This window comes from Triturus cristatus, chromosome 8 (assembly GCF_964204655.1).
Source record: "Triturus cristatus chromosome 8, aTriCri1.1, whole genome shotgun sequence".
Taxonomy (NCBI): domain Eukaryota; kingdom Metazoa; phylum Chordata; class Amphibia; order Caudata; family Salamandridae; genus Triturus; species Triturus cristatus.
The window spans coordinates 645,671,674-645,815,852 of record NC_140591.1 but is presented as its reverse complement, the minus strand read 5'-3'; positions in this window follow the sequence as shown (position 1 = coordinate 645,815,852).

The window sequence follows — 144,179 nt, the reverse complement described above, 5'->3', positions numbered from 1 at the left end:
AAACGCCCTGACCCCATAGGCCTGCTCAGGGGGTCCTACAAGGACCCCCAAGGCCCAACATTTTAAAATTTTTTTTTTAAAAATCGCGGGATGCGCATAGGGTCAGCGTGTCCCGCTGTGGGGAAAAAAAAAGAAGTGCGGGCTCCCGCGCTTCGTTTTTATTTAGCCCCGGAGCGGCCAAGTCCCGGGGCAGTATGTAAATGATAATGGGGGGCCCAGAGGGGCCCCCCAGCCCCGGGGACTGCCACCCCCTGGGGCTTATGTGAATTATGGGGGGGCTCTCAGCCCCCCCAGCCCCGGGGACTGCCACCCCCGGGGCTTTAATATAGATGGGTGGGGGGCTCAAAGGTCCCCTGCAGCCCCGGGGACCGCCACCCCCTGGGGCTAGTTTTTAAAAAAAAAGAAAAAACCCTGTGGGGGGGGGCTCAAGCCCCCCACAAGCCCTGGGGACCGCCACCTCCCCGGGGCACTAAATATTTAACATAGGGGGTCCTTTACAGACCCCCAAGCCCCGGGGACCACCACCCCCAGGGGCTTTAAATTAAGTGTAAGGGGGGCCACGCGGCCCCCCCTGGAGCCAATGATGGCTACCCCCCAGGGCCAGCTCCTGCAGGGCCATTGCAAACTGCTTTGCTTCATTGAAGCAAGAGAAGGGAAACCTGCTCTCGCTTCAATGAAGCAAAGCAGATTGCTTTTCCACATGGGGAGCAGCATGTTAGCTTCTCCCCATGTGGAAAAGCAATGCTGGCTCCCGCAGGAGGCAGGGAGCCGGCTGGGACCATGGGGGGATTGGGGACCCCCCCATGGTCCGCAACGAGGTGGCCAGGCCCCGGGGGATGGGGTCCCCGGGCCAGTAGTGGCCCGGGAGGGGGGCCACGCGGCCCCATTCTGTAAAAAAAAAGAGAAATAAAACGTCCCCGGGGTATGGGGTCCCCAGGGCCAAAAGGCGCCACAGGAGGGGGGCAAGGCAGCCCCACTCCAAAAAAAAAAAAAGGGCCATGCCCCGGGGGATGGGGTCCCCGAGGCAAATTATGGCCTTGGGAGGGGGGCCACGCGGCCCCCTTCCCGATTTTTGTTTTTTTAATAACAAAAAAACAATTGGGGGCAGGCCCTGGGGGATGGGGTCCCCAGGGCCAATAAATTAGAAAAAGAAGAGGGGCTACACAGCCCCCCTTCTAAAAAAAGAGAAAAAAAAAAGAAGGGATCGGGCCGGCGGCCACGCCCCCTCCTTGCACCTCTCTGCAAACGCGCACCCTGGCACGTTTGCGGAGGGGGATCTAATTCCCCTTGAATACTGGGGGTCCCTGGGGGCCAACTAGCCCACAGGGAATCTCCAGTATGCACCAGGGGGCTGCGTTGCAGAGAGGTGTAATGAGGTCATGCCCCTTTTTACACCTGTCTGCAACATAGCTCCGTGGTGCTTACTGGAGGTACCTGGTGGGCTAGTTGGCCAACAATTTTTATTATCCATAGGAAAATCGTAACATTCTTTTCCCAATAACTTTGGCGTCGGTTGACAAATCTTCGCAAAAGTTTCAAAACTCGTGGGGCACTCCGGTCAGTTCCTATCTTAAAAGTTTCAGGGTGATTTGGCAAGCGGGGGCCGAGAAAAAAGAGGGGGCCCAAAACATGTTTTCTCCATGTTAATTCCCATAGAAAACTTTAGACATGGCTACAGCCCGAACTGCTGTACGGATTTACACCAAATTTGGCAAAAAGGTAGCCCTTGTTTCAGAAAGACCCCTTTTTGTTAAATGGTGTAAATCTGTTCAGTAGTTCCTGAGAAATTAGAAAAAGAAAAAGTTTCAATATCTGTGCGGAGCCTAACGACACATCTCATTGTGACATCTGATTGGCTGTCAGCACTTCATCCTGGAATTGCTGGCAGTCATCTTGGGACCAATATACAGGATAGTACCCCATTGAAATGTATTGTAGTGAATTGAAGATTTTGAGGGTTAACAAAAGGAGCACTATAAAGGGTGATAACAGACTTTAGTTACATTAGAATTAATTTGTTGATGCTACCATACTAATTTCAGGAATTGTGGTGTGTTCTAAGGTGATTTTACCCTGTGAAAAACCTTCTGCTGGGATATCATGAATCATGTTTGAGAGAAAACTGAAGCTAAAATAAGAGCATATTTTCTGTAAATTCACATTATCGTTCTCAGTCATGTGAGAATGAAGTCTGTCATTCTCATAAAATCATGTACATCCAACAAGGGCAGAGACTGTCAGTTGATTCCTTTGTGTTCTACTGCAGCTTCCCAGAGTGTTCTAAAGAACAACTAGAGGGCTAACAGCCTTGCTTATGACAAAAGTATGGCACACCTGAAGCCATCTTGATTGGAATAAACTGGCAACACTTAAAACATTTAATTTAAAAAGGAACAAAATGATGGGGATCATTTTGTCATAGAAATTATGGTTAGTGCTGTAGAAAGAAAAATTAGGACATGTTTCAAGTGTGATCTCAAATATCTTCCTGTAATATTTCAACAGGAGCAGCCTGTCAGTTGATGCCTTTGTGTTCTACTGCAGCTTCCCAGATTGTTCTAAAGAACAACTAGAGCACTAACAGCCTTACTTAAGACAAAAGTGTGGCACACCTGAAGCCATCTTGATTGGAATAAACTGGTAACACTTAAAACATTTAATTTAAAAAGGAGCAAAATGATGGGGTTCATTTTGTCTTAGAAATTATGGTTAGTGCTGTAGAAAGAAAAATTAGGACATGTTTCAAGTGTGATCTCAAATATCTTCCTGTTATATTTCAACAGGAGCAGCCTGTCAGTTGATGCCTTTGTGTTCTCCTGCAGCTTCCCAGAGTGTTCTAAAGAACAACTAGAGCACTATCAGCCTTACTTATGAAAAAAGTATGGCACACCTGAAGCCATCTTGATTGGAATAAACTGGTAACCCTTAAAACATTTCATATAAAAAGGAACAACATTATGGGGTTCTTTTTGCCATAGAAATTATGGTTAGTGCTGTAAAAAGAAAAATGTGGACATGTTTTAAGTGAGATCTCAAATATCTTCCTGTTATATTTCAACAGGAGCAGCCTGTCAGTTGATGCCTTTGTGTTCTACTGCAGCTTCCCAGAGTGTTCTAAAGAACAACTAGAGAGCTAACAGTCTTACTTACGACAACATTATGGCACACCTGAAGCCATCTTGATTGGAATAGACTGGTAACACTTAAAACATTTAATTTAAAAAGGAACAAAATGAGGGGGTTCATTTTGCCATAGATATTATGGTTAGTGCTGCAGAAAAAAAATTCAGGGCATGTTTTAAGTGATATCTCAAATCCTCTTCTATTTCATTAGAAAATTCTGACATGCAGACTGAAACAATCAATAAGTGCTAACATTCTGAATTTATGGCAAATGTGTGACACATCTGAATGCCTTCTTGATGGAATCAAAGTAAAAAACTGAATGAGGAGAGCGTAGTAAATGAGGAAATTAGGAAACTTCATAACAAATAAGTCTCCAAAGATGGCCACCAGAGAAAAAAACCCCAAATGTAGCACAAATATCTTCCAGATGTAGCCCACATATAGCCCAATGACAGAAGAGTGCAAAACACTTTTTATTTTTAGTTTTTCTGCAGTTTTATATAGTGCAGACTGGTCAGGTATTGGAGCATGACATCTTACTTGGACCCCTTATTGCGTATTTTGCACGAAGTACATGAGATTGATCTTGCGAAACATTGAACTTTACGATTCTGTTAACCTGAAGTTGCTCTGAACTGGGCTTTGTAACACCTGTTTTTACTTACTGGTTTTAATTAATTCTCACTGTATTGTATTGGGAAAGAGGATTTACTGTTTTTATGTACACTTTTATGATCCATGTTTCTAAATGAGATCGAATAAAGTTTAATGAATTCTATGGCAGGACGTAGGCGAGGATTATGCATATCTTTCCTCACTTTATTTGCATAGCAGTTCAAAGAAAACGTAATACAACAATCATAAAACAAAAGACTACACAACCCATGAACCATTACGGGGGTATTCTGCAAGGCAACTATAGTCCAATCATATCACAGTCCATCGTATATAATATTGTGACGTCCCTTCCACTTCCTCTTTCTTCACTGCTCGTCAGTTAAGTGCATTCCTTACATTCTTGGCTTAGTCTGATGTTGTTGCTGTTTGTATAGCGGTTTCTTGTGCACGTTATTAGCATTATTGCCTTGGTCAGGGCCGTTTCTAGGTGTTTTGCCGCCCTAGGCGAGAATTGAAAAATGCCGCCCCCTCATTGAGCTCTCATGTGACTCCGGCTGCCCTCTCTCTACCGGGATGTCATGTAACGGCCAGAGCTGCCGACTATGGAACTGGGGAAGCAGGTTTGAGTGTCGACATCGGCTCATCATCCTGTGATTCTGGCAAATCACTTAATCTCCCAAGCCTATAAACAATGCATGTGTTTGTGATATAATTGTGTAATGTAAGTGGTGCGCATGTAAAGCGCTTCAATATCTTTGGGTCAAGTTGGAGCTATATTTTAAAAACTACAGAAGAATGCACTAACAGGTTAAAACTAAAAACAAAGCCTTAACATAAGGAAAGACAAAAAGATACCCATTTACTGGATGATTTGTACAGAGCGAAACCAGAAAATCTGGATAAATCGTGGCTTCCATACTGAAATTGTGTGATCTTAGGCAAATATTTAATTTCACTAAAACTCTTTTTGCTTCACTATCGCATTATAAGCACTTTAGAATATTTGAGATTAGACTATTAGTTGTACACAACTATCTCTTTTAATAAGTACTTCTCAATGCAGTGCTGTAATGTGCCTAATTAATATCAAAGCTTCCACGTGTGAAAGGAAAGCACTTTTTTTGAACTTCGAAGAGACTTTATCATATTTTACGTGGTTTGTTGTATGATTTGCAAAACACATATTTTCAGGGCTTGGCTCGTGCATGGCCTCTAAGATCCGAACCAGACCCTTGGCCTGGCTCTCCCTGTTAATTTTGTTGGCTCGTCCACCTCTACTCCTAACTAATACATTATCTCGGTCACTCAACCTCTAATTCACGCGCTCACTGACTGGTAATCACAATCATTAATTTGTTCATTCTCTTAAAAACTCACTCATTCAGTCACTCGCCAACTGATGCATTCATTCATTCATGCAATCACGGAAGGGGACCAGGAATTTTGAATATGTTAACCCCTAAATAGCTGTGGAGAGGGCCTCGTCACATCATTACTGGAAACCCGAGGCCCGCTCCGGCAGGCATACATGAAAAATATATGCCAGACAATGTTTAGGAATAAAGCAATAGGGCAGTACATGAGTAATATTGAACACTTGAGGTGTGTCGAAGAACCCAAACGTAAGGAGTTTATACTATATTTAAAGGAAAATCAGTAGGGCATGACAAACTCCAGAGTAAATATAGTTTATGTTGTCTGTACTACTATGAACTGGTTATATTAGATTGCGGCAATACCCTTTTTTTTGTCAGTGGGGTGAGCACATCTTCCTAGATAGTCAGCTCACAGATGGCCAGGGCTTACTCAGCCTTTCACCTATATGGCGCTAATAAAATGAGTAGAACAAGTTGACTCAATATGTTTCCTAATATACAAGTGCTTTGAGATAATTGTTGCAAAAGCTATACAAGCCATAATTGTCATCCAATCACACAGAACACTTGGCAGCCATTAATGGAAGGTAAGACTAGGTGTTGTTACAATTAAATATGATTTTGGGTGAGCAAGTTACGAAAGGAAGTGGGCTCACTGTGGGTGTGCCCTTGCAACCCCCATTAATGGGTTAAAAACAGAGTGAATGAGTTCTCGGAGAGAGACTGAATTAGTGGTGCTGCATTTTAACCAGCCATGTTGGTAGTGACCGCTGCCCCATATAGTGCTCTGGCAGCAGTAGTTGAATTCCGTAAAACTAATTTCCATTTCAGTTTGGAGCAACAATAGCTAATTTTCATATAAATCTATTCTTACCTGATATGATACCGACCACCAGGATAAATTCGAGGACTTGGCAATTAGATGTAACCTGAAAATGGTCATAATAACAGCATTTCATGGAGTGCTGAAATACCATACATTTTCGTTTCTAAACGGTATTCTTCTACTCAATGGATTAACCTTGGAAGGATGAAAGGCTGAGTAGGCCCTACCAAAGTTTACACCCGTAGTCCGCAGATGGTGCACTCACCCCAGCAGCAAACGTGTACTTGTCTGATCCTCTTGACAGCATCTGGCCATGAAACTATTCATTAAACTATGTAACCTCCAGGACTAAGCAGCAAAGAGAGTGGGCAATCACCAGAAGTGGTTGGTTACTGTGGGCCTTCAGGTGTTCTTACGGTTGCTGCTCGCAACCAGCTTTTCACCACTGTTATCGATCCTGTATAATAAAAAATAAAATCTATGACAACAAGCGGCGTGCCAGACGTCTGATCCCGCTTCACTATGTCCAGCTACACATCATCAGCAATGGCCCCAGGCCTCTCACTGACACTCTCAGCAGAGAGGCCAGGCATTTCATGGGGACGGGGAAAGAATGCACCTCTAAGTTGTCAGGCAATGGCTGGAATGTTGCTCAGGGGAGGATATGTAGACATATTGTGTGTGCTGTTGTTTTGAAATCAGAACAGTATTTAACTCAGACACGCATAAAAAAACACTCTCCCCCACAGCCACACTCTTCACAGAGTCAGTCAGGTGCAACATACCATTTCAAGGCAGCGCACAATGGAACAGACTAGACTTTACACTTAGATACAGATATATTCCAAGAAGATGTGTGTTTTCTTTTGGGACGTAGTACCTTGCCAAAGAAATGGGGGCGGAGGTGAGGGTTCGCCATTATACCTAATTGTGGAACCGTGGACAGATCTTTATCTCGCTCTGAAACAGTATCCATATTTTTACCCAAAATATGATAACTTTCAAAACTGGCAACCTCTAGTTAATTTTGAAAATGTACAAACCAAACACTTACACCTACGCAACTGTCTCAAAAATACTTAGCAATTAAAATCGACATTTACCCACCTATCTGCGGGCAGGCACCTTGGGAGTTGGGATCAGCACAGGGTGCGAGGTGAGCACGAGAACAGAGGTCCGACTCCAATCGGGTCGAGAGCGCATATTTAGCAGCGCCGGCGGCACGGCCCTGGGCTGTGGCGCCGAACGTGACGTCACGAAGGCGCGCTACCCAATGCGCTTTCGAGGTCAAAGGCTGTTTAAGGTGATTTGAATCGATTCCTAAACTCATGCTTTTTGCCGCCCTCCCCCTTTTGCCGCCCTAGGCGGCTGCCTAGTCTTGCCTAATGGTAGAAACGGCCCTGGCCTTGGTATTGTTTCATATTCCCTGCGCAGCAGGCTCTTGCCTGAGAGCGTTCTCCCCCTCGCAGTTTTTCCCGCAGGGAGCTCTGCGCATGGTGCGATCCTGTCAGGCACGTCTGGTCCGAGCGAGGCAGCTCTGTCGAGTGCTCCCGCCGATCTTTATGCGCGTTTGGGAATCCGGTCACTCCTTTAGTGTCCGCTTGATTCCCGACCAACCCTTGCCTAATTTTGACACCGCTACGCAGTGATTTCCCCACACGGCAACGTTAGTGACCAGTGCCACGTGGTGGTGCTAATTGGTATTGCGCCTCAGTCTATTCTTATAACAGCTTCAGGAAAGCCCAGCTCTTGGAGCACCGGCGAAGGGGCTGCCTTAAGGATTTTAAGGGCATTTGTTCTGTGCTCTTACCCTCTGCTATCATGTCTTCTCCAGAAGACCATTTTTACTCCTCCTACCAGGAAGTGGAGGAGGAATGGCCCCCCAACTCCTCCCTTCAGCAGTGGACCAAGCCCTCTCTCTGGCTATTTCTTGGGCGCTGGCTCCTCTTAGGGATCAGGTTGATAAGCTGGCGAAAAGCATCCCTGGGGTGTTCAGTGACCCAGATCTGGTGGTGGCAGGTCCCAGTAGCTCCCAGATGGGTAATAAAAGGGCCGTTAAGCATAACGCGGAGCACTTGGAAGGATTTGATAAACTTACGGAGACCTTCCTCAAGAATGCGCGAACGCTAAAACATGCACCCAGCCAGGAGGAGGAGGAGTCCAGAGAAAATTGCGATGCTGTCACCACTATTGTAGACCCCGACGGTGGGTTTCCCTTAGAGGGAGAGGGTGTATCGGAGGACGATTTCTCCTCTGATGAGGATAAGGACTCGGGGCGTCCCTGGCATCCAGAGTCCCACTCCTCTCAGTCCTGGGTTGGGGATGGGGTCCACTCTGACATTTTCGAGCCAACCCAAATTTACCATCCTAGGTCCACGGACTGGACCCCTGACACCAAAGTGGCAGAGTATGTGGTGGGGAAAATCCATCAACCCCTTGAAAGGGAGTTCAGGAATAGGATGAGGGGAGAATGCCCCAGGCATTCACTGAAGGGGAAGGTGGCACACACACCTGAAATTGATGAGAATATGTACCTTTTTCTCCAAGTATATGAGGGATCCCAAGAAAGGAATTAATAGGTCTTGGACGTGGCAGGGCCCTTGACCCAAATTATTCAATTGGCGGAGCGGTCAAAAGAGTCAGGATCCCCTTTGTCCACGGATATTGTGGCTGGTTGGGCGCACTACCCTAAAACACTACACCCTCCACTACCCAAACACCACTGCACTACCCTAAACCCTAAAACACTACCCCAGGCAGGAAACCCTACACTACCCAAACATAACTGCACTACCCTAAAACCTAAAACACTACCACCAGCACGACTCCCTACACTACCCAAACACCACTGCACTACCCAAAACCCTAAATCTACCCCAGCACAACCCCCTACACTACACAAACACCACTGCACTACCCTATACCCTAAAACACTACCCCCAGCACGACCCCCTTTACTACACAAACACCACTGCACTGCCTTAAACCCTAAAACACTACCCCAGCACAACCCCTACACCACACAAACACCACTGCACTACCTTAAACACTAAATCTACCCCCAGCATGACCCCTACACTACACAAACACCACTGCACTACCCTAAACCCGAAAACACTTCCCCCAGCGCGACCCCCTTCACTACCTAAACACAACTGCACTACCCTAAACCCTAAAACACTACCACCAGCATGACCCCCTTCACTACCCAAACACCACTGCTCAACTCCAAACCCTAAAGCACGACCCCCAATGCTACACAAACACCACTGCACTACCCTAAACCCTAAACACTAGAACCCAGCACGACCCCCTACAGTACACAAACACCACTGCACTACTCTAAACCCTAACACACTACCCCTACACTACACAAACACCACTGCACTACCCTAAACCACTACCCCCAGCACAACCCCCTTTACTACACAAACACCACTGCACTGCCTTAAACCCTAAAACACTACCCCAGCACAACCCCTACACTACACAAACACCACTGGACTACATTAAACACTAAATCTACCCCCAGCATGACCCCTATACTACAGAAACACCACTGCACCACCCTAAACCCGAAAACACTACCCCCAGCACGACCCCCTTCACTACCTAAACACAACTGCACTACCCTAAACCCTAAAACACTACCCCCAGCATGACCTCCTTCACTACCCAAACACCACTGCACAACTCTAAACCCTAAAACATGACCCCCTATGCTACACAAACACCACTGCACTACCCTAAACCCTAAACACTAGAGCCCAGCACGACCGCCTACAGTACACAAACACCACTGCACTACTCTAAACCCTAACACACTAACCCCTACACCACACAAACACCACTGCACTACCCTAAACCCTAAAACACTACCCCCAGCACTACCCCCTGCAGTACACAAACACCATTGCACTACCCTAAACCCTAAAACACTACCCCAGCACAACCCCTTACACTACACAAACACCACTGCACTACCCTAAACCCTAAAACACTACCCCCAGCACGACTCCCTACACTACCCAAACACCACTGCACTTCCCTAAACCCTAAATCTACCCCTAGTACGAGCTCCTACACTACCCAAACACCACTGCACTACCCTTAACCATAAAACACTACCCCCAGCATGACACCCTACACTACACAAACACCACTTCACTACCCTAACACCTAAAACACTACGACCAGCATGACCCCCTATACTACTCAAACACCACTGCACTACCCTAAACCCTAAAACACTACCCCAGCACAACCCCCTACACTACCCATACACCACTGCACTACCCTAAACCCTAAAACACTACCCCCAGCATGACCCCCTACACCACTGCACTACCCTAAACCCTAAAACACTACCCCAGCATGAACCCCTACACTACCCACACACCACTGCACTACCCTATACCCTAAAACACTACCCCCAGCACAACCCCTACACTACCCAAACACCACTGCACTACCCTAAACCCTAGGAAAAAACACCCCATGCCCAATCCCCCTTACTTCTCACTCCTCGTGGTTCCTCTCTCCTCGTGGTTCCTGCTTCACATCGTCTCTGAGGGGCGGTGCACGTCGTTGTGAGGAAACGGAACAGCCTCTGTTTCCTTACAACAACGTGAATCATCTACATGTTTTTTAGAATGCATGGTCATTTACCATAAATACCTTTAGAACAAAGTTTGTGGTGAAGGCATGCGTGGTAAATGAGCATGCGTTCTAAAAAAATTTGTAGTAATGACTTCGTGATGTACCATGCATGCGTGGTAATGCATGCGTTGTAATGGTATAGCGAAGTAAAAATGTTGTTGTAACGGCTGTTTACCGATTGAAGCTGGCCCCTGTTCTTCAGTGAGACGTTTATTTGAATAATTAGGATGAAGGAATGTTTTTTTTTACCGAAAAGTGCATTCCCAGCTGTTGGATTGTGAAAGTGACCGCGTGGCCTGGTTTCACTTCCGGTAAGAAAGTGGAAGAGTCTGTTTGGATCTAAAGGAGTTCTGTTGTTGGACAGGGCCGGCTCGACACATCATCAGAAAACATAGCTAATGGAAAGCGTCCTCCCTGAAGTGTGGAGCAGTGCCAGGAGAGGTCAACGAGTGTGTGTCCCATTGCAGTATGACCGTACCGCGTAACCCATGTGCCGCCTCCAGGGTACGGGAGGTAGAAGCGGCATCGCAGGTCCTCTTGAAGACCATTGTAGCATTTTAGTACTAGGGCATTTTAACTTTGTTGTTCCTTCCAGATACAAAGAGAAGATCCTGTCTTATTCAGTGCCCTTCTTACCTTTTTTGTGGGTTGTGGTGTTTGTCACTTTGCTGCCCCGCCGGTGCACACGACTGGGCACCCCACCTCGTGTGCCATCTGCAGGGCCTCTGCCCTCGGATCACTGGTTTCGGTTTCTGGAGTGGCAACATAAACTGTTGCTCCCAAAGGACTAGCCTGAACACTTTGGTGAATATCCCCTGCACCAGCATTCCACGGAAATTCTTTCCTAGCTCTCCCACGTCAACGAGGACGTCATAATAGCACGGCTCCGCTCGCTACGCGGTATTACATCATCGGAGCAATAAGAGGAGCTCGTCGTCGTGCTGACGCCAGTTCCACCCATTTTTTCTGTCCCACCGAGGCAAACAGGCGGACCGAGACATTTTCAAATGTATACATAGTATAATAAATATATATATATATTCACTGAAAAAACCATAGGTTTCAGGCACGTTATAGTTAGAAATTAGCATTTAAAAAACCTTAGAAATTCACTAAAAAAAACATAGGTTTCAGGGGCATTATAGTTAGTTGGACATTTCACTTGTACAAAACCATAGAAATTCCCCCGTTATAGTTAGTTCAGCTAACTATAAATCGCGCGCCAGCAATGCACTGCTGATGACGTCACATATTACATCACTCATGACATGGTCCGTGACATCACTGATGACATCACTGATGACATCACTGATGACATCATCCAGTGAATGTGTGTTTTCCGAAAATTAAATATGTTTTATATGTATATATCTCAAGGTCGATGGAAGAGTAAATGGGTATATAAGTGTCTAAATGGATGATTTTTTTTGTGTAAAATTGATTGTATAACTGACTGATTAAGTGCATCTTAGTGAATACATGGGTTAGTGGGTAATGTTTAAATATGTAAATATCTGTATCCGTCTCTCACTTTGTGTATAAGTGGCTGCATGGGTTTGTGAGTAGCTACATGAGTGTCTAAATGGGTTATTAGTTGATTTTTTGAGTATCAGTGTGTGTCTGAGTGTCTGTATGGTTCGGTGCGGGGTATTACTTAGTCCATAGATGCATGAATTAGTGACTCACTGTTTGTATGAGTTGAAAACAGCATGTGTGCAGGACTGTATAGGTAGATGAGTGTGTGTATGGGTGTGTTAGTGAGTGAATGACTTTCTCAATAGTGTCTTTATGAGTAACTACATATGTTTTAAACTAGTATATGTGAGTATTGGTGTATATAAGTGAGTATATGTGAGAGTGAGAGATTGGAATAGATCCTGTATAAATAAGTAGGTGTTTCTATAAGTGATTGTTTAAGAGAGTAAGTATGTGTAAGTTTCTGTAGAAGTAAGTGTGGTAGTGTGTGTATAACTGTATATGAAAGTAAATGGATATTTGATACTTTGTTTGCATGTGTGACTATGTGTGTGAGTAACTCTATGGATGAATGGCGGTGTGTAACAGGATGTATAGGTGTATGAGTACATATGATGAGTGAGTACACGTATGAGTGACTGTATAGGGACTGTTGGTGAATGAGTGGATGTGTGTGTAGATCTTGGAATTACTGAATAGGCGTGTTGTAATTGGTATTGGTATGTCTATTGTTTTGAAAATGTTCGTTTGCATTTTTGAGTGTGTGTATCAATGGTTATATTAGGGTGAGAGGAGGTCTGCTACTCTATCACATGGATGATGTCATCAGTGATGTCATCAGTGATGTCATTTGAGATGTCATCAGTGATGTCATCAGTGATGTCACTGACCATGTTATGAGTGATGTAATATGTGACGTCATCAGCAGCGCATTGCAGGCGCGCGAGTTATTGTTAGCTGAACTAACTATAACGGGGGAATTTCTATGGTTTTGTACAAGTGAAATGTCCAACTAACTATAACGCCCTTGAAACCTATGTTTTTTTCAGTGAATATATAGATAGATAGATAGATAGATAGATAGATAGATAGATAGATAGATAGATAGATAGATAGATAGATAGATAGATAGAAAGATAGATAGATAGATAGATAGATAGATAGATAGATAGATAGATAGATAGATAGATAGATAGATAGATAGATAGATAGATAGATAGATAGATAGATAGATAGATAGATAGATAGATAGATAGATAGATAGATAGATAGATAGATAGATAGATAGATAGATAGATAGACAGCATTTTCTTTCAGAGCATTTCTGTTTTTTTTAATCATGTACACACTATTCCAGCACTGAGAATAGCTTTTGACCGTGCACAGTAAAGGATTGGAGGCAAAGGTTGGAACGCATCCAATAAATTTCTTACCCCCCACGGTCGTATCCCCCCATTGGATCCCTACCACATATTTTCCATTTACATTTTTTTTTGCAGTATTGTGGTAATCCAGTGGTATTGTCACAAAAGCACTACTTCAACCTACCATGGCTCAGTGCAAGTCTCACGTTTTAATGTTCACCAAATCACGCTGTACCCCATGGTACTCCTGTGAGACCAAACAGGGGGAACTAAGTCTCACAGGAGTCCCATCGATCCTGATGGGAGGGCACTCTCTGTTCTTTGAAAGTTCTGCAGGACCCTCAGCACAAAATGTTTTTTTTATTTTTTCCCCAAGGAGAGAGATACCCCAAAAGTGCAAGGGTGTCAGGGTACCCCTACCCTGCCCCCTTTTATCTTTTTTTTTTAACTCAGGCAAAAGGGAACATGTCGCCAAGTCACTGAGTCCTGAAATAGCAGCTTGACAGGATCACTCAGCACCCCAAAAAGGAAAGGGTTCGCTGTTAGTGTAATTAGTCTCAAGGCTTCTATGAAGGTTAAGAAAGGCCACTACCTACATAAATTCTGGACGAGGAGTACATCTAAGATGGCTGCCTGGAAGCGACCTCTTGAGCAGCACACTAATGTTCCAGCAACCCTTGGCTGTTTAGAATGTCCAGGTGAAGCGCCCGCATTAGGGAGCACTTCACCTGGAGATTAATGAGAGAAGGACGTACCTCGAGTTGGCGCCGCAAAAGTTTAGTCAGGGAACTTTTGTCACATATTTCTCAACGTTAATTCGATAAGTTTCTGTTTCTAAGCCTGAGACAGCAGTGAGCCTTCACTGAGCAAGTCAGTAAGCAAAATATTTGTTCAAGTTTAGAGCATGTGTAGTTGAGAACTGAAGCGTCTTGCTGTTCCCAGCATTGCGCATGTCTACGGAATAAATAGTTTGTTTCAGCAACATGAGTAGTGTTTAGAATTACTGGGCTGTGTCAGCACAAGTCTTGCTAGTGTTTGTCTTACGCTTGTGAAATAAATAGCTGTTCCTTATTCAAAGATTCACCGGGTGTGTTTTCAGTAGTATAGTTAGCAGATTGAGGGCACCTACCAATCCTGTATATATTCAACATTAAAAGTACGAGGTTAGGAAGTTAGACAAACTGGTTCTAGTTTCATATAGAAGTTCCAGAGAAAAAGACATACATAATTACTGGAGCCAGTTTTTGGAGTACTAGTAGTTGCTTCTGTACTAATAAGGTGAGGAACCTAAAATAGAGAGAGAGAGTGAGAGAGAGAACAAACAAGAATTAGCCTAAAGAAAAGAAAACAGAACTGAGCAAAATAAAAGTTAACATCTGTGTATTGTATTTAGTTACAGCAAGCAAGATAATAGACATCAAAAGTAGAGAGGCATAGGTCACACAAAAACTGGGTAGGTACTGTTAGAGAGATATAGAGATAAACACATTTTTAGAGTACTGTAAGTTGTTTAATGAAATTATTTCTTACAGCCCAACTTCCAGCAAAGACTAAAATTGCAAGAAAAGAAAACGCAAGAAAAGTCTAACAATTGGAAGAAGAATCAGAGAACTGGTGTGACTGTCTCTACTCTGTCCCATCCCCTTTCCCCCCTGTGGTTTCCGTGGTGGTTCACGTGTTTATACTACATGTGGCCTGGGAAATCGTAGTGGGGCATTGGGAACTGACGCAGGTCCCCCCACTCCAGCTTAGAAGCATTCAACTTCAGGTCAGAGTGTTTTAAAAATTTCGATAAGCTCTCCTGGGCTCATGCATTTAATGACCCAGGGGACATTTTTTTTTCCTCGGGGATTGCTGTTCTACTTGCAGCCCCCCACAATACATTTCAAACTTGTTGTTGATGCCCCTGCCTCTCTTTGGGGCATCACAATAACTGTATTATGAAAAAGGGAAGCCCTATGAAGGGACATAGCAGTGATTTTTTATGAGCAGCTACACTGCTTCAATAGTAAAGAGCAAAACACTTTTTAAAATATATTTAATTAATTGCCCTGACCACCCTAGGCTCTTTCAGTCTATTTATTTTTAGGAGCCCACTGCTAGCTGGCCCAGCCAAATCCTTTGCTAGCACTCATTCTAGGTGCCGTCTGCAGCCTGCTCTTTTGCTTTGGTCCCACCCAGGCGGGAGCAAGGCTTTGCTCCTGCCCAGGGGGAGCCAGGCTTCTCTCCTTCCCCTCAGAGTTCAAAGCTATGATATCTGCCCAGGTGAGTACAAGCAGGGAATTAGCTTTCTGTTCCCTGCACACACTCTCAAGGGCAGGAAACAAGTCTGTGTTTCAGGCAATATGGTTCATGAGACACTGGTTCACTTTGAGACCCAAAGGGAACGAGTCCCTGGTGCCATCCAACTGCATAGGTAGGGGGGCCCACATCATCTGCAATAAAAAAAACTCATTGGGCCCCTGGGGATGGAGTGCCTGGGGCCAGCAAATGGTTCAGGGAGCGGGCCACATGCCCCTATCTCCATAATTATATTTGAAAATCAGCTCAGGCCCCAATTACGGAGTCCACAGGACCATTTGCTGCTTCAGGGAGGGAGAATACTTGCCTTTCACCTAAAAATATATGCTCTGATCCCACTCCAGGCAGATTGAAATTGAAAAGAGGGTAAAGATTGAATATCATTTTTGCATTTTTTTTCAGGACACAAGGATGTGATGCAGCTAATCAAATCCAATCTTTTCATCTCTCAGAGCTAGGGAACTACTGTACCTCTTTATGTACATACATTTTAACCTTCACTTTTTAAAAGCCACTGAGCAGATTTACACTGAACCACCAAAAGCACACTTTCGGGGTAATTTCATTCAACAGCTTTTCCTGTATCATTCTTCAATTAAATTACATGAGAAAAAGAGTTTTGGGACCCAATTTTCCTCAGTCACTGCTTGACGGATCACCCTGAAACTTTCAAGGCAGGAGATGAGATGGATAAACAATCTTTTTGGGAATTTTGTGAAGATTTGTCAAACGGTGCCAAAGTTATTGCCAAACAAAAAATTCAATTTCCTATGGAAACAAGGTGCTAACTATAACTACACAGTGGCAACCCGACCTACTCCAGGTCTGATCTGAAGTCTATTTACAACTCTATTGCATCTTTGTTGGCTGTAGTTACTTCAGAAGTACAGTTTGTGATTGGGAATCGATTTTCTCTTTTGTGGGTGGGTGCCTGTTCCACTCTAAACCCTCCCTGAACCTCCCTTAACCCCTCCTTACCACTTCTATTTTATCATACATATTCCCCATTCTCCAGCCACTCCTTCATACATATATTACACAAATATATGCGTATGTGTGTGGAGACTCCTCACTCAGGGCATAGATCTCCAAAATATAGGAGATGTGGAGAACTTGGTGAAAAGCTTTTATAGTGCATGCGTAGTACTATTTAGTACAATCAAACTTACTACAAAATACAGTGTGTGAAAAGGCTCTATTGTGTTTTTGTGTATGATAGGCATCATTAATCAAATATTCCATCTTCTACACGTTAGTGCACATACACAGCATGCAGCAAGTGGTTCATATCAAAATGCTCACCAGACTTGTCTTAAAATGGTGTGCTCTTCTCTTCCAAGCACCCTGTTTCCAAACACAAGATAATACATTGATACTAACATGCTTCCATCACCTGTTCCCGTCATATTGCACAAACACACTATTCGAGAAAATAATATTACAAAGAGATGTGATACTAACCTATTTCCATCACCTGTTCCCGTCAAGTTGCACAAACACACTATTCAAAGAAATAATATTACAAAGAGAAGTTTATAACACTTTTGTCCAGTATTTGATTTGTTTTGATTGAAGGGACGGTATTGGGGCATCCCAAGCAAGTAAACAGTTATGGTCAACATGTTTCTGCCATATCTACCCTTACCAGGTCTAATTGCTTTCGTCAGGACCATAAAGATTTGGTACAGGTCCCATTATTCACTATCCTACACGGGGATGTAAAACCCACTATGTTCGATGAACAACCATCTAAAGGTGAGAATACACGCCCAAATTTGTGCCACTCCCTAACTTATGCACTCCTATGTTCTCACAATTTTGGTGGGTGCCTGCAAACAAATAAGAGAAGCGTGTAAAAAATCATTCAGGAAGGAAGATAAGTTCAATACACAGCTATCATATAAACACAGAGCACCAGCACCCATCGTGGCATTTTCAAATATTACTGTGTGATAGTGCAAGAAAAACTAGGTATTCATTTCATTTCATTTGATTAGTCTTTATTTCGATATTTCATCATAAAAGACGTAACAATAACAAGAGAACAAATAAAAATGACAATCGGTCATAATTAAAAATACCATACAATGTAATCCAGTTTGCATATTAGACCTGATTAAAAATGCCATACAATAAGGTCCAAATTTCTTTAAAAACAAATATAAAGATAAAAATTGTTAATAAAAATTCTCGGTATGTTAAAACCACACGATTATTATCAGATCTATAGCTTCAGTTGTCAGAATGAGAGCAGAGAAACAACTCTATTGGCAACAATCAGGAAGACCCCAAATTAGATTATTGTTGTTTGTATATTCCCGGCCCTAATAATCCACATCCAACCAAGAAATTTAGCAACCGCTATAACCAAGGATTCCTGGGTGTTAGTTCTCAGAATCCTCAGAGCTTCAGAACCTATACGTGTGCCTAGGTTTCTACAAATAGGTATCAGCCACTTGTTACGTGGGGCAGTGTAGGCTGGACATACAAAGAATATATGGGCGATAGATTCTTTATGGCCCATACACCATTTGCAGACATCATCCTGCAGGCCGTTCCAAGATTTGGTGAAGGTTTTGATGGGAAGGCTACCAACCCTGAATTGGTGATACAATTTACGATCACAAGACCTAGTGATAATGTCCCAATAGTCCTCCATAAGGGGGTCGATCTTGTGTTCGAAGAATAGTCCAGTCAGGGAAGTAGCCTCAGTCTTCATTATATATTTATGACACACTAATGCCCAGTATGTTTCTTTAAAAAACTTTTTTGTAGGAAATTGGCTATTAACAGGATCTAACCACAGGTTACTCATCCCCATATCCACCAAAAGCGTTCTAACTTCCTTAACCCCTTCGCTGCTGCGGACATTCCGCTGCAGCGCTGGGGGGGGCAGGGGGGCAGCGCGGTGGGCCTGTGCTCATGACGGAGCCGCTCCGTCATGAGCCACAGTTGAGCTGTGCTCATGACGGAACGGTTCCGTCATGACTCCGCCCATTTGCGTTGTCGCCCCGCACAGGCGGGGAAACAGCGCCGCGCAGGCGGAGCGGCCGCCGACAGGATTGTCATGACGGAACCGTTCCGTCATGAGCACAGCGCAACCGTGGCTCATGATGGAACGGTTCCGTCATGAGCAGGGAAGGGGTTAAACCATGGGATGTTTCCTGAACCTGCTACTGATCTAACATCCAGGATTGCCCTGGCAAATAGATCAAGTTCTGGGGTAATCCATATCCGCCGCCAAAGAGCCAGCGGCCTGTAACGTGCCACATCCTCAATGGAATAACATCCCAAATCCATTAAGAGGGGCTTTAATGGAGTAGAACGAGGAAGACCTATCAGATTCCTCAAGAATTTGTTTTGAACCTTAACCAACATGGATAGGTCAGAGAAGCCCCATAGCTCTGCTCCATACAGGATCTCAGAGCTAATCCTAGAATTGTAAATTTTAAGGGCAGGACCTATCCTTTTGGTCAAGGACGATCGCTGTTCTTTAATTAAACACCCTGTCAACTGGGCGAACTTGAGGGAAAAAACATCAATCTGAGGTTTCCATTTTAATTTTGACTCCAATGTAATTCCTAGGTAGGTCATTACATTGGTCTGGGCTAACTTGGTATTATTCATAGTTACAGAGCCATCCACTTGCTTATTCTTAGAGACGATCATGAATTTGGTTTTATCAACATTAACCTATAGATCATTGTCAGAGCAGAACTCTTCAAATTTGTTCAGTGCCCGTAGCAATCCCGTCTGGATTTTAGATAACAAGAGAGTGTCATCCGCAAACACAAGTAACGGTACTTTGGTGCCATCCAGGGATGGAGCATACGTTGGAAAAGCAGAAAAGTACTCCATTACCCTGTTGATGAACAACAAGAAGAGTGTTGGCTCTAGAACACATCCCTGTCTAACCCCGCGTGACATAGTAAATTTGTTTGTAACCTGCCCTTGTAGACCCCAGCGAACACGTGCAAAATTTTCCTCATGTAGCTTGATAACTAAGGCCAGTAAATCCAAAGGCATCCCCATTTCACTCAATGCCCTCCATAGCTTACTCCTAGGCACCAAATCGAACGCAGACTTGAGGTCAATGAAGGCAGCATAGATGGTACCACCACCCAAGCTCACCACACGCCAATAAATCAATAAAAACCTAAAGACTTGCTCGATGGTGCCTACACATCGTCGAAACCCAGCCTGTAGTGGGGACAATATATCGTCAAGCTCCATCCAACTCTGTATTCTCGCGAGAACCATCCTTGCAACTATTTTTTGTATGCAATCGATCAAACTGTTCGGACGGTAATTTCCTGGATTAGAGCGGTCACCCTTCTTGTAAATTGGCAAGATCTCGGCTCCCCACCATGAATCTGGGATGCGTGCCCCATTAGCTATTGCATTTGCAATAAATACTATATAGGGCACCCAGTTGGCAGTATCATACTTGAAAAGATCCACAGGAACACAATCCATGCCCGAGGCCCTACCACTGGGGGCCTTATTTAGGGCATCCTCTGCCTCCTTACTGACAAACGGTAAAATATGATTATTAGTTGGAGTACAAAAATTAAGCTCCAAAAATAAATCAGGCAGCAAGGGATCAGTCACTACCCCCGACACAGAAAACTGGGCACCAAAGTGATTTACCCAGTCGTCTGGGGAAACATAATTTGCTGGGGATTGTGATTGTGTACCATTACCCCATTTCACAATATGCCAAAACTTGGCCATGTTTCTTAATCTACTAGCATCGAGAAGATCTTTCCAATGCTGCTCATCCCATTCTTTTTTGGCACAATGCAAGACTTTTCTATAGTTTCGCCTGGCCGTCCTAATATTGGGCATTAGTATAGATCTAATTGCCAGAGACAAGAGTTTGTAAGATTCACGGCACAATTTATTGTACCATGATTTATCTCTACACTGACTCATTGCTTTCTGGGGTCTAGTGGTGTTAGAAAAATGGGATTTTAAACTCAAAAATAGGTCTTCATGAATATTGAGGATACTATCGTTAATTTCAGCCTGAGATTTAAAGGATCGCAGTATAACCAATGACCGTGCAACCTCTGAACTTATATTTTCTAGCGCCTCCATATCATCAAACACTCTTGCCCATCGGACCCTACGTAAATCATTTGTTAGTAGGGCATCAGCAGTGGCCACCTCTGTTGGTTCTTTACCAGTCGACGTTACAATAAGATTGAGACTAAGAAGCAGAGGATTGTGATCACTTTCTGGACGTTCAAGGATCGACATGTCACCTAAAATAGACCAGTACTCAATCTTGATTAAAATATAATCAATTCTGCTTTTATGCACACCATTATCGAAAGTAGCCCTACCCATTTTGGCTGAAATAGATCGTCCATTGGCTGCCCTAAAGCCACGTTCCAAACAAAAGCCCAGCAGTTGTAAGGCCGATTCAGACCATTTCTTTATAGGTAGTAAATCGAGAGGAGGAATATTCCACTCGGCTTCCTCCTCATCCATAATATTTTCCCCTTCATGGTTTAGGGGTTCAAATGTGCAGTTAAAATCCCCCGCTATGATCGTGATACAATCGTGCCCCACTAAATCAAAAAAGGAGCCAAAATCAGCAAAGGTTTTCGAACTCTGCCCCCCTGGCATCCCTCGCATATATACGTTTGCAATAAGAATATCCTGTAGGGCAGGACGGTGTAATTTAATAGCGAGGATATCTGGGCAATATGTAGGAATCTTCTCCAGACAATAGTTGTTTGATTGCCTAACCCAAAGTGTAAGGCCCCCCGAGGGCCTACCTAGTTTCCCTCTCACTGCTGCTTTAAAAAAATGTAAATATCCTAAGCGATGAGTGGGTTCGACAGCCCATGTCTCCTGAAAAGCCCAGATGTCATACTCCTCCACAAAGTCTGGCCACTCTGTTACCGGGAGTCTGCGCTGTAAACCTGCAATATTCCAGGAAGCAAACGTGAACAAAGAAGGATAACTACTCTGGCCTGGCAAAAAGTGAGCATTTACAGACTGTGTGGGGACTTTCAATACCACTTGACCCTGGGATATTTCCCTTCCCAAACCTGAACCCTCATACACAGGGATCACAATGGCCGGCCTTTCTAATTCACCAAAAGCCATTGTGAAACCACCAAAAATCTCTCCATCAATATTTTCCGGCCTGTTACCACCCTCACCATCACAAAAAGCCATCCCAGCATTGGGTTCAGAACTCCCTGTAGAAAGGGAGAGTCAATCCACCTGATCCAAAACTCCAAAACTATTGTTTATTGGAATGTTATATAAACAATCGTTTAACCACCCCCTTTCTCGCTCCCTGGTGTCATAAGCTGGGGCCGACCGTTTCTGCCTTCCCAAGTGATTTCCATGAGGGTAAAAATAAGAGAGAGGATGGGACTTAATGCAAGATGCCATACCCTCGATTCCCCGTTCACAGATACATTTCTCAGCTCGTTTATCTCTAAAGTTGAGAACAATACAATCACCTGTAGAATCCTTCTTTCGGGTTCCCACCCAACCTACTCTACGCACATGAATGATCTCACTAAACACATGTAAAGGTAAGGGTCTATGTTTGTTCAACCAATGTAAGGATTTGTTCTTAAGTTCGTCATAAGATTCTGGGGTATTACTACCAAGCCCTGGAACCCCAGACAAAACCACTACATAGGGTGCACAATCTGGAGGTAAGTCCAAAAGGACCCTATTTGGCTTTGTTACAGTTCGAGCACTGCTCAGTTGGCTTCCAGTACTAGCAACTCTAGGGGCAGAAGGATGGAACCCCCTATTCTCATGCGATATGTTGTCCGCTGCATCAGTGTTAACAGGTGCAGCAACCAACCTTGTAATAGGAATGTTATTGGGAGATGGTAAAACACCTGCTTGCACAACTGGTAGCCCTGGGTTATTTGAAGAGGATTGCTGACATAGCACCGACAGTGGTGCGGATAAACTCTCCACCTTTGCTGTTAATATATTCACTGGATCAACATTTGAGCCCACCCTCATATCAATGGCTCGGAGTTGCTCTTCAATACACATTAGCCGCTCATTTAGAGGAGAGACAATTGAAGAGACCACATTTTCCATTTCTTCCCAGAATCTAGCACCTAACTTTGGAGATGGAACATCCCTTGTTTCATCGGGAGGGGGTATCTGCACCAAGCCCGGGGTGGCATTATTGGTAGGGGGATCAGGAGGGTCACTATACTTCCCTTTCCCTATTTTGGTACCATTGTTTGATTTACCAGCTTTCGCATTTATCTGTCTCAATAAGCCTCCACCCCGTTTACGTTTACCTGCATGAGCACCTAGGGGGGAGGGCACAGATTTATTTGGTAACAAATGCGGTGTAGATCTCGTTGACACCCGCGATGTCACAGGGTTTGAAGCAGAACTCTGTGATAGTCCCTCAATCGCTGGATGAACAATCTGATTAGATAGGGGCAGAACTGAGTCTACCGGGTGGGACTGCATCCACTTCAGCTTCAGAAGAACCACGACTCACCACCACCACCAGCAACAGGTTCCCCGCAAGAGCTGGAACAAGATCACCACCGACCAGCTCTCCACAGCACTGAGCCAGAACCCTCCCGCCAGCTCAACGGACCCCAACCAAGCAGCCAACAACCTCTCACAGTGGATCACCAACTGCGCCAACGACCTCGCACCCCTGAAAAACCATCCCAACAGGACCAAAAGCAAGACAGCCCCCTGGTTCAACGACGAACTCAAGAACTCCAAGAAGAACTGCCGCACCCTCGAGAAAGCCTGGCGAAAAAACCCGACTACAGACAACATGAACGCCCTCAAGCACGCCTCCTGCAAACACCACCAGCTGATCCACATCACCAAGAGGACAGCATTCAAGAAATGACTAGACAACAACGCACACAACAGCAAGGAACTCTTCGACATCGTCAAAGAGCTCTCCAACCCCAGCGCCGGAAACAACGGCATCACTCCCTCACAAGACCTCTGCGACTCACTCGCCTCGTTCTTTCACCGCAAGATCGCCGACATACACAACAGCTTCGGCGCACAGACCATGCACCCATCCACCGACCTGATGCCCCCCACCACCACCCTCCGTGCCTTGACCCCGGTCAGCACCGAAGACACCATCCACACGATGAACACCATCCACTCCGGATCACCAACCGACCCATGCCCCCACCACGTCTTCAACAAGGCCGACTTCGTCATCGCACCCCAACTCCGGGACATCATCAACTGCTCCTTCAACACCGCCACCTTCCCGGAGAGCTGGAAGCACGCCGAACTCAGCGCCCTCCTGAAGAAACCATCAGCAGACCCCACCGACCTCAAGAACTACCGCCCCATCTCGCTCCTCCCGTTTCCCGCCAAAGTCATCGAGAAGACCGTCAACAGACAGCTTGCCACCTTCCTAGAGACGAACGGATCCCTCGACCACTCGCAGTCCGGCTTCAGAGCCAACCACGGCACCGAGACCGCCCTCATCGCAGCCACAGACGACATCCGAACCCTGCTCGACAATGGGGAAACAGCGGCCCTCATCCTCCTAGACCTCTCCGCAGCATTCGATACTGTCTGCCACCGCACACTGGTGCAGCGCCTCCGCAACATCGGAATCCAAGAGAAGGCCCTGGAGTGGATCATCTCATTCCTCGCCGGAAGAACCGAGAGAGTCCGCCTCCCCACGTTCAGATCCGAGGCCACCGAAGTCATCTGCGGCGTACCACAAGGATCATCACTCATCCCCACCCTCTTCAACGTCTACATGAGCCCCCTCGCAGCCATCGCACGCCAACACAACCTCAACATCATCTCCTACGCCGACGACACCCAGCTGATCCTCTCCCTCACCAATGACCCAGCCACCGCCAGAACCAACCTACACGAAGGGATGAAAGACGTAGCCAAGTGGATGATGAACAGCCGCCTGAAACTGAACTCAGACAAGATGGAAGTCCTCATCCTTGGACCATCACCCTCTGCCTGGGACGATTCCTGATGGCCCCCTGCCCTGGGCAGCACACCCAAACCAACGGACCACGCACGCAACCTGGGCTTCATCCTGGACTCCTCCCTCTCGATGACCAGACAAATCAACGCCGTCTCATCATCATGCTTCAACATCCTACGCATGCTCCGTAAGATTTTCCGATGGATCCCCACCGAAACCAGGAAGACGGTCACCCAGGCACTCGTCACCAGCCGTTTGGACTATGGTAACACCCTCTACACCGGAACCACAGCCAAACTACAGAAAAGACTCCAACGCATCCAGAACGCCTCCGCACGACTCATCCTGGACATCCCCCGACACAGACACATCTCCGGACACCTGAAAGACCTTCACTGGCTCCCCGTCAGCAAGAGAATCACGTTCCAACTCCTCACCCACGCACACAAAGCCCTCCACGACCTGGGCCCCAGGTACCTCAACAACTGCCTGACCTTCTACACTCCCACCTGCCAGCTACGATCGTCCAGCCACGCACTCGCCGCCGTTCCACGCATTCGAAGAGCCACCATGGGAGGAAGATCCTTCTCTTACCTGGCAGCCAAGACATGGAACTCCCTCCCCATCCACCTCCGTCTTACCCAAGACCACCTTCAGGAAGCATCTCAAGACCTGGCTGTTCGAGCAGTAGCGGACCCCCCTTCCCCTAGCGCCTTGAGACCCTCCTGGTGAGTAGCGCGCTTTACAAATATCTTGATTGATTGATTGAATTAGGCCATCAGGTGGAAGTTGAACCGGGGAGGGAACTCTGGCCAATCTTCCCAGCGAGGAACGTTTAGTATACTCCAATTCAAGAGACACTCGGCGCTCCGCTAATGCGATCTCTTTTTCCAGGACCGAAGTAGCTCTCATAATAAAGTTATCTAATGTCCCAGCAACTCCAATGTTAGAGCTTCTCCCAATTGATTTGCCGGTACCTGCCATAATCAAACAAACAATGCAAGAGCACAGATTATTCTAATATGGTAATACACACAACCCCTAACACCGGGGCACAAACTTGCATTTAAAAGGTCCTGCCCCTGCCCCGGACCAAATTCAGGTGAGTTCAGGTGAAGCCATCACGGGGCTCCTGGGATTAAAAGTCCTACACAGACCTCCTTCAGGTAGAGAGCGTCAATGTTATCGCCCCCCCCCACGCAGGAAACGCAGGAAACACAGAACCTTGATGACGCTGCCTTATATCTCACCTGCGCACTATCTCAGCAGTCTCAACAGTCACCCCAATCCGATCACTTTTCCGCCTATTATCACCCTGTTTTCAATGCTAATATTGTGTCAATCCGTGTGAGTTATTTGAGAGCCTCACAGGCAGCGCGCCATTCTCAGCTGTCTTTTGATTGCTACAACCAGTATAGCCGGCCTCTCTCTAGCTCTCACCCGGCGCGGTTAACACATGGGCCATGAGGCATAATGCAGTTCTCCAGGATACCCCCCGGGCCATTGTGCAACATCACCACTCACGCTGCGGGCTTCCGTGCACCAGCACACTCCTGGGACACTCCTGGGACACTCCTGGGACGGTTTCTGTGATCACCCTGCCAGAACCTCCGCTTTCCGCTCTCCCTCGCTGCACGCACAACTGCCTCACAGCGCTCACTGCTATCCGTCTTAATCTTGCCGGTCCCCTCTGCAGCACTCTTCCAATTCTTCTGAGCAGAGGGGGGGCACCATAGGAACACACACAGCAGTCGGCAGTCGGACAGTCCTAACGGGAGCCACCGATCCAACAGCGGGCGATTCAATCCAGCCGCGCTCCAAATCTCATTCCAGAGAAGGTTGACGTCTCTGGCCGTCTGCTCCTTTTGTAGATTTTTATAGATAGTGTGGCTGTGGCGCTGCGGTACTGCGGCTTCACGGCTCACCGATCAATCGACGGGGTCACACCTGTCACTCGCCGCTCACAGCTCGCTGCTGAGCACTCTGTTGCACTCTGCAGGCCACCAGTACCAAAAAGCAGTTTTTCTTTCTGTCTCTTCCGTCCCAGGATTCAGTCCCAGGAATCCCAGGATTCAGTCGTCCTTTGTTGTGGTTTGTTGGGTTTTTGTGGTTTTGTAGTTTTGCAGGTGGGGGTGGGGACAGAGCAGTAGGATCCACAGGTCAGCCGCAGCTGTCCGTCCCTCGCTGCAGCTGCTGCAGCACCGCCACAGCACCGCCGCACCGCAACACTGCAACAGGCGCCATACCGTGCCCGCTGCTCCACAGCACCAGCAGCGGCCGCCGCGCCTGCAGCTGTGGAGGTCGCAGGAGCCCAGAGCACCAGAAGTGCCGCCACGGCACCAATGCCAAGATGCTGAAGTGCCGGTGAAATTCATTGTAGGACGTGGAAGTGGACACCATAGACCCATTTGTGAAGGCGGAATCATTCAATGTCCTAATCACTCTATATGCCTGGATTTATTATAAATCTAGAGAGTCACCAAATAGAACTCCAATAAGTTCAAAATTTCATAAGAAATCCATGCAAGCGAGCTTACAGTCTCCATAAATACCTTTTTACTGGGATTTTATTTGCCCCATAGAGTGAGACTGGAGGAGGAACGGCCCTGTAGTCAAACACTGAGAGCACAGGAGGAAATAATACGTGATTACTCAACCTTTCCCTATAAGTAAAGTAAGTCCAGACATCAATGTCATCCACTAAGAAATGTTTACTTCATCAAGGGTTATGGTCCTATCAATGAGCTCAGACAAATGTTGCTCAAAAGTTTACGCCCCCTCAGGGAGTTACATCGTTGCATGTTAGCTAATGGTTGCAATACTTGAGGGGTTCCATGCTGACATTGTGTCTAGCGTGTGTGTGTTCATTTGTGGCCATCCTCATCATTGTGCCCTCACTCTGCACTCCTGATGAGTTTTCTATAGTTCATCCTCATCACCAAAGAGAGCTATAGTTACCCATAAAAATGATGCGTTTCCAAATAGGGATTTGAGAGAATGTAACGTCGAGCCACCTCTTGTGAGAATAAACGCCGCACTTGATAGTGTGCATTCATGCCCAAATCAATATTTTTTAGCCCAATTAAGGATCTGAAGTCCAGTTAAGAACTGCTGATTCCACATACATCACCATTCCTCACATCCAATATCCTAACAAAGTCTCTTCTCACTAGCTGGCAATGAGCACCCAACTGCTGTACAACAAAGAGACGACATGTAAGGGGAAATGCTACTCTGTCTATGTCAAGCACTTCTGCATCACTGATACGCCTAAGTGCAGCTTTGGTGACAAATCACAAATACCACTCTGACCCTCATGAATGAAACCAAATACTTCCCACACTAGTCTGAATAGTGACATAAACTCTACCAAACCTACACAACAAGCTTTGTATCATGTGAAACAGCTGCCTTGTACAGTGCTTTTGAGACAGTATAGTCATATTAAAAACTTAGCAAATTCTGCTATACAATGAACTAAACCCCATTTTTAGACCATTTTCAAGTGCAGTTGTGCCACAACAAATGATCTGATGAATAATTTTTTAACCTCGACTTAATATCCTGATCATTCACCAGAGATCAATATTAAAGTGACAAGAATTCAGGCAAAAACAACAGTCTTTTACATATAACACTAAGGGTCTGATTATGATGTTGGGTGTATCGCTACCGACAGGATGTCGGTGGCAGTCCATCCGACATTGGAGGCTGCAGTCTAATCTCCACATAATGACGTGGTCGGTCAGAGTGCAGCGGTGGAGGGACCGACTGGCGCCTCCAACAGACTCAAGGAGCCCGTTGGAGCATTGGTCGGTATGTGATCCCTACAATGGGGGAAAGTGCCTGCAGAGGCACCGCCGTAGGTATTATAATGTCCCTTTTTCCTCTGCCTTTACATGGTGGTCAGACCGACATGTAAAGGCAGACGGAATGGGACTTTGGGGGCCCCTGCAGGGCCCCGTCACCCGTTGCTCTCCTGCTACATGGCCAGGGTGGCACATCTGGTACCCCTCAAACATCCATGCAGCGTGTACCAGGCACCACATGGTGCCTGGCACCCGGTGCATGGCTATTTCAAAACTTGCCTTTTTCAATTGTGGCTTGTGTTGCGGCCCTTTCCCGTGCCGCAGTACAAGCGACAAATGTGAAAGGTTTGTTTCTGACCGCCTTCGTGGCTGTCAGATTGTAATAAGGTGAGTGGAGCTGCCGACTACATGTTGGGAGGTATCCATCCTGATACGATGGCGGTCGGACGCTCATTCGTAAAGAGCGCCTAAATGAAAAGAAGTAAAAAACAAAAGGTATTAGAGCCGATTAAAAACATGGCAATTGAAGAATTGTTAAACTCAAATGTTTTTTTACAATCGTGAAATGTACAATTTATCATCAAGTACAGACTTGATCTAGCATAATCTGTTTTCAACAGTTGAACTGGAATTTTCTGAGGAGAATTAGACCTATTTTTGTCAACGTGTTAAAATATGTATAACAACTGAGTATGTGTTTAAGAATGCCATGTAATGTTGCACCTGTGCAGTGAAAAAATAGAGCAACCCTCTTGCATGTTTCCATCACAAAACATATTTTTATGCTTGGAAGCAAACATTGCCATAGATATGCCTAAACATTTCATGAAGATATTCACACCTCAAAAACACAGAAAATCACAAAACCAACAGATGTTAGCAAATTCTAAGTTGCAAAGCAGAAATAAATAAAGACATATTTTCTGTAATAGAGTCATCTTTTGCAGGCAGACCGTATTCCAGGTGCACAGTTTATAAAACAAAATAGATGTGTCTTCTCTAGTAATTAGTATGCTGTTCATTGTGTGTTCAATTGAGAATATTTTATCATAATATCAGTCTTTTCACCTCAGTATAACATATAATACTGAGGTCAAACTTACTCGTTATTATAGAAGGCTAAAAATATTAAGAGGCAAATGCATTTGAAATATAAATGGCGTGCACTTGATGGAGGCAAAAAACATTAATTTAAATACATATGGAATGCTTGGGGGTCCATCGGCCAAATGGACTGTGTGTGTGTTGCTGAATGCAAGGACAGATCTTAATGCAACGCAAAGCCGCGCAAAAAACAGTTGTGCTGCATTAAGCAAAGTCACATGGTTAGTGCTGTAACATGTTTACTTCAAATGGTGTGGCAATTATGAAATTGGGTGTACACAAACGCAAACTATGTTGTGCTGAATGATTACAGCATCGTGCAGATGCTGACTAGTTTTCACACAAAGAACATCATAGTTTCATCAAAAGGTAGGTGAATAAAAGCATGTATTTTTATTCTCTAACAATACCTCTATCTGGGACATATACATATTACATAGTTTGTGTCTGGTTTTTGCACTTTGGTATTACAGTAGGGGTTACTACCCCCTGCGAGGAGCATTTCCTAATAAGGATCACATAGGGAGGTTCTAAGGGACCCATCTCTCATTTGTTTAGGAGTATCGCCCTATGAGAATCAGTAAATGCCTGTGCTCAGGGCACAAAAGTAATGAAACTGTTAAAATGCGTTTTGGCTGTACAATACATATGAAATAGTGCACAGTTAGGGGCAAGTTTATCAGTGTTGACATAACGCTTCACTGCGCAGCATTGTGTCAGAACAACTTGGGCTGCGTTGTGGAATTTCCCTGTGCCATGGAGACACTGGGGCAGATTTATGTTTCCTGGCGCATCCCTGCCAATCAGCAGGGATGCGCCAGGAAAGATGCGTCACGAAAGTTTACCCTTGCGCCACAATAGATGCGCCGCATTTAGAATGCAGCGCATCGTGGCGCAAGGATAAACAGATGCGTGACGCATCTGATTGCGGAAGGGCGGCGCACTGCTGGAGTTGCGTCGCAAGCGCAACGCAGCTCCAGCAAAGCTAAGGGGTGCCCTATCATTACAATGCTGCGTCAATCCTTACACCTGCTTCAAGCAGGTGCAGGGTTTTGACGCAGCATTGGCTCCAAAGTGACTGAGTGAAATCTTCTAGATTTTACTCAGCCACTTTTAGGAGGCGTTCCTGCGACGGAACGCACCCCCCTGCACAGGTACACCTACTTAAGGCGCTGGGCTTTACAACGTGACGCATCTCCCAGATGCGTCACGTTGTAAATACCCCACAGCATGGCACAGGATTTGCACCGCCGCTGTGTCACAAAAGTGACGCAACGGCGGCATAAATGAGGCGCAAGGGCCTCATAAATCTGCCCCACTGTATTTATGATATGGTGGACAATGTCACAGTTTCCTGAGATGCATCACGAATTGTGATGCAAAGTAGTCCAGGATGGCGGCAAGTGCCATAACGCAACTACTACCTATGTGACGCAAAGTTGATTTGAGTGCCGTAAAACATCTTTACGTGTCGCAAAACTGTACTGCATCATTCAGGAGTGCATTGCATGGCGATAGTGCTTGAAAAAGCAAACTGTGTAGCACAATGCACACAACCATTACCCACCAATACATAGAAGCATGGAAGGAGCCTCAGGAAGCCAGGAGGGCAACAATACTAACACTGAAGACCTGCCAACATCCCAGAGGAAAACGAAGAGAATGCCTAACTTTTCACAGGAGGAAAATGACATACTTATCAATGAGGTGACAAAAAATAAACACCTATTTGTCACATCCAAATTGCCATTAGCAAAGAAGGGTGCAATCTGGTAATACACAGTGGACAAGATAAACTGCATTGTGCAAACAAAAGGGACCGGAGGAGGACCATATGTCCAGGATGAGTTGGTACTATTGGAGTAGAAGGTGGCATCCCCATTCCAACAGAGTTGGCAGCTGTAGTGGAAGGTCAGGACATTGCTGATGTAGAAGACCGCCAAAAAGTACAGGGTGAGTAAAACAAGGGCCCATATCAATAAAACTTTCATAGAATGCAACTCAACAAGATACCTTGCTGCGCTGTACTGCATGAAAGGGAAAGGGCAGGAATGCCCCACATGTAACCTCGTCCTTCCGATAACTGTCCTTTCATTGGGCAGTATCATTTTTTGCAGGCCAGTGCCAATGCGGGCCCCCTTGCACCATGACAAAAGTGTGCTTGAGTTGGAGCTAGGCGGTCAACAGTGTAAAGTAATGTGGCTTTCTATAGTTGGACTTCTCATCTGAGAGGGTATCAAGGTGATGAGTAGGTGCATGCTCTATAAGTGAAATCAGTTATAGAGCCAGGTGCACAGTGCTTGCAAAAATCTATAAGTGACGCAGCTGTTCTGATATGCTGGGGGAAGTTGTTCCAGGTGTAGCCTGCCAAGTAAGAGAATACCCTACCTCCTGTCTTGCTTCAATGGATACAGGTGTGTGGGTGAGCTCAAGTGATGCCGAATAGAGGATCATGACTGGGTGGTGGAAGTGTAGATGGTGGGTGAGCTAGATGGGACCCTGGTAGTGTAGTACCTTGTAGGTGTGGGAGAGTATCTTCAACCGGCAGTACGTCTAAACGGGAAGCCAGTGTCATTTTCTGAGGTGAGGGTGATGTACGTGCCACAGGGTAGGTTGAGTAAATAGTCTGACTGTGGTGTGTTGGATGCATCTTGTGTAGCAGACTCATAGAGAAACTGTAGTAGAAAGCATTGGTGGTGTACAGTCTATATCTAATATGGGCCTGGTTGAGGATCTTACAGGTGTCAGGATGGAGCCATATGAAGAACTTTCTGAGCATGCAAAATATGTGATATGGGATCTTGTATTGTGGAGTCTAGAGAGGGCTGTGTGTGTGCTTGGAAACTACATGATGCCCCTGAAAATTGTGAAATATGGGGCATACATGCCCTTTCCCTTTCATGCAGTGCAGTAAGGTGGGTTGCTGTGTAGTTTTGTGTGCATGTTTGTGAAATATGACCCCTAGTGCACAATAATGCATAAATGACATGCAATACAATACAGCAAGGCAGCTTGGTGTGTTTTGCTGCATGAAAGGTAGAGTGCAGGAATGTGTGCTCATTAACAATATATGGTGCATTACATCTCTTGGCAAGTGTTGGGGCACAAACTGGTGCTTAGCGCCAATGCGGACCTTCTTGCTACATTGTGCAATGGTCGCTGCAGTGGTGCTAGGCAGCGACTTTTGCATCAGTGCAGACAGAGAGCAGGAATGCACCATATCGCAATAAATGTGGCCCATACCTGCCCTCTCTTTTTCAAGCAGGGCAGCAAGCTAAGCAGCTGTGTTGCATTGTGTGACAATATCTGAAAAAGGCCCCTTATTGAATATTGAGGCTGTTCGATTAATGTACAAGTATTGCCATTTGAATATTAACAATAGTACAACACGGACATCTACAAATGTAGAAGCATATGTACCACATATGCCTGTGTACTTGAAAGGGAAGTAAAATAGTATTTGAATGTAAACAGAAAACACTTATGACATATCTACTCATGGAATCTTTGTACCATATCCCAATTTCATTCCATAGAGACAAATAACATCTCCTCGAGATAAGCCAGTCTATCATGTACAACCTGTGATGACATCATTCTACTCCTGTGGATGAAGACACTTTCCAACAGTTCCTGGACAGTTTTGAAGCATCTCCTCTGGTTTTGACAAGGGAAGACATTTTTGCAACCCCAGATGAGCCAACCCAGAGTGTACATGGAACATCAACCGATCACATAACAGCTGCAGACTCTGAGGACCCCCAAGTTACATTTCAACAGAGAGTTGTAGGAGTCCAGCAGAAAATGGCAATATCACACTTTATGTGATATAGCACTAAGTGGTTATAGCATGTAAAGAGTCCAGAGATTTCCCCAGAAGTGTACAGGGCTCAATGTAAACCCAAAGTGCTCTACTTGTGGTAGTGTGGTCGAGCGGCCTTATGCATAACACAGATGAGTGTAAGAACATTTGTTATGAACCCAATGACCAATAAATGACACAAAATCTCAAAAAGGAGATCCACACCAATTTGATAAATATAAGCTTCTTTTAAGATTTATTTTAAGATCAAGATATAAGTTAAAAGGTAAGTATGTTTTTAAATAAAAATATTTTTCACTTTAAAAAGTGGACACTGTACAGTTTTGCACTTCAGCAATGTTAATCTCTGGGAGGAATGCTAGAATGCATATTTGAAGGTAAGTAAACAACTTACAGATCCAGTCTTTTGAATTTTAGGTCAATGCCAGGCAAGGTGCAAATTAATATCAAGATTGCACCGCCAGCGACACTGGGGCATCTGGGTGCAGAGGTCAAATTCGGGGTCAGATGTCCAATGTTAAACAAAGGAGACTCGGGGTGATCGAAGTTGCGCTGCGCATAGGTAAGAATAGGGGTGTCAGGGTTAAATCTCTGGGAGTTCAGGTAAGTGCAGGGGGGGCCATAAGGCAGCACCAAAGGTACACCCTCAGCTGCATGGGGCAAGCCAGGTGCAGAGTCCCAACACAGTGTCAGTCTCCCAATGCAACTCAATACGGGATGCTAGTTTTGAAAAGAGGCTGCAGGCTCGGGCCAGGAGGGTGAACGTGGAAAACACACAGCTCCCCAGGAAAGTTCTGAAGCTAGGGGATGTTATAACACCATTGGTCAAGCTCCCCAAAACCCAGGAACGTTGGGAGCAGGGGTGTCAGTTGAATTTGGGAAAAACTTATCGGCCGGGGGAGACTTCAGATTGAGGCTGCAGGCATCAAGTTGGAGTATTGCAGGGGTCAGTCCATGGTGGACTCTGGCTCAGAATCGCTGGGGAATCTTTGCGGACCACTGGGCCACCTGGACTTGGGCAATGGGTGTAGGGTTCAGTGTTGAGTCCGGAGGTGGTTTTGCTGCTCCTCAGGACAGAGCACTTTGGTTTTAAAGTTGGTTTCTTCTTGGACAGGTCCACTGTTCACAAGAGTTTCTTCTTTTGTCATATATTTTTTATTGAAAGAATTACGGCAGCATTTAGAGACCATAGTTAGCAGTGTTAAGTTAATGCACATATACATGGTACATACTAGTTCTTTGTTCTGTTGCCCATTGTTGACCATCTGGCCATATCACAGATTTGCATTCCCCTCTCCTCGGCCACCCGTTCCCCTGCCCCTGGCTAGATCGCTGGTCTCCCCCCCAACCCGGCTCAGTGGAGAGGCCACCTCGATATTCATTCCAGCTGGCCCAGATCTTCCCCCATTTCTGTGGACACCCTCAACCCTCACAAATTACTTTTACCGCCATTATACACCAGTCCATATCTTGTTTCCAATCTTTTGATCTTTGGTGGTGACTCGGCTCCCCACAGTCTCACAATATTTCTCTTAGCCACCATAAGTCCCAGTGTGACCCACATTTGCTCCATCTGACCCAGATCTGAGGATTCCCATACGTTCAGTAGACATCTTATTTCTGAGAGGGGAACATCCGCCCCACCATGTTATTTATGCAGGACAAAATTGTGTTCCAATATTTCTGTATCTCTGGGCAGTCCCAAATTATATGATAGAAAGTACCCTATTTTCCACATCTCTGCAGGCAGGCAGGATCAGATACCCTCCCCATCTTCATTTTATTTGCAGTGTTATATATTGCACAGGCTAGACCCAGAGGTATCAGAGCGTTTTACATAGAAGTTACAATAATTACATATGCGTAGAAAAAAACATATATAAAGGACAATTGTAATGCAGTGGTAAAAAAAGCATGAAAAGTAAGAAGAAAGGGGTGCAGGGGGAAGGGGAAAGAGAATGAAGAAGGTATTAATTCCAAAAAGAGTCCCGCAAACCTAAAATTAAAAGGAGAATAACAGGGTCCCAAACAGGTCATGTTGGTAGAGTCTTGATCAGGTCAGGATCACGGCAGCACAGCATCAACCCTCACTGAATATGAGAGACCAGGCTGCGAGAGGGACAGTGGATGGAGACAAAAGAGCTGTCACAAGCCAAACCATCCCCACCGACAAGATGTCTGCATTGCTCAAGACGGGAGAGTCCACCATAAGGCGCAAAACATGGTTGCTGGGCGAATCTGAAGCCAGGTTACATGTGGTGAATCATAGAATGGTCGCCATTGCCGAGATGGAGAACGTCCAGAGGTGGTACTAGTGTGTTGCATGACAAATATGCTCTGTGTAGGATCTTGACCTGTACTAGGCGGAATCGTCCCCTGATCGCCACTTCTCAGGGTAAGGAGAGTGCTTCACAACAGTCTTCTTTGTCTATGTCCCCTATATCTGCCTCCCAACTCTGATGAAGCCAGATCAATGTGTCTTCTGTATTGTTAATCAGCTTCTTATATGTTAGTGAGATGGCTTTGCATGTAACATAGTCGTCGAGGAACCTAGCTTCCAAAGGGGATGTCTCAGGGAGGACCTCACCTCTGGGGATTGCTGTCATGCAGCACCTGGAGGTATCTACAAGTTTAGAATCTGGCTAGGCCGTACTCGCTCTGTAGTTCAGGAAACACTATCACTCTTCCTCCCTTCCAGAGATCTCCCACATTGGAGATGCCAATTGTTAGACCTGACATCCTTGGCGTGGGTTTTTCCCCTATCTTTTGCCTCTGCTACATGGATTTTTGATGCTGTGCTGGATTTCGTTTTGCTGGTTTAGATGCTTTGGACACTCTGCCACTGCTAATCAGTGCCAGAGTGTAAGTGCTCCCTGTGTAAAATATCGTATCGATTGGATATACCTGATTGGCATATCTGTATCACCATGAAGTCCCTAGTAAAGTGCACTGTGTGTGCCAGGGCTGGTGATGACGGATGCTACTAGTGGGTCTGCAGCGCTGATTGCGCCACCCACCTGTGTAGCCCTAAAACAGTGTCTCAGGCCTGCCGCCGCAGGCCTGCCTGCAGTCCCCGGACTGCCATGTCCCCCTGGCCAGTGTCCACACTGGCCGGGCCTAACCCTTCCCTTTTCATACACGTCAGTCATCCCTATGGAAGGCCCAAGGTACCCCCCTGGGCAGGGTGCAGTGTATGTAGAAGGTAGAGCATGTACTAGTGCAGGTAACATGTTCTGGTAGTGAACACCGGCCATTTTGTGTGTTCACTACTGCAAGGCTATCTTGTTCCATAGGCTAACATGAGGGAGGCGGGTGCCAATGGCTATCCGCCTATCTTCTCATACGAACAAGATAAGACATGAGTGTTTGATATCCCTGAGCTCAGCATTTAATAACACATCTTTTAGGAGAGATTGTTTTTAAATCCTGAGTTGGAGAACAGTACTTTTTAGAGAGTAGCTGTTCTCTTGTCTGACCCTTCTGTGTGCCTGGGCGCGCTTGTGGATTGACTGTCTGGTTTGAGAGTGACAGGGGCTGGGGATCCCCCGGGAGGTTGGCTGAGTCAGCCCTCTGCTGAATGGCGACAATCGCAAGGAGAGTGGATGGAGGAGATAGCACCTGGGATTGAATAGGGCTGTGCCTGCCTGCCACTCTGCTGGCTCCACCTCCTGCTGGGCGGCTGACGACCTTGCCCCTCGCTCTGAAAAGAATGTAGGAGCCAGGAAAACAAAGTGCTCCAGCAACACCCAGAACTGGATCAGACCGGGCTCAGGACCCACTTGCACAAAGACTTCAAAGACTTCTAGGGGTATAAGTACAAGACCCCTGACAACAGATTTTTAGATTCGACCATCGAGAGGAACCTCTGCTGAAAGACGGACCGCTGCAGAACTAAAGGAAGATTGCCGTGCTGTGTGCTCTAAAGGCTGTCCTGTTCTGGCGTACAACTGAAGCTAAGGAGAAGAAGGGGTCCTGCTGTGTGCTGACCCTATCCACTTGACCAAACAAGACTTTGCTGTGTGCTGTGTCTTCAACTGAATCTCCAAGGGCCTGAGAAGAGCTGGCCTCCTGTTTCGCAACCCAGGGATAGAAAGGTTGCCAAGAACTCAAGACTCTGCTGTGTCCCACCTGCGCTGCTGTGTGCCGCAGGGACCGTGGACTGTTCTACCAAGCTTCTCAACATCTGCCTGTGAGGTGGGCTGGCTGCTCTCTGTCTTGCTAGAGAGTACCACACCGAGCCGGGCCCGACACCGGTTGCCGCATCAAGAAGATCGACGTGCTCATCGGCACGTGCCTTGCCGCGACCCGGAGGCCTGAAGCAGATCGAGAGTCGTATTTCCCTGCTCTACGAAGCCGCGCTGTGAGTGGCTGACTCCGGTGACGTCGACATCGTCACTGGGGGCTCGTCGAGGGAGTTGTGGAATCCTCGCACCGAACAGCCCGAGGAGCGCTTGTATAACGAGCGCAGTGACACCGCCGGAGCAACGTAGCTGCCTAAAACATCGAGAGCCTACAAACTGATTCATTCTCAGTGAGTATCGAATCACTCAAGAGACTAGAGACTATCGTCTGACGGTCCCGACCAACTAAGAAAGCGACTATTGTGTAAACCTGTGATGCTTGATTTCAACTGCGGAAACTAGATAAAGATATATTATTTTTGATATAACTCACCTGTGTGGTCTAAGTTTGTGGTGTGCGGAGGAGGGGTCATTGTGGTGTCTACGTGCAAATACCTTACACATTGCCTTGGGGATAAGCCTGTCTGCTCGAGCCAAGCTACCTAGAGGGTGAGCAGGGGTTATCTACCGTGTGTGTCCCTGTACCCTGACTAGAAGCAAGGGTCCCTATTTGGTCTAAGGTGAATACCTCTGCCAACTAGAGACCCCCAGATCTAACATTGGTGGTCAGCGGTGCGGATTAGAACCAGTATTTGCACTTGACCTGCAGTGACTCTTTGTACATCACTAATCTAGTAAGCAGTTGCATCGCACGAAGTTTTTGCGAAGACTATTCTTGGAGGATCGACGAAGCATCATGTCTCTGAATGGAGTAGGTGAGGAGTCGGAATTGCAATTTGAAGTAGAAAAGTTGCTCACGTACAAGAAGGAGCACCTAAAGCAATTCTGCAAGCAGCTTGGATGCCCAGCGAAGGGCAGCGCCAACAGGACGGAGCTACAGAAAGCTCTAAGGGCCTGGTGGGAGGCCAAGAATGGCGCAACCGAGGAAACTACGGAAGGGGATGGCACACCGGAGCACGGATTTGGATCCGATGATCTGCCAGTGAATAGGCCAGAGTCTAGGGCTGGCAGCGCCCATTCCAGTAGGAGCCTCTCTCCAGAGGAGCTGGAGGAAAACCAAAGGGTTAGAGCCCATGAGATTGAACTTTTTAAGCTCAAAGCTCAAGCGGAAGAGAGGAAACTGCGCCTTGACAGTGAGAAAGAGGCGGAGGAGAGGAGGAATGCTCTTGCGTTAGAAGAGAAGAAACTCCAGTTGGCTCATGAGTTGAGCATGAGGGAGCTGGACATTAAAGCCAAACAGGTGGCGTCCAGTCCGAATGGTGGCAGCGCACAACCAGTACAGGCGGGTAAAGTATACATACCGAAAGATTTGGTGCAGAATTATCAGAGGGGTGAGGATATCTATGCGTGGTTTAGATCCTATGAGCTTGCCTTGAAGATGAATGAAGTGCCTGAGAAAAGTTGGGGAGCGGGTTTGTGGAAGCATTTTGAGGCCTCTGGGAGGGATGTCTTAGCACCCTTAGAAGCAGCAGGGACCTTAACCTACCCCACGATGAAGGAGGCCTTATGCCTCAGGTATGGGCTTACACCAGAACAGTACCGACAGAAGTTTAGGAACTTCAAGAAACTTGATTCGAGTACGTGGGTGGAGTGTGTGAGTATGTACACGCGTGCACTGGAAGGTTGGATAAAGGGCAGCAAAGTTACTGATTATGTGGGGTTGTGTCACTTGATTAGTTGGGAGCACTTGAGTAGTCTATGTGTTCCAGAGCTGCGCCAGCATCTGTTAGACAGCAAGTTAACTGATCCCAGCGAGCTTGCTAAAGAGGCAGACCGCTGGACTAGCACCAGGGTCAACAAAGGGGTGGTAAGTATGCCAGCCAAGGGTGGACAGGGTCCCCAGCAGAAAGGTGGGGAGGACAAGGGTAACAGTAAGGAGTTCTCTAAAGGGCCCCAAAACAGTTCCCAGGAGAAGGAGTCCCAAGCCCCCAAGCCGAAGAGGTCTTGGCCCCCTAAGGGCAACAGACCACCGCCTACTTGCTATGCTTGTAGGGAAGTGGGGCACATCGCCCCTAAATGTCCCAATAAACCCCCAGCACCAGCTGCTGCTCCAGTCCCAGGGTTAGCTAGTGTAGCTTTGGGAGGGGATTTGATTTCCAGTGGGGAAGCGGGATTAGCTATGATGACCCTTGTCTCTTTAGGAGACCAAGAGATGGTCCAGGATACCTTGATACCCGCTAACACTAAGAAATACGGGCAAAAGGTGACCATCAATGGGAGGGAGATAGAGGCTCTGAGAGACACCGGGGCTAGTGTGACATCTGTCAGGTGTCAGTGGGTGTCTGAAGAGCAAGTAATTCCCAATGTGCTCCGCCCAGTAGTGGCAGCTGACACTTCAGTTCGCCTCTGCAAGATGGCGCGTGTTCCCTTTACATGGGGGGGAGTCTCTGGTACCTTGGAAGTCTGTGTCAGTGATGCCTTGCCGGTAGATTGTCTGTTGGGTAACGACCTGGAGAGTTCTCCATGGAAGGACGTAGAGCACAAAACTCACTTGGAGATGTTAGGACTGCCAGCGTGGATCTGTGTATCCACACGTGCCATGACAGCCAGTAAGGGTGGATTGGTAGAACTGGAGCCTGGAACGATGGCCCAGGAACCTGCCAGGAGGGGAAGGGGCAGAGGGCGCGGGAAACCGGCCCCCACTGTTCCCACGGTCCAGGAGGAAGCGGAACCTGAGGGGGATGCCCTGGAACCTACAGGGGAGCAGGTGGCCGAACTGGGGGAGTTGCCTGAGCTGACCCATTGGCAGCAAGAGGGTGGCCCCTCCAGGGAGGAATTCTGCCAGGCTCAGAAGGAGTGCCCTTCTCTCATTGGTGTGCGGCAGCAGGCTGCAGACCAGGCAGCAGGCCTAGGGTCCAAGGAACATTTGATTTACTGGGAAGATGACTTACTGTATAGTGAGCCTAAGTTCGCTGAGCCCGGTGCAGCCCGTGTGCTTGTGGTACCCGAGCGCTTCAGGAACTTCTTACTGGGTCTGGCTCACGACGTGCCTCTCGCAGGACATCTGGGGCAAGACAAGACCTATCACAGGCTTGTCACCCACTTCTACTGGCCCCAGATGAAGAAGCACGTCGGTACCTTTTGTAAGTCATGCCAAACCTGTCAAGCCAGTGGCAAGAGCGGAGGGAAGTGCGTGGCGCCCCTCCAGCCGTTTCCTGTAGTGAGCACCCCTTTCGAGCGGGTGGGCATTGATATCGTAGGGCCCCTGGATCCCAAGACCGCCTTAGGCAACAGGTTTATCCTGGTCTTGGTAGATCACGCCACTCGGTACCCAGAAGCAGTCCCTCTCAGGACAATCACAGCACCCGTGGTGGGCCGTGCATTGATGGGGATCTTTTCCCGTGTAGGGTTCCCTCGAGAGGTGGTCTCCGACCGGGGTACCAACTTCATCTCTAGGTATATGAAGTCTCTGTGGGAGGAGTGTGGAGTAACGTATAAGTTCACCACTCCTTACCACCCTCAAGGAAATGGATTGGTTGAAAGGTTCAACCGCACCCTGAAAGGTATGATTATGGGCCTAGCGGAGCCCATGAGACGGAAGTGGGACGTCTTGTTACCATGCCTGTTGTTTGCCTACAGGGAGGTGCCTCAGAAGTCCTTAGGGTTCAGCCCCTTTGAACTGATGTATGGCCACCCTGTTAGAGGACCTCTCACACTGGTGAAGTAGGGGTGGGAGAAATCCCGTGGGAAAACCCCCCAGGATGTGTTCAGCTATGTGCTGGCCATCCGCAACCAAACGCAGCGCTTCAGGAAGCTCGCTCAGGAGAACCTAGAAGCCAGCCAGGAGGAGATGAAAAGATGGTACGACCAGAATACCACTCTGGTAGAATTTCATCCCGGGCAGAAAGTGTGGGTGATGGCGCCGGTGGAGCCTTGTGCGCTCCGCGACAAATGGACCGGGCCATATGAGGTGGTAGAGCGCAAGAGTGAGGTGACCTACCTGATCAACATGAAGACTCCTAGGCAGCCCCTTAGAGTCTTGCATGTGAACCGCCTCAAACCCCACTTCGAGAGGTCTGAAGTGACGATGCTCATGGCTACAGATGACGGTGGGGAAGAGGATAGTGATCCACTCCCTGACCTCCTGGCAGCGAAGGAGCAAGACGGGTCAGTAGATGGTGTGGTCCTCTCGCCCACACTGACCCCGGAGCAGCAGAGCGACTGTCGCCAGGTGTTGGGTCAGTTTGCCTCCCTGTTCTCCCTGACACCAGGTGTCACCAATTGGTGCGTCCATGATGTGGACACTGGAGATAGCCTGCCTGTGAAACAGAAGTTTTACAGAGTAGCTGACAAGGTCAGGGCCAGCATCAAGGAAGAAGTTTCCAAGATGTTGGCGTTAGGGGTAATTGAGCCCTCTAGCAGTCCCTGGGCTAGCCCAGTGGTCCTCGTTCCAAAGAAATCTGCTACACCCGGTGGCCCGTCAGAACTTCGGTTTTGCGTGGACTACCGCGGGCTCAATGCGGTCACCAAGACTGACGCGCACCCCATCCCCAGAGCTGATGAGCTCGTGGATCGGTTAGGAGCTGCCCGGTACCTCAGCACCTTCGATTTGACTTCGGGGTACTGGCAGATTGCCTTAACTGACGGGGCAAAGGAGAGGTCGGCATTTTCAACACCAGAGGGGCACTTCCAGTTTCGAGTCATGCCCTTTGGATTGAAGAATGCCCCTGCCACCTTCCAAAGACTGGTCAACCGGGTACTGACCGGGCTGGAGCAATTCAGCGCCGCATACCTGGATGACATTGCTGTGTTCAGCTCCACTTGGGACGAACACTTGCAACACCTCTGTGAAGTGTTGAGGGCACTGCAGAAGGCGGGCCTCACTATCAAGGCTAGTAAGTGCCAGATAGGGCAGGGATCAGTGGTGTATTTGGGACACCAGGTGGGGAGCGACCAGGTGGCGCCCCTACAGGCGAAGATCGATACCATTCTGGCTTGGGAACCCCCCAAGACGCAGACAGAGGTGAGAGCCTTTCTAGGACTCACCGGGTACTACAGACGGTTCATCAAGGGATACGGCACCATTGTTGCCCCCTTGACGGAACTAACCTCTAGAAATCAGCCCAGGAAAGTGAATTGGACCGAGGCCTGTCAAACTGCTTTTGATGCCCTGAAAACTGCAATGTGCACAGCACCGGTGCTTAAGGCGCCTGACTTTTCGAGTGAGTTCGTAGTGCAGACAGACGCTTCAGAGCAAGGCGTGGGAGCAGTACTCTCACAGATGGACGACGAGGGCGGGGACCAACCCGTAGCTTTCATTAGTAGAAGGCTACTTCCCAGGGAACAGAGGTGGAGCGCTATTGAAAGGGAAGCATTTGCCGTGGTCTGGGCCCTGAAGAAGCTGAGGCCCTACCTGTTTGGGACTCACTTCCGTGTTCAGACCGACCACAGGCCCCTCAGATGGCTAATGCAGATGAGGGGTGAGAATCCAAAACTGTTGAGGTGGTCCATCTCCCTACAGGGAATGGACTTTACGGTGGAACACCGTCCCGGTACAGAGCACGCCAATGCTGATGGTCTGTCCAGGTTTTTCCGCCTTAGCGATGAGAACTCCCAAGAGGGTGGGTAGTTCTCCCCGCTTTCAGCTGGAGGGGACACGTGTTAGACCTGACATCCTTGGCGTGGGTTTTTCCCCTATCTTTTGCCTCTGCTACATGGATTTTTGATGCTGTGCTGGATTTCGTTTTGCTGGTTTAGATGCTTTGGACACTCTGCCACTGCTAATCAGTGCCAGAGTGTAAGTGCTCCCTGTGTAAAATATCGTATCGATTGGATATACCTGATTGGCATATCTGTATCACCATGAAGTCCCTAGTAAAGTGCACTGTGTGTGCCAGGGCTGGTGATGACGGATGCTACTAGTGGGTCTGCAGCGCTGATTGCGCCACCCACCTGTGTAGCCCTAAAACAGTGTCTCAGGCCTGCCGCCGCAGGCCTGCCTGCAGTCCCCGGACTGCCATGTCCCCCTGGCCAGTGTCCACACTGGCCGGGCCTAACCCTTCCCTTTTCATACACGTCAGTCATCCCTATGGAAGGCCCAAGGTACCCCCCTGGGCAGGGTGCAGTGTATGTAGAAGGTAGAGCATGTACTAGTGCAGGTAACATGTTCTGGTAGTGAACACCGGCCATTTTGTGTGTTCACTACTGCAAGGCTATCTTGTTCCATAGGCTAACATGAGGGAGGCGGGTGCCAATGGCTATCCGCCTATCTTCTCATACGAACAAGATAAGACATGAGTGTTTGATATCCCTGAGCTCAGCATTTAATAACACATCTTTTAGGAGAGATTGTTTTTAAATCCTGAGTTGGAGAACAGTACTTTTTAGAGAGTAGCTGTTCTCTTGTCTGACCCTTCTGTGTGCCTGGGCGCGCTTGTGGATTGACTGTCTGGTTTGAGAGTGACAGGGGCTGGGGATCCCCCGGGAGGTTGGCTGAGTCAGCCCTCTGCTGAATGGCGACAATCGCAAGGAGAGTGGAGGGAGGAGATAGCACCTGGGATTGAATAGGGCTGTGCCTGCCTGCCACTCTGCTGGCTCCACCTCCTGCTGGGCGGCTGACGACCTTGCCCCTCGCTCTGAAAAGAATGTAGGAGCCAGGAAAACAAAGTGCTCCAGCAACACCCAGAACTGGATCAGACCGGGCTCAGGACCCACTTGCACAAAGACTTCAAAGACTTCTAGGGGTATAAGTACAAGACCCCTGACAACAGATTTTTAGATTCGACCATCGAGAGGAACCTCTGCTGAAAGACGGACCGCTGCAGAACTAAAGGAAGATTGCCGTGCTGTGTGCTCTAAAGGCTGACCTATTCTGGCGTACAACTGAAGCTAAGGAGAAGAAGGGGTCCTGCTGTGTGCTGACCCTATCCACTTGACCAAACAAGACTTTGCTGTGTGCTGTATCTTCAACTGAATCTCCAAGGGCCTGAGAAGAGCTGGCCTCCTGTTTCGCAACCCAGGGATAGAAAGGTTGCCAAGAACTCAAGACTCTGCTGTGTCCCACCTGCGCTGCTGTGTGCCGCAGGGACCGTGGACTGTTCTACCAAGCTTCTCAACATCTGCCTGTGAGGTGGGCTGGCTGCTCTCTGTCTTGCTAGAGAGTACCACACCGAGCCAGGCCCGACACCGGTTGCCGCATCAAGAAGATCGACGTGCTCATCGGCACGTGCCTTGCCGCGACCCGGAGGCCTGAAGCAGATCGAGAGTCGTATTTCCCTGCTCTACGAAGCCGCGCTGTGAGTGGCTGACTCCGGTGACGTCGACATCGTCACTGGGGGCTCGTCGAGGGAGTTGTGGAATCCTCGCACCGAACAGCCCGAGGAGCGCTTGTATAACGAGCGCAGTGACACCGCCGGAGCAACGTAGCTGCCTAAAACATCGAGAGCCTACAAACTGATTCATTCTCAGTGAGTATCGAATCACTCAAGAGACTAGAGACTATCGTCTGACGGTCCCGACCAACTAAGAAAGCGACTATTGTGTAAACCTGTGATGCTTGATTTCAACTGCGGAAACTAGATAAAGATATATTATTTTTGATATAACTCACCTGTGTGGTCTAAGTTTGTGGTGTGCGGAGGAGGGGTCATTGTGGTGTCTACGTGCAAATACCTTACACATTGCCTTGGGGATAAGCCTGTCTGCTCGAGCCAAGCTACCTAGAGGGTGAGCAGGGGTTATCTACCGTGTGTGTCCCTGTACCCTGACTAGAAGCAAGGGTCCCTATTTGGTCTAAGGTGAATACCTCTGCCAACTAGAGACCCCCAGATCTAACACCAATCATGTCCCATTTACCAAATTCAAGATTGAGCCTCAGAGTGCCCAGTTTACTGGCATCCTGTAGGGGAGTTGATTGTGTGATTTTCCCTTCCAAACTTAGTGCTTTGAGGGTTCCTGCCATACCTGGACCGTTAGCGATGTTGGTTCTATTAGTGTGCTAGGTTTGGAAGGAGTATAAAGTGCCCATTTGTAGCTGTATGGTGAACCAAATGACGGTTTAGGGCTTACCTTCGATCCCCCAGGGGACAGTGCATCCATTGGTTGATCATGGCCAGCTGCGTTGCTTATTAGTATTTATGAATGTCTGGCAGTGCTATACCCCCATCATGCCAGTCACGGGTCAGTTTTGTGAGTGCTGCGCGAGGAGCCTTCTTGTCCCACAGCAGCATTCTCAATTCAGATTCAAGTGCCCGAAAATATACAGTAGGGATAGGGGCAGGGTCCTCTAATGGCAGACATCCTTCTTAATGCATGTAAGCGGGCCCTGGAGAATATGGTCAGTAAAGGCCTCCGGTTCAGTGGTGACATAGATCCCCAGATATCGGAAGTCCTCTCTGGTCACCTTTATTTCATTACCTTTAGGTTGCTAGGGAGCGTTATGTTATGTTATGGGGGATTTGTCGAGCGCACGGCTACTCAGAAGAGTGTCACGGCGCTAAAGAAGTACCTCATGAGAAGAGAGATCCTGAAAGCTTCCGTTCCTACCCGGCAAAATTATTGATGGAACATCCAGGTCTTAAGTTGGCGTCTAAAACTAAGGAGTTCAGGTTAAAGTCTGAGGGAGAGAGGCAGTGAATTCCATAATCTGCCTACAGTCACCTGAAAGGAACGTCCTCCCCTCCTTGCTAGAAGAAATTTTGGCACCACTAACAGATGTTGGGTCGAAGATATTAGCGTCCTACCCGGACAGTAGGGAGTGATTCTCTTTCTGAGATACTGGGTCCCGCTATCATGCAAGGCCTTGAAAGCTAGTACCAGCGCCTTAAAGTCAATTCTGTTTTTCACTTGTAACCAGTGTAGAGTTTTCAGGTGAATTGCCAAATGGGTCCTCGGCCCGACCATCAAGATAGCCCTGGCAGCCGCATTTTGCACCAACTGGAGGCGACTTAATAAGTATTTTGGAATGCCCAGGTACAAGACATTTGCATAGTCCAGCCTTGAAGTGACCAAGGCTTGAACTACCGTCTGCCTGTGAGACAACGGCGTCCCCCTTAAGGATATATAACATTGATTTAGACCAATTAATAGTGTACCCTGAGTTTTTCCCAAAGTATGTGAAAATATCCCATATCCGACTCAGGGAGGTTCGAGGGGATGCTATGTATAGCAGGATGTCATCTGCATACAGGAATATTCTATATTCCCATTCCTCTGTCCATCGCAGGCCCCAAGGGATCTGCTTGACCCAAATTGCCAGTGGCTTCAGGACCAGGGTGAACAATAGAGGAGAGAGGGGGCATCCTTGCCGAGTCCCACATTGAAGTGAGAATTCTCTAGAGATTTTTGCGTTACCTACTACCCTGGCTAATGGTTCATTGTACAGAGGGCATATCCAAGACAAGAATTTGGGGCCGAATCCCATGTGTCCCAGCACTGCTAAAGTTATGGCCATTCCACTGTGTCAAACGCCATAATGGTCAGATATTCTTCATGCAGGAAACTGCAGATCACTAAATCTCAGCAGTCGGTGAGCCAGAGTAAGTAGAAGGTCAATTCGAGATAGGCTACTGTGTGCTCCTGAGTGAAATGTTAACTTCTGAGTTGTGTGGTTTTAAGTGTGCTATATGTCTATTATTACCATTGCCATGCAGAAATCTGCCAAGAGGGTGGGGGAGGGTGCAATAGTTCTTGGAGGTGTGCAGTCAAGTGAGTTGCAAATAATCATGTTAAAATCTCCCCCTAATAAAAGTTCTTCGGTGGGAGCTCCAATAAGAGTTTGCCAAGGTCTGGAAGCGTGGTCTTGTGTAAGGCCAGGAGTATCAAAGCTGAGACATAGGGGCATATCATCAAGGGCTTTATATCCTCTTTTCTGGCTTTTAAAGCCAGAAAAGCGGAGATAAAACCAACACCCTATCAGCAAGAGGGTACTAACATGCGTATTCACATGTCAGCACCCTTTTACACTACGCCTTCCTTTGTATCTCTAATGAGATGCAAAGTGGGCGTTCCTGACATACACTACTTGTCAGGAGAGCAATAACGCGTTTTTGCGCTATCAGCAAGGATGCCCTTGCATTTTAGCAGATGTTTGTTTTTGGAGAAAACTGCTGTTTTCTCCAAAAACGAACGTCTGCTAAAATCCTGACTAAGCCACCCCTAACATTGGGGGTGGATTCTGCAAGGTTATCTGCAAGGTTATCGCCCTTTTGCAGGGAACATCGCTGGGAAACCACTGATGTTCCCTGCAAAACGGCGATAACATCGCTATCTCTGTAACCCTGGAGCAGCGCGTTGATGATAACGTGCTACCAGGGCGATAAAAATCAGAGATAGCCAGCGATAAGAAAATTATTGGTAAGCACGGCCAGCGATAATTATCGCTGGCCGTTGCTGATATGGCCCTAAGTTATTCTTTCCCCTTCCAGATTTTCTGATAGTGTCACATATTGGCCTAGGGGGTCAGCCCAAGTGCGCAGTACAGTCAACGATAGTTGTCTTTTTAATAGAATACCCACCCCTCTGGAGCTTGTCGTGCATCCAGCATGTGCCTCCATTTTATACCCCACAGGTCTACGGGCCTACAGGTGTAACCCATTAGGTGTGTTTCCTGGAGAAGTACTACTCAAGGTGAGTGTCATTTATTAAATTGTAGCATTACTCCCGTTTAATGTTGTCCCTCAGACCGTTCACATTCCAGGGGAGGATAAGAATCTCCGGGTTTGTTTGTTGTCCCCTATTCATTCTGTACCGGGGCTAGTGGTAATCTGACAACCGATCTGACTACGTCTATGAGGACATGTACACATTGTGCATATCAAGTTCTCACAATTCTCTGTCATCTTACAAAGTAATAAACCTTTCAACTCCCCCCTCACTCTTCCTCCTTTTTTAACTAAACTACACCCCACCTGCCTCCCTGCGCAGCAGACTCAAAACTGTCTGCCCACGAACTCTGCAGAGTGACTATCCTCCTCCCAGACAACATTAAACGGAAGAGGGTAATGTGGACTCTCTCCCGGCTTCCAACCCAACCTGCCTAAAAAATATGGAGCTTAGTTCAAAGAAGTGATTCTTTTCCTTGGCATTCTTCCAAAGAACTCTTTAAATAGAGTGTCTGGAGGAAGTCTTGGGTCAGTCTTAACCTAAATCTGGTACTCCAATATGTTGTAGCTGTGTAAGTTCACTGCGATGAATGCCTCTCCACTTCAGGATCCATCTTATTACATGATCTGTGCTGCTGCTTTACTCCTCGTTCGCCATGTTCTGTTGTTTCACCAGTCTTACTTGAATCTGCTTTATGCTCATAACTGTTTGTATATGCTGCATTGGGTGATCTGGTATTTCCCTGAGTCTTCGCTGTGGGATTGCAGACTGGCCCCTCCTCCCAGTCTTCCCCTCTCAGCCCCCTGCTCCTCGGCTTCATGGGTGGCAGGAGCAGGTGGGAAGAGGGATGTCTGCTGCCAGTAGGGCCCTCCTCGGCGTCTCGAGTCACTGGAGGATGGTGCTGCCTCTCCTCGATTAGGCCGCCGGAGCTCCACGTCTCACACCTTATTAGATTTCAGGACCACAAGGCTCTTCTGGTTCCCCTCAGAAGAGCGATTAACCCTACTGTGCTCAATCGCTCCGAGGGGACGGATTATTGCAGGAGATTCGGGAAGGGATTTGGTCGGGTGCCGGAGCCGCTTCACCGAGCGACTATCTTAGCTGCCGGCTGTTTACGCCCCCTGTCCAAGAGAGTTTCTTGATCTTTATAGAAGGCAGGCAGTCTTCCAAGTGCTTTGGAGGACACTGGGCCTCACGGGTGAGTTGGGTTTTGTAGCAAGGGTGTAAGGCAGCAGACAGGCCAGCAGGGCTGGCACAGAGTCATTCAGTTGTCCTTCTTCTTTCTTGCTGGGGCAGTTCTTTGGCTTCCTTGCTTCGTAGGTCATCAGGAATATAGTTTTCAGGATCTGGGTTTGCCACCGCAATACTAGATTTAGGGATGTTACATGGGAGTGATAGGTAGGGACCCGTGAGTTCCTTAGCTGGGGTGTCCACACCCTCTATAATGCCCCCCTCCGTTGTGAAGGGGGAATATGCATAGCCCTGATTGGATGAGTCCCAAAATATTCAAGATGGTGAGCACAGAAAAATGTGCTTGACTTCACCTCCAGCACCTGAGGGGTGGAGTTAGTGAAGGGGGGCACTCCTCCTTTTCTCGTTAATTTTTCCCACTGGTTCCCCTGTCAAAACTGGGGGTTCAAAACAGGGGCTGCCAGCTGCTTCTAGCAGCAGAGTCTGCAGTCACATTACAAAGGCAACAAGGCCTTTTAATATTCCCTCTTGAGCACTGTGCTCATCCTGGGGAAGGAGGTGTGACACCTCAGCCCAGGATGTACTTCGTTTCTGGCCTCAGAGAGCAGGGCCTCCCGACCCAGGAGTCCAGAAATATGTCTTGTGGTGGCAGGAAACCTAAAGCCAGTTTGAGTCCATAACAAGGTTGGTAAGATTTCAGGGGGCGCCTCTGAGGTGCCCTCTGAGTACATGTTTTAATAAATCCAATACTGGAATCTTGCCTAGTGTAACTCCCTGATCTCGGCATGATTCCTCAATATGGTTTTGCTACACCATGAAATGAGATCATTACCTCTTGATGATATTTGTACAAACACAGACAAATACAGTTTTTCTCAATTGCCCTTTGGCTTTTTTGTTGTACATAGGGGTGTGTGAAGTTCGTGTAATTTTGCTTTTGTGAAATTATCTGAAATATCAGAAAAATTAAATGAAAGTGCACAAAATTTAAGTCCATCATTTAGCACTATATTTCAGCCTGAAATGCATCCTCATATCAATATTTAATGTGCTGGCATATTTCACTCTAAAGAAGTAGTGTGAATAAAATAATTGCTGCAAACAACACCAGCTCGTGTTCTTGTTGATATTGTTGTCACAGTGGTCCAGCTCTATAAGTTTGGCACGAATGGCGGCGTAATTTATTTATTTGTTTATTTATGGAGCTTATAGAGCGCGCAGCTACCTCCAAAGGAGGTGTCCCGGCGCTAAGATTACATAACTGTCCCCATGAGGAGTAACCAAGATCATATCTCACAGAGAAAATGGGAAACGGTGAGGAGTTGACAGTTCCAAGTCCTACCGCCTAGTGAACAGCCAGGTCTTGAGTTTGCGGCGAAAGGCTGGCTCAGATTCGCAGAACCTGAGGTCAAGGGGGAGGCTATTCCAGAGCTTGGCGGCAGTGACGGTGAAAGATCTGCCGCCAGTCCGAGAAAGCCTGAATCTAGGAACCAACAGAAGACGAAGGTTATTGGATCTGAGATGTCTGGCTGAAACAGAGATCTTGAGACGCTTTTTCAGATAAAGTGGGCCAGTACCATGGATAGCCCGAAATGTCAGGATCAGAATTTTAAAGTCTATGCGTCGTGAAATGGGAAGCCAATGAAGTTCTTCTCGGTAGGCTCTGACTGAAGTACGGGCAGGGATGTTACCGATGAGCCGGGCTGCCGCATTTTGGACTATTTGCAGGCGGTCAATAAGATAGTGCGGGGCACCTGCATATAGACTATTAGCATAGTCTAGATGGGTGATGATGAGGGCCTGGACTACGGTTTTGCGTGAGGATAGAGGGAGGAAGGGGAAGATTTTTCTGATCATGCGAAGTTTAGAGAAACAGGCCCCTACCACTTTGTTAACTTGGGCATTTCCGGACAAAGAGTTGTCAAAAATGAAGCCCAGGTTACGAGCTGCCTTCACGGGAGAGGGTGGGGGATTCAGAATGGTAGGCCACCAGAGGGTTGCAGGGGGGGGGGATTTTTTACTGAAAAAGAGAACCTCGGTTTGCCGAGGTGTAATGGTGTAATATTGCAACTTTTGCATAGCAAGTGTAACCCAAATTTCTGGGAATAACGCCATCGTACTTCAAATTTCACCACAGCCAAGTGCTTATGTTGCTTCATATTGATACAAAGTAGTACCTGTTATGCTCAATGGTGGATGAAACAGCTATTTTATTTTCCCCGAACAATATCTATTTGGCAGAATTACATGATGAGACAAACTATCCTAGAACTGCATTGTGTTATGTACATGTTCTTCTGGGCTTCACATACATCAACTGATTATGAGCATCAGGTAAAAGTGCTTACGAATGGGCTATGTTTTCATTACTGTGTTGTGTGCATCTTCTGCTCAACTGCGCTTCACAGTTCACCTGGTGAGATTATCAGTTGATTGTAGCAATTTTATGATACAATGGTGCATTCTCTTTGATATTTCATTCTGCGCTCTACAAGAATGTGAATATGATTTATGTTATAAATATATGGTGAATATTTGAGATCTTGTTAAAGATATATATCACAATACCGAGGTCAATACTATTGGCCTGCACATATGTTCACTGTACCATAATGAATGTCTGCTTATTGAAATATAGTATAGTATATAATTGCTTTTCTGAATGTTGAATCTCCCAACAAACTTATTTTGAGAAAAAAATTGCATGCCTTGAACACATCTACACACCCAGTCAAAGACACTTAATTAAGACCCACATTCAGTTTTGGATTTTTAGCTATGAATTTAAGGGGCCCTGCATTTTTTCCCAGTCACGCCTTACCTTAAGTGTTCCCTGAAACACTGACACCCTACCTCACCTCCAAAATGTTAAGCTGCCAACATCTTTCCATCCATCCAAGGAAGTTACATTTTGTGAAGTAAATCCATTGCATAATTAGATCTTCCAAAATTATAAAAGGAAAGGAACAGGAGTATTTGAAGCTCCATAAATTACAATGATTTTCATTTGGTGATACATTAGAAATGAGTGCTAGAACCACAGTATTTCCTTGCCAGGATATTGGATTGGAGGCAGGGCACAAACTTATGTCAAATATTCATCATAGAAAATGACTTCACAATTGCCGGCTTTCTTAATATTGCGATCGTGTCACATCATATTGTAATGATGCGGGTTAAGATAATCTCTAATAGGAGTGCAGTCTTCAGTAAGTCGAGATTCAATAAATGGTTTATAGGTTAGGGGCCTTGTCACTAATAGGATTCCTAGGCCCAATTACAAGTTGAGTGGAGCAGTATCCCCAGTAAAAATTCTACTCCACACAGTTTAAACTGGCTTAAGATTTCCGCACCCAGATTTCAGGAGTGCAGGAACTGTGGATCAATTTCATAAGGTGTAAAACCATCTAGTAAAATAAGTTTGATATTGGCCTCCCATCCCCTCAACCCACTTCTGAGGCACAGAAGGAGCAGGTAATGATCCTCCCTGACAGACCACATCCTTTCCTTCCATGTGCCACCCTGCCTAGCCCTCTATCCACAAATCACGCCCCACACCATTCCCATATTGGTATTTAACACCAACTCATAGCAGAGGGTAAATGTGTGGAAATTCTCATGAGAAGATTTGCATGGGTAGGCTCCATTGCGTGGGGAAACCTGCGAAAGACATATTTCAGTGCAGACCAAGAAGCTGGAATCATAAATTCAGATAACCAAGTATCTCTGCACCTAAATCCGCTCTTTTATTAATTGGCCCTTAGTAAACTGTCTGCTATCACAGCAATTTTGATATGCACAAAAAGTGATTTATCAAGAGGAAAGCAATTAAAACAATAGAAAAATGAGTTTCTTTATACATGCTACAGATCATGCAGTGGAGGAAAATCATCCAGATAACCCCAACCAGTGCTTAATTTGTAAAATATTAAGTGCCAGGGCTCAGACAATGAGGCCACTGCAGCTTGCACCACCCATCGCCCTTGTCATCGCTGCCAAAGCAACTACTAACCATCTCTCTTGCATGTTAATGCGACAGTTCAGATTAATCCAGGTCCCCAAATCTAAAGGAATGGCTGGGGAGGCAGGTATTATCAATTTTACTGTATATTGTAGTCCTATATTTCCATTGTTCTGCTGATCTCTAAATTAGATAAGTATAGTGTTGACAATTAGGTGCGGGGGCAGAGCACTGGATACCAATTAAGTGCCAGTGCTGAGCACCGGAAAGCACCGGCTCAAATTAAGCACTGACCCCAACCAAGAAACATTGAGAAGCACAAACTCAATGGCTGACCATAGGACGTCAAGGATACATTAAACAACAAAAATGAAGACAAAAATTGTGTCTCACAAAATGTCACCCTGCATTGGCAAAGATGGTGTATCAAAAGACACACAATTGATGGACGGAATGCAGAACAAATCAAAACATTCACCCCCAGTCAAGAGATCTGGGTTAAATCCATCATTCTTTTGCTCACCATGCCACCCCAGTTTAGACCTGGCCATATGCAAATCAATCTTGACCCTGTGCCTCATGGGAACAGACCAGCCCGAACTGCAAAGCCAGGTCCTCCCTGGACCGGAAACAAGCATCCTAGGACCGGTTTCAGGGTTTCACCCCTCTTCAGCCAGGATAGCTTGATTCCAGTGGCACAGTGAGCCCAGGACCCACGTCTGGGCATACCTGGTGTACTTAGGGCGAGAAAGCAAAAAACACTCAATTGATGGACGGAATGCAGAACAAATCAAAACATTCACCCCCAGTCAAGAGATCTGGGTTAAATCCATCACTTTTTTGCTCACCATGCCACCCCAGTTTAGACATGGCCATATGCAAATCAGTCTTGACCCTGTGCCTCATGGGAACAGACCAGCCCGAACTGCCAAGTCAGGTCCTCCCTGGACCGGAAACAAGCATCCTAGGACCGATTTCGGAGTTTCACCCCTCTTCAGCCAGGATAGCTTGATTCCAGTGGCACAGTGAGCCCAGGACCCACGTCTGGGCATACCTGGAGCACTTAGGGCGAGAAAGCAAAAGACACACAATTGATGGACGGAATGCAGAACAAGTCAAAACATTCACCTCCAGTCAAGAGATCTGGGTTAAATCCATCATTCTTTTGCTCACGAAGCCACCCCAGTTTAGACCTGGCCATATGCAAATCAGTCTTGACCCTGTGCCTCATGGGAACAGTCCAGCCCGAACTGCCAAGCCAGGTCCTCCCTGCATTTGCCACCCCGAGTGGTACGGGTATGCTCAGACGTGAGTCCCGTGCTCTCCATGCCACTGGACTCAAGCTATCCTGGCTGAAGATGGGTGAAACCCCAAAACCGGTCCTAGGATGCTTGTTTTCAGTCCAGGAAGGACTTGGCTTGGCAGTTCGGGCTGGACTGTTCCCATGAGGCACAGGGTGAATGAATGAATGAATGAGTAGTACTTATAGAACGCATGGCTACCAAAGGCCTCCCAGCGCTAGAGACAAGCCGCCAGACAATCAAACAATCAGATAGTTCCAGAGAACAGCAAGGTCTTCAGTTGTTTACGAAAGATGAGGTGATTGGTTTCAAGTCGGATGTGATCCGGAAGCTGATTCCAACCTCTAGCCGCAATGAGGGAAAAAAGACATCCCCCACTCCGGGCTCGATGTACTCTAGGAATTATCGCTAGATGTTTTTTCTCAGAGCGGAGGGATCTGTTTGAAAGGTAGGGGAGAATAATGGATGGAAGAACCGGCGGGGCCTTAGCTGAGAGTACCTTATGGGCAATGCACAAGGCCTTGAACGGAATTCTCTCCACCACCGGGAGCCAATGCAGGGATATGATGTGAGATCTAGCCGATTCCTGCCTATAAACCTGCAGAAGCAGTCGAGCTGCACAGTTTTGAACTGTTTGTAATTTTTTGATGGTTATGGATGGAGACCCTAAGTAAAGCACATTGGCATAATCAAGCCTCGAGAGAATCAGGGCTTGTACCAAAAGCTTCCTGGCAACAAAAGGCAGAAGTGGAAGAACTTTCCTGATCATTTTCAGGATACCGTAACAGGTACCTGCCCTCCTGCGTGCCTGTTCCTTAAAATTCAAGCTATGATCCAGCCACACCCCGAGACTTTTTATTTGAGTTTTGGGGGCAGGTAAAACCCCTAAACATTGCGGCCAAAGCGAGTTGATGTCCATATTCCTAGTTGTACCCAAGAACATCACCTCGGTTTTGGACGCATTCAATTTTAAGAAGGAATTGTCCATCCACACAGAGATCCCCTCCAAGCAGCTGGCCAAGTTGCTCTTAGTATTATCCAAGCTATTCAGGGATCCAATCAGCTGAGTATCATCAGCATACGTAATGATGTTAACCCCAAAGGGTTTTACCTGCTCAGCCAATGGGCGCAGATAAACATTAAAGAGTGTAGGGCTCAGCGAGGAGCCCTGCGGCACTCCACATCGTAGAGGCATTCTTTCAGAGCTGATACTACCCTCAAAGACCTGAAAGTATCTGGCTGTCAGGAAAGATTCCAGCCATTTGAGTATAATTCCTGACACCCCCACCTCTCTAAGTCTTGTGATCAGAAGTTGGTGGTTAACAGTGTCGAATGCCGCACTGAGATCGAGCAATATAATAGCTGCGGACGCGCCACTGTCTACGATTTTCCTGGCTTCTTCGACCACAGCTAGCAATGCTGTCTCTGTGCCTTGTTGGGGTCTAAACCCCGTTTGGGAGGGGTGTAAACGCTCATTCTCCTCCAGAAATGTGGAGAGAACATGATTGACGTGTTTTTCACATATCTTTGCAATCCCTGGTAAGAGTGAAATTGGCCGATAGTTGGCAAACATTTCGGGGTCCAGGGAGGGTTTCTTCAATAATGCTCTGACCATAGCTCGCTTCCATACAGACCGCACAATTCCAGAGGACAGCGAACTGTTAATAAGCTCCAAAAAGATTGGTGCGACAGAGTCGGAAACCCGATTAAGGGTCACAGGAGATGCTGCATCTCTTGGTGAGCCTGATTTCAGCTGCTCCATATAGATTTTCAGGGAGTTTATATCTAGATGAGGGATGGTCTCAATGAGGGGCTCCGAAAGACGGGGCTCTGCCTCTGCAGGGGTCATTCCTGTGATCAGAGGAGGAGTAAAGGTGGAGTAAATGTCATCAATTTTCTTATGCAAAAATTGTGCCAACCTTGTACACCGTCCTGCGACGTCCTCTGATGGCAATGGAGGTGCAGGGGGTTTGATAAGGATTTTCATAATTTTAAAAATTTCCCTGGGGGAGTAAGATGCGGAGATAATCTTTCCTCCATAATGCTCAGCTTGGGCACTTTTAATTCCTGCTTTATAAACTTTAATAGCTTCTCTGTATTTGATTTTCTCCACACTTGAAAAATCCCTCCTCCAACATCTCTCCAGGCGTTTACTGTTATATCCTACTTAATTGAATAACATTGTAGTCCAGCACTGCTGCCACTAGCTGCTCAGCCAGTGCGTGAGATGGTCATAGAATGTTGGTGTGCCTGTGATGCATGGAATGCCTGGGTGTCTGAGTGGATGAGTGTTGGCAGTTGAAGATGGGCTGAGCAGCTAGGGAGGCTGCTCCTGGTGGGGCTGGTACCACACTAGGCTGGCTGGAGTAGAGACCGATGTAACCTGAACTGGAGACTGAATAAAGATGGCTCAAGAATACCTCCCGGCTCCAGGTGTCTTTCTACAGAGATCATAACATTTATTTTGGCGACGAGGATGGGATCTTAGAGACTAATGGCTGATGTGTGATTCCATCTTGCCTGGACCAGTGGTAATTTTTTTGAATGGATTCATTTTGGTAAAGCTCCATTGTTTGCTCACTGTATTGTTTTGGATTCATTGAGTTATGGATTCCTAGGTGTCCTGTAACTCTTATATGCCACAGAGTGAACATGTAGTGCTGTCAAAAACTGAAGTTCTTGATATGTAAAGTGTTTTTACTTATGTACTGGTCATTGTTTAAGGTGGTGTACATTGTTCTTGTGTCCCCACAGTGGTGTGATGATTTGTGTGATTTAAGTAGGGGACCAGACCTTTCACAAATCGGGTGAGATATCGCTCACCGGCGTGGGGCACAGTGCATTACTGTTCTAGTAATGTAACATGGAAAAAATCATGATGCCACAGGTTTAGAGTTTGAGGATGGGTTTTCTATTTTACAGTGATTTATGTTTCCTGTGGGTGGTCATCACATTGTTCCCATACACGAGGGAAGGTTGTGGGTAACAGCTCTATGTTTAGTTGTGTTTGTAACTCTATTATGGGGTACGTAACCTTCACAAGGGGGTCAAGAGCTCTATTCGTATTAATGTTTGGTAACTCCTACATGGGGGTATGTAACCTCTACAAGGGGTTTGGAGTACCTAGGTTAACCCTCACACTGGGTTGGGTTATGGTTTAGTCAATAAATAGTTTGTACCTAGGTTAACCCTCACATTGGGTTGGGGTATGGTTTAGTCCATAAATAGTTGTGCACAGTACTAATGTACATCCCTTCACGGGAGTTGTTATGGGTGATGATCCATATACTTGTTTGTTTCCCTTTCTCTTGGGATTGTAGTTGTAGGGTATGCTATCTTTAGAGCTACTTTTAGTTATACTTTTGGGCATTGGTTTTGTGGGGTCTTTTACCCTTTTTCGTTGTAGTGCAACACGTTACTGGGGTTGATGCAGAATGCTTCAAATGTATTTCAGGAAATGTTATGCTTGCTTCATAATGTTTTTAATTCTTTTTAGGGAGGGATGGGAGATATTGCTGTTCATATGTATGTATCTTATCCGTCCTTTCTTGCTTTAATGGTTCTTGCTCCTGTGATGTTTGATTTAATTTTGCATCCGTGGGACTTGTACTATTATTCATTTTTATTGTTGATAGTTCTTCCTTCATGTTTTATCATTTGCAAGTTTCGTTTTCGTTGAAGAAAAAGGGATAATGTTATATCCTACTTAATTGAATAACATTGTAGTCCAGCACTGCTGCCACTAGCTGCTCAGCCAGTGCGTGAGATGGTCAAAGAATGTTGGTGTGCCTGTGATGCATGGAATGCCTGGGTGTCTGAGTGGATGAGTGTTGGCAGTTGAAGATGGGCTGAGCAGCTAGGGAGGCTGCTCCTGGTGGGGCTGGTACCACACTAGGCTGGCTGGAGTAGAGACAGATGTAACCTGAACTGGAGACTGAATAAAGATGGCTCAAGAATACCTCCTGACTCCAGGTGTCTTTCTACAGAGATCATAACATTTACATAGTTGTTTCTGTTCTCTAAGTTTGGGGGAATATCATGCTACACAGAGCCCTTCTTTCTTCCTAGTCATCCAGCTTTCTGGGATAAGTGTATCTAAGGATGATTCCAACCATTGCTGGACTATGTGATTATCCCGTTCAGGGTCATCCCCTAACACCGGTCTAGAGTTGTCGAGGGTAGATGCCCAAGCTTCAACAGAAAGTTTGGACCAGTTTCGGCACCATGTTTTTCCCTTTTCCTGTGGCTGGCTACCCTCCTGGATTGTCCAACCGAAAGGGACCAGGTAATGGTCTGACCAAGGCAGGGGGTATGCTTTCCTACCACAAGACTATCAATATTGGAGAAAAGTGGATCGAGGAGGTTGCCTTTCTGATGGGTGGGGGCGAGCACTTTTAAAGTGAGTGTCAAAGCACCCAGATTGTCTATGATCGCCTCAGCATCTGCAGACGTGGATAAATCCAAGTGAATATTGAGGTCACCCAAAACAGAGAAATTAGAAAAGGAGCTAACCGCTTTAGCTAAAATATCCAGGAGCTCTCTAATAAATGAGGACTCCAGAGAAAGTGCATGTAGGTGAAAAGCCAAGTGAAAAAAACGAACTTCACAGTCTGGGATCAGGCCGGGTGCAATCCGACAGTTGAATTTGTCTTTAAAAATAATAGCCAGGCCCCCTCCTCTGCTCCCATCCCGATCCTGTCTCTGAATCACATATCCAGGGGGGAGGGCTTGTACTACCGCTGGGTCAGATACACTTGAGAGCCAAGTTTCTGTAAGAAACAAGGCGTCTAAATCATGTTCCTTAAGGAGCAAGCAGAGCTCTATGGTGTATCTGGGTAGTGAGCGGCAGTTTAAAAGGGCCATCCTAAAAGTCGTTATAAGTGACAGGCATTTCTCCCCTGCGGGCATACACCAGGAGTCTAAATCACAGCCGCACCGGGGACATTTATAACAGTCTTTGGCTAACCTCTGTGGGCAGTTATAGGGTGACATATCCCTTACCTGGTACAACTGCTTGGAAGTGTAGGATATTTTTTCTCTTATTAAGCGGCCAAGGGTCCTGGCCCCTGGGCCCCGTTGGGCGCGGACGGGCGCAGACGGGCTTGCCTTAGGCACGCCTTCGGCGCGCCAGCGGCGCGGCCGCGTCATCCACCACTTTTGAGGAGAGATGAACGTAGGGGCCCGCACTGCTAGACTGCTACACCCGCTTGTAGTAAGTAACTAATGGTCCCCCCGGGGCATTAAAGTAAGCTCTTTTCCGCCTCCCGTGCAAATAAGCAATACAAGATTTCATACACTTTTAAAACTCCCAACACAACTTGATTCCTGGTTCAGAGTGAGCAGCAGCAAATTCAATGATTAATAGCAGCATAAAAACGTGTTTTCGATTTTAAAACCCCCACTTGTTCTCCCAGAGCGTATTTCTTTTAGCAGCACAAATCATTCACCAGAGTAGCACAACCGATGCCTGCGCCGATCCGCTAATGATCAGGAAGGCTATGTCTCGTAGCGCGGCCGCGTCATCCGCCTCTTTGAGGAGAGATGAACGTAGGGGCCCGCGCTGCTAGACCGCTACACCCGCTTGTAATAAGTAACTAATGGTCCCCCCGGGGCATTAAAGTAAGCTCTTTCCCACCGCCCGTGCAAATAAGCAATGCAAGATTTCATACACTTTTAAAACTCCCAACACAACTTGATTCCTGGTTTAGAGTGAGTAGCAGCAAATTCAATGATGAATAGCAGCATAAAAACGTGTTTTCTATTTTAAAACCCCCACTTGTTCCCCCAGAGCGTATTTCTTTTAGCAGCACAAATCGTTCACCAGAGTAGCACAACCGATGCCTGCGCCGATCCACTAATGATCGGGAAGGCTATGTCTCGAGACTGATTTGCATATGGCTGGGTTCAAACTGGAATGGCATGGTGAGCAAAAATACGATGGATTTAGGCCCAGATCTCTGTACTGGGGTGAATGTATGACATTGTTCTGCATTCTGTCCATCAACTGTTATTTTTGCATTTGTCACCCCGAGTGGTACGGGTATGCTCAGACGTGAGTCCCGTGCTCTCCATGCCACTGGAATCAAGCTATCCTGGCTGAAGAGGGGTGAAACCCCGAAACCGGTCCTAGGATGCTTGTTTCCAGTCCAGGGAGGACTTGGCTTGGCAGTTCGGGCTGGACTGTTCCCATAAGGCACAGGGTCAAGACTGATTTGCATATGGCCAGGTCTAAACTGGGGTGGCACGGTGAGCAAAAGAATGATGGATTTAACCCAGATCTCTTGACTGTGGGTAAATGTTTTGATTTGTTCTGCATTCCGTCTATCAAGTGTGTGTCTTTTGATACACCATGAGGCACAGGGTCAGGACTGATTTGCATATGGCTGGGTTCAAACTGGAATGGCATGGTGAGTAAAAAAACGATGGATTTAGGCCCAGGTCTCTGTACTGGGGTGAATGTATGACATTGTTCTGCATTCTGTCCATCAACTGTTGTTTTTGCAAAGATGGTGTATCACCTGCACCATTTTATTGATGTGTCCACCACTTTTCTTTTTCCAGATACAATATTTATGACTATATCCACAAATTTGCTGAATCGCGATTTTTTTCTATTCGCCCCAAAATGTTTATGTTTATTTATATCCTTATGTGTGTAATCTGTTTTGTATCATTCACCGTTGGGTTTTATGTTACTCCCTAACTAGATACGTGCTATCATAACTTCTACCTTGTAATTAAACTTTCAGTTTCATCTGGAAATGCAGAAGTTGGTTGTACTTTCTAAATCAATTGGGAGTCAGGGTGGAAGACCTGAAAACGATAGCTTCCATACCCTTTATCTTTACTGGCATGGTGTATTAATCAGAAGCCATAACCAATATCAGTATAAAGTTTGTTACTATATTAATTAAGTATTAGTCGTTATATCAAACAAGAATAATGCATTCTAAATAATATGAATATTCAGTTTTTTTAATACGACTACCACATGTTACGTATTATTAGATCATTGGAATGGTGAGAGCTCCATTTAAGAAAATGGAGTATTCCCTGGCCTTTAATGGCTGGTATAGGTCCGCAGCTCCAACATTCCAATGTTTGTCTGCATGGTTCTCCCTTTTTAATTTATAGCATTCTACCCATTAGTAGGTGGAATGTTCGTATAGCATTATAGCCCTTATGTTTTCGTCTAGACCTGTTGTTAAAGGCCCTCACCATTGTTATAAGTCCTCGCCTGTGGTTCAGGCCTATAACTAAATTTCAGGGCCTTTAGCAACTAGTATAGCCGCCTGCAGGGGGCTATAAAACTATAGTGATACTGTTTTGTAAAGAGGACACTATTTTTTTGTTTCCTAAAGAATTTGTAATTTACTTTTATTTTATATGTTTTGCATCTTTAAAATATAAAATGGGACTAATTTATATTGGTAAACGATGTATTTGTAAGCTTACTCAATTTGTGGAAAATGTGCATTAATTACAAAGTCAGTATTTCTATTTTAACCAGAAAGTATTTTGGAATGATTTTAGGAAGAATATAGACACGCAATACCAGATGAGCACATGGTTGGAGAAAAATACTCCTACTGTGCGCAAATCTATATTTAATTTTATTACGGGTGTTTTTTATCTGCTTAGTCTTGCACCTTTTTCAAGATCAATTCATTTTTAAACATATTATTGCTATGAACACGTGCAAATTATACAGAAGCAAACCAAGCTTTATTTATTGTTCTTAACATTTTACAGATGGCTTTGATGAGTTCTACTTTGAAACACTGACAAATTAATCCAATTTATTTTATCTGGTTCAAAAGAACTATGGGGCATATTATCAACGAGGCGATAAAAAATTATCGCCGCTTTTGCGTCCGTTTTTGGACAAAAAGCGGCGATAATTTTAACGCCCTATTAGCAAGGACACGCTAATGCGTGAATCCATGCTTCTTCGCCCTTTCCCTTAACGCCCAGCTTTGCATCTCTAATGAGATGCAAAGTGGGCGTTCCTCACAAGAATAATGGGAGAAATGTCGCTAAGCGACATTTCTCCTATTATCAAGCCTCACGCTAAGAAGCATAGCGACAAGAAAAGTAGCGATAACCTCTGTTATTGCTACTTTCCTTAAGCCTGCTTTGAAACTGACTTAGCCATGATTTCCTATGGAAGGTGGATATCATGGCTAAGTATGTGTATCCCTATCAGCAAGCTATCGCCAAAAGTTGTGCGATTATCGCTGCATTTCCAGCGATAATCACACAGTTGGCAGCTTGCGCTTTGAATTTTCTTGCTTTAGAGATAAGCGTTGCTGATAGCACACTATCTCCGCGATAAAATTCAGAGTTGGCCGGCGATAATTATCCTTGCGCTAAGTGCGCTTAGCGATAATTATCGCCGGCCCTTGCTGATATGCCCCTATCAGGGGCGTAACACAGGCCCCCGCAGCCCCCGCGGTGCGGGGGGGCCCCGAGCTACAAGGCGGCCCCCACAACACATTACTCTGGCCCAAGAGCTCAGATTAGATCCGTAGTGGGGGCCCCTCCGTGTACGTGGCAGGGGGCCCCCTCAACTTTCGTTACGCCACTGGCCCCAATATCTGGGCATTTTTTCCTAATAATGTATACTGGGTGGATTCTGAAAAATAAAAATAGTTTCTAACTGAGTATTATTTTGGAAAAGAATCTCAGCATTTGCTGCACCCATTTATATTTCGTAAAATCCTATAGCTTTAGCTGGGCTTGGAGCCTTATGTACTCCTTTGAAGTAGGAGGCGATGTCGATGGTATCCAGGGTGAACGTGAATACGTAATCAAAAGAGGAACAGAAGCCAGTTATTATTCAAGTCCCAATGATGAATAATATGATACATCATTTTAAACAAAAACAATGCAATTTAATGATTTCTACTTACAACCTGTGCTGCCTCTACAGGAAATGCGTGCATGTACTATGCAGTCTGTTCGAGGACGGATCGTGCGAATTCAATGCTCTGTATTCCACTGGGCAATGTCCTTCTCCGATTGTACATGTTTAGCAACACATACTATCGATTGCCCCTGGGCAGATGTCCTGCCAGCGTTCAATATTCCCTCTCGGGTTCTTGTCATCATAGCATGAAAAATAAAAAAGAATGCCAATGTAATGATCTTCCTTTATTCCCAGTAAAGAAAGAAAAAGATAGTAACGCAAAGGGTTCGCCTGCTCTCGAGGAGCTGAAGGTAGACATACATTGGAGGCTGGCTAGTGTTAACAGCAATGATATCATAACATTTTTCTTAAGAAATCTATTTTTCTCTTTGTTTCCCTTTTATAGGGTTTAATTTTAAAATTAAAACACATACGTGTTGGAAGGGAAAATAAATGAGGCGACGAAGGATTCTCGTGTAGATTGTCCAAGAAGTATTAATATACAGGCAGCAAAGTTATGCAGATTGGCCATAAACGCTTCTGTTTTAAAAAAAAAAAAATTCCACATCGCACGGTGATGCAATTCTGGCGGGGGAATCATACTCTTGAAAAACACCCTCTTGGATTTGTGGGGAAGGTGCTAGAGCACACAGCGTTTGCTACAGGAATCTGATGTAATCCCAAGATAGATTTGCGATATATGTACAATATACATTTTCAGATGCTGAATAAGTGATTTGTATCAAATCTTCTGACATGTTTCATCGAGATAAACTGTGAAATGTCTGGAGCCTTTACACTGGAAAGGCGATAATATTTTCCCTTGTTTAACCAATGTCTCTTACTTTTGTACAAACCTCTTCTTAAATTGGCTGAGAACAGATAATACTAAATGGAGCTGTTGTCCAGCTTCCCGTTTCTGTACCTGCATTTAATTTACAGGAGAGAAACACTCTTTCTGTGTGTCTTCGCTGCTTCACTGATGAGCCTGTGACAGTCCAGCTGTTTCCACCATCATTATCTTAGTTATTGAGGAGGATCGCTCTATTTCTCAGGAGAATTTGTTTCACTCCACAGCGCGGACATCAATCGTCTTGCAATAGAATACAGCAGTGTTATGATAAAACTCTACTTTGCCAACAGATTAACAATATTGGAGCAAACCTCAAGCTTTGCATGAATGTTTTGAGATCCATATTATTTTGTGTTTGTCTATTCAAACATACATTCAAAACCCTGGCACATTTTACTTAAAACTGAGGGGGAAGTACATAATTATGGATCAATGGTATCTAAGATAAGGTAAGATTTCAACTTTCATGGGGGAGACATTTTCAAAAACGGATGTAGGCCATCTTCTAACCGACATGGAAATGTTAGGTCTTCATCAGAGAGTGGTCGGCCCTACTCATGAGGCTGGTCACACTTAAGCCCAAATGTTCACTAATTTCCCACACTTGGAGAGTGATGTTCCACTTCCTCTCACTTGGACTGACCATCATCTAATCAGATTTCAGATCCCTAAATCTGTTGAGATCAACTAGCCTTTCAGTACAGACAAAAAAGAGCCTTGAGGCACTGGAAGTCTGTCTCACCGGAACCTTTTTCAAAGGTTTTTACGCAATGGAAGCGTCACAGGGCTCTGACATTAACGTAGCATTGTCTAGCTACCATAACTCTCTTTCTCAAGTATGTGACAGGACTGAACCTCTTACACAAGTAATTTCCATTTCCTGCAGACCTCATGCTCCATGGTAATCAGCAGAGCTAGGAAGCATGAAAGCTTCTTGTAAAAAACTTGAAAAAATACGGTGTCAGTCCAAAATACTTGAGGATAAAGAAGCTTATAAGATAATGCATCCCTAGCTATCACAGAAAATTTAGACTGGCTCGTAAAATGTATATTACTAACAAAACCAAGCAAGCTGACAATTCAGCTAAAGAACTTTATAAAGTGCTTAGGGCCACATGTATCATGCATTTTGCCAGTCACGAATGAATCGGGCTGTAAGCAACGAGTAGAATTATTTATTGCTATGTATAAATTCCATATTGTCATTCGGTAACATGTTAATAAATCGCAATTTGGAATTGCGAATGCATACGGATTTGTTATTAGGAAGGTGTGTGTTCAGAGCATCCCTTATGAATTCTCATTTGCAGTGGTATGCAGTAATGTTTTGTGACCGAAATGTGGTCACAAAACATTCACATTTTACCACCTACTTCAAGTAGGTGGTAATCCTTTTGCAAATAAAAAGGGGTCCTTAGGGAACCTATTCCCCTTTGGGAATGGTAGCAAAAACGTTTCTTCAGACCAGGCAGTGGTCCCACGGGCCAGTGCTTGCTCTTAAAAAATGAAAAGAAAACTTTTTATTTTTCGTTTTTAAACATAACCTGTTTTTCTTTAACCTTTTGGGTGCTCATGACGGAATGGTGCCGTCATGAGCACCAGTGCTCCTGTGCTCATGACGGAACCATTCCGTCATGAGTACAGGCGCAGAAAATCCCTCTGCTGCAGACACTAGAGTGATTTCCCTTTTTTTGTTTGCCTTTGGAGGTGGGGAAGAGCTTCCCCAACCTCCAGAGGCCTGTTTTGGGGTTTTTGGTTTTCCTTGTAATGATTGCATGCATGCCGCGCTGTCGTAATTACAACGAAAATTAAATTGAAACTCAGTTTCAGTTTCACAGTTTTGGTGCTTGTGGGGCTAACTCCGCCCCGAGCACCTAAACACATCGGAGGGCTATCGCTGAAAAGGGGAGAATCCGGAGAATCTCCCCTTTCCAATAGTACCCTTCCTTAGTGGATCTCTGCTAGCACCAGGGAAGGGGGAGCAGCCCCTTTGGCAAGGGCCTTTGCTCCCCCATACATTTTTGCCACAGACCATCTTTTGCACCCCCTGGGGAGCAGATGGGGGCAGTAGCACCCTAGACACCAGGGATTTTTTTTATAGGCCAGGGGTGAGGGCTGCCCAGAATGGGCATCCCAATGCCCCTAACCTACTCCCACAAAAGAAAAAATACTTTCTACCACTCCCAAGAGGCATGGGGAACAGAAAGCCCGCTAGGCACCAGGGTTTTTTGGGGTTTTTGTGCATGTAGAGAGTGGGGCTGCCCAGAATGGGCATGGCAATCCCCCCACTGCCCCAAAATAATGCCACAGTCTTTCTGCCCCACCCCAGGAGGCAAATGGGGGCAGTAGCCCCTGATCTGCCCCACGGGGGGTAGGGCAGAAAGCCCACAATACACCAGTTTTTTTTTACATAAGTAGGGGTGGGGGCTGCCCAAAATGGGCATGCCAATGCCCCAACCCCAATCAAAAAATGCAACAGTCTTTATGCTCCCCCCTGGGAGGCAGATGGGGCAATAGCCCCTTCCTTATCTGCCTCCGAGGGGGGGGAGAACGCCCACTAGGCACCTGGGATTTTTTTTCTTCATAAGTTTGGGGTGGGGGCTGCTCAGAGTAGGCATGCCAATGCCCCTATAACCCCCCAAAAATTCCATGGTCTTTCCACCCCCCCAGGAGGCAAATGGGGGCAGTAGCCCCTGATCTGCATCCGAGGGGAGCAGAAAGCCCACTAGGCACCAGGGAATTTTTTTTATATGTATTTTTTGCGCAGCCCCACCCCCAAAAAATCCCACAGTGTTTCTGCCCCCCCAGGAGGCAGATGGGGGCAATAGCCCTTATCTGCCCCTTCGGGGGCAGAAAGCCCACTAGGCACCAGGGGTATATTTTTCTCAAAATGCAGGGGTGGGGGCTGCCTAGAATGGGTATGCCAATGCCCCTCTCCCAAAAAAGATGCCACAGTCATTCTGCCCCCCCAGGAGGTAGATGGGGACAGTAGCCCCTGATATGCCCCCCAGGGGGGCAGAGAGCCCACTAGGCTCTAGCGATTATGCTGGCTTTTATGCGTAGAGGTGGGGGCTGCCCAGAATCGGCATCCAAATTTTCCCACCCCTTCCAAAAATAGCCACAGTCTACCTGCCCCCCTGGTGGGCATATCGAGGCAATATCCCCCGATTCCCTTCTCCTTAGGGAGGCAAAAGCACACCAGGAAATGACTTTTTTGGGGAATGTGCCTACCTGTGGCTTTGGGTCCTAGCGCAGCTGGCACCTAAGGAAACCTAGCAAACCTATACATTTTTTAAAACTAAACACCCAGGGGAATCCATGATGTTGTGACTTGGGTGGCTCTCACTAGGCTCTGTTATCCAGAATCCCTTGCAAACCTCAAACTTTGTAAAAATAAACACATTCTCCTCACATTTCTGTGATGGAAAGTTCTGGAATCTGCGCAAATCCACAAACTTCCACTCACCCAGCATTCTTCAAAGTCTCCCGATAAAAATGGTACCTCACTTGTTTGGGCAGATCTACTACTCACGACAGGAAATGGCCCAAAACTCAACATGGACACACCACATTTTTACAGTGAAAACTGACTGGTTTTTTTGCAAAGTGCCTATCTGTAGATTTTGAACCCTAGCTCTGCCGAGACCCAAGGAAACCTAGCAAACCTAATACATTTGTTAAAACTAGATACACAGGGGAATCCAGGATGGGGTGACTTGTGTGGGTCTCACCAGGTTCTGCTACCCAGAATCCCATTAAAACCTCGCACTTTGTTAAAAATAAAACATATTTTCCTCAAATTTCTGTGGTGGAAAGTTCTGGAATCTGTGTAGATCCACAAAATGTCACCCACCTCACATCCCCCAATGTCTTCCAATAAAAATGGTGGCCCACTTGTGTGGGTAGGCCTAGTGCCCGTGACAGGAAACGGCCCAAAACGCAACGTGGACACACCACATTTTTACAGTGAAAACGGACCCCTTTTTGCAAAGTGCCTAGATGTAGATTTGAACCCTAGCTCTGCCTGCACCTAGGGAAACCTAGTAAACCTGCACATGTCTGAAAACTGAACATTCTGAGGAGTCCAGTGAGGTATGACTTGTGCTGTTCCCCCAATGTTTCCTACCCAGAATCCCCTGCAAACCTCAAATTTAACTGAAAGAAATTACATTTTCCTCTCTTTTATGTGTGGCAAAGTTGTAGGTTCACTGGGCTGACACAAATTTCCTACCATCTAGCGTTTCCCCAGGTCTCCCGATAAAAAAGGTACCTCACTTTTGTGGGTAGGCATAGTAACTGCAAAAGGAAATGGCCCAAATCATACTGTGGAGACTTCAAAATTACCTATCATAAAACTACCTGGTTTTGTGGGGGGGCACCAGGTTTTTGGCCCTAGATGGAGGCATCTAGGGAAACCTACCCAAACCACACATGTCTGAAAACTAGCCACACTGGGGAGTTGAGCGAGGTATGGCTTGTGTGGATCCCCCAAAGTGTTCCTTCCCAGAATCCCAGCAAAACTCATATTTAGCTGAAAAACCCCCCACTTTTTCCACACATTTTTGTGTGGGATCACTTTGTACCGGCACAAATGTCCTAATAAATAGTGTTCCCCTTGGTATCACGAGTAACATGATACCTCACTTTTGTGGCTGACCAATGCAGAATCAGCTAAAAACTTACCTTTTAAAAAATGTAGCGCTTAGAATTCGCAGTGCTATACCCTTAATCCATATGTTTTTGGCCCTCCCCAGTCACTGGCCTTTGGCCCACCCCACAAGTGAGGAATGCTGGGTGGTTTCCTTACCCAGAATCCCCTGCAAACCTCAAATGTTTCAGAATAAATCACATTTATCTCAAATTTCTGTGTGGAAAAGTAAGTAAGTAAGTAAAAGGTTTTTAAAGCGCTCAATTGCAGGGGCGTCTTGGCGCTGGGTAGCAGAGAAATGTGACAAAACCAGGAGAGTTCAAGTCTTTACTGTTTAGGGAAGAGCCAGGTTTTCAATAAGCCCTGAAATTGAGACCAGACAGATTGAACCCGGATATTCAGAGGTAGCTTGTTCCAAAGCTTGGAAGCTAGATGGGAGAGACATCTGCCTCCCCATCTTGCCTTGTGGATTCTGGGGACGTTGACCAGTCCTTGATTGGCTGATCTCGGTGAGCGGCATGGTTGTACCATTGGAGTAGTGTGTGATAATCCGTTGGTCCACCACCTTACAGGGCTTTGTGAACCAGACATAGTGCCTTAAATTCAATCCGCTCCTTAACTGGGAGCCAGTGAAGATTCCTAATAGCCCCGGAAATATGATTATATTTTAGAATACTCAACAAGGTTCGGGCTGCGGCATTCTGCAAGGATTGTAGTTTGGATAATTGCTGCTTATCAACTCCTAGATAAAGGGCGTTGCAATAGTCAATGCTTGAGAGAATGAGAGCTACACAACCGTTTTCCTCAGTTCCAGCAGGAGAAAAAGACAAATCTTCTGCAGTATCTTTAGAATGAAGTAGCAGGTTGAAGATACCTGATTGATCTGCCCCAAGAGGCAGAGCTGAGCATCACAAACAAAGCCTAGGTTTCTCATTTTGGCCACTGGGACTGGACTGACTCCTGCCGTTGCCAGCCACTATGTAGAATTTCGAATGGGAGGAACAGTGCCAAATTCCATAACCTCCGTCGTATCAGTATTTAATTTTAGATAGTTTGTATTGTATTGTACTGTAATTGCATTTACATAGCGCTTACTACCCCTGACGAGGCATCTAAGCGCTTTTTTCGGTGAGTAGCACGCTACTCGGGGACCCATAGAGGATTAGTGCTGAAGTAGTATAGTGAAATATAAAAGTTAATTTCGAGTGGTGGGTAGCTCGGTCAGTTATTTGGATTTGGAAGGATAGCAGAAGGATAGAAGAGGAAAAATGTTTTGTATTTATATAGCGCTTGTTACCCCAGATGGGTGTTGAAGCATTTTTCTGGTGAATAGCACGCTACTACGGAACCCATAAAGGATTAGTGGTGAATTAGTATGGTGAAATATGAAAGTAATTTGAGTGGTGGATATTAGTCAGTTATTTGGAGTGAGAAGGATAGCGGAGGGATAGAAGGGGAAGAAAGGTTTGCATTCATATAGCACCTGTTACCCCTGATGAGTGTTGAAGGGCTTTTCTGTTGAGTAGCACGCTACTCCGGAACCCATAAAGGATTAGTGTTGAAAATTTGTATAGTGAAATATGTCATGATGTGCTCAAGGCAGCTATGGAATCTAGCAAAAAGCTGTGATCTATAACTAACTTGGCTAATGGACTCACATAGATGTTGAACAATGTGGGTGAAAGTGCCAACGCCTGTGGGACTCTGCATGAGAGGTAGAATGTGTCCGAATTAGGGTTGTCCCAGCATACCCTCTGTTCTCTGCCTGTCAAAAAGGAAGTGAGGAGGGATAGCGCGGAGTCCCGAATTCCAATTGTCTTCAGCCAATGCGTAAGTACCGAGTGGTTAACCATGTCAAACGCGGCTGATACGTCAAGTAGGATAAGGACAGCTCTGCCGCCCCTGTCAATTTGCCAGCGAATTTCCTCCATGGCCATGATTAGTGCAGACTCAGTGAAGTGGCCAGAATGAAAGCCATGTTAAGTACTGTCAAGTAAATTGTTGTTGTTCATAAAGTCGTTAAGTTCTGCATTTATACCTTTTTCCAGGACCTTGGTTGCCAGAGTCAGGCAAGCAATTGTTTGATAACTTGTTACTTCACACGGGTTCAGGGAGGGTTTCTTTAGAATGGGTCTGACACAGGCTTTCTTCCAGGCTATCGGGAAGCCCCCTGACCTCATACCATTGTTTAAGAGGGGGACGAGTAACCAACTGACTTGGTTCGAGACACCATGGATGATGTCCGGCACGCATGGATCAGCAGGAGAACCTGACTTAATGGCCAATAGGAGATCATTCTCTAAGTCCACCGTCATTGACATAAAACGGGTCAGCTGGTTAGTGGAAGTAGGCTCCTCATCCATTGCCTGCGCCTGTGGAATTGGGGGGTCGGAGCCCAGCCCTTCCCGTTCCCTGTAAATTGTTTGAACTTTTGATTGAAAGAAAGAGGCCTTTTTGTCACATAGGTTCTGATCGTGGTAAACCTATTCCCCTGTTGAAGCTTAGATAGTGCTGACACTGTCTTAAATAGCTCTCTGGTAGATTTCTTTGCCCCCTCTATTTTGCAAGTGTAAAATTCTTCTTTGGCCCTAATGATAGCAGCTTTATATTCAGTTAGTGTCAGGTTGTAGTTGTTTTTTCTCTCAGCGCTGTAGTCCACGTTCCAGTCATGTTTTAAGCTTCAGAATTTAGATATTAAAGTTTTCAGCTCGACATTGTACCAAGGAGCAGTAAGTTTGTGCCTTCGTTGGTTAACCGATCTTATAGGGGCCAGTTTGTCCATGGCTGATCTAATCCAATTATCATAGCTATCTGCGTCTGTACTAGGGTCGGAAGTTAGTGTGGGCAAGCTGTTAACCAACAGGTCGGTTAGGGCATTGGGACTAATTTTCCTCCATGACCAAGCGTAAGTTGGAAGTTGATGTGCAACCAATGGGCTAGGGGTGTTCCCATCAGCTAGGTTAAAAAAAGTCGCCCTATGGTCAGTCTATGTTAGTGGCAGTATTCTATTAATGTCAATTGTGGTGTGATTGGTAAAAATTCCATCCAACGTGTGAAGCGCACTATGTGTGGGACCTACTACTATATGTGACAGGCCAAAACCCTCTATGTTATCTAGTAGTGTTGAGCTCAAGCAATCAACAAGGAGTTCTAAATGAAAATTAAAATCACCTACAATTGTAAAGGAAACGGTGTCCAAACAGGACTCCATGAAGGATTGTAAGCCTTGTATGAATGGTGTCTTAGACCCTGGCAGATTGTAAAGGAGCAGGCCAGGGTAGGACACCTTGTTCCTAATTTGGATATTAAATGTCATAGCTTTAGCTCCAGGTAGCAGTACTGGCTCAAATTTAAGCTTATATTCTGCTCTGTAAATGGTCGCGATACCCCTTCCCATTTGTGCCGTTCTAGGCACCATGGCTAAAGAGTACCCTGGTGGTAGCGCTGCCAACCAGACCGTCTCAGAGGTGGGAGTAGCCCAAGTTTCCATAAGGAAAACCATGTCGGGATCTGATAGATGCAGCAGGCACTCCAGCTTGTGTTTAATAACCGATCTTGCATTGAGCAAAATAGCAGTTAACGTACCTATCTTAGATGTTGGTAAGTTATTATCAACTGTGAAGGTGAGGGATGGCAGACCATCTGGGATAGCACAATTATGCGCCATCCTAGAGGTGTTTGTAAGGTAGGCAACCTCTACAGGAAAGCTCGAGGCTGGGTGAGATGCAGGTGAATTGTTACTGGGCGGGGAATAATTACATTGGATACAGATCATAGGGTAAGTATGCATGTCACCGATAACCAATGTGTGATTCCCACACTTACCTTTATTTAGAGCCACTCGTTGGTCCCTGGAGTAAGTAATGTTAAAAAAATGGACAGGGGTCCTGGCGCACGGTGCACTCCTGGTGCTGACGGGCGCAGGCGGGCTTTCCATTGGTGCACCAGTGGTGAGCCTGCTTCGCGCATCGGCTGCACAGTAGCGTCAGCATTCAATTTTATCCCCCCTGTGCTACCCGCTCTAGCACGCTGACCTAGTTTGAGGCGGGGAAAAGTTGTGGGATCACCAGGCTGACACAAGTTTCCTTCCACCCAGTGTTCCCCCAGTTCTCCCGATAAAAATGGTACCTCACTCGTGTGGTGGGCCAACTACCCGTGACAGGCAAGGGCCCAAAACTTATTGTGGAGACATCAAAGTTGCCTATCACAAAATGATCTGGTTTTGCAAGCGGGGGAAACTTCTGCAACTAGAGACCCAGGGGAGTCCCCCAACGTCTCCCTACCCAGAATCACCGGCAATCCTCAAATTTTGATGAAAAAAATAATTTTTTCAGAAAATTCTATGTGGAAAAGTTGTGGGATCACCGGGCTGACACAAATTTCCTTTCACACAGCATTCCCCCAGGTCTCCCGATAGAAAATTGTACCTTACTCGTATGGGTGGGCCAAGTACCTGTAACAAAACGTATTGTGGAGACATCAAAATGACCTTTCACAAATTGATTTGGTTATGCAAGGGGGGTCAACTGGGTTTTTGGCCACGGGCTCCGTGGCCATCTAGGGAAACCTACCAAACCCACACACTTCTGAAAACTAGAGACCTGGGAGAGTCCACGGAGGTATGGCTTGCGTGGATCCCCTAATGTTTCCCTACCCAGAATCCCCTGCAAACCTCTAATTTTGATGAAAAAATGACTTCTCCCACACATTTTTGTGTGGGATCATCAAAATCCTGGCAAAAATGTCCTAACCCACAGCATTCCCCTCAGTCTCCCAAGTAAAATGATACCTCACTTGTTTGGGTGGGGCAAGAGCCTGTGACTGGGATGAGCCAAAAAAATAGGGATTAAGGGTATAGCACAGCGAATCTTTAGCGCTACATTTATTTTAAAATACATTTTTAGCCAATTCTGCTTTGGACATCCACACAGTTCATAAGTTCATACTAGGAAAAGGAAAGCACATTTTGGGGCTTCATGAAAAACAGCTTGTGCATGTTGAATTTATGTGAAATTATGATTTTCATGTTATTAAAAACCATGCATTAGTTCTTTAATTTAGGCAAATTAATGATTCACATCTACATCATGAAAGTACAAAGTACCCCTAAAAAACATTTTAACACTTCATTTTCATTTCATATTCTATTCAGCAGTTTTATATTTCACGTTATAGGTTATTGCATCACCCACGATTAAAAGGCACATTTAGAATATATTCTTTTCATAATGCAAATCATTATACCATCTATCTCTCTGTATTATCAGTATTCATTATTAAACATTCTAAGGTTAACGACCGTGTTTATAACACATTACAGTTTTCATTCATTCATGGAATTTTCCGTGTTATCTTTTATTTATTACATTCATTGATCCAAAGAGAGAAGCATCTTAAAATATTTGTTAAACTTTTCACAGTTTGTTCACGGTTAAATGTCATCACAATCCTACATCTGACATTATGCATGCTTTTACGATGCAGTACCTAAATCAAGTTTCATGTGTGTTTTTTCTTAAACATGGTAACCTAACGTGCATTTGTTGTGTTCGGTAATAAATGTCACAAATCCTTTTCCTAGGGTGAATTCATAAAGATAGTCGAAAGATAACATCCATGCTGTATCAGTCGTAACTGACTCAGACTGTCTCTGGACTCTGCCTGACCAGGCCCGGGGCCAGTGCTATGTGGAAAACATACTTAGAATACAGTGAAAACAACTACATCCACTAGGGTACACTAAGGCCCTAGTACATCATTTGGTAGGGGGATCAAAACTACCTTTAAGTCCCTAGTATAAAATAGGGTATGGCAGTTTAGAGGCAAGCAGCCCTTTCTGCACTTGCATGTGTGCACTGCTGAGGCCTGAGGTCAGTTTCAAAGTAGCCCTGTATTGCAGGACTGCTTTTAAGATGTAAATTGGGCCCAAATTCAACTTTGGTGTTTGGGGCACTTACAAATTAATAAACTACAATATTCTGGCATATTAGATACCCCCAGGGTCTCCCCTAGGTGTCCCAGTGGTGGGGGTTCAGGAACTTATAAGATGGACCCTTATAAAATAAGTTGTATCTGCCTTGAGGCTAGTTAAATTGCACATTTCACTTCCCACATTGTAGTAAAGTGCTTTGCAAAATCGACTTGTGTGCTAGGAGCACTGTGGAGTGAGGATCTGCAATATGTTTACATAATCAGAACTGCTACAGTCTCCCCTAGGTTTTTCAGGGTTGGGGGGGTCCTAAAGATATAAGCAGGGTCCTTATAAAAGATGCTGTATAAGCCGTGATGTTGGAGAAAATTGCCCAGTTAATTTCCCCATTGCAGATCCCCAGCCACATAGGTTAACATGGCAAAAAGTTATTAAGTAATATTCCACCCAGGAAACACCAAAAATTTCATTCAAGGACTTACCAGAATGGTATGGTATTGCTAAATCCAACAATATGCTATTGTTGAATGTATTCTAAATTGTACAGACATGAAGTTATAAGACTATCTTGTAAAAAAAAATCAGAATTCAGCCTTCCAGTGATCTGCCCTGATTGGTCAGCGTTAAGTGGATTAGCTAGGCTGCTTTTATGAGGTGAAAAGTAGCCCCTGGGGTGAAAGAGCCATTCTGAGAGGAGAGGGTTCTGCTGCATAGGAATAATAGAGCAAGGTAGAGGGGTCGTAAACTATGATTTTCAAAAGGAGGAGGGGACAAGCAGAAGAAGCCAGTTTCATTTACATCCCTACTCTTTGAACCCTGCCAGATGACAGGCTTAAGGAAGGAATGTGCAGATGTCAGGGGGTAGAATATGAAGATGAGCCTACCTTAAGGTTGGTTTAGCCATCTCTTGCCTCTCTGCTGAGACTTCAGCCATATTGAATTTTGGAGAAATAGTGCTTTCTGGGAGACCATTGTGCCACACTTTGGAGGAAATGGTCATGCTCTGGGGTGTTGCCTGCACCTCATTGGACAGGAGTGACCTCCTGTGTGACCCCGGAGAACATTGAATAAATATCTGAGAGAGGCAGTGCCTCTCAGATCTGCTGCTTGAAACTAAAGGAAGAAGAAGGTTCCATTCTGAGAAGTTTGATTTGCACCAACCATGTCCTGCACTCTGACTGCACCTTTTGCACAATCTGAAATTACAGCCCTGTGGATCTAACCTGCTTCAAAATGACTAAAGAGTAGACGCCCTGCTAACTACAGTTTAACCCTTTCCGTGCGTCAGACGGACGGGAGCCGTCCAACATCACAGTGGGCCTGTGCGTCAGACAGCTCCCGGCCGTCCTAACACCCACCCATGGGGGAAGGGATGGGGCCCCCTCCGTGTGCCACCCTTCAAGTTGCCTACCAGGGAAGGCAGGGGAAGCCCTTCCCCTGCCTCCCCCACCCCCCCACGTCATCTAATGATGTCAGTGCAGGAGGCACGATTGTGCAATCGTGCAGCAGGAATGCCCACTATACACAAGGGAATTTTTTATTTTTTATTTTGAAAGTGATTAACTGTTTGCAGGGAGCGACCCCTTAACTAAGGGTCGCTCCCCTTTGGGGGCAATGTTTTTTGTCTGTGTGTGCCCCCCTGGGGGGCAGATCTTGCCATTTTCTTTTTAAACAGGCCCACTAGACCACCAGTGATTTATTTGTGGGGAGTGGCCCCTTGGGCAAGGGTCGCTCCCCTTTGGGGGCAATGATCGTGGCTGTTTCTGACCCCCCCAGGGGGGCATATCTTGCCATTTTTAAAAGAAAATCAGGCCTACTAGACCACCAGTCATTTATTTGTTGGGAGTAGCCCCTTGGGCAAGGGTCACTCCCTTTTGGCGGCAATGTTTTTGGCTGTATCTGCCCCCCAGGGGGCAGATCTAGCCATTTATTTTAAAATCAGGCCCACTAGACCACCAGGAATTTGTTTGTGGGGAGTGGCCCCTTGGGCAAGAATCGCTCCCCTTTGGGGAGCATTAATTTGACAGTTTCTGCCCCCCTAGGGGGCAGATCGGCCGTTTCTTTTTGTATGGCCACTAGCCCACCAGGGATTTTTTTTTTATGTTGGGGAGCGGCCCCTTAGACAAGGGTCGCTCCCCTTTATGGGAGGATGATTGTGGCCATTTTTGCACTCTTTAGGTGGCAGATCAGCATCTTTAGGCCCATCTGTCCCCATGGGGGTGAGAAGCCACTAGACACCAGGGTTTTTAAATTTTGGTCTTGGGGAGTGGCCTCTTTGGCAAGGGTTGCTCCCCTTTTACGGGGGTGAATATTTTGGTTGTTTCTGCCCCTCTTGGGGGAAGATCAGCCTTGTACTCTTAGGCCCACCTACCCCTTAGCTTGGCTGGTGGATTGTGTGTGGACTGGTGCATTATTTGCATATGTGATTGTAATGTTTCATTTCTACTTTTTATTCTAGTGCAAAGCATTTGATTCTTGTTTTCGGTTTCTGTAGTGGTTGTTCTGCAGTTTTCCGTAGTTGCATTTATTTAGTAAGAACATTTTTATTGTTGTGTTTACTCCAAATGAGTATTATTGTCATGCATGAATGAATTTTTTTGTAAGTGGTGTCATAATGTCAGCATATTTAGTTAGTGTTTTGAGCATGACATTTTTTGCGATGTGTTTTGCATTGTCTCATGTGTAATTTTCTTTTCTTTATTCTTTTTTAGTGGGATATTGTTGATCCTTACCGTGTCTGTGCAGAGTAGGTGGTGGTGAGTCTACCACATTTTGTTTATTACTTAGTTTACAAAGTGTTTGTTGTTGTTAACTTGTTACCTTTCTTAGTAAGGATTATGGCTAGCCATATAATTACTGCTTAGCAGGTGGTTGGTATGCTTTTTTAATCTTCCTTTGAGCAGGATTATGAGACTGACAGTGCATCTGAGTGAGAGGAGGGAGTGCAAGATTCTGGCAGTAAGTTTTCTGTCCACGAGGAATCATCTGATGATGAAGCTACTCTCAATGCGGATGAAGTGCCTGTTTTAGAGAAGGATGCTGATGTGTAGATGGTGCAGCAAGAGATATGGGGATTGCAGCCTGTGGCTGCAAGGGTTCCTACTGGAAGTGCTGGACCCTGGGTTGATCCAAACATGGTGCAGCTGGTGTTGCCTGCCTTTAGTGGTAATGCAGGGTGTAGAGTGGATTGTGATTTCTTTTTTGCCTATACAGTTTTTTTCAGTTGTTTATGGATGATGTATTTTTGGCTGAGATTGTTGAGGAGATTAATTTGTATGCTGAACAGTTTTTGAGGGACAACAGTGCCGGACTTAGGCCCCGTTCTAGAGCTATCCAGTGGACTCCCACAAATCTGGATGAGATGAAGAAGTTTTGGGGTTTTACTTTCTTGATGGGCTTGCTTAGGAAGCCGTCCCTGGCTTCATATTGGTCTATCATTCCCTTGATGGCAATGACCATATTTTCTAAAATTATGAGCCGTGATCGGTATTTACTTTTGCTGCAGATGCTGCATTTTGTTGATAATGCTTTGGTGTTGCCACAAGCTCACCCTGACTTTGTCCGTCTTTTTAAGATTTGGCCTGTTCTTGATCACTTTGTGGATCGATTTTCAGAGATCTATACTCTAGGGAAAGAAATAGCTGTTGATGAGTCTTTGGTCCCGTTCAAGGGCCGTTTGGTTTCTAGGCAGCACATTCCTAGCAAGAGGGCACGTTATGGAATTAGGATGTATATGTTGTCTGAGAGTAGGACAGGAAATGTCCATAATATCCGGGTGTACACTGGTAGGGATTCCACTATTGACCCCCCTGGTTGTCCGTCCACTTTTGGAGTTTCAGAGAAAATTGTGTGGGATCTTGCTAGATGACTGTTTAACAGAGGTCACCATTTGTACCTTGATAACTTCTACACGGCTGTGCAATTGTTTAAGGAACTGTTCAAAGTGGACACTTTTGCTTGTGGCACAATGCACTCTAACCGTAAAGTTTACCCAAAAGAGCCTGTTTGCAAAAAGCTTTGGAGGGGACAGTGCAGTGCCTTGCGTAGTGAGAAACTGCTAGCTGTGAAATGTGTGGACAGCAGGGATGTGTACATGCTGACTACCGTCCATGATGAGAGTACTTCACCTGTGACTGTTTGGGGTCAGGTTGCTGAAGTACGCAAACCTGTGTGCATTGTAGACTACAATAAGCACATGGGTGGTGTTGATAGAGTAGATCAGAGGTTGGAACCTTACACTGCTATTCGTAAGGCTTACATTTGGTATAAGAAGTTGGCCATTCATCTCTTCAATTTAGCAACTTTTAATGCTTTTGTTGTGTTCAAGGAGTGTTCTTCTGCGTCAACGATGACTTTCGTTCAGTTTCAGGAGTCTCTGATAGGCAGCCTTGTTGTAGTGGAACATGCAAGTATTCCTAGAGTTAGAGTGGTGGAGGATGTGGCTAGATTGAAAGATCGCCACTTTCCTGATTTAATTTCTCCCACGTCCCAAAAAACAATCCCTGTAAAAGATGTAAAGTCTGTTTGCGAAGTGGTATGCAGAAGGAGAGTCGTATGCACTGTACTGATTGTCCTTCTAATCCAGGGCTGTGTGTGCCCACATGTTTCAGATTATATCACACTCAAATGAGTTTTTGGGAGCAACTGTGAGTCTAATAGTGTACTGCGTGGTCTGTATGGTTTTATATAGTTGTTGTTCAGTTTCACGGTTGGCATTAGAAAGGTGTCTTTAGTTACTAATGTTGTTTTTCTAGTTATGGTTTTGTACCTAGTTGCAATTGGATTGTGTTTTCTTTCTTGTTAAAAAAAGTGACAGACAAGGGCCCAAAACGTATTGAGGCAACATCAAAATTACCTTATCATTAAACAACCTGGTTTTGCAAGGGGGGTGTTTCGGTTTTTGGCCCCAGGCTCAGCGAACATCTTGGGAAACCTACCAAAACCACATGTTTCTGAAAACTAGACACCGGGGGGAGTCCAGCGAGGTATGGGCTGCATGGACCCTCCAACCTTTTCCTACCCAGTATCCCCTGCAAACCTCAAATGTAGCTGAAAAAATAAAAATTTTCTCAAATTTCTGTGTGAGAAACTTCTGGAATCTGCATGGATCCACAAATTTCCTATCACCCAGTGTTCCCCCACGTCTCCCTATGAAAATGGTACCTCACTTGCGTGGGTGGGTCAGGTACCCGCGACAGGCAAGGGCCCAGAACCTATTGAGGCAACATCAAAATGACCTTATCATAAAACAACCTGGTTTTGCATGGGGGTCACCTGGGTTTTAGGCCCCGGGCTCGGCGGCCATTTTGGAAAACGACCAAACCCACACATTTCTGAAAACTAGACACCCGGACGAGTCCAGCGAGGTATGGCTTCGTGGATCCCCCAATGTTTTCCTACCCAGAATCTCTGCAAACCTCAATACGTTTTGGGCCCTTGCCCATCACGGGTACCTGACCCACACATGCAAGTGAGCTACCATTTTTATCGGGAGACCTTGGGGAATGCTGGGTGGTAGGAAATGTGTGAGCCATGCAGATTCCAGAACTTTCCCACACAAACATTTGAGAAAAATTTGGTTTGTTTGACAAAGTTTGAGGTTTGCAAGGGATTCTTGGTAACAGAACCTGGTGATAGCCAGACAGGTCACCCCATCCTGGATTTCCATGGGTGTCTAGATTTATAAAATGTATAGGATTGCTATGTTTTCCTAGGTGCCGGCAGATCTAGGGTTAGAAATCTACAGCTAGGCACTTTGAAAAAAAGGATCTGTTTTCACTGTAAAAATGTGGTGTGTCCACGTTGCGTTTTGGGACGGTTCCTGTCATGGGCACTAGGCCTACCCGCACAAGTGAGGTAACATTTTTCTCTGAAAACTTTGGGGAATGCGGGGTGGGTGGAATTTGGTGGATCCATGCAGATTCCAGAACGTTCCACCACAGATGTGAGGAAAATTGATGTTTTTTTTTGCAATGTTTGAAGTTTGCAAGGGATTCTGGGTAAGAAAACCTAGTGAGAGCCAGACAAGTCACCCCATCCTAGATTCCCCTGGGTGTCTAGTTTTCAAAAATGTATAGGTTTGCTGGGTTTCCCTAGGTGCCGGCAGGGCTAGGGTTCAAAATCTACAGCTAGGCACTTTGCAAAAAACGGCCAGTTTTCACTGTGAAAATGTGGTGTGTCCATGTTGCGTTTTGGGCTGTTTCCCATTTGTGGACACTAGGCCTACTCACACAAGTGAGGTACCATTTTTCTCTGAAGACTTTGGGGAATGCGGGGTGGGTAGAATTTGGTGGATCCATGCAGATTCTAGAACTTTCCACCACAGATGTGAGGAAGAGTTATGTTTTTTGACAAAGTTTGAGGTTTGCAAGGCATTCTGGGTAAGAGAATATAGTGAAAGCCAGACAAGTCACCCCATCCTGGATTCCCCTGGGTGTCTAGTTTTGGAAAATGTATAGGTTTGCTAGGTTTCCCTAGGTGCCGGCAGAGCTAGGGATCAAAATTTACAGTGAGGCACTTTGCAGAAAAAGTGTCCATTTTCACTGTGAAAGTGTGGTGTGTCCATGTTGCATTTTGGGCCATTTCCTGTCATGGGCACTAGGCCTACCCCATAAGTGAGGTACCATTTTTCTTGGAAGATTTTGGGAAATGTGGAGTGGGTAGAATTTTGTGGATCGACGCAGATTCCACCACAGAAATGTGAGGAAAATGTGTTTTTCTTGACAAAGTTTGAGGTTTGCAAGGGATTCTGGGTAAGAGAACCTGGTAAGAGCCAGACAAGTCACCTCATCCTGGATTTCCCTGCGTGTCTAGTTTAAAAAAATATATAGGTTTGCTAGGTTTCCCTAGGTTCCTGCAGAGCTAGGGTTCAAAATCTACAGCTAGGCATTTTGCAAAAAAAGGGTTCATTTTCACTGTAAAAATGAAGTGTGTCTACATTGCATTTTGAGCTGTTTCCTGACGCGGGCACTAGGCCTACCCACACAAGTGAGGTACCATTTTTATAGGGAGACGCAGGGTAACATAGGATTGTAGAGCAACTGTTATTACCTATTGAATTTTTGTGCATTTCTGCCTTCCAAATGAAAGACAATGTGTCAAAAAGAAGTCACTTTAAAAAATGTCCCATAATTCTCATGCTAGTATGGGTACTCACAATTTTGGAAATGTGCAAAGAGCTACTGTTTCTAAACTCTTATTTTGTTCCAATTTCAGAAATATATATGTATCTTTCATCCCGATTTTTCACTGTATATAATTGCTATATACCCACTACGTAATAAAAAAACTATTGCAAGATGCTGCTCAGTTATTGGCTCTGGGTTTGTTGGGTTCTTGGTGAACCTACAAGTCCTATATAACCCCACAACCAGAAAGATCCAGTGGATGTAACGGTACATTGCTATCAAACATCTGTCATAATTAGAATAAGTTACAGGTGAAAACGTTGCCAAAAATGGCTATTTTTGTCAACTCATTTTTAATTTTTCCTATTTTCAACTGTTAGTTTCTATAAAGGAACCTTGAAGGATCTACACAAATGACCCATTGCTGAATTCAAAATTTGGTCTAATTTTCTAAAATGCATTGCTTTCCAGGATGCATTATTGCTTTCATACCCATTTCTTGCATTAACTGGAAGAAGGTTGAAAGCACAAACAAATAGCAAAAATAGGCTATGTCCCAGTAAAATGCCAAAACTGTGTAAAAAATGTTGGTTTTCTCACAAAGGTCTGTCAGTCCTTGAAAGCTGGGAGAATGGTAATTTCAGCTCCACAAACCCTTTGTTGATACCATTTGCAGGGAAAACACCAGATGCTTTCATTTGCAGCATTTTTTTCCCATTTAAAAAAAAAATCCACAAACACAGGGTACCTTTAGAATCCCGGTGATGTTGGAAGAATAGGATGCAAATTTGGCATGGATACCATATGTGGTCAAAACATTACAGGGGCCTAAGCACAAACTACACCAAATAGCCAAAAAAAGGCTTAGCACAGGGGGAAAAAGGCCTAGCAGCTGAGGGGTGAACAGAGCCCGCCATCACCACCAACAATCCCCAGCCTGGAGTATTACCAGTGGCTTTGTAAGGGTTTTGTCCAAGTGGATTGTGGGGATTGAAGTCCCAAACTTTCAAGGATCATATTGGAGCTTCCATACCCTTGGAGTGTGTTTTAGACACTTTGGGACCCTCAAAGGAACTTCAGGAAGAAGTTCTAGTAGTTTGAAGAAGTTTGGAGAAACTTTGGAAAAACCTTCCATAAATGGACTGACTCGACCTGGCCAGCCAAGCAGGTGACCCTCAACCCCAAGCCGTCCTGCCCCCCAGGTTCATTCCGCTGAAAAGCTCCAGACCTCTGACTTCCAGAGTTTATCGGGAGCTGGTCGAAACTCAAATTGGTGAACCCAGTGAACCTGGTGAAGAGCATCGCAGGACCTGGGGAGACAAAGCTCCGTAAAGGCTTCTAAGTCTGAATCTAGAAAAAGTATCCAGGACCAACCGTGAGAGTCAAGCTGCCTACCTTCAACTGAATGCAAAAACAACAGTTGATGGACAGAATGCAGAACAATGTCATACATTCACCCCAGTACAGAGATCTGGGCCTAAATCCATCGCTTTTTTGCTCACCATGCCATTCCAGTTTGAAAACAGCCATATGCAAATCAGTCTTGACCCTGTGCCTCATGGGAACAGTCCAGCCCGAACTGCCAAGCCAGGGTATGCCTAGACGTTGGTCCTGGGCTCACTGTGCCACTGGATTCAAGCTATCCTGGCAGAAGAGGGGCGAAACCGCGAAACCGGTCCTAGGATGCTTGTTTCCGGTCCAGGGATGACCTGGCTTGGCAGTTCGGGCTGGACTGTTCCCATGAGGCACAGGGTCAAGACTGATTTGCATATGGCCAGGTCTAAACTGGGGTGGCATGGTGAGCAAAAGAATGATGGATTTAACCCAGATCTCTTGACTGGGGGAGAATGTTTTAATTTATTCTGCATTCCGTCCATTAATTGTGTATCTTTGCTTTCTCGCCCTAAGTGCGCCGGGTATGCCTAGGCGTAGGTCCTGGGCTCACTGTGCCACTGGATTCAAGCTATCCAGACTGAAGAGGGGTGAAACCCCGAAACCGGTCCTAGGATGCTTGTTTCCGGTCCAGGGATGACCTGGCTTGGCAGTTCGGGCTGGACTGTTCCCATGAGGCACAGGGTCAAGACTGATTTGCATATGGCCAGGTCTAAACTGGGGTGGCATGGCGAGCAAAAGAATGATGGATTTAACCCAGATCTCTTGACTGGGGGAAAATGTTTTGATTTATTCTGCATTCCGTCCATTAATTGTGTGTCTTTTACCTTCAACTGAAAGCTGGCCTGGATCTCTTGTTGGTCCCACTGAAACTCTCAGGAGGTCGAACTTCCATAGGTTTTACCAGGAGCTCTGACTTCCATAGGTTTGACAAGGAGCTCATCGCAAGGCAAGCTGGCATACCCTCACTGAATCCGAACTGTCTGAGAGCATCGATGGACCCTGTGAAGAAAAGCTTCAGAAAAGTTTCTAAGTCAAAAGGTAAAAACTTTGACCAAGGCCTACCGCGAGGGGTAGTCACACAGGGCTCCGTAGTGGTCAGCCTGAAACTTTGACTTTGTCCCGGTCAAGCACGACCGGATGTCCCAAAAGGAGCTATAGGTTTCTATGTGCTATATAGTGCTAAATCTTTTTAAAAATCATACCTCTGATTCCCTGCTTTGAATTTTTTTCATTTTGGTGTCATTTTAAAGATAGAAATGTTTCCTATTTGTATAAATTGTTGTTGGATTTTTTTTGCGTGTTGTGTCTTAATTTGTCACTGATTTGGTGTTTTTAAATGCTTTACACACCTATCTTTGAAGTTAAGCCTGCCTGCTTGCAGCCAAGCTACAAAGGTTTGAGCATGGGATTACTTTTCTGAGAGCTATTTTGAGCCCTATATTGTGTTAGTGGCATTATTACCAGTGGTAGATGCATATTCACTAACACTAATAATCCACATTCCAACAATGACGAATAACTGTCTGCAACTGTAATGGAGGCAAAACTGAAGTACTGCTGTTTGATTAAGTTCAGCAGCTCTGGTCAGTAGACTGGTGACCCCTGGAACTTGGTGCCACCCCATCACCTAGGCAGACAGTGAAAAATCTTGGTATCAGGTTAGATCACGATCTGTCTATGAACGATCATGTTGCATTTATCTCTGGCTTTTGTTTCTCTACTATGCTTGCACTAAGGAAAATGTTCCATTGGCTTTATCCTCCACCAGAAAGACACTTGTCTAGACCCTAATCATTAGCTGTTTAAATGATGGTAATGCCCTACTAGTAGCGGCCAATGACTCATGCTGTCCAAGCTAAAGGTGGTGCAGAACACTGCTACATGTTTGGCAAGCAACCTTCCTTCATGCTCCCCTTCAGCTCCAATATTGAGAGCATTATATTGACTGCTGATCAGGAAGCATTCATTCTGTCTCCAAGTTATGCGGTCTTACTCACAAGTCTTTGATGGTTAAAGGTCATCTACTTACAGAGGAAATTAAGCTACTACCTTCCCACCAGAAATGTTAGATCTAAGGACAAAGTCCTGCTTAACATGCCCTGCATTTGTACTTCCAGATATGGTGGCAGATCTTATTCCTACTTCCTCCTTCTGCCTGGAAAAATGTTCCGTTCTATATTTTTTCTTGTTCTGATTTTTATCAAGTTAAAAGAACTCTTGAAGACATGGCTCTCTTAATCAGTGGACTTGCTCTGTATTAGTGAGCGCTGAGATACAACTTTGAGTGTGAGTCCTTGCACTTTGTTAAGTGATTAAAAAAAAATGGTAGCGCCTACATTTCCTATCCTACTCTCTCTCCACATGCTTAGTGACATTTGGCAGAGTATTCATTCTTTAGTGGTTGGCAATAGGCAACTTACTAGGGAACAAACTGAGGGCAGTGGAGAATAATTGCAAAATAATTTTCAAGTAAGCTAAGTATTACTCTAGTACCACTACTTTACACCCCCCTCCCAAATGCTATTGACTAATCTATATATGGAGATCTCTGCCAATGTCTGCCCTATATTTTAGGTGTAGAGTTATCTGCCATGAGTGTGGAGTAGTCGATATATGTAGGTTCCATTTTTTTGTAGTAAATGTGGGAGGGACAAGGGGGGTAGTTGAGAAACAGGGAATATCAACTATTAAATGGGTATGGTTAAGTGGCTCCAAGGAGGATTTTGGGGAGGGATATACCTAACACGCACCCACAAAATAGTTAAATTATTACTACTAAACAAAATTAAACCTTCAACCACAAACCTTCAAGTTAAACTACTGTCATACTGAGCTCAAATCTACTCCATTCAAACGCTGGACTAAGTCAAGCACCACACATGGCCAATCATTGTGAACAGTCAGGGCTCCAGCATACCTATGAACAGATGAAGGTGGGTTGACGCTAGCTTTTGCAGAAATAATAGACTTACAGGCTGGAATTGTGCCCCAGTGAAGATGTACAATAAGAAGTGCAGATCAACACAGGCACCTGTGTCACATGGCCTGTATAATGTGCATGGCCAAGACTTGTTGTCTTGCTTCCTTCTTCCTTGAAACTTAAAGAAGTTCCTGGTTCAACTTTGACATGTCTTGGAGAGATGTTTTAAAGTCATCCAAGATAAACAATTGTCTATCCCATCAAATTACGTACATCTTCTTATTGCGAAGGGTGTCCCTCATTTGACAAATACTCCTCACACAGATGATTCTTGCTTGCAAAACTGGTATTCTGAACAGACAGATTTTGCCCATGCCAACACCACCCATAAATAGGTGTCCAGCTAATAATGCCTACGTGTTCTCATTACATTTAGAACTTACAACTGGGAGTTGGAGGGAGATTATTAAATTGGATCGAAGTCATCCACACCACTGGTTTCTTTTCAATCATAAGCTCCTGCTATCTTCCTAGGTGTACACTCTTGGGAGATAGCTGTTTGCTTTTGCTTGGCAGGAGGTGTGACAATCCACTCTCAGCAAATGGGAGCTGTCAAAGTGCTCCCACTTACTGGAAGAGGAGCGTTAAACACTTTTCCTGCCTTCTGACATGCAGGAAAAGCCGGGTCTGATGGCTTAGTGGATTAATGCGTCCACAGTAGGGGCCTGTGTTCGAACTCATGGTCACAGGTTCAAATCCCACTGGGTCCACTCAGCCTTTCATCCTTCTGAGATCGATAAAATGTATACCATGGATTTGGGTATCAAGGGTAGAACAACATACACTTGCCATGCCACAGATTTCTTCAGATGAGAATTAGGAATTTACTACACAGGAGTCAGTCCTAATAATTAGAATCTTAGATAGATTCAATCCTTTAGATCTATGGAGATAAGATTGCAAGTCTGGGAGTGGGTACATGAATGTCTGAGTGGGTCTGTGAGTGTGTGGTGTGAGATACTGAGTGAGTGTCTGAGTGGGTGTGTGAGTCCATGAGTAGGTTTCTGAGTGGGTCCAGGAGTGTCTGAGTGGGTCCAGGAGTGTGCATATGAGTCTCTGAGTGTACCTCATAGTGGGTGCATAAGTGGCTGAGTGGTTCTGTGAATGCATGCATTACTATGTGACTGTGTAAATGTGTATTTTAAAACCTTTTCAGCAAGTTATGTCACAACATTACATGGGGGACATTGCTGAGCATAATGATGGGTACACAACTCCACACATTTGAAAGAAAATGGGGTTGTGGCAATTTGACACTCATAAGGGGTCCCTCCGAGACCCCTACAATATACCCATGGAGTCAAGGTACCTCTACTCTGACTCGTTCAGTAGTTTCCAGCCTCTATTTTCATCCCCCAGGACCATGTCCCTCTTTGTAAATTGGTGGTGACAACAGTTAACACTGGTGGTGGCCAAACAATCACAGCACTGCTCCTGGCGCGTGGGTTCTTGCAGCTTTGCATAGGTGTCGCAATGGATCCGGGTCCATATATATATACCAATTTGTTTTTCTTTTAATAACTCTAAAACTACCGAATGGATAACACATAATAACAAAAAGGGCACTTTGTGGACCAAGAGTTACCTTTCTGCCAAATTTGGTGTAAATCCGTCCAGTGGTATATGGCTGTGGTCATGTTCAAAATCCGAAAGGGACTCAACATGGTAAATGCACATTTTGCCCCCCCACCTCCGTTTTTTGGGGCCTGCTTGACGGATTGCCCCAAAAGTTTCCATGCACAACTAAAATTACAGTGCACTTTTTTTAGAAAGTTACTTGAAGATTTCTCAAAAAACGTGTTTCCTATGGGAAATTGGTCCTAACTATCACTGCCTACTGGTAATTTACTTTACTCTAATTCAAAAAGCTCTACTCTAGCTTAGCTGCAAAGCTGGAAACTAGTGAAAGATTTATCTTGATAGTCCCGTGCTAAAGGAAAATAAACTGATCATGTGTTTTAAGTTGTTGGAAATTGACCTTTCTGCAGGGTCACCTCAAAACCTTTTGCCTTTCTCCTTCCTTTTTTTGCTGATCTTCCTTTTGTTACCTTTAGGACTCTGGGCACTTTGCCACTTCTACTCTAGCTTAGCTGCAAAGCTGGAAACTAGGGAAAGATTTATCTTGATAGTCCTGTGCTAAAGGAAAATAAACTGATCATGTGTTTTAAGTTGTTGGAAATTGACCTTTCTGCAGGGTCACCTCAAAACCTTTTGCCTTTCTCCTTCCTTTTTTTGCTGATCTTCCTTTTGTTGGCTTTAGGACTCTGGGCACTTTGCCACTTCTAACCAGTGCTAAAGTGAGTGTGCTTTCTTCCTAAATATGGTTTGATTGACTCATCCACAATTGGCGTATTTCATTTACTTACAAGTCCCTAGTAAAGTGCACTACATGTGCCCAGGGCCTGCAGATTAAATATAACTATTGGGCCGGAAGCACTGATTGTGCCACCCACTTAAATAGCCCTTTAAAGCATGTCTCAGGCCTACCACTGCAGAGCTTGGGTGTGCAGTTCACTCTGCCATGTTGACTTGCCGTTTAAACCCCCCTTTCAAGGTTTAGACTCCCCATTATGTCATATATAAGTCACCCCTGAGGTAGGCCCTAGGTAGCCCATAGGGCATGGTGCTGTGTAATAAAAAGGTAAATCTACTTTTAAGTTTTACATGCCCTGGTAGTGAAAAACTCCCAAATTTGTGTTTTACTACTTTGTGGCCCACCCCTCCCAAAGGTTAATATTGGGAATTCCTTGTTACATCTAATAAGTGTATATCCCAATTGGAAGGAGGTAGAGCTGTCATGTTTAAAATAAATACGATGGCAGTTAGGGCTCAAAACAAGGGTGCACTGCTATGATATCAAGACGCATTCTGTTAAGCCGCCTCCACGCTCAACTTTCAGTTGCCCCACTGCCACTGGGCCACGCTAATACAAAGTCCAACTTTCATAGAAACTGAGCGTGTCCTAATGAGTCAATGATTTTTCTACCAATATTACAAAGATATACATTGTTATTCCATAACTTATTCCATCCAAATAATGACTTGGGGGTCTTGGGTTTGCTTTCAATCCAAAGGTTTATTCAATAAATGGTATTTATCACAAGTAGTCAGCTCAGCCCAGCCAAAGTATTTCGTCCAAGCAGACATCATCAAGGCTCTAGATCACGATTTGAGTCAGCAGGCTCCATTCATGCTTCAAATTAGTCTATCTGGGTACAGCACACTATATGGCCATATGTGGCTTCCTGTTCCAAAGATTTTTGTGCTGCAAATTTCCACACTCAATCCGTCGAGACCTCCTGACCGCTGCTCACCATGTGTCAATGTGGTCCACAGGAAAGAAAAAGACTTCCAACTACCCCACCAAGAGCACCTGGACTCTGTTACTCAAGAGTTTGCCCTGCAAAATGGTTCCAACCCAGCCCTGGGCCCTTGGAAGTGGGTATAAAGTGTTGCAACATACAAAATCTATGCATCAACGATGTTGAGCTGCTTTGAACCGGCGTATCTCCTTCGACGGTGATGCATCTCAAGGATCCAGTACATAGCTTCACCAGCTGTGCAATGCATCGCCTCCATTCCTGATGCATCGTTGACTTGTACGGCTCAACCAAAATGCATTGCCTACAACCTGAGGCTCAACAATGAAGCATTGCCTCTGTTTCTCACCTCACAGCCCCGTCAACGATGCAACTAAGGTTCTTTGCAGCGGTTGCAACCTTCATCGCAGTCGCCTCAACTTTTGAGTTTGTCCAAGTCAAGCGCGACCAGATAGCCCTGGTTGATGCTTCATGCTTTTAGGCACTATATTTCAATATATTTTTCAAAAATGTATAACTCCGGTTCTACTTTTTGAATTTTGGTCCTGTTTTGTTCAATATATTAAACTCTATTTTTCTAATTAGGTGTGGTATCTTTTGTGGTGTTTCACTGTGTTACTCTTTGAAGTGTTGCACAAATACTTCACACAATACCTCTCAAGGCAAGTCTGCCTTCTCTGTGCCAAGCTGCCAGATTGTGAGAACAGGTCAAGTTAGGGCAGTTATACTCAAATCACGGCCCAGGGGCCGCATGCGGCCATCCTGACCTTTACATTATTCCCCCTGGTCAACAGCAGCACTGGGCTGCTCTTTTCTCAACTCAGCACTATTATTGGGAAATAAGTTAAATAAACAGGCAAGCCTTTATATAAAGGTTAATTGAAGTTATAAAAAATGAAGTAACTAGGGATCCTGCACTGCCTAACTTTGGAAACACCATTATTTGTAAAGACATCTTGTAGCAAAAGTGTAAAAATATGATAAGGTCACCTCAAAATTCAGAAAGTCTATTTCATTACCATGCAGAACCATTTTACCTTAGTACAACATTCGTTTTAAAGCAATAGTTTTCAAACGTGAATTTACAAACATTCGTTCATACCCCACCCTGACAATAATGTCAACGGTGAATTAAGATGCAATTCAGTTGTTAAGTGCACTCTTTGGGCTGGGTTCTTAGTATGTATGAAAAACATTATAGTTTATTAATCAAACATGGGAGACGGTTTTGTACAATGCACATGCAGAAGTTATGTATTTCAACATCTACATGATAATGAAGAAAAAGGAGGGAAAGTGAAACTAAACAATTGCTTTGGATCACACAGTTTGGTAAAGTGGGGAAGCCAGGAATAATCCCAGGTTTTCCGGTTTCACATTGTGCAATTCAGCCACTTGATGTATATGCTTTTCTTCCCCTACACCAATCTTACCAGCACTGCCTACTGTCACCGTCTGCTCCAGCAGCCACCCTGCTGGCATCAATGTTGACCTCTGTCACATCACAGAAAAAACCTTTTGGCCCCTAGAAAAATGTTTGTGAGTACCCATGATTTAGGGTGTGTATCTGACTTACCCTGACAAGGATTGTGGTTCCTGCTTGGACAGGGTGCATACCTCTGCCAAACAGAAACCCCATTTCTAACATAAATGTTTAGAAATCCAAACAACAAAAATCAGTAACAAATAAAAACTATTGTTCGATGGGCTGATCTGTGTTCGATATCATTCAGATTTTGTTTAAAGTAAGTCCAGTGACATTAACCACGTCATTTTTAAAACAAACTACGTTTTTTAATGTAGTGCACGAAATAGACGCATGTGAGTGACTTTAGAACTCTACATTGATTGTGCCAAATTGGTTTACATTTAAGGCTATCCAGGTTATGACTTAGTTGACAGTATAAGGGCAGTGATAAACTTAATTGATGTGTCATATGCATGTCTATCTGGGAAAAACAGCAAATGTATGTGATTTCCTCCATATCCGGAGCAAGCAAACTGATATGTAAGAGCTACAAAATGACTTCATCAAAATTAATTAAACTAATAATACTATAACTTTGTTATTGAGAAAGCGTGAATTGAAAGGCCTGTTGATGCAGTCAAGGAGTATATCAAGAAAAGTGTACAGATGTTTTCAGATGACTGTATCACAGGCTTTCCAAAGGATGATTTAGTTGAGAATGACTGCCCCTCTGCCTCCTAATGAATATGCAAACAGAAAAACTGATTAACAGAATGCCGCAAAATGTCAAACCTTCACCCCAGTACAGAGATCTGGTCCAAAATCCATTGTTTTTTGCTCCCCATGCCATTCCAGTTAATTCCCAGCCATATGCAATTGGTCTTGACCCAGTCCAGCCTGAACTACTGCCATTCCAGGTCCACACTGGACTGGAAACAAGCATCCTGGGACCGGTTTTGGGGCATCACCCCATATCAGTCAGGCTAGCTTGACTCCAGTGGGGGTGAGAGCCTGAAAAGCTGGCAGGGTATGGCCAGACATGGGTCCCTTGCTCACTTTGCCACTGGATTCAAGCTAGCCTGGCTGATGAGGGGTGTTACCTTGAAACTGATCCCGGGATGCTGTTTACGGTACAGGAAAAACCTGGCTTGGCAGTTCGGGCTGGACTGGTCCCATGAGGCACAGGGTCAAGACTGATTTGCATATAGCTGGGTCTGAACTACGGTGGCGAAGTGAGCTAAAGAACGACAATGGCTTCAACACAGATATGTGACTGGGGGTGAGTGTCTGAAAAGTTTCAGTGCTCTGTCCATCATCTCCTTGTATTTGCTTTGTTCCTATTGATTATGAGCACCTGCATATTTACAGGAGTGTCACCCTCTAGTGAGTGGTGGAAACCATTGTTAGATAATAGACTTGTCAGCTTGTGCTTGGAACCAGGAAGACTTAGGATGATGGTGGGTCACTATTGCATGTGATATATCACAGTATATATTATATTCTCAACATCAAGATAGTAATACAGTCTAAGGTAAGGATACAATTGCTATTCTTAATTCTTAATTCCACTTCTAGTTAACCTCCCATAATAATTATGGATGGAGTTGAGATAAAAGCCTTAGGGCCCAACGTACCGGTCTCTACTGGGAATTAAAGGCCCACTGCAGTGTTCAGCGAGGGCAAGGGCCTTTAACAAGGGTGGGAGCCTTAAATGGCTTGTAGAGCCCACTACGGATAGCTCTAAGGCTATTAGAACATTCTTCCATAGAGGGCACAATGTTTTAAATAGTAAAACAAAGGCCACTTGGAGCCCGAGGGGGTTGAAATCTCCTCGGGCTCTGTGAGGTCTTTGCTCACAGCAACACCTGTGAAAGACAAACATTGGAATGTTGATTGCTGAGTTTTCTACCAGCCATTACTACCAGAGCACTCCATAGTCTTTAATGGAGCTCTCAACATTCCAATGTTATAATATGAAATATATGCTTACCTTACAACATAGTGGTAGATTAATGTTGTGAATGTATTGATATGTCGATAATAAAAAATATCATAGAGTATCATAAAGCCCTGTGGAATATTGTCAGAATATGGGCCAGTAACATTTTATCTGCCATCCTAATATACATTTCCCTTCAAACAGGGTAAAATACAGTCTGTGAGACTATACATATGATGACTATGATCTTTTGTGATATTTAATAATCAGGAAGTGCTGCTGTGCTTATTCTACCTCATTATCACACTTACATACTTAATAGAGGGGCATCACCATGATGTAGCCTATGTTTCTTGCCCATTGGCCATGACAAATATTCTGCTACACCTGTAGATGGTTGGGCAGCTAATAAAACTCAAATACTTTTTTAGATGTATTTTAAACACACCTTGTTTTTTGGGTGGCTGTTCAATCAACTAATAGCTAGCTAATTTCCCTTGTACACCAAGCAGTTGAAATGACAAAGATTCAATCCCATATTAGAGCAAAAACGTTCTATCTCGTTCACAAAAAGGCATGTTGCCCTAATATTTGAGATAACAATGTTAATGTAATTTAATTACACCTAAACTACAATGACACCAGTATGTTTTTATGGAGCGTTCCAAACCATTCCTGGTAAATATCCTTCAATGGATTTATGCTCTGGAGAATGTTATGCTAGATAAAAATAAGGATGTTTTTATCATTTGAGCAGGAGATTTTGACCTCCCCAAATTTTCTATATTACTTAATAAGAGTAAGTATGGAACCCATTTTAAAAGGCTAGTGTCTTGATATGTATTTTATGTCCCCTACTCTTAGGGGGGTCCACAGCCAACAATACACGTTTACAGGTACCAGGGGCAACATAGATCACATACTAATTTCTAGAAATAATGGTGTATCACTGATCCATCTGGTGACAGGTGAACATTGTGTAAGTGAATCTTCTTAAGTTATCACCTGAGTGCCCAATTCCAGCTAAAAATAAGCTGGAAGCCATGGCACTTAATTACTTAGTAAAACAGACATTGACACAAATAAAGTGGGCCGGCGTCAACCCAGACCAATTTAATCATGACTACTGAGAGGCAATAAGGTAATTTCATGTTTGGAGGATAATCTTGAATGCTCTGCAGTTATTAACTCACATATTGCTATTTCAAAATCCATTGACCATCATCTGAGCAAAGTGGCAGTGGCGGCTGGTGACATTTGGAAATGGTGAGGCGTAAATGTTTGGGGGTGAGTGCCCCTGTGGCGAGTGAACGCAGCGAGCCCGACTGTCATAAGGAGGGTTCTTGGGAGTTTACCCCGAGAATATTTTTTAAAAAGAGTAGGCAAATGGTGCATTTTTAAGCAAATTTGTCCCACCATCACAACACAGTGTGCTATTTGAATTAAAAAAAAAAAGGAATGGGAACGAATCCCCCATTGGGCTCTCTAAAGAGGTAGATGCTGCCTAGAAGTGTCAAACTGTGAGGTGTCTTTCAGATTTCACACTGGATTTTTACTTGCACACAGACAAAAACACACACACTCTCTCGTCTCTGCCTTAAAACCTGGTTAGTTTGAACACAATTGTGTTTTAAGTACTTCTAACAATCTGCACTCTTCTCTCTTTCCTTAGAACATCAATTTGCTAATGGAAGGTCAGGAAAGAAACGCAGAGTGCGAGAAGGAGGAGGCCTCGGATGGAGCCTGCCTCGGGCATCTCCTGCCTTAATATCACAATAATCATTAAGTCTTCATCAACCCCTTACAATCAATGAGTCCTGAGGGACATGTCTTCCCCCATATGAGACATCCCCGGCACCATAACTAACGCACAGGAAGGACATATCTTCCACCACATGAGACAGGCCCTGGTACCATAACTAACACATAGGAGGGACATATCTTCCACCATATGAGACAGCCCCTGGCACCATAAGAAAGGCACAGGAGGGATAGGTCTTCCAGGTTATTAGACAGCCCCTTTGGCATAACAAACACACAGGAGGGACATCTCTTACATAATACATCATAAGAGACAGCCGCTGACAACTATTGACTTAGAACCAACACACCAGAGGGATATGCCACAACATATGAGACAGCTCCCGCATTAGAAGCAACACACAGGAGGGACGTGTCTTCCAGCCCATGAGGCAGCCACAGACAACTATTCACTTAGAACCTACACACTGGAGGGACATGTCCTCCAGCATACGAGACAGCCTCATGCACCTATTTACTTAGAACCATCACACAGAAATATGCACTAGAGCAGAAGAGACCACTCCTGTCACCTTATTACCAGCGAACACTGACATATAACACAGCCCCCCACCTATTAAGGTATTGGCAGCGCACAGTGGCCCCTTACAGCGCATGAGGCAGACCCAGCGCCTGTTTACCCAGTACACAGACACCTCCAGCAGTAAAGAAACAGAAGACAGCCTCGTGGACACAGCAAAATATTGCACGACATCAGAGACAGGTTACGCATCTCCCTGTTTCATTGACATTTCTTAAACCAGCTCAGAAAGCATCGCTACTCCCAAGGCTGTCCTGTCGGAGTATTGGTGGTCCTAGAACGTGCAATAAGCCATGTTGTGCCCAATACCAAATGCTGGCGCCTAAACAAGCCCAACTATAAACCAGTTGCGGCTGCATGACGGGCGGGGGGGTGGAAATGGGGTCGTCGCGGGGGGGGGAGGCGGGAGAGGTTCGTTTATTAAAAAACAATTATTACATAAAACTTAACTCACTGTCCCGCTTCTGGATGGCTCCCCGGCTCCCGCTCCTGCCGTCCTGCATTTTCACTGCCTGTAGCTCTCGTCAGACATGAGCAAAGGCAGCCTCCCTCCCTCCCCTCCAGGCTCCACCAATCACAAGTGGTGAGGCGCATTGGAGCGCGCCCCACACGGGCCATTTTCTCTGTGCAGCAGCCTACATAGAGATAAAGGGAGAGTAGGCGGTCCTGCTCCAGGGCAGGGGGGAGTGGCTTACCCACTGTTGTGCATACCGACTGTTTGGTCGGCCCTGGGGCCGACCAAACAGTCAGTATTCACAACAGTGGGCAAGCCACTCCCCCCTGCCCTGGAGCTGGACCGCCCACCCCCAACCTGGCACTTCTGCTTTCTCGCCGTGCAAGAAGGCAGAAACATAAAATGGTAGTTATTACCATTTATGTTTCTGCCTTCTCGCACTGCAAGAAATCAGTGGGGTGACGCCCCCACGCCCAATGGGGGAGCCACCACTGCAAAGTGGTAAGAGCTCACATCAAAAAGATTAATGGGTGGTTTGACAGCCAGTGTTCTAAGGTACGCAGTGACTTAATTAACATCAACATGCATCCCCAAGCGATCGGGATGCCATACTTGATAGTAGTACTCTATATAAACAGGCCAGAAAGCTAAGAAAGCAGAATTTACAGGACATAGCTTGGGCAAATCTGACACAGGCAGCCAACACCAGGAACAATAATCTAATTTGGAGAACAGTAAACACCTCATTCCTTAATGACAAATCTGGCCTGACTTTAGAATACTCTATAGGGGCAGAAGTATGGGTAGACCACTTCTCTACCATGGTTACACCTGCAAACGATATTCCAGGGGTAGCTTGTCAATCAGCACATATCGAAGATTTTGACATTATCTTTAACATAAAAGAAATTCAAAGAGAGTTAGTTGTATATAAGCAACTCCCTGATCTATGGGTACTCTTGTTAACACAGGTGTGTAACGCCGCTGGAAATGAGCATATACCGCCCACCTGGTCTGAGTTCATTATCATTCCTATATTTAACAAAGGCTCAGAACAAGACCCCAAATGATATAGACCAATCTCAGTACGAGTACTATTAGCGAGATTGGAGTAATGGGCCGAGGCCAATAACATACTCTTAAATGCACAGTATGGTTTCGGAAGGGGACTTGGTATGGCCGAACAATGCCTTAATTTAAATCTTTTAATTGGTAAATATTCTAATGTTAGGTCTAGCAAATTGTACAAGTGTTTTATGGATTTAAGTAATGCTTTTGATCTTTTGAATCATGGCAAGTGTTGGAGGTGTATGTCTAATTTGAGGACCCCCTAAATAAATCATTGCACTACTTGCTCACTTGTACAGTAATCTTTCTGCCAAGGTACGATTTGGACCACAGGGGGAAGTTACCAATTATATTCACATTCATAGGGGAATCAGACAGGGGTGGTTCTGGCCCTGTTTCTCTTCTCCACATATTTTTGATGGCATTAATCAGGGCCGGACTAGTGATAGCGGGCACCGGGTGTTTTCTCGGTGGGCCGCCAGGGTGGGGGCCGGTTTTGGGCCCCTGGGGGCTGTTTTTGTTACCGGGGGCCAACAATATCGGCCCCCTGTAAAAATTGGCCGAAACCGGCCACAACAAACAGCTTGGCCGCACCCCCCTTCTTCCCCAGGGGTGCCGGCCGAGCAGTTTGCCAGGGCTGGTTTTGGTTCCCAGTCCGGCCCTGTCATTGATGAATGGCTTCAATCACTTGCTATTGATGCTCCTAGAGTAGGGGCTAGACCGTTATAAATGTTATTATATGCATATAACACCATACTTCTAGATTTAACCCCAGTCAACCTCCAAACTCTCATTAATTCTTTTAGTGACTTCATGGAAGGAATTGACTTGAAGATTAATTGTGGCAAGACATTTATGATATCATGCAGTACCAAAAAAGGGAAATCCTATCCCTTTTTTTAAGGGGAGAACGGATTACAAGCACTTTAATTACCTTGGCGTTAGATTCTCAGATAAAGGGGATTAGAAAATGCATAAAGGCGTTACTGTCACTAACATGGCCAGGAATAATGAGGCAATCTTTACATTTGCCACTAACCTTGGGGCAAAGTGAATATTGGACATGATAACTTTATATAATTCCAATACAATTTCTACTGCCACTATGGGGTGGAAATCTGGGGTTCAGGGGGCAACACAGCCTTCCAAATGCACAAAGATTCATTTTTACGAAGGTTGTTATTGGTCCCAAAATCAACCTCTAGATATATTATTTATTTAGAACTTGGCTTACAGTCCATACCAACATTACTAGATACAAGACCATTGCTACTCTGGCATCTAGTCTGGATGAAAAATGAAGCTATTTATGAGGGACTGTATGTCACTAGATGATGCACATAAGATCCCATGGCTGTCTGATGTTAAAAAGACCTTCCCCTCTACTCTTCAGTTGACAATAATATGAACCTGTGGGAGTACCCGGGGGACATTGGGGCATATGTGCAAGCCCCTATTGCCACCACAACATCACTTTTACTGACGATGTGATGGAGATAGGGGCCGTGTCTTATGTAAAAGGCAGCATTAAGCACCATAACGTGGCTTAACGCTGCCTTGTACATAAGGCCTCCTTTCACGTTATGGTTAGCATGACAGGGGTAGACAGTGGATGTTGCGGTGGGCATTCTACCGCAACACCCATTCATTCTGATGCTACCCCCTATGTACACGGGTGGCGTACAAAGGAGGCGGCACCAAAATTAGGACCAGGCAAATCCTAGTCTTAAGTTGGCAAAACAAGAAGAAATGCATTATTTCTCCTCATTTTTGGTTTTTCCATGTGTGCTGCCTTGTGCAGCACACATGCAAAAAGCAAAATGTCATGGTTTGTTTATGCACAGGAAGGTGTCCCTTCTGTACATAAACAAACCTTTAAAAAAATGCCATTTTGTCACTTTCATGTGTGCTGCTGGAAGCAGCTCACATGAAAGTGACAAAATGGCATTTTAGGATGGTTTATGTGCAGGAAGGGACACCTTCCTACACATGAAGAATCCTCTCCTGCACGCAGACACCCTTGCACTATGGTGCAAGAGTGCCTGCGTCGGCACTAAGTTGTTAAACTTAGTGCCATCACAGGGGGAAATGCAGGGTTTCATAATATTGTTGTAAATATGGTGCAGCCCTGCGTTTCCGACGTGGTGGAGTGTGGCATTAAGCCAAGGAGGCTAACGCCGTGCTCCTCCACTTCCTTGAAAATATCCCCCATTGTGCGGCTCTTTAGAAATGCCCTGAAGCAACTCGTCAAGGAAAAACTGGGCGTAGAAAAAGAGGTAGGCCCAAGTCCCACCAACAGTTGCACTATATCCATCATTCGAGACTTCCGATGGACCACAGCAGTACCTGGGAAGGGTTCATAACAACTATCACAGGTTCCTATTGATTAGATTTTGCTGATCAATCTGCCATCATTTTATAGCATTTCCGACAGGCTCTAAATGGGCTCCCAAGGACTATGAGTGCGCTTGTGACAATGTACCTCCCAATCTACATTGCACGCAGTTATCTATTGTAAATGTTACAACAAATGCAGAGAAAAGTACTCAAGGGCTCTTTTTTTAAGTGAAGGGCTGCGGTCATACACAGCAGCGTACCAATTTCTGATGGAATTGCAAGATACGAAAACTACTTTTGCCTTGCATCCTTTCTTGCCTACGTTAATAAAATTAGGAAATCATTAAGGGACATATGATAGCTACATTTATGGCTCAATACCGTTTTTATCAATACTGATTTTTGCACAATCAAGATTGATACTGTTATTGTAAAGATTTAATGTGTATTTTATGAATCACAATGATTTATTAACTGGGCGGCATGGGTTTGTTGTGCATTTGGTTTATAGTTATGTTATGTGGTTTTGTGGTCATATTCATTTATTTACTGAATAAAGTTTTTTTAACTCGGATTTTGCACCACTATGGATGGATGCTTTAATTTCCATGAAACTGATCATTGATGACTTTAGGTTAAAAGATTGTTATCCAAATTAGAAAGCCGAGGGCCTGCCTTGAAAGGATAAATACCTGTTGTGCCATCTTTGAATTGGTGCCATTGAATTGCGAGCTTGTTTTCCATGAAAATAGGAACGACAATTGTGTCCAAAATTAATTGACAAATATCCTATTTCCTTCTCTAAACTACAAGCATCAAAGAAACCGACAAAATCAGCCCAACCCAAATGAAATTGAAATTATTCTGCGCAAAGTGAGCTGAGAGACGCAGCACACCCTGTCATTACTGGTACAACATGTACACACGCCATATCAGGCGGAAATGGTGCACAGACATAGGGCCAAGTGCACAAAGATTTTGTAATGAGTAGATTTTGCTTTCTCTTGTAGTACTTATGACTTACTTATGACTTACTCCTGAAATTTAGCATCGGTCTAGGAGTACTCCCAAGTCACAGTAAAATCTTTGTGAATAGAACACATCTGTCTCTAGCCAAAAATAAATATAATAAGAAGATATCCAGAAGGGCCTTTCAATATCTTCACAAAGTGAGATAAATGGTTTGTAAAAAAATAATGATATGGATTTTGACAGATGCCCGTTAACTCTTGGGCCCATAGGAGAATATTGTTTTCGTACAAAAACATGATTGGGATTGTCTGTGTTGGCCCAGGCCCTTTTTGCAGGGCTCTTCTCCCGTATTTTTTCTGATCTGTTTTTGTTGGTGATAGGACTCTGGGCACTTTACCACTGCTGATCAGTGCTAAAGTGCATATGCTCTCTCCTCTAAACTTGGTAAGAGTGGTCTACACCTGTTTGGCATATTTAGTTTATCTCAAAGTCCCTTGTACAGTGGTATCCTATATACCCAGAGCCTGTAAATTAAATGCTACTAGTGGGCCTGCAGCGTTGCAAGCGCCAACCACATAAGTAGCCTTTAACCCCTTCAGTGCCCCGCCCTTTCCCCGCCCTGTGCCGGGCGTTACATTAACGGGCGGGGTTCATGACGAGATAGTCTTGTCATGGGCACAGCGCAACCGTGCTCCATGACGAGACTATCACGTCATGGGCACTGAAGAGGTTAAAACCTGTTTCAGGCCTGCCACTGCAGAGCCTGTGCGCGCAGTTGACTCCCACAGTGACTTGGCATTTAAAGTGATTGTCAAGTCTGAAACTCACCTTTAACTACATAGAGGTCACAACTAAGGTAGGCCCCAGGTAGCCCTATGAGCAGGGTGCTGTGTAGGGCCTTTGCTGTGTGGCATGTCCTGGAGTAACAAACAGACTATTTGGTTTCTCACTGCTGTGAGGCTGCTCCTCTCATAGGTTTGCATTTGGAATTCCATGATACGTGTTTCAGTGGTAATTTCTAATCTGGAAGGGATAGCATTGCCAAAATGGGCATGTATGGAAAAGTGGTGATTAATCCTGCTAATTGGTGAAAGCGGATTTTTTATTCCACTGTTAGAAGTGGCCATTTCTGTGTGCTTATGATTCTTTGTGATTTGCAGCCTGAATTCAAGCAACATGTGGTTAAGACTGACAGGTGCTGTTTTGCGCATTCACGTCACAAAGGGAGCCGAGGTGTGCCCTGCATATCCTGACGGGTCTTCCTGAGCTAGAGTGGTGAGAGGAGCTGTCGCCTGCACCTGAATAGGGTGGACCTACCTTTCACGATGCTGTCTTCGCCCCCCTGTAGTGTGTTTGGAGCCAGAGCTGAAATTGAATGGAGGTGTTGTACACTTCTAAAGTTTGTATTGAAGTTACCTCCACATCAAAGACATTATGAGTATAAGTACAGGGGCTCTGACCCTATGTTTTTAGATTCTGCTTGGAACTTGTAACCAGACACTGCTGGTGCTACATGCTGCACCAGAGGATTGCTGTGCTGCAAGAAAATCGCCACTTGGACTTTGCTTTGATGTGCTGACCTGCTGGAAGGACTACATCTTTGCCCCAAGGACCCTGTGTGCTGCCTGGTGCCTGTTTTCCTGAACCTGTGAGCTCCCCCAGTGCTCCTACAGGAGCTCAATGTGAGTGGAGCACTACGGACTGCTCCTGGTCGTTCCCTAGAACATGTGCCTCACTTCTTTGCCTGGGAAGAGCACATTGTGAGCACTTTTTTGCTTCCTAGTGTGTGTTGAGCAATTTTGCTTTTGAAACCGGCATGAGACAGGCTGTGCAGCCATCCTACTTCCCACCATGGCTGTGCGCCCTTCAATGTCAACGTTGGGAGAACAGCGTTATTTGCCAAAGGAGAAGCAGGAGGGGAGGCTTACAGTGGTAGCTGTGGGTGGCATCTTTCCTGTGAGGACAGGGCTGTGCTGCCCACCGAGGTACCCCACCACAACAGGTCCCGGATTGAGTGTTCCCGAGCCCCGTCGCTCCACTGTTTTCAACCAGGCCATGTGCACCTGAATTTCGGGGCTGATCCACAGCTCAATCTGCCCAAGGGCTCTCACATTGTCAGAGAGTGGAGTGACAGATGCTCAGCTCAGTGGCGTGCTGCAAAGAAGGTGTTCTCCCTAACATGAGTAAACCGAGGGGGTCACCTGCACATTTTTAGTTTTCACATTACTGCTGCAACCTAAACAGCTCAGTCCTAAAGAAGGTGACTGTTGAGTTAGGGCTGAGCTTCACTTTGTGACAGCTGCACCATGCGTTCATGGGCAGCTGCCTTTTGATTGTTTCACATGCAGGTTACCTTGGGAGGTCTTCCCATCGATGGTGGCAGTAGGTGTATGCTTCCCTCCCACCCGGACACATTTGGGGGCATTTTGTTGTTGATGACCTTATGGGACATTTTGTTAGCCTCAGCTCGCCAGGATGGAGGTTCCTGATGTGTGTGTATTCCCAAAATTACTGTATTACCGATAATAGGCGCACAGCTGCTCCCGCACCCTAAATTGGAAACCCTCAGTACCATATAGAGTCTAATGGAAGCACAAGTGTGCTATATCTATGTGATGACTGCTTTAATGGTGATAGGGAGATTCCTGTGATCTTGCCAATTACTGCATTTCATAGCTTGATATGTTTATATATATCGCTTATGCCTTGCAATAACAGGATAATGAGTATCATTTCAGTACCTGTTTAATATGTACATGAATGGTGTGTTGATTACGTGTGCAACATATAAGTCTTCATTTTATTGCACTGTGATGTTATGCCAATTGTCTAGTTGGCAGAGTGATTTATTGTTTATGTGGTTTAGGTCTCTGTGTTATATACAATATGTGGGATATTTTTATATACTACTGTATGGAATCTCTTTTGTGGTCTGTTTATTGTGTCACTGGTGTGTGTGTGTGTGTGCTGCGCAAATGCTTTACACATTGCCTTTGGGATAAGCCCGACTGCAAGGTGCGGAACACAGGCCCCCGCAGCCCCCACGGTGCCGGGGGCCTCCGAGCTGCAGGGGGCCCCCTCAGCACAGTACTCGAGCCCAAAATCTCATGATTAAAACCGGAGCGGGGGCCCCTCCGTGTGTGTGGCAGGGGGGCCCCCTCAACTTTTGTTCCTCCACTGCTGATTGCTCGTGCCAAACTACCAAGTGAGGGAGCAGGGGTTATCTTGGGTGTGTAACTCCCTTATCCTGACTAGAGTGGCGGGTTCTGCCTGGCTTAGGTGCACACCATAGCCAACCAGAAACCCTATTTCTAACAGTCTGTCGCCAAGGTTTGCTTCACGAAATGCAAGTAGGAGCATTGGCAAGGTCAATGGACCTCACTTTTATATGCCTTCTCTCTGCAACATTGCCCTGCACATGAACTGAGACTTTAAGTCTTTTATTTTCAATTTGGACAGCTCACATGGTCTCACAAATAATTCTAGGCATCCAAGGGTCTCCATATGAAATTTAATATATCGTAGCCAGGGAATGCACATGGCTTTATCGAGGACCAGACAATCTTGTATAATGAGCTGGTTTAGGGTTGGTGGGTGCTGTGCCCAAACCCTTAGCCAACCCATTAAAGGGGCAACAGCAATCTGGTCCACTAAATACTCGGCCCCCAAATCCTCATGAATATTAAAAATAGAAGTAGAAACAGGCAATGACAAAAGTTTCCGGAAAAAGGCATTTTCGATTAGTTGAATCTCTACTGCGGATGCATAGCCCCAGACCTCACTGCCGTACAGGGCCATAGGCACACACTTAGCGTTGTATATTTTCAGGATCGCAGGCAAGGGCCTGCATCCCAGCCGTTTTGCAAAGCCCAACAACGCTCCAGTTGCCCTGGCGAGGATATTCTGTTTCAGCGCGCGTTGCGCGACCCATGATCCTCGATCATCAAAAGTGACCCCCAAATATGGAAAGGTCTGGACTTTTGTAAGCACCTGCTTATTGCAGAAGAATTTAACCTTTTTTGCAGCTCCATCACCTATTGTCATAGAATGGGATTTCTTAAAATTTATTACTAAGTCCAAAGAGACCATAAAATCATTAAAACCATTTAAAAGGGCTTGAAGGCCTCTTGCAGTTCTAGCCAATAAGACCGTGTCATCCGCATACAACAACGCGGGAATCAACTTAGTACCTACTCTAGGGATGTCTTTACAAGATGAAGACAAAACATCCCCCAGGTTATTAATATAGAGTGAGAAAAGCAGGGGGGCAAGAATGCACCCCTGTCTCACCCCACGCTTCACCTGCCAGGCATCAGTTAGATTCCCGTCCTTATTATAACGGACCGCCGCAGTAGTATCTTCGTGTATAAGTGCCAAAAAGGAAATCAGCACAGGGTCAAGACCCATAGTTGCCAGGGAAGCCCAAAGTTTTTGGCGGTTAACCAAATCAAAAGCAGTCGATAGGTCCATGAATGCTAAATGTAAGACCCCCTGCTTCGCAATCGTGTACTTCCCAATGATGAGATGCAAATTAAGGCATTGGCCAACCGTGCTCATTCCCTTTCTGAAACCATACTGTAGGTCCGAAATTATGGAGTTATCCTCCAACCATGATGTTAACCGTGCTAGGACAACTTTACCCATTATTTTTGTTGCGGAGTCAAGAAGAGAAATAGGCCGGTAACATGCCGGATCCTCTCTTGCACCTTTTTTAAAAATTGGTACTATCACGGCCTTACCCCAAGAACGAGGGACACCCTCCTTTGCTGCCGCATTAAAAACTAAGGTTAGAAGTTTCGCCCAGTAAATAGAATCTGCCTTGTACAAATCCGCCGGGACACCATCGGGGCCGGGTGCTTTGCCCTTTGCCATTGATTCAATGGCGTCCTGAACTTCCGTCTCAGTAAAATTAATTTTCGATGACAGATTTGTATCCCCAAAATTTACCGGATTCTGGTCAGGAATCTCAGAATAAAGCCCACTAAAATGAGACACCCATTTATCTGGGGCAATAAGACAATCGTTTATAGTATTTTCCATTTCATTAAAAAGTGGGCTGTTAATTACTTTCCAAAATTGGGAACTACTTTTTAAGACACTAGCGTCTGTCAATTCTTCCCACGCCAATTTTTTCAGGCAAGATTTCCTTGCCTTTAGTGCTTTCTTGAAGGATCTTCTTGCCTCCACAATCCTACTGGTATCTTTAGTGCCGTCTTTTAAGGCCAGTAAGAGAGTAGAGTGCGCGCTACTACATGCCTGATCAAACCAGTTTTTATGCTTCTTAGGTCTTGGTTTCCCTACGAGAGTTAAATTGTCCATAACCTGGCTGGTTATTCGCTCAAAGGCACCAAGAATATCCCCTGGTTTAGATTCTATCGCTAGGCATATATTAAAATCCTCCAGATTACTGTGATACAATTTCTCAAGAAAATCACTAGGAGTAATAACCTCCCATCTCAAACGAGTTCCCTGTTTAATGGGGACTATATTTCAATTAGAAATTGTAGACATATGAATAGGCCTAAAGATATCATTAATATTTAATTCCAAAGATAGTGGGTTGTGGTCACTAAGAACATTAGCCGTGACACAAAAAGGTCCTATCAGTCCCTTCATAGTACTGGAAATTAATATATGATCAATAATACTGTTGTTACCATGACCAGTGAATGTAGGCACAGGAGATACTAAATTCTGCAATGGCATAAATAAATTAAAAGCAGAAACAATACTGTCTAGAAACATCCCACCTTTTGAAAAATCAAAAAGGGCTTCCTCCTGCGGGCAATAAGCCTGCTCAAAGTTTCCAAAACAATTAGATTGTCTTAAATGAATATTAAAATCGCCAAACACTAACAAATAATAAGGGGTAACATTATTTGCATCGAAATTCTCTAAAAAGGTAAATAAAGCCTTTAAATGCTCCAATTCGTCCGTCCTCGTAAATGAGTTATAAAAGTTCACAACTAACATTGATGGGAGGTTGACACCTACAACCTTAACCGCCAATATATAGGGTGAACTAGTCTTAACAAGTTCTGTGCTATACAATAGCTTAAGACTAAACAATAACAAGAGACCACCACTGGGTCTCCCCGAGGAAGAAGGGGCAGCATATTTAATAAAAGACTGGAACCCATCCAGGTAAAAGGGATCTCTGGCTTCCCACGTCTCTTGTAAAGCAATTATATGGTAGGAAGAGAGAAATGACTTCCAAACTGTATCCTCTCTTTTTGTTCTCAACCCCGCTATATTCCATGACAAGGCAGTAACCCTATTTGTTAATACACTGGCCACACTATTATCCATAGCCATAGGTTGGTTAGGGGAGTCCGTAACCACCTCCCTGGTCAGAAGCCTTACAGGCGGATAATTAAGTGTGCCAGCGGAAGCGTTAACTTTATTATCTGGAGTAAATTTAATTTTTAGCTGATTAATACCCTTGTCCCGATCAGTCAATCGGGTAACGGAACTAACACCCAAACCATAAAAACCTGTATTATCAATTGCAGGCATCGCACTTCCATAATTTTCCAAACACACTCCACTGACTTCAATATCCATAGACTGACTGTGCGCAACATGAAGTCAGTCATTTGTGTCCAGAGAACTAAGGACCTCATATCTGTTACTCAAGGCCAATGGTCTAATCGCAGGGACAGGTTGGGCATTGTAGCCACTATTCCCGCCCCGTCTCTGTAAGTGAGGTGGATAAAAGAACCCCAATGGGAGGATGTTCACATAATCATCGTGTAATCTAGACGTTCCTGCCTGCCTAAAGATATTAGCTACCAAATCTGGAGAGCTAAAACTCACAACTACACAGTCACCCTTAAGTGTCTTATTTAACTTCCCCACCCAGGGAACCCTTCTTACCATTTTAAAACACTTAAAAAGGTGGCTCCCCAAAACTGTCTTTTCAGCTAAAAAATGTAGGGCCTTGTTCCTCAAAGAAGACCAATTTTCTTCCTTCCCATCAGTAGATGGAGGGACATTTGCCAGAATAACAGTATATGGACAAGCCTCTGGTGGCAAATGCAAAGGATATTCTTTGGATCCCTGTGAGGGGGGCGAGCTTACTCTCCTAGGGACATCCCGAGAGCTCACGTTAACACCCCCCGGTGGATCAACAGGTGGTGCAGCAGCCACTGTAGATTGGTTAGTAACACCTACAGTGGTAAATATCATGGAATCAGCTAGGTCGGATACTCTGGAAATAACTCCTGCTAGGGTGGGTTTCTCCAGTGGATTACGAGTGTTTAAGTTTGTTTCCTGACCAGCTATATGACGCTCAATCGAAGTAAGTCTATTCTCAATATTATCCAGTCTATTCAAAACCGGAGTCAAAGAAACCTTCAATTGCTCATCCATAAGCTTTAAAACATCAATCAAATTAAAACCAGCAGAAACAACAGGAACCTGGGCAACATTCGCAACAGCCCCAATCGACTTATTCCCCTGTGCCAAAGGGGCCAATGTAGAAACCTGTGGAACTAACTCAACAGCAGACTTTACAGTCCTAGGTTGTTTAACTTTTGGACGCGTTCCATTTGGACCCTTGGTCGCTTTTCTTTTACCAGTTTTTAAGTTAGTAGTGGCAGACATTGATACTCGAGATTGACCAGAGCGAGTAGTTCGAGGGGAGAGATGAAGATCATCAGTACAATCTAGTACAGAAGGAACAACAATGTCTCTCACTTCTAATGCAGTCTCCACAATAGATGGACAGCTAGGCAAGCTCACATCAATGACATTAATAGGGGCAGTCAATTGTGATCCATGGTTAGACGATAGTCCTGGTTCCAGGGAAAGCCTCCTCTCAACACTTGCAATTTCTCTGGCAACCACAGTTTCAGCTTTCTTCAAAAAGGCGTCCAAAGTCCCCGCACCCCCCTTGGCCACAGCTTTGTTAAGATTTTTAGCCATGACGGCAAACTAGGCGAACCAGGGGGCAGGGACAACTAACTTAAGCAGTAGTGCACACAAATACTGCTGATGAAATCGTCACAAACCTTGTAAGCAAAAATGCACGTAACAGTGCTCCCAATTACCTTCAGAGTTGCAACCCCAGTTGGTAACAATCTCCACGTAGAGTCTGGTCGCTGGTAATTTCAGGCCCAAAGTTAGGGGGGTGGCCCAGCCCGGCCTCCTTTGGCCCCTGACGGCCACAGACGGCCCGCCCTTTGCCCGGGCTTAGCCCGGGGCGTCCCGCGAAGCGGGTCTCCCAGTAATTTATGGCGCCTCCTGGCGTCACTACGTCGCGCCGCCGCTGAGGCAGCCGGGAAATGCAGTCCCGGGGCGGCGACGCGGAAGATGGCGTTTCCTCTGAGGACTCCTTGACTCTTGGCGGTGTCGGCAGTAATGGCGTGGCGTGGCCCAGCAGGTTTCAGGTAAGTTTTGACAGCCCACTTTTATATGCAATTGCATGTAAACGCGGGCGTTCCCAAATGATATTTATATGTGTTCCCTGCACAAAATCAGTTTATGACCTCATTGCCTTATTAGCCTTACCAGTACCAGAAATTCGTACCAAAAGAATTGCTTTCTGTCTAGAATGCATTTAGCAGACTAATAATTGAGTTTGCCAAACCATGAGATAATTGAGTGAGTTATTCAGATGTATAATAGTCTCTTATGCATTCAAATGAAAGAACTTATCAGAAGATAGAATGACACACGAAGCAAGTAACAGTATAGGGCGAGAGAGTGTAAATTCTCCGTCTTGAGCTAGAGTCCATTTTATGCATATTTTAACAAGACGTGCAGACGTGTGGTGTCAAGCCAATAATGAAAAAATACACTGAGGCTAAAGGTATTTGAGGTGTTAAGGAAAAACATACAGCCAGATTTTTTTTTTTGATACAGAATTTTATATAGCGCGACCTTGACCCTGACCCGAATCGGGTATCAGAGCACTTTACGTAGCACTAGTTGCGTTACATGAGGACACATTATTTTTTTTTTGTTAGGCATAAGGAGATTAAATTATTTGCCGAGAATCACAGGATGTTCAGTGTCGGTACCGAGACTCGAACCCAGGTCCCCAGATTGAAAGACGACCGCCCCAGGGTTAAACCAACTCCTGTTCCCGACATTGATCTCTTTTTTGCACAGACTTGTAAAATTGGGAAGGTAGAGTCTACACGCAGGTAGCAGTATAGACATGCATAACAATATCTGTTTTGTATCATTTGATTTATCGAGCAAGTTGTTGAGATGTGTCATTATCACTTTCACTTGCTCTCTAATGCCCGGCCACCTTTGGTCAAGGAACAAAATAAAACTGCAACACGGTGTAGTGATCTCACATTTAAAGTATCGTACGGTTATCTATATAAAAAGTTTCGCTTCGGAAGCTGCAAATATCTGAGAACAGAGACAATCTATTGTCTGAAAAAGTAAAACCATTTGATTTCTGGCGAAATGCGCTGGCGTTGCTAAGCACAGAATGACCAGGCTAAATTGATGGTTGCTCAGCTGAAGTGATATTCGATTAGAACTCCTTCCCGAGATATCTAGAGCTCATAGCAACTAATAACTAGAAACAAATACACATATTCAAATGAATAAACTGCAACTCATATTTCATCTTCCACATTTATTGGTAAGATAGTCGAATTGGGCTGATTCACAAAGAGTTTGCTATGAGATTAGGTCACTTAGGGGCAAATTAACAAGGCGGCGCTATGAAATTATTGCCGCTTTTGCATCCGTTTTCGGGCGAAAAGCGGCGATAATTTTATCGCCTTATCAGCAAAGACACGCTATCGCATGTCTTGCTGACTTAGCGCCCGTTTCCAAAACGCCTAACTTTGCATCGTTAATGAGATGCAAAGTAGGCGTGGCTGTGAAACCAACCAGGGAAAATATTGCGAAGGCAGCTTCGCGATATTAACAAGGAAGGGTAGAGATTTTTTAAATCGCGTTAAGTATGCCCTAACGCAGGAATTTTACGTCAGTTAAATTGCTGACTAAGGCATACTTAATATGGGGGGTGGATTGTGTGGCTAGGACCACAGGCCCTATCCTCTAGGATATCGCCGTTTTCCACCATGGAAAACGGCGATATCCACACTATCTCTGGAATTTTTATCACCTCGGTGATGCGCGTTGTTAATAACGTGCTAACCGGGCGATAAATTCCAGAGATAGCCGGCGATAAATATACAAGCGCTAAGCGCGCTTTCCGATATTTATCGCCGGCCCTTGTTAATATGCCCCCTATTTCTGTAATATTCCTGACTTACTCTAGAATTCAACATTAGTACTTTTGGCTACTCCTGGAACTCAAGATTAATCATCTTAGAGTACTAAAAGACTGAGTAACTCATTCGCAGAGGAGGACAACTTCTGGCTCACTTCTGGTGCCTGATTCACAAAGAATATGTTGTAAATTGCTTTAAAAAAAATCATAGCTTACTCATTCATTAGAGGAGTAAACTGGTAGCACTAGTTTATTGCAGAACTACAGGAGTAAAAGAGAAAGCCGCACCTGTTTATAGAGAAAACGTTGGGCGTGTTTCAAAAAGGTTTTACTAGAAGAAAATATGACTTTCTCTTGTAGAAGCTTTAGCTTACTTCTGAACTTGGGAATAATCCACGAGTGCTTCTGGCTTGCTCCTGGAGCTCAGAAATCAGCCAAGACTAAGGGCCTGATTTAGATTATGGAGAATGGGTTACTCCATCACAACGGTGATGGATATCCGTCCACCGAAATATAAATCCAATAGGATATAATGCAAATTCTATTTTGGCAGACGAGATATCCATCACTGTTCTGACAGTCTAACCCCCCTGCCAAGATCTAAGTCAGGCTGTAAATAACACCAAATCCGTTGGAAATCAGACATTTTGGGGCAGATTTACAAGCCCCTTGTGATACATTTACGCCGCCGTTGCGTCACTTCTGTGACGCAGCGGCGGCGTAAACCATGCCCCATATTGCGCCTTATTTACAACGTGACACATCTAGGGAGATGCATCACGTTGTAAAGCCCTGCGCAACATTAAACCTGCGTTAGGTTTAATGTATGCAGGGTGGGTGTTCCGTCGGAAAAAGCCTCGGAAAAGTGACGCAGTGAAATCTACAAGATTTCACTGAGTCACTTTTCCGACGCTGCTGCGTCAAAACCCTGCTCCTGCTTGAAGCAGGCGTAAGGCATGACGCAGCATGTTAGGTATGGGCAGCCCCTGAGCATTGCTGGAGTTGCGTCGTGCCTGCGACATGACTCCAGCAATGCGCCGCCCTTATGCCATCAGATGCGTCACGCATCTGTTTATCCTTGCGCCACGATGCGCTGCATTGTAAATGCGGCGCATCTGTGGTGGCACAAGGGTAAACTTGCGTGACGCATCTTTCCTGGCGCATCCCTGCTGATTTGCAGGGATGCGCCAGGAAACATAAATCTGCCCCCTTGTTTTTCATGACAAGAGTGTTCTCACATTGATACAATCACCTGGTGCACTTCATATACTGAAGTGATATAGTGCCCTCATTGATAATATTAATTTCTTTGTTACAATCCAGGCACATGAGCATATATGTCGGACTGAGAGGATCGTTTTCATAGTGCAAATCCACTGCTCCCCCACACCCACCCAACGACTGCATAGATTTCTGTGGGTGCCTCAGAGAGAATTTGAAAGTGTTTTGAGGGTTTTCTTCAGGCAGGTTAAAAAGATTTCTGTGGCTTCTGTGAGTCTTTAAAATAAAGGGTTAGATAGAATTGACCTTGACGGCTTTCTTGATTTTTCTGAAATAAGTCGTAAGGGATTCTTTCATTTTGCAATCTTTATTTATATTTTATTTCAATATTACTTTTCCATTATACATATTGGAGAACAGAATATCGAAAATCCCAGTGCTACAGAAAGACATATCTAAGCTCGTAAAATAGAGAGTACACAGTAAAAGAAAAAAATTTGAATCCTTTCCAATTAATGCAAAAGCCTCCAAGTAACATCTGGCCTTCCCACATATGCAACATGAGTGACTAACATACACACTCACACACACTCATTGGAACAGCCCGCAATACCACGCGCAGATCTATGAACAGCAATTTTGAATATGTGTGCTGGCACTCTGTAGAGAGTGCATGCTTGCCAACTTACTCATCAGTTGGGAATACTGGATGAGCCTCACATGCGTTTCTATCTTGTCCTGGGTATCATGACATCCGCTTCCAATCTGATATCACATCCAATGGAAAAACGCATTTGATTGACATGTGCCAACTTTGTATAATATGAAAATAAACATTTTAGTGAAATCTAAAAAAAAACTGAACACACAAATCTGTGTCTTTGCTCCTGTGACGCAGGGTTGTGGAGATCATAAAAGTGCATCAAATGTTTGGGAATGATGTCCCATAATTTTGGAATCATTTTAGCTATAGCATATGAGCTGTATCTTGGATGTTCCATTGAAATTGTTACTTGTCTCAATGTATCCATTTTAAGTTACATAATCTTCAGAACAAAGATTAAAATATACTGAAATAAAATAAATATAACATCCCAATGTAATAAACAGTTTGTATTTGCAAACCCTCCAGAGGCAGTATACTAAACCTATTTTGTGAGCCGGAAGTGCATTTTTTTGCAACTTGCAAAATAGGTTTTGCATTCCATTTCAATGGGCATTTTAGTAAGGGTTGGTAAAAGAGCAGCCCATCCTTATTGCGAGTTGCAATAGCGTGTAGCGATGGTCTGTGATTGTAATTGGATCGAAAAGATTGATCAGTTACTAAGCCCCCAAAGAAGGTGGTAACTGGTTCACACAGAAGAATGTGCCCCATTGATACACCTTGCCTTTAGCGGACATCTTAGGACACCATTCCCGTTGTGAATAGTACAGGGTGATGGAGCAGGCAGTGGTCCAAGGTACTGCTTCTTCCTCTCATGATGTATAACCAAACCGATTGTATTTCTTCTAAAAGCAGCACAAGTCGTTTCAAGGAACGTGGGCAGTTTTTTAAAATAAAAAAAGCCTGATTGGGAATGCCAGCACAGGGATGGTGCTATTCCTTGCAGGCCACCAGTCTCATGTTTGTAGCCTATCACAGGGGGTTGGAAACATATGACCTGACCACATCATACTGATAATTCTGACACTGAGGGGCTTATTTACAAGCCCCTTGCACCACCTGTGTTAAAAATGACGCAAAAGTGGCGGAAGGGGCTTGTAAATTAGCCCCTGGATAATTTATGTCATTACCTACTTATATGCTCATTGCATCAAAAAATCAAGCTGATAAAAAATCAGTGCACAATGTGTAACCATTTATGGTGTACTGCCTAAAAGGGAACCAAACCCTTACTCCTGCCGCCATATTTTATTGAGTGATTGGGAAAAATTCAGAAATTCACGAAATAATACCTATAAAGCCTCACAACATTACGCATTAATGTACTTCTGTCATATAGGTTTTGTCTAGACTGCCCTGCTAAATATACATATTTTTTTAAACGTGTTTTAACTCATGGGGAATTATAAATGGCTCATAGGAAGTGAATGTGGTGCCAGTGCAATGGATTCCAGAAAATACCCGATGAACAGAAAGGTATAGTCCAGAAAGAAGCCCTAGCAATTATCATATCTAAACGAATAGTGCATTATTAACTTCCTTTCATTATGGAAGGATTTTGAACCTGCCTTTATTTTGCTGGCAAACAGCAGAAACAGGATCGTCCGATTTCATAAATGCAGGGCTTTTTTTTTCTGCTGGTCCATCTCCTACCCTACCCTGATCGCCCATATTTAATAACATCGATGCATCTGAGCGCCCACGGACAGGTGTCCCTGCCAGCACCGCTGATTTCTTTGTGATTTGTTGTATCACAGCTCTGGGAAAAATGGAAAAATAATGTTATGACCTGCCTTCATCACAAACATAGAAATGATCAACAGGATGGCCCCAGGGGATCCCCTTCTGTTCGAATATTAAAGCAAAATATGAAGTGTAGATGTGATATTGATACTGAGGACGCAAAGAATGTTTTGGGTTTTAGTTTACTTTTATATTTTATGTTTTTTTTAAAGGATTTTATCTTACACTAAAATATAATTCGAGTAGATCAGAGCAAATTGCTGTGAATTGACCCTCAAGACCCGTCAGAAAATGGGATATTCGCGAAAATGTGCTTTTATTTTGTTTATAAAACTTGACTGTCATACATTACACATTTCAAATTGTACTTCGGAAATGAGTCTTTTGTCAGTTTCTACTGTCATAAAGATTAGAGGAATAGTAATGGAGCACTACAGTCATGAGGTATACCCTATAGGATAGTGCTTTATGGAGGACACAGCATTACAAGCAAGATCTAGCTCAGCTCTGATTACATTCACCTTCACTTTCACTTAGCATCGTGGTCGTGACCACGGCAGTGTGATTTTCCACCCACCACTTTTCCGCCGGTTGCAGTCCGCCCGCTTGCCTGGGGGGCAGAGATGGACCGCTACAATTGTGGCGAAACAGGGCCAAGCACCGCCGGCACGATTATGATGCCGGCGGTAACCAGCCTTTCTGCGGCGGTGGAACCGCCATGGAAAGGCATGAGGAGACATGTTCGGGGGGCCCATTGCGGGCCCCAAATGTGTTTGGGGGGTGTGGGTGCACTGGGGGCTACCATCATTTCCCTGTGCCAGGTGACAGGCACTGTGTAGTGCCTGCCACACAGTGCCGGGAGATGCAGGACATGCTCCTTTTCACATTGCGGCGGTGCTGCTGGCAGCAGCGACCGCCGTCGTGGTCGGATTTAGACTGCGGAGCATCAAAATTTGACCGGTGGTTATGCCGCGGTCCTTGTGGGCGGTCTTTTACCGCTACCATGGCGGTCGGGGAGGTTTTCCGCCCGCTATCCTAATAGAACCCCTAATATCTCACTAACAAGCCACCATATTGCATCATTTGTTTAAGGGTTAAGAACATTCATATGTATGCAATTGAGGCAATTCAACCTATTTTGATTTGTATTTTGGTATTTGACCTGAAGAGCCTGTACAGCTGTGGCACGTATCACTGGAAGTGACGGGATGCACGCATCTCAACTTTATTCCACGCTGCGAATGAAGCAAGCACATCTTCTTCCAGGGGTCTTAAGATGTTCCCCTCTCAAGAGAAAAATGAGAAAAATGAACCCAAAAAGTTCATTTAGCTCTACCTTATTTACATACATGAGGCAAAACTCCGTGGGTTCTAAATGGCCACTCATCAAATTATCCTGCGTTCTTATGCTAGGTCTTTCAAGTTTGACTGTGCAAAAGAAAGAAAGTTTACCCACTGCAAGAAAGTTAGAAACAATGTTGGTAAAAAGATGTATTTTCAGCATAATTTCATTAGGAATTGCCTACAAAGTCATTGGTTTTAAATGCATTTTGGGAAAAATGCAAGTTAACACGATCTATTCTGCTGTTTACATTTCACTGGCAAGACAAAATAAGCCTTTTGTTCTTCCAAGGTTGAGTAACTGGGTATCATTAAACAGAGTGACAGAAACACAAGTAAATAACCGTGTCTGGAAACAGCAAAAATAATTGTGGCATTACATTCTATATAGGACTATCCTATTATTTGGAATTATATATGAGTATTTATTCTTTGCAGCACTGTGAATCTCCTAAATGTGTGACTCTCATTACATTAGAACATACATTTGTCCATGGAGTAAGAAATAATCATTATCTGGAAATCTTTCTCCAGACATGTTGAATGGGAATTTAATTAAGGTGTTGCTTTGTTATGTGGCCAGATATATTCTTCCAGTTGGACTGGTACTGTTGGGCTCATGATCTAACAAATAATACTTCTTGCAGAGACGACTTCAAGTTTCCTCTTACAGACACTAAACGTGTTTGATTTCTCAGAACACTGCTAAAAGCAAAGAAAATACAAAGTGATGATGGACGCAGGGCTGAAACTTTTCAGACACTCTCTCCGAAACCGGTCCCAGAATGCCTGTTTCTGGTCCACGGAAGACCTGGCTTGGCAGTTCGGGCTGAACTGTTCCCATGAGGAACATGGTCAAGACTGATTTACATATGGCTGGGTCTGAACTGGGGTGGCCAAATGAGCCAAAGAACAATGATGGGCTCAACCCAGATCTGTGACTGGGGGTGAGTGTTTGAAAAGTTTCAGTGCTCCACCCATCATCTCCTTGTGTTTGCCCTGCTAAAATCATCCTACATTTATGACACTGTATGCCTGCAGGGCTGCTCCCCTGCCTCTTCCAGTCAAATCTGAATTGGATGCTCAATTTGGCTTAAAGTTGTAGCTGGTGATGCCGCCTGGGAAACAGATTCTGTAGATATTTTGTGCCATAGCATCAAAACAATTTGTTAATGATAGCGGAAATTTTGAATTGTACTCTCTGTTCCACTTGGAATCAATGACTTTGTTAGCCTAGCATTTTGATGGCTGCTAGGGGCACTGCACTACAAGCTCCAGAATTGTATGCTCGGCAGGAAAAATCAAGTGCCACATAGCAGTTGTTTTCCCCACAGCGTGTAGTGACTTTTTTAACCCTGCAAGTAGGACACGTGCAGGAATGTTCCTGGCAAAGACTGGGACAAGAGTGTGCCCATATGCGCCCGTCTGAGCCCGGAGGAGGCTGGGCTGGGTCATGTCCTTTTTTTTTTGCAAACATGTTTATTAGAGTTATGCATAGCATGATAAATTTTTGACAAAAATGCTTTCGATTTTGACATATCAAATACATGCCTTGGGAAAAAGCGTCATCGGTACAACTATCAGAAAGGCATCGCTGGATTAAGTCATGATAGAATTGGCATCATTAAACACACCTTATACTAAAAGGGGGACAAATAAGGTTAAACCAAACAGCTATAGCTCTAGGGCCAGCAGAGTGTGTGAATGAGGTGACGGATGCAGGCGAGGAGGCAAAGACGCCTGGGGAAGGCTGAGAGCAGGACAGTGTTGCGAGCAATCGCCCCCTGGCAATCTCGGGGAAGGGGAGAGGGGTATTGCCGTGAGTGACTGTGGTTCATGCCTAGTGTGCCAATGAGAGATAGATGCAAACCCTTACATGTCATTAACAAGGCAAAGAGGCATGTGTGAGCTCCGGGTGCGGAACTCCATGCCCCTAAGCAGCCCGCATTGAGGGGCAGATTTACAAGCCCCTTGCACCACTTTGCCTCATTTTTCCCAAATTAAAAAAAGACGCAAAAGTAGAGCAAGGGGCTTTTAAATCTGCCCCTGAGAGTGTTTTTGTGATAAGTGTGTGTCAGTGATAGAGAACACTATATAGGGGCAGATTTACAAGCCCCTTACGCCACTTTTGAATCACTTTTCCCATGTTGAAAGTTACGCAAAAGTTGCGCAAGGGCAGTAGCGGTCCGTGGAGGGAGTTCGGTGGGGCAGTGAGGTGGGGTGGGGGAGGGGCAATGTGGGGAAATGTAAACACCGGAATATGGATGAACGGAGGTAAGTACACATTTAAATAAATAAAACAAATTTCATTGCGTGCGCTGTATCGCATGTTGCGATGCAGTGCACGCAAAGGAATTTGTTTTATTTATTTAAATGTGTACTTACCTCCGTTCATCCATATTCCGGTGTTTACATTTCCCCACCCTGCCCCTCCCCCGCCCCGCCTCACTGCCCGACCGAACTCCCTCCACGGACCGCTACTGCGCAAGGGGCTTGAAAATCTGCCCCTGAGAGTGTTTTTGTGATAAATGTGTGTCAGTGATAGAGAACACTATATAGGGGCAAATTTACAAGCCCCTTGCGCCACTTTTGCATCACTTTTCCCATGTTGAAAATGACGCAAAAGTGGAGCAAGGGGCTTGCAAATCTAAGTGTGATTCATGGTGGGCGCTCATCAGTCTTCGCCTTTACTCTATGTAAGGTCTCCCATCACTCCCCACCCGTGTGTGAGTCCCCCTCATGCAAAGTAGGTTTAAAATGTGGGCTTCTGCTCTGGTCCATGTCAGCAGCCAACCAAGCCAAAGTCTGAGTTTGTAAGTTTCTGTGTGCTTTCTTTGCAGTTCTTAGGAGTGACCTGCTGTGGAGTGTGACTTTAAGGCTGGGTTGGAGTAAATATGAGCCTGGTTGACCTGTAGTGTTTCCTGAGTAGTTTAGAGTATATCTGTAGTGAATACTATGCATCAAGGGGGTGTACCAACAGTGTTACATGCGGTACCCATGCAACCACCAATGGGTTTTGATGCAAATCCCTATCATGTAACATTTGTAGACAGTGATTTGCACCAAGAATTATGCCTCCTTCAGGCTGTTGTAACTGTGGAGCAACTTTTAATAGTGTCCCCATTTTTCAACTTTACATGTGTGCTGCTTTGTATAACACTTGCAAAAGCATGCCATGTGCAGTCAAATTTACCTTTGTGAATCGGGACCCATGCTTTACCAATGGCATGATTTCATGGCACGTGTGTTTTGTGGTCAAATCTTACGCCAGATGTGATATTGTTCTGGTGGATAGCTAGGTAAATGACTACATGCTTGTGTGATTTTCCACAGACAGAATTCAAGATTGAATCATACTTTTCATTTGGTGTGGGCGTATTTAGTTTTTTAAGTTGGAACTGTGTTGTGTATTAGGTTCAATGGTATTTGTTTTTCAAACTTGTTGGATTGCAGAGTTTTCCATTGCTACTTAGAGAACCTTGGTGGCTTCACCGTGTCTTTAGCTGTGTTGGCCTGTTATGTTGTTGCGGTGCGTCATTTCAGCAAAGGTTCACAGTTGCATTCTAGTACATATTGTCAATTAATAGTTTCAGTACTGCATAACTAAAGAAGTGTTCACCTTCAGAACAAAGTAGCAGGTCTCTTTAGGAGGACTTGAAATGCTGCTTGTATTTCACAAGGTCACCAGGTGCATCACAAGATTCACTAGCCTGATCAATCCAGAAGGAGCTTTAACGGTGAAGGATGGGGGGGGATTAAGTCAAAAGATTGACATATAAGCAAAAGTTGCCCATTGCCCCCAGGAAATTGCAAATAATATTTTCTGTCATCTCCTTTCAACAGAGCCTAATATCCTGATTTCCAGTGTGTGAGAATAGCAATTTTTTAACTAGTATGTTGATGGCGACCCCAACCGAGATTGTCTATCGATTTGTAAGGGTCAGGGTGATCTGGATATATTAACCGCCATTGGGGAACCACTGCTGTCCTCTGAAAAGTACTCAGTGGTGTTTTGAATGATAACTAACCTTGGGCAAAGTACTACGCTATGCTCATGTAGTTTGCGAAGTTTGCGCTACTTCACACTACGCAAATTGCACGTAGCACAGTGCAAACATGCGTAGCATAGTGTAGCGGTCATTTTTTGCTTGCTCGTGATCCTCAACGTCAAGTTGGCGACCGCTAGCGAGCAAAATGACATCCCAGCGAGACTTTTTCCTCGTTCGCGATCAGCAACATCAAGTTGCCGATCGCGAGCGTGGAAAATAAACCTCCCGGCGAGATTCTCAACGCAGGGAGGTCAGGTTTCTCATTGCAAGTGGTCGCGTATGCTTGCCAACGTTCACGATGAGAAACTACCAGTCCGTGTTGAGAAAGCTGCCGCTCGAGTAGAAATCTACTCGAGCGGCAGAAAACGACCGCTTGCACTGTGCAAGATGCAGTTTGCACTGATTGCACAGTGCGACAAGCATCCGGCACTGTGCAATCAGCGCGTACAGCATTTTGCACAGTGCACTACGCAGTTCGCGTAGCTCGCGTAGTGCGAAGTGCACTTCACGTAGCTACGCGTAGCGCTACTACGCGAACTACGCCCAGGGTTAAGACACAATGGAAATTATGCTTTTAAAGCATTTTGTAGTAATTAAGATAATGATAATCATTACCTATAAGGAGTGAAAGGACCAGGGAAGGAGCGTAGCTAATTTGCTAATGCACATTACACCCACACTTCTGGTATGCAATGTGTTAGACCTGGCACCTTGGCGTGAGTCTCCCTTCCACTTTTTGTCGCTGTGCCTTATGTGGTTTTATGGTATTGGCCGCTCAGAGCACTGTGCCACTGCCAACCAGTACCACAGTGCAAGTGTTCCCTATTTAAAATGTATATGTTGGTTGGATTCCATGATTGGCTTATTTGGTTTACTGTCAGACCCCAGTAAAGTGCACCAGGAGTGCCAGGGCTTGTAAATACAAATGCTGCTGGTGGGCTTGCAGCACTGGTTGTGCCACCCACAGAAGCGGCCTGGTAAAATGTACATAGGGTCTGCCATTGCAGAACCTGCGTGCAGTCTGGTACTGTCATGCTGACTGGGTAAGAGCACACACTTGCCAGTCCCTAAACCTTCCCTTAACTTCATATCAGTCACCCCTATGGTAGGCCCTAGGGCACGGTGCATTGTAAGCATAAGGTAGGACAAGCCCTGATGTGTGTGGCATGTCCTAATAGTGAATTACAGCCATTTTCGTTTTTCACTATTGTAAGGCTTCCTGTTCTCTATAGGCCAGAATGGGCTGTTAGAATTGTTACATTCTATGATCCTAACAGACCCAGGGAACATGGTAGAAATTTGAGTTTAGTATGCCTGAACTCAGAATAATAAAATACATCTTTTAGTAAAGTGTATTTTAAAATTCTGTGTTTGCAAATACCACTTTTAGAAAGTTAGTATTTGCTTGCTTGACCATTTCAGCCCGCCTCTGCTGTGATGTGTATCTGCCTGTCTGGTTGTGTGAGTGACAGGGCTGGGGAAACCCAGAGGGGCAGGGCTAGGCAGCCTGGTGGTGAATAGGAAGATTGGCAGTCAGATGGGTGGGAGGAGTACACCTGGGCTCTGAATAGGGTTGTGCTCTGCTACCACAATGCTGGCTCCACCTCCTACGGAGCGGCTGATGTCTCTGCCCTGCACCCTGAATAGAAAGGCAGAGTCATGTCAACAGAGTGCTCAAAAACTGGTTTGGACTGGGCAAAGGCCCCTCAACCCCAGAGGAACAAAGGAATTAGGGGTATAAGTATTGGGACCCTGCTCCCAAGAAATTAGATCAGATCCTGCTGAAACAAGAAGAACCTCTGCCAGAAGAGAAGGAACTGGGAAAGCTGTAGGAGGAGTAACTGTCCCTGACCTGGGGGATTGGCCTGCAGTGGTTGCCTTGCTGCTGAAGGAGAGGAGAAAAGACTACAAAGACTTTTATTTCAACTTGTGCTTAAAGATCTCCAAGGGCTTGAACCGAGCTTGCCCCCTGAACGAAGTCCCAGGACCAGTGGACTTCATCCCCAGCTCCCCAAAGTCTTTTAAAAGTGCCTACTGTTGTTGTTGGGCCTTCTGAGGGACTGCGTGTCGCAAGGAGCTGGAAACGCGATGCAAGGCAGAGAAGCGTGCCGCCGTCGGAGCCTCTGTCGTCGCATCTCGCAGAGAGTGTCGACGCTGCAGCATCGCATCGAGCGGAAGCGTCTCGCATCATTCCGGAAGTGTCTCGCAACGCCGAAGAAGCGTGTCGCCATCGCAGCCATCGCAGCTGTCGCATTGCACCGCATCGAGAGAAGAGTCTCGCATCGAGGAGGAAGCGTGTCGCCATCGCAGCCATCGTAGTTGTCGCATTGCACCGCATCCAGAAAAGCGCCTCGCATCCACGGAGAAGCGTGCCGCCGTCAGAGCCGCTGTCGTCACATCTCGCAGAAGGGGTGTCGCCGCTGCAGCATCGCATCGAGCGGAAGCGTCTCGCAACGTCGGAGGAGAGTGCCGCTGCCAAGGCCGCTGTCGTCGCATCTCGTCAAGGGTGACGCCGCAGTAGCTGATGCATCGAGTCGAGCCTGCTCGCAACATCGGAGAAGCGTAACGCATCTGGAAGATCCCGTCTTTATTTCTTTTGCACCAAGAACTTCAACGCATCTGCATCGCTGCAACACTTTTGTTGCCCTGCGTGTCGCATCTAAGGTACATTGACTTAAAGTGTTGCATTTAAGAACTTAAGAGAAACTAAGCAATCTTCTACCAACTAAGCAACCGTATTGTGTATTTTTAATCGTTTAATGGTCTTGTGATAATCCTATATAAAGAAACCTTATTTTTAATATAAATACCTGTGTGGTGTCCATTTGTAGTGTTGTCACTTGGTTACTGTATGTGTTCACAAATGCTTAACCTATAACGCTCTGAGATAAGCCTTGTCTGCTCGCGCCAAGCTACCTAGAGGGTGAGCAAGGGGTTGTTTTAGTAGTGTAACCCCTCATCCTGACTAGAGGAAAGGTTCCCTGCTTGTCACAAGTATCTACCTGTGCCAATCAGAGAACCCGGATTCTAAAATTGGTGGTCAGCGGTGAGGATTCTGTATTTGCATTTGTGACTCATGTACAGTGATTGGTGAACACTACTTAGTGAGTGCAGACCTTAAACGCAACCAATACTTGTTGGTAGATTTCTTTTGGACTGTCTATTTTTGAGCACTGCCAAGCTCAACCATGGTGGAGAAAGCAGCATCCATAGTCTCTGTGAATACTGAATTAAAATGGGAAGAAGAGAAATTGGATAGTTACACTGCCAAGCAGCTGAAGTCCTTCTGCAAGAGATTTAAAGTTTGCATTACTGGATGTACAACCAAGCCAGAGTTCTACAAGGCCTGGGTAGAAGCAAGGAATGCTACTGATGATGATAGTGCAGATGAGCAACTGGATGAGCCAGTGGGCTCAAGAGGAAGGAGAAGCCCTTCCCGTGCAGGTAGCAGTGTCTCTAACAAAAGTTTATCTCCAGAGGAGAAGGACACCAGAGCTCATGAAATAGAGATGGCCAAACTAGACAGTTGGCAATGGAACAAAAAAGAATGGAAATGGAAGAGAGAAAAATGCAAATGGAAGAGAAAAAATTCCAAATGGAGCATGACAGAATAATGAGGGAGCTGGAGTTGAAAGCCCAGGGCTTGGGAAGCACTCCCTCTGGTGGCAGTACACCCCCAGTGCAGGTAGAGTCCAGAGTGTACATACCCAAAGATGTAGTGAAAGAATTTTTTTAAAATGATGACATAGGGCAGTGGTTTAAGGCCTATGAGGTAGCCATGTCTTCCCACCGGGTCCCTGAGAAAGATTGGAGAGCGGGGTTGTGGGGACGGTTCCTTAGTGAGGGGCGGGATACACTGCTGGATTTGCCTTCAGATGACTATAATTCCTATCCCCATATGAAGGCTGCTTTGATGTCTAGGTATGGGTTGACCCCTGAGTTGTATAGGCAAAGGTTCAGAGGTTGCACTAAGATTCCAAACAGTACGTATGTTGAGTATGTGACTTTTTTTTGCAGAGCACTGAATGGTTGGGTGAAGGATAGCAAAGTAAATGATTTTCAAGGGCTTCTTGATTTAATGGCATGGGAGCACTTGGCCAGTAATTGATTTCCTGAGCTACGCCAACACCTGATTAATAGTAGGCTGACTAACCCTAGGAAGCTTGCTGAGGAGGCGGACCGCTGGGTCAGTACCAGGGTCCATAAGGGTCAAATGGGAGATTCCGCCAAAGGTGGGCAGGGTCCCTAGCAGAAGAGTGGGAGGGACAAGGGTAAACAGAGGGAGTTCCAGAAGAGGCCCCAAAGTAATCCCCAAGGGAACCAAGGGAAAGGTTCTCAGCCTCCCCCACCCCAGAAGCCGACCGGGGCCCCGACAGGTACACCTGTTCAGAAGGGGCCCATCAGATGTTACAAGTGTGGTAACATGGGGCATTTTGCCTCTGATGTGAAGTGTCCGTTATTTGGTAAACCAGCACCCACTGGTGCTCCATCCCGGCAGGTGACTAGTGTAGCCCTGGGGGAGGAGATGAATGTCCAAGGTGGGTGGGGTCCCTCAGAGATGTCCCTTGTCTCATTAGGAGACTGTGAAGTGGTCCCCCAAACCCAGCTGCCTGAGAACACTAAGAAGTACAGGCAGTGGGTGACCATAAATGGCCATAGGGTTGAAGCTCTCAGAGACACAGGAGCCAGTGTGACGGCTGTCAAGCGCCACCTGGTGTCTCAGGAGCAGGTTGTCCCAGGAACATTCTATCCGGTTGTTGCCGCTGACAACACCGAGAGTCACTGCCCAGTGGCTCAGGTTCCCTTTCAGTGGGGGGGTCTCTGATACTCTTCAGGTAGTTGTGAGGCCCGCCATGCCTGTAGACTGTCTGTTAGGAAACGACTTGGAGAGCTCACCTTGGGCTAAGGTGGAGCGGAGTGCTCACCTGGAGATGTTGGGTATGCGGGATTGGGCGTGTGTCACCACACGGTCCATGGCAGCCAGTAGAGGTACTCAAGAGGTCCTGGAGCCTGAGAGGGAGGCCTAGGGACCGGCCTTAAAGAGAAGGAGCAGGGGGCGCGGGAAACTGGCCCCTGAAGTTCCCACGGTCCAGGAGGGAGCAGACCTTGAGGGAGATGCCCTGAAACCTACAGGGAAACAGATAGCTGAACTGGGGGACCTGCCTGAGCTGACCCATTGGCAGCAAGAAGGAGGACCCTCCAGGGAAGAATTCTGCAGGGAGCAGAAAGAATGCCCTTCTCTTGTGGGTATGCGGCAGCAGGCTGCAGTCCAGGCCAACGGTGATCAGTCTGGAACACACTTCACATTTGGGAGAACGACCTCCTGTATTCTGAGCCTAAGGTTGCTGAGCCTGGGTCAGCCCGTTTGCTGGTGGTACCCCAGCACTTCAGAGCCTTCCTACTGGGGCTGGCTCACGATGTGCCATTAGCAGGACATTTGGGGCAGGACAAGACCTTTGAAAGGCTTGTCACCCACTTCTTTTTGGCCCCAAATGCGCAAGAGTTCAGATACTCACTGCAGAACATGCCAAACTTGCCAGGCAAGTGGGAAGAGTGGAAGGAAGCAGAAGGCTCCACTCCAACCATTCCCTGTGGTCGGTACGCCATTCCAGCGAGTGGGGATTGACATTGTAGGGCCACTGGACCCCAGGACAGCGATGGGCAATAGGTTCATCCTGGTCCTGGTGGACCATGCCACCCAGTACCCGGAAGCCATCCCTCTGAGGACAGTGACGGCCCCCGTGGTGGGACGTGCGCTGATGGGAATTTTCTCCCGAGTGGGATTCCCTCTAGATGTGGTGTCTGACCGAGGTACCAACTTCATATCTAAATATATGAAATCCCTTTGGCAAGAGTGTGGGGTAACCTACAAGTTCACCACACCTTACCACCCCCAAGGAAATGGGTTGGTTGAGAGATTCAACCGAACCCTAAAAGGCATGATAATGGGTCTTGAGGAACCCATGAGGTGTAATTGGGACGTCCTCTTACCATGCCTGCTCTTTGCTTACAGACAGGTGCCACAGAAGTCTCTAGGGTTCAGTCCCTTTGAGCTACTGTACGGAAACCCAGTGAGAGGACCTCTAAGTCTGGTAAAGGAAGGCTGGGAGCAATCTCCCAGGAAACCTCCCCAGAATGTATATAGTTACATGCTGGCCTTCAGAAACCAGACTAGGCATTTCAGGGAACTTGCTGAGGCAAACCTGGAAGCCAGCCAGGAGGAGATGAAGCGGTGGTACGACCAGAATGCCACTCTGGTAGAGCTTCAGCCTGGACAGAAGGTATGGGTCTTGGCCCCCGTGGAGCCGTGTGCGCTCCAGGATAAGTGGACCGGTCCCTTTGAGGTTGTGGAGCGCAAGAGTCCAGTTACCTACTTGGTGGACCTGAAGTCTCCTAGGAACCCCTTAAGGGTCCTACATGTCAACCGCCTCAAGCCCCACTTGGAGAGGTCCTGAGTGGGCATGCTCTTAGCGACAGATGCTGGGATGGAGGAGGAGACCGAGCCTCTTCCTGACCTCCTGTCAGTCAAGGAGCAAGATGGGTCAGTGGATGGTGTCATCCTCTCTTCCGCCCTGACCCCTGAGCAACAGGAGGATTGTCGCCAGCTGCTGGGACAATTTTCTGATCTGTTTTCCCTGGTTCCCGGTGTCACTGATTGGTGCGTCCATGATGTGGACACTGGGGATAGTACACCTGTGAGGCACAAGGCCTACAGGGTGACTGACAGGGTAAGGGCCTGCATCAAGGAGGAGGTCTCCAAGATGTTTGCCCTTGGGGTAATTGAGTCTTCAAGCAGTCCTTGGGCCAGCCCAGTGGTCTTGGTCCCAAAGGCTGCAGCGCCGGGAGCCACACCCAAACTCCGGTTCTGTGTGGACTACAGAGGACTCAATTCGGTCACTAGGACTGACGCACACCCCATCCCTACAGCTGATGAGCTCATAGATCGGCTAGGGGCTGCCCACTACCTCAGCACGTTTGATCTAACGTCTGGGTATTGGCAGATCGCCTTGACCGATAGGGCCAAAGAGAGGTCAGCATTTTCCACCCCTGATGGGCATTACCAGTTCCAAGTTATGCCCTTTGGGATGAAAAATGCCCCTGCCACCTTCCAGAGGTTGGTCAACCAGGTGTTGGTTGGGCTGGATTCGTTCAGTGCAGCCTACCTGGATGACATCACAGTGTTAAGCTCCACGTGGGAGGAACACCTGCGCCACCTCTGGGAAGTGTTGATGGCGCTGCGGAGGGCAGGCCTCACGATCAAGGCGAGTAAGTGCCAGATCAGGCAGGGTTCAGTGGTGTACTTGGGGCACCAAGTTGGGAGTGGCCAGTTGGCACCCCTTCAACCCAAGATAGAAACCATCCTGAATTGGGAGTCGCCCAAAACCCAGACAGAGGTGAGAGCCTTCCTAGGTCTCCCCGGGTACTACAGGAGGATTGTCAAGGGGTATGGCAACATTGTTGCCCCCTTGACAGCGCTTACTTCAAGGAAGCAGCCCAGGAAGGTGATCTGGACTGACACCTGTCAGAAATCTTTTGAGGCCCTGAAAGCTGCTATGTGCACGGCGCGCGTACTTTTGGCTCCCAACTTCTCCAAAGAGTTTATCGTTCAGACAGACGCTTCAGAGCATGGCGTGGGGGCTGTTCTTTCACAGATTAATGAAGAGGGCCTAGATCAACCTGTAGTCTTTATTAGCAGGAGGTTACTACCACGGGAACAGAGATGGAGTGCTATTGAGCGTGAGGCATTTGCTGTGGTCTGGGCGCTGAAGAAGCTAAGACCCTCCCTGTTTGGGTCTCACTTCCGGGTTCAGACAGACCACAGGCCCCTCAGATGGTTGATGCATATGAGGGATGAGAATCCAAAGCTGTTGAGGTGGTCCATTTCTCTACAGGGTATGGATTTCACTGTGGAACATCGCCCTGGTACAGATCACGCCAATGCTGACGGTCTGTCCAGATTTTTCCGCCTTAGTGATGAGGAACTCCCTGGGTTAGGGTAGTTCTCCCCACTTTTCAGCTGGAGGGGACACGTGTTAGACCTGGCACCTTGACGTGAGTCTCCCTTCCACTTTTTGTCGCTGTGCCTCATGTGTTTTTATGGTGTTGGCCGCTCAGAGCACTGTGCCACTGCCAACCAGTACCACAGTGCAAGTGCTCCCTATTTAAAATGTATATGTTGGTTGGATTCCATGATTGGCTTATGTGGTTTACTGTCAGACCCCAGTAAAGTGCACCAGGAGTGCCAGGGCTTGTAAATACAAATGCTGCTGGTGGGCTTGCAGCACTGGTTGTGCCACCCACAGAAGCGGACTGGTAAAATGTATCTAGGGTCTGCCATTGCAGAACCTGCGTGCAGTCTGGTACTCTCATGCTGACTGGTTAAGTGCACACACTTGCCAGTCCCTAAACCTCCCCTTAACTTCATATCAGTCACCCCTATGGTAGGCCCTAGGGCAGGGTGCATTGTAAGCAAAAGGTAGGACAAGGCCTGATGTGTGTGGCATGTCCTAATAGTGAATTACAGCCATTTTCGTTTTTCACTATTGTAAGGCTACCTGTTCTCCATAGGCCAGAATGGGCTGTTAGAATTGTTACATTCTATGATCCTAACAGACCCAGGGAACATGGTAGAAATTCGAGTTTAGTATGCCTGAACTCAGAATAATAAAATACATCTTTTAGTAAAGTTTATTTTAATATTCTGTGTTTGCAAATGCCAGTTTTAGAAAGTTGGTATTTGCTTGCTTGACCATTTCAGCCCGCCTAAGCTGTGATGTGTATCTGCCTGTCTGGTTGTGTGAGTGACAGGGCTGGGGAAACCCAGAGGGGCAGGGCTAGGCAGCCTGGTGGTGAATAGGAAGATTGGCAGTCAGATGGGTGGGAGGAGTACACCTGGGCTCTGAATAGGGTTGTGCTCTGCTACCACAATGCAGGCTCCACCTCCTGCGGAGCGGCTGATGTCTCTGCCCTGCACCCTGAATAGAAAGGCAGAGTCATGTCAACAGAGTGCTCAAGAACTGGTTTGGACTGGGCAAAGGCCCCTCAACCCCAGAGGAACAAAGGAATTAGGGGTATAAGTATTGGGACCCTGCTCCCAAGAAATTAGATCAGATCCTGCTGAAACAAGAAGAACCTCTGCCAGAAGAGAAGGAACTGGGAAAGCTGTAGGAGGAGTAACTGTCCCTGACCTGGGGGATTGGCCTGCAGTGGTTGCCTTGCTGCTGAAGGAGAGGAGAAAAGACTACAAAGACTTTTATTTCAACTTGTGCTTAAAGATCTCCAAGGACTTGAACTGAGCTTGCCCCCTGAACGAAGTCCCAGGACCAGTGGACTTCATCCCCAGCTCCCCAAAGTCTTTTAGAAGTGCCTACTGTTGTTGTTGGGCCTTCTGAGGGACTGCGTGTTCCAAGGAGCGGGAAGAGCGACGCAAGGGAGAGAAGCGTGCCGCCGTCGGAGCCGCTGTCGTCGCATCTCGCAGAGAGTGTCGCCGCTGCAGCATCGCATCGAGCGGAAGCGTCTCGCATCATTCCGGAAGTGTCTCGCAACGCCGAAGAAGCATGTCGTCATCGCAGCCATCGCAGCTGTCGCATTGCACCGCATCGAGAGAAGAGTCTCGCATCGAGGAGGAAGCGTGTCGCCATCGCAGCCATCGTAGTTGTCGCATTGCACCGCATCCAGAAAAGCGCCTCGCATCCACAGAGAAGCGTGCCGCCGTCAGAGCCGCTGTTGTCGCATCTCGCAGAAGGGGTGTCACCGCTGCAGCGTCGCATCGAGCGGAAGCGTCTCGCAACGTCGGAGGAGAGTGCCACTGCCAAGGCCGCTGTCGTCGCATCTCGTCAAGGGTGATGCCGCTGTAGCTGACGCATCGAGTCGAGCCTTCTCGCAACATCGGAGAAGCGTAACGCATCTGGAAGATCCCGTCTTTATTTCTTTTGCACCAAGAACTTCAACGCATCTGCATCGCTGCAACACTTTTGTTGCCCTGCGTAAGGTACATTGACTTAAAGTGTTGTATTTAAGAACTTAAAAGAAACTAAGCAATCTTCTACCAACTAAGCAACCGTATTGTGTATTTTTAATCGTTTAATGGTCTTGTGATAATCCTATATAAAGAAACCTTATTTTTAATATAAATACCTGTGTGGTGTCCATTTGTAGTGTTGTCACTCTGAGATAAGCCTTGTCTGCTTGTGCCAAGCTACCTAGAGGGTGAGCAAGGGGTTGTTTTAGTAGTGTAACCCCTCATCCTGACTAGAGGAAAGGTTCCCTGCTTGTCACAAGTATCTACCTGTGCCAACCAGAGAACCCGGATTCTAACACAATGGCTCTCATAAGTCACGTGGCTTGTGACATTCACCTAGTCATGGCCACTGCCTCTGAGCCCCATATCCACATCGCTCACAGGATCACCATTAACTTGAATGGAATTAAAAGGGCACACACATGTCTATGGTTAACTTACAATTCCACTGCTAAGTTAGGGTGAAAGTGTAGATCTGTAGTACATCACTAAAGGAACTCATGAGCCTTGGAGAGGTTGGTCTGCAATGCAGGGAGTGGTCACTTCTATCCCGTAGGACTAGGTCAGAATTTCCATAAACGATGGAACGAGTGCCAAAAGGCAAATTCCAGCTCATTTCTGCGTGAATGTGTTGAAATCTACAAATGCCAAACCACTGACAGCCCATGAAGCACACAGTATGCACCGTATTCTGTACATGTAGCTCATTTTGTGCCTGCTTAAATTTTCTCTGTTAATTTGCATATATATTAATACTCTTTGCCAAAGGGTTTTGAATCGGTCCTGAATTACACAAATATGATTTCTAGGAAGCTTTTGTTCGTCTTCAGTGAACTTGTTAGCAATCAAACTGATACTCTGTTGTTATATGCATTTTTTAAATTGTGCCTGCGTTTTAGCACTGGCACTTATTTATGACGGTCCGCCGCATGGTGGAGCTGTCTATACATTATTGAGCAGAGCAGATCAACCAAAAAAAAAAAAACTGTGACCCAGGGTACCCTTACACCGCGAGGTGATTTGGAATAGTACAAAATGTCACTCTAGTATTTCAGGAGGACTGTTAGGCAATCCTGACAGGAACAGTAGTAAGTGCCAACCATGGTGGCTTCCGGAGAAATACATTGGGTCCTTGCACTTATATTTGTACAAGTTAAGCACTGGCCATATGTAGTAATTTTTCAAAATCTTTGCATTCGCAATACAGTGCCAATTCCAGTAGGAACGTGTAAACTTACGGCAGAGTCGTACAAATCCACCAGAACACACTTCTACACTTTTTTCCATGTACAAAATGGACAAAAGCCTATATCTAGAAAGACAGGTCAGGCATGAGTTTCTAGGCAAACATTTGCATCTATCGTGTTTTTTTTTAAAGCAGCATATTCCCGCTATGTGGAATTGTACATAGCAGAGAATTCTGAACAGTTGGAAAGGCAAAATCAAAAAATCTAATATTTATATCCCCAGGAAAACATTATTTCCATGGAGAAAGTTCTTCTGTATTTTCAGGCTCATCTTATTTTTCACAGCAATTGGGGGCATATCAGCAACACCCGGCGATAATTATTGCTAGGCGCACTTAGCGCTAGGATAATTATTGCCGGCTAGCGTGGATTTTTATCGCTGAGATAGCGTGCTATCAGCAACGCTAATCTCCTCAGCGATAAAAATCCTCACGCTAACTGCCTAACGTGAGATTATTGCTGGAAACCCAGCGATAATCTCACGCAATGTGGCGTTAGCTTGATGATAGGGACTCACAAACTTAGCCATGATATCCACCTTCCATAGGATATCATGGCTAAGTCAGTCCTGAAGCAGGCGTAAGGAAAGTAGCGATAACAGGGGTTATCACTACTTTTCTTGCCGCTATGCTTCATAGCGTGGGGCAAGATGATAGGAGAAATGTCGCTTAGTGACATTTCTCCTGTCATGTTAGGGCAGGAACGCCCACTTTGCATCTCATTAGAGATGCAAAGCTGGGCGTTAGGAATTCCTACGCTAACGCAAGGTTTCACTCGTTAGCGTGAGATTGCTAATTAGGCGATAAAATTATCTCCGCTTTTCGGCCGAAAACGGCCGTAAAAGTGGCGATAATTTTATCGCCTCCCCTTGCTGATATGCCCCTAAATACCTTTGTGAATAGTACCCACAGACTCACAGACTGTGCTAAAAGTCATACATCATTAATAGAAATCAAAATTCCATGTGTCACAGAAATATGGGCAACCGACAGATGCATACTAAAATCCATTTTATCGAGAGAGACATAAGGATCAAAAGTTCATCAAAGCACTTCCAAATGTTAAATGTAAAAGGGCAAATAGGACGGTCAACTAAGGTCTCAGCCTTTGTTTCCAACATAGAAGATGTAGCTTCAAATTATAAGGTGCAAGGGACGGAATAATTGCTCTATCTTTAAATGACAATTACATTGAGTCGCGTTAATGCTAAAGGCATGGCAGGACTGCAATGCTAATGCTATTCGTTTATCTTATGAAATGCTATCCGTAAACTATGCCATTAACTGGAACAATATTAGTCTTTCAGCTCCTGATAATCAATGCTGGAATTAGAAAACTTTAGAAAAAGGAACTCATTCATTGTGAGTCTCTTTGCAGAACGGGAAGGAGTTTTGCAGGTAAAGGCCAATGAAAGTCAAGCTGTGCATCATATTGCCTCCCAATAAATTGATAACAACGACAAATGTGATTGGAACACTGCTGTGGCTTAATTAAGTGATCACAAATAAATTACGGGGCTTATTTACAAGGGCCTTATCTCTGCTTTTTTGGCTTTTAAAGCCAAAAAATCGGAGATAATCTTTTCGCCCTATTTGCAAGCCGGTGCTAACATGCATTAGCGCATGTTAGCAGCCGTTTTGCCGACACCTCGCTTTGCATCTCATTAGAGATGCAAAGTGGGCGTTACTGGGCGTACCCCTGGCGGACTACCTTGTAAATTATCGCTAAATGCACATCGCGATATTTACAAGGTGGCCCCCAGGATTTTAGCAGACGTTAGTTTTTGCCAAAAAACGCGGTTTTCGCCAAAAACTAACGTCTGCTAAAATCCTGACTAACGTATGTTGACAATGGGAGGTGGATTGATGTGTTACGACCACAGGGTCGTATCATCAAGTATATTGCCATTTTGCAGGGAAGATCGTTGGAAAACCAGCGATGTTCCCTGCAAAACGGGGATTTCCCCGCTATCGCTGGATTGTATATCGCCCTTGAGTTATGCGTGGATGATCATACGCTAACTCGGCAATTTAATTCAGCGATAGCCGGCGTTAGGGAAATCAGCGCTAGGCGCGCTGGGCGATAATTATTGCCCCTCGTTGTTGATATGTCCCTACATTTCTAAGATAGGTTAGAGGGTTAAGACACCTGCTGCAGATATCTGTGTATATACAGCGCAATAGATAGTATAATTTTTTGTTATTTTTTATTTATTTAGCAGATTCACAACATTACAATCAGGAATCAGACTTCATATGTATATGCAATAGAAAAGAAAAGAAATGTACATATATAACAAACAATTAGGATTTCCAAAAAAGATATTTAATTTAATTTCTAATACACCCTAAAAGGAAAAGGCAATAGATAGTACAGCATAACATTATGATAATACCCTGACCAGCATCCTTATAAAATGCTAAAGATTTTAATAAAATACCTTTAAAAAAAAATTTGTAATACAAAAGACGATGAATATAGAGCATAAAGTTGTGTTGTTGCGCAAATCGAGCCTTATTCTCAAATGCTACAAATTAGATAAAGCGCCTTACAGTTATCAAAATGCTTCAATAGTTCCAGTTGATAAACAACAGAGCTGTCTCTCATAATCTTTTTTTTTGTTGCTAATTTATATAAACAGCATAGAGGGACATAACTGAAACTTAGGACTACGCCCTCGAGATTCCTAATGAGATAATACCATCTTGGTCGAACGACTCTATAGCTTATTGAGTTCTAAAATTTTACTAAACCATGCTTGACCTCTCTGACCTGCTTGCTTATTGAATCCTAAATCACTTCAGACCCCCTCCCCTTTTGGCATTTGCTTCCTCGAAGTGCTTCTTTCTAGTCATTTTCCTGAGTCATTCTTGATACTCTGGAACCCTGGAGGTTTGCCGCCTTTGCAAAATCAGAGAGCGAGCCACTGCGAAAGCAATTGTCACAAACCTCTGACCCATTTTAGATACATTCCGGGGTTGCCTATTGTGTAAAAAAACGGAGTACCAAAGCTGGATCTAGTTTGATAGATACGCCCGTAGCCACATTGAGAACTGCCACTAACTTGGACCAGAAGGTGCTTAATTCAGGACAGGAATAATAAATATGAAGCCAGCCCCCCTCACCCTGATGCTTACAAAGGAAACAGCAGTTATCAAGAGCCGGGAAAATGTTATTTAATACCTCGGGTGTGTAGTAGGCCAACCAGGACAGGAATAATAAATATGAAGCCAGCCCCCCTCACCCTGATGCTTACAAAGGAAACAGCAGTTATCAAGAGCCGGGAAAATGTTATTTAATACCTCGGGTGTGTAGTAGGCCAACCAACGTGAGATAAAACACATCTTTCTTAAATTTGCGGCTCTCAGGGACTTATGCCATAAAAGCGATATTGACTGCCAATCCCTAACTGTAAAATCACAATATATTGTTTGCCGAATTTAGTCTAACATGTTCTTTATGCCATTTGGATGTTTCTCTAAGTCGTTTATTAGGCGGGACCAGTTCCCTATACCGGCCTTCCTTGATCTAAACAGGGCTTGTAATAGAGTTTACCTGTCATTGCCAAGATCAAAATTATAGGCTTTAAAGAATGATAGAATCTGATGATAGGAAAGAAAAAGCCATGAGCCCAGGTCAGTACACCGAGCCATAATTTCGGTCCAAGACATCCACCTTCCCTGGAGAAAGAAGTGGCTGATCTCTCTAAGCCTGGCTTGCTCCCAGAGAGTAATGGTGGCCGATTAAGTTGTCAAGCTGAGATACCGTATCTTGCGAAGCGTGAGGGACACCCAACCTGAAGAAATTCTTAATTGCACTTAACTCTGCTAAAACCTTGGGCCAGATCTATGTTGGAGTTGCGCCACTTTTACGCCGCCGTTGTGTCACTTTTGTGATGCAGCGGCGGCGTAAACCCTGCGCCACGTTGCGCCCTATTTACATCGTGACCCATCTATGGAGATGCGTCACGGTGTAAAGCCCTGCGCCACATGAAACCTGCGTCAGGTTTCATGTGGGCGTTTTCACGCAGGGGGGGCGTTCCGTCGCAGGAACGCCCCTGAAAAGTGACTCAGTGAAATCTATAAGATTTCACTGAGTCACTTTCCCTGATGCGTCAAAACCCTGCGCCTGCTTGAAGCAGGCGTAAGGCTTGACGCACCATGTTAGGTATGGGGTAGGTTGGAACAGTGCTGAAGTTGCGTCATGCTTGCGACACAACTTCAGAACTGCGCCAACCTTACGCCGGCAGATTCGTCACGCATCTGCTTGTCCTTGCGCCACGATGCACCGCATTGTAAATGCGGCGCATCTGCGGTGGCGCAAGGGCAAACTTGCATGACGCATCTTCCCTGGCACATCCATGCTGATTTGCAGGGATGCGCCAGGGAACATAAATCTGCCCCTCTGTATTTAGTTTTAATTTAAGGGCCTTAATAAAAACTAGTAAATGGACGCCAGCATACTGCATCATTATGTCTGATAAAAAGGAGTCCAGTACCCCACTTCTGTCCAGAAATCTATCACAGAGATCTAAGAGTGCTGCTTGAAAATATTCTTGAAAATGGGGAGAAGTCAGTCCGGCATGCTGGATGTCGAGCCGGAGGGCAGAATATTTTACCATAGGTACTTTATTATTCCATATAAAAGGCCTAAGAAGCACATCCAGATCTGTAAAAAAAGAATTCTTAACTTTAATGGGGAGGTCCGCAAATAGAAAGAAGAAAAGCGGAAGGACAGACATCTCAATAAGGGCCACTCTGCCTGCTAGAGTCAAGGGGAGCAGAGTCCATTTTTTAAGTGCCCCTTTACCTTAAAAAACATTGGAAGGTAATTTAGCAGAAAGAGCTGCAGGTAATCGTGAGTCACATACACCCCCAATTATCGAATTGGTGCCTGGCACCCTGCCCGAGAGGGCAGATGTGCCGGGAGGGCCTCAAGGTGAGAATTATAAAGCAGAACTTCTGAATTTGATGGATTGATCTTGTACCCTTCGATATCCTTAAACTGATCGAATTCATGTCGTGCCTGCTGGACATTTCCCCTATTTGGTTTCAAGAAAAAAATGATATCATCTGCAAACAATATAAATTTAGTCATTCCAAAAAGAGGTGCCTCAATGGCCTGAGAAGCCCTAATCCTAATCGCTAAAGGCTTTATAAATAAGTGAATAATATAGGCAAATAGGCAAAAGGGGCCTGTCCCTCTCTTTATTGCGACCTTGACGGCTATGTGTCAATCGAAAAAAAAGTTGAGCGTTAGCTCCGTGATAGATTTTAGATATCATTGTGACAAACCCAGAGGAAAACCCAAACCTTTGCAGCCAAAACACAGCGCCTCCTAGTTAACCAGATCGAAGGCTTTTGCTGCATCGACCATGATAGCCACAGCCTTTGCATGGTTAACTGTGAAATAATCGATAGCCTGCAATAAGAAACTCGTATTGGCAGTCAACAGCCTCCCAGTGACAAAGCCTGTTTGGTACCTATGGATTACGGCCTGGGCCAACGGGCTGATCCAACTGGCCCACAGTTTCATCAGCAATTTATAATCGGCATTAAGGAGAGTTATGGGCCTATGCGAGCTCACATCCTCAGGGTTTTTACATTTCTTTAGGAAGCTTAGAGTAGTAGATTCCCCAAAGTAAGAAGATAATTCCACCCCCATCCTTAACTTTATTAACTAAATCGGTCAAAAAAGGGAGTAGTTCGCCGGCAAAGGTTTTATGAAATTAGTCTGGAAAGTCATTGTTTCCTGCAGCCTTACTGCAAAGCATGGTAGCTAAAACATCTTTTAATTTACTGGCTGTGATAGGTGTCATAAATTGATCAGACTAGGTGACCTCTAGAGATGGAATATTAATAGACTGAAAGTACTGCATTATGGTTATCGGAGAAGTGGGATAGCAAGTTAGGTATACCGACTTATAATGCTCAAGGAAAACCATAGATATTTGGTCCACATCTGTAGCAAAATCACCTGAAACAGAGTTCTTCAATTCCCTCACATACGCAGACTCTTGTTTTTGCTGAGTAGACCAAGCTAGATACCGCCGGATCTGTTGTCTCTCTTCATATAATTTCTGTTGATAAGCCCTAGAGCTAGTGATTTCTAGTGGTATAAAAAAATCCCTCAAGTTCTGTTTGGCTATTTCGAAGGTAAAAGAGTGTCTGCTTACACAAGATATCTGATCTACAGCAACTTGCAGCTTAAGGATTTTTTGGCGATGCTGTCTGTGTTGAAATGCCTTATATGAAATAATACGTCCCCTGGCAGAAACTTTGAATGCCTCCCATATAGGAAAAAATTGAACCTGTGAGCTGATTTAATTGAAAAAATTCCCTGAAGAATTCCCTCATTTCGCTAATCCACTGTACATCTGCTAGTAGCGAGTGATCAAGCTTCCATTTGGGCCTGTCGTTGCGATTGGCCTCTACCTCAATAGTAACAGAAAGAATGGCATGATCAGAAAAGGAATTGGCCCAAATATCCGAGCCTGCCCTTAATATCGAATGGGAAAGTGGAAAAAAAAATGCGGGAAGCGTACTATACCGATTTGAAAAACAGGTGAATTGTTTAGTAGTGAGATGGTCAACCCTTCACAGGTCAATCATTTGGAAAGGTATCAATAACCTTTTTAGTTTGAAATTTTAATTGCTGTTTTGTTTTATGAAAGGTATTGTTCCTAAACTCTTGAGTAAAATTAAAATCTCCCCCCATAATGATCTGCCTGACTGTTCTCAATGCATCTTGATAGATCTGCTGCAGAGGTTCAGGTACATTGGTCACTAGGGTGTAGTATTTTACTAGGTTGATAGGGGACCCATCAACCACGGCCTTGACCCAAAGCCAGCGTGCCTGTGGTTCTCTTATCATATTGAAACTACTAATTTTAGAATACACTAAAGATACTGACCCCCCTCTTCTCTACCCAAACAAAATGTACAAAAGATGGATTTGCTCATTTTCTGATAAGTGCAGCTACCCCTACCCCAAAAACCCACCTGTGACCCCCCAATAACCCCAGGGTGAGCAACGAGGCTAGTCTTGATGATGCATCTGAGTTAGATGATGCACGTGCTTTGAGAGATATATAGCAAATACTTGGACAGAGATTTGGTCATTATACAGTTGATGCTTCAAAGAACTATGTGTAATGAATATGTAATGTGTGTTAATGAGAAAGCATTCCTTGTGCTTCCTTTAGGCCACAACTTACAGCAAACAAGATACAGTACAATCCCGGCTCAATGATGTGAATCTTCATTACTTAAAACACCAACTTTCACCAAATGCCAGGTGACTTGGATTCCCACTGGACACCGACCTCGCCCTCAAGGATCGCATCAGTAAAACACAAAAACAAAGGCAGCCTCGTACCAGCTAAAGAAATGAAGTACTGGGTATTTTAGACCCAGCGGTGCAGGGGCACACACCCTATGACTTCTGGGTTTCACCCTGTTCCGGACCTACAGAAACACAGAGTCTTCTGGGTGAAGTCAAAGAATCGTTTATTGGCTGCAGACCAATGACAGGTATCCTAGAAGTACAACAGCGTGTATGTTCTCAGGAGACTGCTGAAAATCATAGGAACGGACTTCTCCTTAAGTACAAAATATCATGCTCCAGGCACACATTCCTTGGTTTACGATATGGCCATATAAAGGTATACATTACAAACGAAAAAGCAGAGTCATGATGACCATCCCACATTCCAGTTCGGCCAGCCCACAATGATTTACACAGTAAGGTTCAGATCCCACGTTTGATGTAAAGAGACCCCCCAATAAACATGAGCATCTCCTGTTTTGGGAAACAAGTCATAAAGCAGGAACAAGCAGGTGTGGAAGAGATTAGCCGGGGGATTGTGTAGAAGGAAAGGGTTTTATGACGGGTCAAGCCCTGATGCTAATCACAGGTGGAAGGAGGAAGGGGAGCTCGTGAGACCGGTTTGACCCGGGGCAGCAGAGCCAGCTGCCCAGGTCACAGGGAAGTCGGAGGGAAAGCCCATGTACTGTGAGGCCCGTATTTACTCCATTATAGCCTATGTGAGGGCAATGACAAGATGGCCACTGCTTCCAAAATGGAACCCGCGTAGTGCAGCAGAATAACGTGTACACAGTGCATTCATAGCTAGAACGGTATATAAAGCACTCGTACATGCCGCATTTACCATTTGCGGTTCGCTAATACCAAGATAGACAGGGGTAGGGCCCTGTCCCCTACGCGGTCCCGAATATTAAAGTACGACAGAAAGTCAAACCATTTCCTCCATAAAGCGATTTCAGAACTTCTGTTCAAACTCTCGGACTGTTTCATCTGGATGGTGGCAATGCCCTACTCCATGGCCTCCCCGACTTTACAATGGCACCACTTAGAGTCATCCTACACTATGTCAAAATGCATTAATCATCACTAACCAAGCTTCCTCTATTATTACTTGTTGACTTTATACTTGTCTTTGACCATGTACACCATTCCTCTGCCTTTTGGCTAGCTTCTCACTATAGAAATACCTTGTCCATCCATACATTTATATGCAACATAGCATAGTTAGTTTTACACTCTGAACAAATAGCTGCATGTAACCCGTAAAGTACAAGTCTCAACATTGCAGGTTTTACCTCAATCTTTCATTATTCTGAGGTTAATAGAACATGTTACTTTGGGTAGCAATAAACACTTAGGAGTAACAACTTCATTTATTATTATTGGAATACTGAGCATAGGTTGACACACTAATATTCTATGAAGCATGCACACAACCCAACAACTTTCATACATAGAGTTTGGGAAAGTTTAAAAAGCTTTAGAATCTTAGGGGCAGATTTACAAGAAAAGAAGTCATTTTGCTGCACCGCATTAGTTTTGCAGCACAGGGATGCAACATATTTACAACAATATGTTGCATGTCTGTGCTTCCCCCTGCGCTTGCACACAAACTGCTGCCATGTTATCTCTGTGGGGGCTAATAAAGATAGAATTAATGATACTTGGCAGTATGTCCCGTGAGATAAAAGGTATTAAAAGTTATTTCTCCTGGAATGAGGAATAACGTGGAATCTTGGATCTGATTCTGCATGTGTTGCCTTCTTCCAGGGCAATTAATGGAGACATATCAGCAAACATTTGCCACCTGCTTGAATCAGGTGGTAAATGTTGTGTGGGAGTTCTTTTGCCCGTGGCCATGGTTAAAAGGGGTGGGGGTCACAGGAGGGTAAGTTCCTTTTTACTTCAGCCCTGGGGAGCTTCTTCTCCTCCCCCCAGCTGAATGATGCGAGCAGATGTGGCTTGGGCACAGCAGATGTCAGCCCCTGCAGCTCTGCAAGAAAGCCCTTGCCTGATTATTCTGGGCCCAGGCAGACTGGAAAAGGCTAAGCTGTCCCAGAATGACATTCCACAGGGGATATGTGCTGACCCTTACTAATGCGTGGGGTGTGGCCTGATGCTGGTGAGCTGAGACACAGGTTGTAAAGTACCCTGTGGAGCTCTCTCATCCGACCCCATTCTGACAACATCTGGTGCCACTGTCACTAAGAAGGGTTGGGGTAACATCTGGCGCCCCTGCTCACACCTGAGTGCAACAGAAGGTGTGGGCCCGAGTTCCCCAGCCCACGCTCCTGAGCAGGCAGAATATGTATTCCAAGCCACATGCAAGATGGTGATGCCCAGACTCGATGGCCACTGGAGCACAGCCTGAAAAAAACTAGAGTGGCCGCAAAGGGCACGCTTGTGATGCATTGGAGGTGTGGAGGAGAATAACCCCTGACCCTCGTTCTACAGGGGCACTCCGTGGGATGATCGCCGGGGCCAGCGGCAGTAAATCTGAGGTGGAGGCAGGTGGGCCATACAGGGGCACTCCTGAGCGGTGGGGAACCCTGGTGTGTCTGACAGGAATCCTGCATGCTGCTGGTCAACTGGCACTGACTGATGCTTTCCTTGCACCCCTGGACATTGCGGTGAGGCTAGTAGGATGCTGCAAAAGGTGCAAGCCTTGTTCCCTGGCTCGTGCTGCTAACTGTCTTCCTGGCCGCCTACAAATGGCGGCGCCTGGACAAAGGGACCATTGGGGTGTGGCCTGAAGAACTTTGTATGACTACAAGGGGCCAGACAGAGGTGCATTGGAGATGAGGAGGTGAATGCCCCCTTACCCTTGCCAGACATGAAGCGTCCTGCGGCGTAATCAGAGGGGGCCTACAGCAGTCATGCGAAGGGAGAGCCATGTGGGCAAAACTGGGTCACTCATGAGCTGCGGCAACCACATTATTGGGCTTGGCAGGGGTTGATCGCACTGCCGGACAACTGAAACTAACAACTACATCCCTCTGACCCCTGGATGTGGTGGTGAGACTTGTGGGGCACCTTGCGGGAGCAGTCGAGTGAAGATATGAGGCCTCCTTATGCTACAATGGCCTACTGCCTATATATTAAATGACATAGAGAGGCCTTCCCGACTTGGGGGGCCCTTGCTGCCTCAGTGGCCGACGGAGCGCCTTTGAGGCTGGTTAGTGCAAAAAGCCTCTGGCCCTGGAGAAGCAGCAGAACAAATTAACTTGTGCAGCTGGTGAGGGTGCAGCACTGCCTGCATGGTGGCAGGGACTGAGGCTTGGGGTTTATTGTTGCATTCATTGCTACATACCTCAGATTTTCACTGTCCCTAAGGACCACTGGGCCATCCTTCCACATTAGGAGAAGGGTTCTTTCCTGCTAAATGTGGCGCTGCAAGGGGGATCACTTACCTTCTGTCAGTACCTGCTGCTGTTTTGTTCTTGGGCACTCTTGCCCCTCCTTTGCGGCATTTGTGGAGAACTCTAAGACCTCCTTTCAAGCGGGGGCAGTGACCAGACTGGGTGAACATCCCGCCATAGGACTTTGCTGTCCTGTGTTTGTTTTCCTGCTTCTGAGGGCAGAGATTCAGTGTACACACTGTGCACCATCCACAACGACCAGTAACGACCAGTGGGCATCAGAGAAGTGCCAATTGGGCTGGCAGCAGCAATGACCCCAGTCAGTGAAAGGGATGTGGGCCCCTCTCGGGACACGCTACTAGTCCCACAAGATAAACTACACTCTATGCTCCTTTCCATCAGGGACATGAAGGAAACACTTGGGCGTAAAATGGATAGTGTAGTGGCAGATTTGAGCCTTCTCCTGCTGACCAATGCAAACTAGGTGAGTCTCCTTGGCTAAACTGCAGTGTGCATCTGTGGATGCCCCTGACTTCGAATCTTATTGCCTGCAGTGGCCGGGCAAGACTGACCGGGCCCTACTCTGGACTCTGTTGCTTGACCGAAAATCGACTCCTACTGCGGGCCAGCTGGACCTAACGGTACTGTGGCACTGTTGTCTACGAGCCCTCCACCAGAAGCAGACACCTGCTCTCAATGTCCTGCAGCTTCTACTTCAGCCACTGCTTACGCAAGTCAGTGGGATTGAGTGTGGTCGCCTGCAGGACTCAATGGCACCTGACGTAGATAGGGGAGGTGAGCTTTATAATACTTTGAGGACCTCAGAAAGGACTTTGACCTCACAGCCAGACAATTCCTACTGCATGGGACTCTGACTACAACAGTACGACAACTCTGGAAACTGCGGTATTCTGAACCCCCAAAACATCATAGCTGTCAATTTTTTGGGGATGCTACCATTACTCAGCGGCTGGTGAAAGGGCTTTAGGGGGTGCTACGAGCAGACATGGTCTTAACTCTTGCTCACCTGCAAAAGAGATGGGAAACTGATCTGAGGTCTCCCTTGACAGATGGTGACTGCCTCAAAATGTGTGAAGCTGCCTCAAAATGTGTGAAGCTGCTCTTCAGGTGACCCGCAGTGCTCGTTTTAATCTCATTCACTATTACTTTTTCCATCAAGCATATGTTCCCCCCAAATAATGTAACACCTTCTTCCCACTTACAATGCATGAATGTCCTCAGTGCCATTCAAACCGGTCCTAGGATGCTTGATTCTGGTCCAGGGAAGACATGGCTTGTCAGTTCGGGCTGGACTGTTCCCATGAGGCACAGGGTCAAGACTGATTTGCATATGGCCATGTCTGAACTGGGGTGGTGTGGTGAGCAAAATAACGATGGATTAAACCCAGATCTGTGACTGGGGGTGAATGTTTTGCCATTTTGCAACATTCCGTCCATCATCTTGTGTGTTTTGCTGTTCGCCCTATGTGGGAAGGGTATGCCCAGACATGGGTCCCGTGCTCACTACACCACTGGAGTCAAGCTATCCTGGCTGAAGAGGGGTGAAACCCCGAAACCGGTCCTAGTATGCTTGATTCCGGTCCAGGGAAGACATAGCTTGGCAGTTCGGGCTGGACTGTTCCCATGAGGCACAGGGTCAAGACTGATTTGCATATGGCCATGTCTGAACGGGGGTGGCGTGGTGAGCAAAATAACGATGGATTAAACCCAGATCTGTGACTGGGGGTGAATGTTTTGCCATTGTGCAACATTCCGTCCATCATCTTGTGTGTTTTGCTGTTCGCCCTATGTGGGAAGGGTATGCCGAGACATGGTTCCCGTGCTCACTACGCCACTGGAGTCAAGCTATCCTGGCTGAAGAGGGTTGAAACCCCGAAACTGGTCGTAGTATGCTTGATTCCGGTCCAGGGAAGACATGGCTTGGCAGTTCGGGCTGGACTGTTCCCATGAGGCACAGGGTTAAGACTGATTTGCATATGGCCATGTCTGAACTGGGGTGGCATGGTGAGCAAAATAACGATGGATTAAACCCAGATCTGTGACTGGGGGTTAATGTTTTGCCATTGTGCAACATTCCGTCCATCATCATGTGTGTTTTGCTGTTCGCCCTATGTGGGAAGGGTATGCCCAGACGTGGGTCCCGTGCTCACTTCGCCACTGGAGTCAAGCTATCCTGGCTGACGAGGGGTGAAACCCCGAAACTGGTCCTAGGATGCTTGATTCCGGACCAGGGAAGACATGGCTTGGCAGTTCGGGCTGGACTGTTCCCATGAGGCACAGGGTCAAGACTGATTTGCATATGGCCATGTCTGAACTGGGGTGGTGTGGTGAGCAAAATAACTATGGATTAAACCCAGATCTGTGACTGGGGGTGAACGTTTTGCCATTGTGCAACATTCCGTCCATCATCTTGTGTGTTTTGCTGTTCGCCCTATGTGGGAAGGGTATGCCCAGACGTGGGTCCCGTGCTCACTACGCCACTGGAGTCAAGCTATCCTGGCTGAAGAGGGGTGAAACCC